This window comes from Amblyomma americanum, chromosome 1, assembly GCF_052857255.1.
Source record: "Amblyomma americanum isolate KBUSLIRL-KWMA chromosome 1, ASM5285725v1, whole genome shotgun sequence".
In the NCBI taxonomy this organism is placed as follows: Eukaryota; Metazoa; Arthropoda; class Arachnida; order Ixodida; family Ixodidae; genus Amblyomma; species Amblyomma americanum.
Window position 1 is genome coordinate 419,089,266 of NC_135497.1, and position 144,179 is coordinate 419,233,444.

The 144,179-nt window shown below is 47.3% G+C and overlaps 1 protein-coding gene and 1 long non-coding RNA gene across 2 annotated transcripts; one reads left to right on the plus strand and one right to left on the minus strand.

The window, feature by feature from the left end:
• Window positions 1–15,535: 15,535 nt before the first annotated feature.
• Window positions 15,536–77,762, plus strand: LOC144124581 (pancreatic lipase-related protein 2-like). The gene is made up of 9 exons (XM_077657355.1): window positions 15,536–15,722; window positions 18,649–18,932; window positions 27,317–27,463; window positions 28,772–28,880; window positions 30,558–30,677; window positions 69,710–69,841; window positions 70,863–71,120; window positions 76,510–76,627; window positions 77,585–77,762. Exons 1-9 carry the CDS (start codon window positions 15,668–15,670, stop codon window positions 77,760–77,762), a joined length of 1,401 nt encoding a protein of 466 aa, XP_077513481.1. The 5' UTR covers window positions 15,536–15,667.
• Window positions 77,763–126,490: 48,728 nt separating this feature from the next.
• Window positions 126,491–128,061, minus strand: LOC144103331 (uncharacterized). Its single transcript, XR_013308287.1, has 2 exons — window positions 127,904–128,061; window positions 126,491–126,585 (listed from the first exon to the last, which is right to left on the minus strand). It is a non-coding gene; the product is annotated as an uncharacterized LOC144103331 (long non-coding RNA).
• Between the last annotated feature and the right edge of the window lie 16,118 nt (window positions 128,062–144,179).

The following is a 144,179-nucleotide window of genomic DNA, read 5'->3' on the forward strand; positions in this document are numbered from 1 at the left end:
CTGCACATGTGAGAATCCAGTGAGGATGAACAGGTGCTCACAGAAAATCGGGACACGACTCTTCATGGCTACACCACCGAGCATAACATCCTTCTTTTGTTACGTATCGAGCCCAGTGCTCACAAAAGTTTTCGCAAAGCCTTCTTGCATAGCTGAGCCTGGATACTTTGATGCTTTCGTACTGTCCATGAATTTATTGCGAAACCCAATTGAAGAGCTTTATTTTCAGCTTAGATTGACCGCTTCGATCCCACAGACTTTCCATTTGAAGAAATACTGGCACTTTTCACTGCACGCATAGCCTGCGACATGGTACATTTTTTTCTTGCCCTATAAAAAACAAGCGAAAGTAACAAGGAAGCATAGAGGTTGTACCTAAATTAGGCATTTTATTTTTGACGTGAAATTTAGTCAGCTGTACTGCCTGACTGCATTCCACACTTTCCTTAAAGGGGCCATCAGTTAATAGTCTTGCAATTTCATTATCCGGGCTTGAGCGCCCTGGCCGCGTTGTATATTCTAAAAATAAAAAGAGCGATCGACACTAATACGGCGAACCTCTTCAGACCAACATCAACCTTCATATTCAAGTGCTCATGCGGCATCAAAAGCGGATGCCCGCTTTCGTGTCGTCTGGAATGCGGGCTACGATGTCAGCGGACATGGGTTCGGTTTTAATGATAAGCAAGTAAGAAGCAGCGTTAGTGCCATGTGAATACAAATAAGCTACTGTATAAGAACATGTCATTGAAAGAAGGTTAAAAAGTTACGTATGTTTCAGTCGCTATCGGTAAAAATACGATTAAGATAATCAGGCACTACGATGAACAGTTAAATAAGTGCGGCTTATTTCTTCGCTCGCAAACGAAATGTTCAAAGAGTGCAGCTGCGGTGTCTTTGCGAACCACGGACGTGGCAACGACCGCGCGAAACGGAAGAAGCTACAGGGATATTCAGAATCTGATAAAGATTAAAAGGCAAGAACGCCGCAGTCTGGCGCTACTTGTTCCGCGTTGTTTCTGTCGATTGTTCTGCATTTCCGAATCGTCTGTAATATTTTGTCAATGGTGCGTTTCTGGCTCGTCGGCCGAATGAGAAGCTGTCTGCTTAAAGGGGCTCTGAAAAAGTTCCAATAAAGTTGATGTATGCCTGGGATGTGAAAGCACGCCGCTTCACGAATATTGTTCAGGAAGAATTTTTTTAATGCGCTTCGTATAAACAGAGTTATCTGTGGACCAAATTTGGATTTCGTCGTCTTCGCGGCTTTCCCTCTCCTCTCGCCACATTTTGCACGCTGAAAGGTCGGCGCTCCTCCGCCGGCCGCACATCCGGGGGGAGCTTCCTGACCCGCCGGAACTACGCGGCTTATTGACCGCGGCCATGGTAGCTGCCTGACATCTGAAAGAATCTAACCAATAGCCACCTCTCAACATGTATACGTAGATGCCAGCGACGGAGGAGGGAGCGAGCATGAAAAAGTCGCTGGGAAGGGCTCGCCAACGTTCGCGTGTGATTGTGGGTCGACTGCTGCTTGTATGAGTATATTATTTGGCTCAGGTGTTCATAACAACACAGTGCAGTGATTGAGCATGTTGAGGTCCTCTCCTCGGAAGGTGTTTAAGAACCCCTTTGATGTGCCTCAGATAACATTGAGAAGCAGGACACTACGAGAGCAGCTTCCGCGTTTTAGCAACAATATTCATCGAGGCCACTACATTGCGCGTGCAGATATTGAATGTCCGAGGCAACACAAGGGCAGGCGCATGTGAATATTCCACGCCTGATGGAATAGAGGATAATTGCAGCGAGAAGTAGGGCGTTAGTTTGGATCCCATATGGCTCTTTTTTCGCGTTTTCTTTCTTTGATTTTTGTTAAACAGAAATGTCCGAATGTATTCATTATTCTGACGTAATTTTTTTTCCGGACATGATTTCTCCTGCCACCAACCGGTACCCAGCGTTTCAATATACCACGACTCATGGTTTGCAGGAGAGGCCACAGGAGTTTCATCTTTGAAAGGGGACCCTAGCTTACATTGCGGATCGGAGCAGGCGGCAACAATGATGGGCAAACCATTGTTATGAACGGCGACAGCCTGACTAGATTAGCAATGGCGACAGCAAGTCTCGCTTGCTGGCAGCCAACACTTATCTTTATCCATACTGGGTGGCTCCGGGCAGCTCAATGGTGTTTTCGCCCAGGTTTTCCGCCAAGGACAACTGCGGAATGGACCCAGGTGTCAGCTGGGTCCAGTTAGCAAGCTTCGCCCGTTTGGCAGGTGGGACGAGAAAGAGCCGAGGCCGGAAGGATGAGCAAGCTGACGTTATCTTCCCCAATCGCCGTGACTATGTTGGGGAACACAAGAGCCTTTGTTTGCGGAGCCTCGTCTGGGTTTGAAGTACAGCAGCGGGCTGGCGGTCATCGTCTGCAATCTTCGCAAGAATCTCAACGGGCACACGACCCATTTCGGCTTCTCTACAAGACCTTGCGTCCTGGCCTTGCGCGTCGGCTGTCATCTTAAGAAGAACTGGTGTCAGAAGCGCGTGGGAACCTTTGGCTGGCCACTTGACGTAAGCTGTCGCAGTCGGCTTGACCCTGATGTCATCCTTCTGTCTCTCGTTCTCGACATATGACGGGGGGTGTTCATATGTGCGGTGGTGCGCATTTGTGCACGTGGGTGAAAGTTTCAGGCCACTCCCTTACGGCGAGTGCGTCTTTAACCTGTGGAATCTAGGGATGACGAAAGATATAAAACTCGACAGCGAGTGGAGCTCCAGACACTAACTTTGGATTCTCATGCTTGTAAAAATGTAAATAAACCTTACTGTAGCGTTCTCCTCCTTAACGGAGTCCGACAACGTCCTTCGGAAACGGGACCTGCGGGGCTGAACAAGTCAGCCTACACAAGGACCCCTCCGTCTACAACTCTGTTGGCACCGGTGGCGTTGAAGCGCAATCGCCAACACTGGTGGGTGGCCTGCGATGGTGCTGAAGCCCCATCCCCAACAACTGATTGGCAGCGGTGGAATGGACCGGGTGACATGGTGCTCCATTTGCGGGTGAGTGTTTGGTATTTGCTTTCGATCCTCCGTGCTTCAAATTCTGGGTTAACAATTTGAGCAGCTGGTTGATCGCGTGTTTGTCTGTAGCACAGGTGTATTGCTCAGAATCTCTATGAGCGAGCATATCCGATATTTAAAAGCAGCGACCATGAACCTAATCAGATAGTAGTAGTCAGACTTGCTTTTGATATGCGAGGAATCGTCGGTAGAAGTGCAAAGTAAAAAAATTGAACTATATAAGATAATTCCTAAGTACGTCGAGAATAACGATCAGCTTGTAGATACGCGGAACTTGGTACAGGAGGAAAAAGCACGTGAAGAGAAAGCCGACCAGGAGAAAAAAGCACGTAAGAAGGAGGAAGCTTATCGGGAGTGGGAAGAAGGAACGCCATAGGTGCGAAGCTGAAAACGAAGAAATGGAACTAAAGCGATTGGAGCTTGCACTTGAGATTCGACGAGGCGTAGTCCAGAATGAAGGAGGCGGACCTTCGACAAACAGAGCTACAGGAGCGTAAAAGTGCACATGAAGAGGCTATGAAGAAACTAGCAGTGGAGCTATAGAAGAGCTTAACCTCGAGGCAGAGAAAAGGCGGCTCGCAACGGTCAACGGGTTTGATGGGGACGAAGTAGCGAAGAGCGAGGCTATCTCCGTCCAGACAGAGCCCTCAACGTTCCATTGTATCGGCGAGTTGGACAGACTTGACGCAGTATGAGAGGTTTGTGAAATGGCTCACAACCGTCATGGATAGTACACGACAAAGCGAGGCGAAAGCAAAATGGTTACCGAAGCCGTCACTGAGTTAGCTAGGTGCGTCTCCGCGAAAGCTCGTTCAGAAAACGTGAGGAAAAAGCACGGATGGCGTTGGACAAAGGCGAGCCTATAGAGAGTTCCCAAAGTACCCAAACATACCGTCCTCCAGTTAGGTATTCGCAAAATTGCGAATAAAGGCCCAGAAAAGGGGTCTAACCGGCACAGACAGTTTAGAAAAAAAAGAGCTCCGAACAAACGCTGTGCACTGATAATGGGAACCATCGCCGAGTTGGTTAAGCGTGGCGACGCTAGAAAGGGGCGTGTAAAGGTGGCTAATCGGCCCGGGTGTGACCGGGATAATTTCCCCAAAGGCAGAGGTTTCACAATGGGGAGCCCTTCAAAGAGCGTGAATAGTGACAACTGGGAGTTAAGGAGTTAAGGCGTAACTGTGGTGTCAGTGATCACTGCAGAATTGTGGCTACCTCAGCGAAGCTGGCACATGAAGATTGCGGAGCTGTAGTTATGTGGAAGCGCAGAACTGAAAGCCACGCTGAGACAGAGGACGAAAGCTTGATTGCAGATGAGCAGTGCGTTTCAGGACAAAGCGCTCAGGACGATAAGCAGGCTGTTTAGGACTACCTTCAGGGAAGCGAATTGCCCAACTGAGGGGCAGCGGAAGGTCCGTCTGTCAGCTGTGTGGAGCTGACACTCTGCTGCGAAGGCAAGGAGGCCAGCTTTGGATTGGAGGAAGGTTCCCGAGGTGCGACTGAAAAACTAGAGGAAGCTAGTTTTGATCAGGAAACGAGCACGGAACAGTGTAGGCGAAAAAAAAGGAAAAGGGCAAGAACGAAGAAAAAACGAATGAAATGTCAAACCCTTAATTCAGGCCCGCAGACAGGTGCTAAAGTTAGCACATATAGAAATGCGGCAGAAGAGAAAGCAAAACCTTCCCTATTGACCCTCGTAAATTTGCGGCTTAAGTTACTGGTCAGGTGGCACGCGCATGAGCTTCTAAAGGTGACCGCATAAATGGAAAGGGAAGAGTGCGTTTTCCGACCAGAACAGGCGCAAAATGCTTTAAGGTGCATCAGCGTGCAAGAAGACTCAGGTCGCGCACGACTATCAAAAACACGATAAAAGAGCAGGCAAAGCGACCCGAGAGGTGCGAAGGTGGTGGGTTGCGCGACACACGGCGCATGCCAGTATAGGGACCCTGCAACAGGGACCACACACACAGGCTTGTCTGCCGCGCGCACTTGAAATGTAATATAGATCCTTGACTTTCAGCGCTGTATTTCAGGAAGCGCGCAGGGCGAAAGGGCAGCCAAACTTCAGGCTTTGGGCGAAAACAAAGAGCAGCTTCTCGCGCTGGTCACGGCCTGTTGCCCGGTCTCAGTTATCTACTATGCCTGCTCTATCAAGGCCTTCTGAGCACGTCGAAGGGCTTTGGAGATGACAGTGGCGATCAGGAATAGGTTTTTTCAGTAGCTTTTTTCAAGCGTTGAGAACAGGACAATCAGTCAGAGCGCGACCACGGCGGGCGCGTCTGAAAGACGATTAATCCTTTCAACGCGGCGGTGGTGAGTCAGCTTTCACCCCGCGTACCCATTCGAAGTAGCTGTTCTTTTAAATTCCTCTTTTTTATGAGTGTGAAATCGGGGAATGAAAGGCTACTTTGTTTTAGGTTAAATATTTCGAGTTGATCAGATGTCTTTTTTAACTTTGGTAAATGATATTTTCGCAACAAGGTAGAAAAGTGTGCAAGTTGGCGTGCTACCAAATGATAAGGGCATACACGGGATTGCAGCTAAGAGCCGCGTTGACGAGGCGTTGATTGCTTAACTGGAACCGTTCGCGACAGACGTTTAATTTTTGTCTCTGAATTTTGGCACATGTTTGCGTTTGTGTGTTCAGTAGATTCGGGCCTGTCAAACATGGCTGAGATATCAAGATTGCTACATTATCGCCAGTGTAGATAATGCCTTGCGGAGGCAAAGAAAGTACGGATATTTGTGCCCATTTGCGTACCGTGTTTAGCGGCGCGTGGTTAATTAGCGGTTTCAGATATTCGGGGACTAACCGAATGAAGTGAGGATTCAGAATTTTGTGGAGAACAGCTCTAGCAGCTTTGCGTACAGGTTATGGAGCCGAGGTGCAGCACTGACTCAATGAGTTTAAGAGAAGCATTTCGCGAGTACTGGAATGGGTAAGGATTGTGATGCACGGTCACATATTTGAGAGTTCAGCTGGGACCATTGATTCCCAGTCTCGAGCGTTCAATGAGAAGAACTGTAGATTAATCGGAGTGTGGGCCAAATTTTAAGCAGGCTTTCGATATTCGGGTGGTATATGGGGATCACAGCTTTGATAAAAAAGGGAGTTTCTTTTCGAAATTCGTAGGGTTTGACACTCCACCGCTTATCGTACATAATGGCAGTCTGTCTCCGGCGATTTCAGATTGGACGCAGAAGCTCGCTCTGACCTTAAATTCGGGCAAAATTGAGAGGTCAGTATTCTGGAGCAGGATTTTTCTTGGTACTAGATAGAAGCCAGGTGGGTCCTGAGTAAATTCTGAGAACTTACGTGTAGCGCAGTGCTTTGTTTTTTGGAACATCCCACCTATGCTTTCCTGTGTTCGTAGGTTGGTGCTTTCGGTATTGCCCTGGGAGTTGATGCTGCAGTCGAAGAAAACAACGCGGACGCAAGCTCATCTCTTCCTGCCCAGCGGTAGGGAAAGCTGGCCAGTCGAGATTTTTGGGGCCGCAGAGGAGCTGTTACGAACGGCAGCGAGAATGGATTAGCAACGGTGACAGCAAGTCTCGCCTGCTGCAGCCAACACTTATGCTTCTATTGAGTGGCTCCGAGCACCTCGGTGGTGATCGCTCTCAAGCGTGCCCCAAGGGCCTTGCGGAATGGACCCAGGCGTCAGCTGTCTTCAATTAGCAAGCCTCGCCCTGTCGTAGTATAGCACCTGAAAGAGCGGAGGCCTGAAGGACGAGCAAGCAGACGTTATCTTCCCCAATCGCCGTGACTGTGTTGGGGAACACAAGAGCCTCGTTTCCGGTGGCTCGTCGGCGTTGGGAGCACAGCGGCGGGCTGATGGTCATCTTCCGCAATCTTCGCAAGCATCTCAACAGACAAACGACCCCTGTCGGCTTCTCTACCCGACCATGCGTCCTGGCCTTCCGCGTCGGCTGTCAGCTGATGAAGAACAGGTGTCAGCAGCGTGTGGGAACCTTTTACTGGCGATTTGACGTCACCAACTGCAGTCGGCATGACCCTGACGAAATTATTCTCTTTCTCGCGCTCGACATGTGACGAGGACGTGTCCCTATTTGCGGTGGCGTGAGTTTGTGCGTGTAGTGAAAGTTTCAGGCTACCTCCACTCCGGCAAGGCCTTCCTAAACCTGTGGAATCTAGGAATGACGAATGATATAAAACTCTACAGCGAGTGGAGCTCCAGACTCGCACTTTTGATTCTCATGCTTGTAAAAATGTGAATAAACGCTATTGTACAGTTTAGGTCATTAACGGAGTCCGACAACGTCATTCGAAGACGGGATCGGCGGGGCTGAACGAGTAAGCCTAATCAAGGGCCCCACCGTCTCCAACTTTGGTGGCACCGGTGGCGTTGAAGCGCAATCCCCAACAGTGGTGGCCTGCGATGGGGTTGGAGCCCGATCTCAGGCACTATGTATAGAGCTCTACCAGCCAAAAAGAGTACACAAACACACGCAACTTCTAAAGCATGCGAGTAGCGGTGGAGGCATCACATCAGAGGATTTCCTCGGCTTCTTTCAGACTGCAAAAATGACTCTACATGTTTTCGCATGCGGGTTTCAATCATTAAGCCGACGAAGTTTCCGGCGACAATGGTTAGCATTGGACAAGGCGACGTCGCCGCGACGCTCTAAGAGGTGCACACCGGTGCTGTACATATGATGGAGCTGTCGGCTTTTAAGAAGCTGCTACTTCCGTCACACATGCATATTGTGCATATAATTGCGTCAAGAAAAGTAGCACCGCCCGATGATTTCTGCCTTTTTTTTGACCACATGTGTAACTATTCCATTTATGCATGACTGCGAATACCTATCAATGTTTCGCAAATTTATCCAACAAGGAATGTTGAATCAATAATTTAATTTTGAAAACCATTTGTCACTCCTCGGCGCAATTTAATTAGAGCGAGATGTTTGAAAAATACGAGCTGTTATTCTATTTTTCTGACTTATTTTCCAGCAGTTGCTCACAAAGTTTTTCTGTCCGTAGACCGAGAGGTCGCGTAGGTGATCGCACTCTATTATATTTTGTTTCACTTCATTTCATTTATCGTTAATTAAGGGCTCGAAGGCATTATATATAGAGGTGTACGTATTGCTTTTCACACAGCGGATTACGGCGAAAGTATGCATAGCAAGAAAGAGTCACAGGAAGTAAAAAAGAACTAAAAGACACAGGAACTGAAAAAGAACTACAAAGAACAGCACGCATAATAAAGCCAGTAACATCAATGCTCAAAACAGAGTGCACGTTAATCATTACAGAAATCAAGGTAACGAAACCTTGCGATAGGTGCTGTACACACGACAACGGTGGATGTTATAAAAGATGAGTTTTTCTTTTCTCGCGGAATGCTTTTTGAATTGACCATGACGCGACATCTTTAGGTAATGAATTCTAGAGTGCTATTGCGCTGGGGAAAGATGACTTGTGTGTCCCCTTGTGGCGGCTATCGGGTTGTCGTGGTTGAAGCGGGAGGACAGGTTGGTTAGCAAAGAACGCCGTAATTTGTTATTGTGATAGAATGCATGAAGTAGGCATAGGCGTGAAATGACACGGCATGATTCTAAAGTAGGGAGTAGGAGAGACTGCTTCAGGGGGGTGATTGGCGCTTCTTGAACATCAAGAGGTGATGAACCGAGCTGCACGATTTTGCATTGATTCCAATTTGATAGATTGGTACGATTGCCATGGGTGCCAGATGGAAGATGCGTATTTTAATTTGGGTAAAAATGATTCGTACGATAGCTTCTTTGTGCCAGGAGCTGAATATTTCGCCGCAGGTTACCAAGTTAGCGTGAAGCGTCAGAGAAAACAGTTTGAATGTGGGTGACCCGTGAAAGTGATGGGGACAGATGTACAGCTAGCTATTTATACGATTGCGCTGCGTTGATAGGGACTAACCAAATATAACTACCGCAGTTTTACACGCATTAGGATTCTATGTACTATTCTAGAACATATACTTGCCTAAAATGTTGCTAGGCTGCTCAAGTCCTATTCACCTTATTAATAATCCGTGTAAAGAGTGTGGTATAAATAGTCTTAAATTTAGCTAGATTTCTCGAATCCAATTTATTTTTTCACTATCACAACTTATCTTCCGCAAAATATGTTCATGTGAAACACTATTAGTATCATTTACTAATAACCAAATGTTATATCATGGGTCGCTCTAAATTTTCCGCCTTCATTTTTTTGTATTTTTCATGTGCATTTTATAAATATGCCATATCAATTAATGCGTGAGTTACATTTACCACTGATCCCAAGCGGCTTCCTTGGCCCGAGTGCTTTCTTATGAGCCGTTCACAATTCGTTTCGGCTAATCACTCGAAATCGCGCCCAAGTGGAGTACACTCGTCAAGAATCCCTGCTTTTTTCTTTATTTACACTTGCTGCTTCTCCTCCAACATTGAATTATTTGAAGATTATTTCCGCAAAACATGTTCATGTGAAACACGATTAGTATCATTTACTCAAAATCAAATGTTAAATCATGGATCGCTCTAAATTGTCCGCCTCCATATTTTTATATTTTTCGAATGCATTTTATAAAATATGCCATATGAATTAATGCGTGAGTTACATTTACCACTGATCCCAAGCTGCTTCCTTGGCCCGAGTGCTTTCCTATGAGCCGTTCACAATTCGTTTAGGCTAATCACTCAAACTCGCGCCCAAGTGCAGTACACTCATCAAGAATCCCTGCTTTTTTTCTTAATTTACACTTGCTGCTTCTCCTCCAACATTGAATTATTTGAAGATTATTTTGTATGCTTCGGGGAAATAATATGTGACGCTGACATGTCGACTCTTCATACTGATCTTTACGCTTTTTATTTTTGGCGCGAAATTTGGTCATTGGAACTAAAGATCAACGAATGTAAATTTCTCCCTGTAACTATCTGCCTTCTTACCACTTTAATGTAGTCCTTCTACGCCATGTTGAATTTTACAAATATCTTGGCATCCATATTACTGCAAACCTTCATTGGTCCGTCCACACTTATAATTCGACGAATAATGCTAATCGCACGCTGTCATTAATAAAACGCAATTTCGCTAAGGCGCCTTATTCTCTAAAACTGCTATTGTACAGGGCGATGCACATCTGTATTTACATGTTTCTTAACATAAGATCAACGCGCTCCTAAATTATGCGCTGAGAGGAACGTGAAATCCACCTCTACACGCAAGTTACGTGTCAAGGAGGACACAAAGTGAGATCATAATTCTCACCGTCAGGAACCTAACTAAATAAAATCGATTAATGAACTTTAAAGTACTGGTTTTGTGGGCATATTTATATTGAAAAGCTACAGACCCTCATATTGAAAAATTCGTTTTTCATGAAACGAAATGGCACAGTATCTGTCTCACATCTTGGCGTACACCTGAACCGCGCCGTAAGGGTAGGAATAAATTAGGGCCTGAGAGAAGAAAGTAAGAACGAGGTGCTGTAATGGTTGGCTACGGAATAATTTCGACCTCCTGAGGATCTTTGACGTGCACTGACATCGCAAAGCAGATGGGTGCCTTTTGGTTTTTGCCTCCATCGAAACGATTCCGCCATGGCCGGGTTTGAACCCGGAAACTCCGGCTCAGTATCCGAGTGCCCTAAGCGCTGAGCCGTCCCTCGCCCCATCGTATTCCCACGAAATTTAATTTCGCAGAATTCTCCAAGCACGCGTGTGTTTTCAGCTCAATCCGCGTAATTGCGCATGCAAGGTGGTGACGATTGGTACGAAATACCTCCAGATTTGACGCAGCATTTCATCTGTCGCTGGTGTAGACGATCGCACAGCTATTTACTGTGTTCTTTTCAGTACCGAATATCATAATGGAAGAAACAGCTTATGCAACAGTTGTGTCGCCCTAGAAAAAGTTGCGCGTCAACTCGCACTGACTTGCAGGCGTAATTAGTCCAAAAAGGGGGAATTTAGGGTGAATATTTAGAAACACGTGAGCTCAAGAAGTATTCTACCAAATCGAGTAGGCTATAAATGCGACCGCTTCTATGTTTCCAATATAAACATTCACGTAAACCTCAGTGGCTAAGCAGCTCAGTATAACATTTTACTTTATCAGGGGCCTGACGGTGGTAATTGTAATCTCACTTGGTGCCTTCCTGGCCGCATAATTTAGGCCCAGAGGTTGGTTTCATGTACCTCAGAAAATAATTTTTTTCGCACCTTAACTTTGATCATCCTGTATAAATCCCTAGTTAACTGAGAGATTGAATATTTTGCTGCAGCTTGGAAGCCTGTTGATAAACCCTAATTTGCTCATTCGAAATGGCATTGTACAATACTGCTCGTTTTATTACAAATTACAACCACAATGCTACCAGCATTTTTAGAAATAATTTAGACCTCGACCTGCCATCCTTAACATTTCGTCATAAAGCCCTTGCCTTTAACTTTTTGACAAGATATTCCATCATGCCTCGCTTTGTGAAAAAACTGATCTCAAACTCTGCCCCCCCCCCCCCCCCCAATGCATTTCCTCAAGGTAAGATCAAAATAACAAAGTCGATATTTCATTATGAACAACTAATTTCTTCTTTCAGTCATTTCTTTTGACACGTTTTTTGACTGGAATTACCTTCCCACATCAACAGCTACTTCTGTTCAAAAACAGATCTAAAAGACAACATTAGATAATATTGTATAACAAGGAGCCTTCCAATTTTTTTACTACCAGTTGCTATACTGTATGTGTTCTACTGTATGCAATGTGTTGTACAAGGGTCGGTCACAGAGTAACGCAGAATCCGCTGTAGCTCGGTAATGGTAAGTAATACTAAAATGAAGTTTTTTCGGCAGAATATTTGCTATTTTACACACTAACGATTACTTAATTTTGTTTCTTGATCTTTCAGGTAGGTCACCATGGATGATCAACGTGACCCATACTAGGCCAACATGCAGTGATCGAATTACTTTGCCAATCCGTCGATAACTCAGCAACAGCAATTCACTGTAAGCTGTTGGCAGCCTATGGGTGATAAAACATTTAATCGAAGTAGTGTGTTTCGAAGGCTTGAAATGTTAAGGCGTGGTGATTACGGCATCCAGGTCCCGCCACGTTAAGCCAGGCCGTCAAGCGTTCCAACCGATGTAATGTATGATTCATTCACAAACTCACACAATATTGCAGTTGCATCATCATCACACCGATCATGGAACAAACAGGTATGGCGAAAGGATCCACCTTAACGCTAAATAAAGTCTGGGATGAAGAAAAATTTGTGCTTGCTGGGTTCCATGGCTCTTGACAACAGAGATGATGCAAGTCAGGATCAATGTGCGTGCGTGAGGATCTTCTGCAAATCTCTTTCAGGATGGTCAACAATGCTTTCGTGAACCATTCGATCATGATGCGCTATCGGATTTTTATAAAAACGATTATAAGTTCATCTGTATGAAAAAATTCAAGATGACGACTTCATTGCATGTGTGAAACGGTGGTGTAATGACCAACCACTAGAGTTTTACTAATGTGCTTTTGTGTCTTGGAAAAAGGATGGCTGCAGTGCACTGATTCAGGCGAGTCGAATATTCAAAGAGATTTCAGAAGGATGGAATCTCCAACGATTCTACCTAAAAAATTTCATTTACTTTGTGCTTTCTTTTACCAAGCTACAGTGGAATGGTCAGTACTTTTTGACTGACATTTGCACATTATATAACCAGCACTTCCAGAAAGCATTAGACAACATTGTGAAACTACGAGCCATCTATTTCTATACTACCGATTACTTTCGCGCCACTCTGCGTTTTCACTATTCCTTTTTGTAACCACTCCACTCTGTGATACGTCTGGGCTTGAAACTCTACGAAACAAGTAAATAAACCTAAAATCGGGCACTGCTAACACAAGAACTTCCACCAAGGGTTTCACTAAGCTCGCATACCACGCTGAAAGTTCCTGGAGAAAAAGAAAATGGCTTTCTTTTCGCTAAAGTATACGTTGGAGCGGCCACCATCCATGTCCTGCCAGCAAGTCAACACAGAGAACAGCGCGCAGTAGACGACGCGGGCGTGTATGGAGGCTGGGTATGCTCTCCTCGAAAGGAAACGAAAAATGCCAGAAAAGCAAACTGTTTTAAAAGATAGGAAGAAAACTCACTGTAAAAATATGTATTGCCAAGAATTAACTGAAATTTCTGCAAACCGCAGTTCGGCGTATGGGGAATAAAATGCAATAACCGCTTCATGTTTCATACTGATCTCTCATAGCCTTCTTGCTAACACAAACGCGCGCCGTATGCTGGTACTAATATGCTGGCGCAGTGTCATCGCTCTGGAAGACGAAATGTTTTTAAAGCGCTGTCAGTGATAAACGCAAAAATAAATAAAGCAGCATAGGACAACAGTACGAATCAAATAGCAATAAGGAAACTTTGAAATCCATTACATTTAATCGATTGGTACTGATAAGTATATAGGGACTACATCCAGAAATTGTCACGTCTGAGCAACACGGAAAAGAAGCTGCCGTGTAACGAATACCAACAGAAACATAGTTAACGCGACATTAAGCAACTTAGGTTGAGAATCTTAATGGAGGCCTGTCATTCACGTTGTCATCATTGTCCTATGTCAATCTTTTCTGTTCTAATTCTCTCGCCATATACGTAAAATCCCCGCATATCATGAAAGGCGGGAAATCGGCAACCAGCACTGGACAGGGCTCATGGATGCCAGAATGTTCACTGATACGGCCAAACACTGTGCACTTGCCATACACATTAGACGACTGCATCTTTATGCGAGGCCATTAGCCTAGGAAAAATAAGATTTGTACTCAGATGTCCCCGAGGCGGTCGGACATTGGAGGAAAATAACGGCACTAAAAATTACCTGAATTACCGCGATGTCAAGTGGGTTCCAATACCCACTGGGGGCACACGGTTGTTTTTATTCTACTTTCTAATCAGTCATCGTTCAACCATGCGAAAGTTACGCTAATAATTTCCCATTGGTCAACCGCCAGTTAAAAGAAGAAAAAAAGTAGAAACAGTGCACAATGCTTTCCTTGGTTTCGGTGAGCGTTGGCTTTGTTTATTTGTATGAGCCCCTCGATTCCTTACCCTTATCTGCTCTCCAGTGTTGGTTAGGTGGCCTCAAGGTAGTGTTGGTGATTGTGGCGTTAAGAAGCCCTACTTGCCATGTATTACTGTCGAAGTGAATTACGTGAGCATTCATCAACATCATCAGCCTGACTACGTCCACTGCAGAACAAAGTCCTCTCCCATATCTCTCCTATTAACCCTGTACTGAGCATTGACCGCATAACGTGAATTAACGTAAGAATTAAAAGCATAAAAATGGATTGGCACGTACAAGGCGGCACAACATGGAGGTGGTGAAAGTGAGCGGCGCAGCTGGATATGTCTCTGTAGCTTAGCGTAGCAAAGCAAACTTTACCTACTCTGCCTCGGTCTGTATGCCTAAGAATGCAGAAGCAGTTACTCCTATTCTTCCCATTTTTTCTTGAAAGCCTTCGCTTTCAAGGAAAAAAGTGGTTTCCCCTAGCTTTTGCCGACCGAACAATTCTTATTTTGCGGTAACACGATGTATACACGGTATACCTTATCAAAATGTACTTGCCATGTTCACATACGTGATCTAACTCTGAAAATTTCCCGCAAAATTAAACCAGTTTATAAGGGCTTCCGGCCGCTGCGTGCCTGTTAAGCGCGCCGTAAAAGGACCCTTAGCATCTCATCTGTCCATCATCCAAACTGACGGGTCAAGTGACTTCCCAGTCTCTGGTGCCCGTGAAAAAGTCAGTGCACTGTGATACGAGCCGCGCGTGAGCCCTAGCGATTCGTATTATGCATTCATCGCCGTCAAGGTGATCGACATTTTAACTCCATCATGTCATTTGGCACAGGTCAATAGCAACACATAAGCATAGACCGTCCGTAGAAAAAAATAAGAAACAATCGCTTCACTTCACTCTGGGTCGCGCGGATCACGATTTTTGTCACCTGATCCTTCGTCAGGCGACATCTTTCGATTGGCAATAGACGATGAGCAAATGATGAGCATGAACACACATCGGTTGAGAACAAATGAAGAGAGAACACACACACACGCACTAGACAAATAACGCAAAAACTACTATATAAGAGCATGCGGGTAGAGTAGGGACGACGTTGTCTCTTGAAGCCTTCGAGGTGGATGTGTTTAAACGTATCATAGCCGCTTCTCCGAACTCACGAGGCCGGTATCAGCGTCGTCGCAGAACAAAGGAATAATGGGCGATTAACAGGCTTTGTCAACCGCTTCTTTGTTCTTTTGCGGAGCAAAACCGCACAGACCGACCCGGTATAATGCAACAATTGATTTCCTGAGATTATATTGTGTTCTTATCTCCCGCATTGCCTAGTGGTTGATAGTGCTGATTGGGAGCGCGTGTCGGCGACTGAGCTGGCGATAATTGATGAAAAGGATCGGGTTTGGTGTTTAATACTTAATTCCGGCCCCATACGACGCTTCTCAAGAAGTAACTCTCACGCTAAAATTACGACACTGACAATACAGGGGCACTAGCAAGATGAGGTGGACAGCAGTCGTCCTGCCCATCAGCTTAGCGCTACTCGTCGCCAATGGTACGTACGAACTGGTTATGGTACGAATGCACGAACTGTGTAGACCTAGTGTTGCCATCGGCACAAAACGTTAGAGCACATTTTTTTAGGCTTTGTTAAAACGCTACGTCTAAATTCTCCTTGACTCCACCTCTGGCTCAATACATTGCTCCAACTCGCGTGTGCCTTGTAATGCTGAAATGCATCCTACGGCTAGCGCGTGATATCTTTTTGGACACAATTTCCTCTGTCCACACAGCAGAACTCACCTGGGTAACGTTCAAACCACCTACGTCTCTATTCATGGTCAGGGAGGTAGTTGCGCAGAACAGCAAACGCGTGGGCTTTCATGAACGATCGGAAACGCATTTTTGAGACAGTAATCCAGTATTTCGCGCAAATATCAGTATATATTGTTTATCCTTGAGTGGAGCCAACAGGCAGGTCTATGGCGAATAAGCCGGCCGGTAAGCTAGTTATAAAGGGGGTTCACCTAACACTGCCAGCGATTTTTAGAAGTAATTTTTTTTAGTTAGATGGTCCCTTTCTTCGGCATAACAATGTTGGATGTGGTGTGCTTTAGAATACAGCCAATTCGAGTTAACCAGTAGGCTGGTAACTAATATTGAATAGTTAACTGCTATAGTTAGGCTTGTTATTTATTAAAATGTTTGTAGCCCACTGTCACGAATGTCCAGTATTTAGATTTTCGAAATTGCCATTCTGGCCACTTCTGCAGCTCAAGGAATTCAGGGGCCGCACACGGGGCAAAGCGAAACCGAGCGGCAAGACCGAGCTCTATCCACGCCTACGAGGCGCGTCACAAGGACGGACGTCTGTCGTGCGTTCTTCTACTCGCCCCTCCTAGTAGGGCATTGCGAAAGGGAATGTGACAACCATGCCACGGTGTGAGGGCTGCTTTTAGACGTGGCTAGCACTCTTTCTACCTTCGCGGTTTCGATTTCCACGGTGTGCGGTCCCCAGAATTCATTGAGCTGCAGAGGCGGTGAGAATGGCAATTACGAAAATACAAAAACTTATATGGATATTCGTTACGGTGGGTTACAAACATTTCAGTGAATTACGAGCCTAACTGTAAATGTTGATCTGTTAACTTTTGGTAGCTAACCAACAAGCTAGTTACCCCGTTTCCGATGTATTCTGACGCGCACCACCAATGACAATGCTATGACAAAGAAAGCAGTCTTTCAATTCAAAAATCCTTTTTAAAAAATTTCGATAGTGTTAAGGGAAACACGCCGTAGGGTTAATTTGTTAGCCTATACGTGACACGTCGGGTGTACTTCATGTTCTTCAAAGACGTTTCAATGTTCGCTTTTATCCGTGGATGGGGCGTGTAGCCGAATGAGAATTTAGTGTTTACTGCAAAAAAATTACTTAACTCTGACGTTCGCAGTGTTCCCGTGAAAGCTGCGGTAATAGATGTTCGCAGATGTCAACTACTGTACGAACATTTCCACGTGAACAACTATGAGCATGCATTGAAACACGGAGAAAGAGGAAAAAAATGACAGACTATTTATGCGATTGTTACGGCAGAGTGTGCATTAGTATTAGCCGCTGCCGCTGACGTCTCCAGAGCATTCGAGCAGAGGCCTAGGGGTTAGAGAACATAGACCATATCCGGCAGGTGCTTTGCCAATACATCAGTGTATTTTACAAGTGCGTGCCTGAAGGTTGGCTTAGAGATACCTAGGTCATCAGTGCAAAACTGAGCAAAAGCTAGAACAGCTAACACTAACCAATAAGCAAGCGAAGCGGGGGCCTAGGGCTTCGCGCACATCCCTCGTATTCAGGAGGTGCTGCGCTCGATGGCGGGATATGCATTTTTGCCGGCGATGGGTTGTGGGGACGGTACTGCCAACGCCACATTTTTGAAGAGCAAATAACATCTCACGCTGTAAACACAATGATCAGTTTCCAATGTCAGTGTCACCGGTTTAACAGTTGGGTTCAGGCCTGAGCTCAATGCAGTATGACAGCGATTAGAGCCTTCAATATTCGAACGGACAATGGGAGAGTGGTGCCGATTACCTACGCTGGTAACTCCTTTTTTCACCAGGGCGAATGCGTCGTCGCCCTGCCAATACGTTTCGCAACGCCTGTGATCCGCACAACATGAGAGAAAGTTACCGACGTCCATTGGGAATATCTGTCACGCCCAACAGCTGTGTGTCTGTCTGCTGTCATGAATTGTGCCCAGAAGTTAACACAACACTAGCCCAGGTAGTGGCCTAGTAACGAGATTTTTCGCTGATTTTGCGCTGCGGGATAGAGACGTGTGCAGGTCAAAGCAGCATGAAAAGGTGCGCCTAACTGTAACGTGATCGACTGCACATCACCTTGTATGAACGAGACTCAGGATTCCTTTCTTTTACCAGGTACATTTCCTGGGAAAAACTTCCGCCCAACAACTTCTTGATGTTCAAAGCAGAAGTAAATATAAATGAGGTTCTCGGCTAAGAACGAAGTGTTTTCTTTCATATAAGAAATGCACAGGGGATCATGCGATCCGATGTGATAAACCTGTGTTAGCAATATTGGTTGTACATTTCGCATCTACATTTATCACCTTGCCATTGGGTCCTTGAATCTTCTTTCGCTGTGGGCTTATTGTTAACGTAGGGTACTGGAGAGTGGAAATGTGTGGTTGGTTGGTAGAGATACTGCAGGTTGGAGACGCTTTTTTACTTGTGGATGCCCGGATGTGCATCTAGAGAAGGCACCTTACGGGCTGCTCAGAGGTTATATGAATGGTGTCGCTTCAGACAGACGAAAGGCACAGGCAGACACTAGCAGGCATGTGCTTGTTCAGGCGTGTCTGGCATTTTGTTGTCTTCCTAGAGATGTGAGTTTCTGTGGTGCTCACAGCTAATAAATGAAGTCGAACTTGCTGAAGTTCATTGCCACACGGTACACGTTACAGCCAGAGATGGGGAGAAATGTTACGGCGATCTGGGCTGCCTGGAGCTTGATGAGCCGTTCCACGACCCCGTGCACCGTCCTGTGGTTTACACTCCCGCTGACCGGAACGAGATGGCAACGAGGTTTCTCCTCTACACGTGGTGCAGCGACCCCCGCAAGTACACGGAGCTGCGGTGGGATTCCGATCTGGACGAGATCCGCGCTGCGCCCTACAATGCATCCAGGGAGACCAAGTTCCTCGTGCACGGCTATATAGACAGGACCTCTTTCGGGCCCTGGATGAACGTTAGTATATCCACTTGCCGCTATCATCGCCATCAACAAGCCGTGAGCATCATCATCCTAATCACCATCATCCCATGCCAGGTTTAGGTGTACCGTAATGCAAAAAACTCCCTTCCAGTCATCTGGCTTGCATGTTATCCACAGAGGCAACAACCTGAAAGGAATAACGACACACGTTGTCACTAAACCAAGGCATGTTTCTTTTTGCGGTTTTCGCTATTTATAGAGAGCGCCACAATTGATCCATCATCGCGATGCTTCGGGGGGAGCGAGTTAGAAGCGCTCTTGATTCTAATTTTTATGATAAACTCGCTCTTGTTGTTAATAACAACCTTGTGTGATTCAAACATTCTAATTTGTAAACTGTGTAAAATGATAAACGATGGACAAAAAAGAAGTCACTTACAGGTTCTTTTCATAATCCTGTGTTTGAGCGGAACGGCAGCCATACAACGCACTTTGGATAGAATTTGAGATCTATTTCAATTCCAGTGAAGACTACGGGCAAATGACAAAACCAGCAGTGTAATTCGTTCAGTTAAGCATGAAACGAAAGCAAGACCCACCGCAGTGATTTTCATGCTGTTTTCCAGAAAATATATTATAAAAGTTGGTCAGTGACTGTAGCGCCAGTTTTAATCGATAAAGATGCGGCCTGGTGCATTTTTTGTGGTGAGCAATATTTTTAACCACGTGTTGCTTTAAACATGAATATAAATGCCTAATCGCGGTAACAGTGGAGAGATAAATCAGGACACCATTTCCGGCGCGCTCTTTCCATGGATAGTCTTTGGAATGTCCACAGACCTTTGTCTATGAAGCCGATAGATAGTATATAGACATATCCTATAGAGTCTCGACACTCTATTGACCATCTATATATTTATGGCCACAAAGTTTCCGCAGACTTTATCTCTAAAACACTGTATGGCAGAGACATCCCAGACACAACCCGAAGGTGTCTGGTGTCCAGAAATTTATTAAGAGAACTCGTTAAGCCAGAAGGAAGGACATCCACCGGCAAGCCGAGAAGGCGTAGCGGGAAGATCCAATCATGTAGACGTGGAATTCTGATCTGCGCGCGCCCGACGAGCCTGCTGGGGTATATCGTCTTCCTCTGGAGCCGGGCACAATGCTGCACGCTACAACTGTAAACAAGAATTTCTCTACAAGAGAGTAAAAGGGAGTAAACGGTCGTCTAGCGCGCTATCTAATAAAATTAGCGAGGTTTCCATGGCCTGGGGTCGGTTTTCATCACTGAAAATATGTAGTACTTTGGGATACCAACGCAAGCAGGTTCTCTTTTTGTAATATGCGAAGTTCTTGGAGCTGCTTTTTGACCGAGTTTTCAATCTTCTCTAACTGCTAACCTGAAGTCTTTAGTGCAGCGTTTAAAAGTTTTCTTCCATTGTTAACTAAACCAAGTTACTATGCTTTCAAGCAGGAATACACCTCTGTTGCCAAGAGTAAGTATTCCTTATATTTGGTGATCGAAATCTACACCGGGACTCGGGCACATATTCTGCCCCAAAAAAAGCAGTGCGCTAGAGGGCTCTCTACTCCATTTATACTGTCTTCTAGGGTATTTGGTTACAGTGTCGGTTAGGAATAAAAAAAATAAAATACCTCAGGGAAGGAAGAAGAGACTAAATAAGTCTATAGACAGACTATGTATAATTCCTAAAAGTGTAATGCAATGGTATTTATCCGATTATATTTGATTCATACCGTCTGAACCTGTCCAGAGATAGATAGCGAGGCTATAGGGCAAAAAAAGAAAGTTCTAAAAACATTAGAGTGAAATTGAAACGGAATGAAATTGTATCGCGCATCGACCTTCGCGGGTAACGACGCATCAAATCACAACACAAGCATGATGTAATAAGGCATCCCATGCGGACACAGTCAGGCGCAAATCCCTTCACGCTTGAGGTTTGTGCGCTAGTCATATGTGCTCAGAGTTGGTTCTTAACAAATAGCACCTTTTATCTTGTTAGTTTGAATTGGGGAGATAAATACGTTCTCCCCACTTAATCGCGGCTGACACTGTTCAAGGCGGCCAGACCCCACCCCGTGATCGCGTGCGCTACCAAGCGCTCGACGACCACGGCGGGCCTTTCTCTGACGGAAGAAAGTAACGACACATTGCCTGACACAAACAGGCATTTATTGTTGCAACAAAAATAACTCCAGCTAGCAACAAAACACGCTAAGGAATCGAGGTCGTCCGACTCACCAGCAAGGTTACGAGCGAATGTTTGCCCACGCTAGGGCAAGGAATACTACGAGGCCGGACGGGACAAAATACGGGAGCCAGTCTTCCCGCCACTTCCTCGCCCTGTTTGCGAAGATCGGAGCCGCGTGCGAAGCGTCCGCTCGCGCCGACGATCCCAGACGAAGAGGGTCATCCTCTCCCGCGCGCGAGCTGCAAGCCGTCTCTCACGTTGCGATGCGGACGCACTCTCTTCTTAGTTAAGGTAACTAACCAGGGAATGTGCTCCTACTCGAGGCGACGCTGCTGCAGACGGTGCTTCGCGAGAAAGCAAACCACAAGGGGAAACAGTGAGGCTGATAAACCATAAACCCCCACATTAAATAGACCGTCGCGCCTGAAAGTACATGCTATGGAGGAGTCTCCTGGTCGTCATGCACTTGAGGCATGTCTAGCAGTAGAGGTTACGCCGACAGCATCCACGCAGACTTCCGCGGTGTTCCGAAGGCGGCGTGAAGGTCACCGCTGGGACGACTCGCATGGCCCGCGGACTCCGTGTCAGCAGGTCCGCGAAGAGAAGGACCGTTGAAAAACTGCAGGCCAGGATTCAGCAGTAGCCGCAAGGGCAACTGCAGCCGGAGGTGACTGCAGACTGGTCTTGCCACAGCTGCCCCGGATGGGTGCGACGAACAGGATACAGGCCGCCCCGTCGCATAAGGTGGCAGCGAGAAGATGTGCACCGGACAGCAAGCCTGGATGGCTCCACCGGATCTGCAAAATTGCCGAAACGCTCTCAGCGTGCCTTCAACGTAGGTCATGGGAGGCGAAACGGCGTCCGCAAGGGCCTCGTGGCATAATGCCTCACTCGCTAGCAAAACGTGTCGGGCGGCAGTGCAAACGCAAAGTTCAAGTGATCAATGCCCTTTTTTGAGTTGAATAGACTGCTCAGTTCGTGCGAGGTTAAAAAAATACCGAGTGGGCAGCAAAGTGCGCCCCTCCCAACACTACGGTTCACTGGTCGTGCATCTTCTTACGTGGTGCAGGCAACTTCTAAAAGCATTAGGCCTGACTACCACTGACAACGGCCGCGAAGAAAACAAACAACCGAGAGCAGCCGCGAGGAGAGATCAGCTTTGTGGTGTGGTCCTACTTCGATCACTACACGAAGCAGCTTCGGAGCGGTCTTCGCACACCGTATCGGACGGTGTTGGAGCACCCGGTGCCGAGCATTAATACCAGAGAACTCGTAGCGGCACCCATGGATCCAGGCCACTCGGCTCCCGGAGACGCGACTCCCAGATTCGAGACAGTAGAGAAAATATATACAGAAATTTCAGACCACCCACGTGGCTTCCGTACCCACTCACTTCGGGCTCGGCAACTGCGTAGGCGCTAGGCCTCGCGCTCCTTCGATGCGGACCAAGTCGTTCTCGTGCTGAAAAAACTCCAGAAAAATCTTGAAGAAAAACGTGCTGAGCATGTGGAAAAGTTCAAATATACTGCAGCGCAATACACCTCGCACTCAAGAAAGTATGCCGCAGGGCTAGCGATCAAAATTCACTGTAGACTAAGCACTCGTCAAGCCTGGACAAAGAGCGTTCCTGGAACCGTAAAGACAGCCGTCCAATATTTCAAGAGTAGGCCGCACGTTGGGCACCAGATGTGGGGTTGAACTGGGGAGATGAATAAGTTCTCCCCTCTTAATCGCAACTGACATTGTTCAAGGCCGCCAAACCCCACCCCGTGATCGCGTGCGCTACCGAGCGCTCGCCGACCACGGCGGGCCTTGCTCTGACAGAACAATGGAACGACACATTGGCTGACGCAAACAGGCGTTTATTGTTGCAAAAACAGTAACGCCATCTAACAACAAAACACGCTAAGGAATCGAGGTCATCCGACTCACCAGCAAGGGTACGAGCGAATGTTTGACCACGCTAGGGAAAGGGATACTCCGAGGCCGGACGGGGCGAGATACAGGAGCGAGTCTTCCCGCCGCTTTCTCGCCCCGCTGGCAAATATGGGAACCGCATGCAAAACGTCCACTTCCGCCGACGTTCCTAGCCGAAGAGGGTCGTCCTCTCTCACGGGCGCGAGCTGCAAGCCGTCTCTCGCGCTGCTACGCTGGTGCCTTAACCTGTTAGTTAAGGTAACTGACCAGGGAAAGTGCTCCTGCTCGAGGCGACGCTGCTGTAGACGGTGCATCTCGGGAAAGCAAACTACAAGGGGAAACAGTGGGGCTTTTCTTCACAAGGTAAACGGGCGCTTTTGGTTCGGTTTTCGGGGGTTTAACGTCGCAAAGCGACTCAGCTTATGAGGGACGCCGGATTGAATGGCTTCGGAAATTTCGACCACCCTGGGATCTTTAACGCGTTAACACCGCAGAGTACACGGGCCTCTAGAATTTCCCCTTCATTGAAATTCAAGTGCCGCGGCCGGAATCGAAACCGCGTCTTTTCGTACAACTGCTGAATGCCTTAATCTGCGAGCCACCGCGGTGGTTCTGCGAGCACTTTTAGTTTGGCAAGGAATTTATTTAAAGCTGAGGGCCTCAAGTCAACTGCACTGCCATGATTCTGCAAGCGTTCCACTGTACCTTAGCAAGTGGCTGTTCCCTTTCGCACTGTGTATTACTAGCAGCAGAAAACTCAGGCAACGGAGCATAGCGGCCGTTCTAACTCGTTATAGTGGAATCGTCCGTGTAGCAGCCTCCCTAAGATATAGGCTTCCAGAAAACTCCAACAACAATGTCTGCACGTGTCGGCGAACCAAATACGCAACGGAATAAAGAATGTGGTTCTGCGCGCACTAATCCTTCTTAGATAGTTCGCGGGGCCGTCGCAGCATGGCGTAGACTTCGTGAAAGTCGCGTATACCTGCATGACTTCTCCTTGAGTCTCGTTCATTCCGTTTTTGTTTTGTTCTTGGCCATATAAAAACGCCCTATGGGCGTCTATGGAAACAGCAATGTCCGTCTATGCCCTTTTTTGAGTGTCTACACACGCCCAAAGCGATTTATTATCAGCAATTGAAAATTATTTCACACTAGAGCTATAACTTTGGAACCATAAAGTGTTTTAGTTGTCTATAAAAAAAGTATATGCGCCTGAAACTACCTAAATGGGCGGCCAAAGGAAAGGTTTCTAGCTATTTGGGCCAATTAGCTACAGCCTGCTATAGGACACCATTGTAAAATACGCTTGCCAATTGGCAGTCGGTTTCGGTAATTGCGACAAATACAAATATGTGGGCTACTATGTTTTCCGTCTATTTAGGAATAATTTTGCAATTTACAATTTTGGGATCTATGACTTAGTAAGTCCATATGCCGCGGTTATCATGGGTGTATCACTACCGCAGGAAGGCAGTGAACTTGAAGGTGTTGGCGTCTTTCGCGGGTGTTTTCTATGAGGCAAGCCTGAACTTGAGGATTTTGCAATCTTCTACAGGCAGCCTGGAGCTACCTCGGTACTGTCCTCGCATTTTACTTCGGCATCCAACGCCTATGCGGACACGACGGCCCGTGCTACGCTTTACGCGCCGCTGACGTTGTTCCTTCGCAAATGCAACGGTAGGACTGGCAGCGAAACATGAGGCCACGAAGTTTCCCAAGCCAACGGTAGCATGTAGCCTAGCGACCGAGGGAGGGGGCTCTCAGCTGGCCGCAAATTTACCGACTCCTCTGAGAATCAAGTGAAGGGGAGGGGGAAGCAGAACGACCACGACGGGACGCTCTCGAGCGGTATCGCGACGACCTATGCCGAGATAGTAAAAATCAAAGGAAAGACGCAGTTGCAGTCACTGGACGAAGTAAGGATCTCTTGTCCAACGCTTTCTCTGTCAGGTCCTGCACTCCGGCCCGACGCAACGCCAGCTCCGTTATGGCCGTGGCGGCTGCATTTCGATGGCTGCGAAATGCAAAAATCCTTATATGTATTACGAAGTCAGTGCACATTGTTAAGAACCTCAGGTGGTCGAAATTCATGACGGCGCCTCCTTCTACATTCCATTCTTGAGAAGACCAAGAAATGTAGATTTTCACAGCTGCGCCCTTCTCCTCCCCCACCTCCTCGATCCACGCGGCGCTGAATACTCAAAAACACCATGGGAATTTTGATTCTTCGATGCATCTCATTGAGTTTATATGACCGTCGGAAGTACAATACAGTTGTTGTGAGCGCAGGAAGCATTTTATAGGTAACATATTACAGCAATGAAGAAAGATTCGGGCCATTATAACGATGCTCGAGCACGAGCTCTCAGGACTCTGAAGCTTCTTGAAAATTACAGGTTTAAAGTAGCAACATTCAGTTACACGATGTTCACTACTTGCGGCCAACAGATGGCGCTAGTTGTTCAACGGAGCTGTTGGCATGTTAGCACTAGGTTCCCACGGGGAAGCCACAAATGATGCAATAAATAGAAACATAGGCTGGGGATCGTTCGAAGCCTGGGAAGCTGAGAGTAAAATATTATATGAAGAACACCTGAGGAAATTGGACGATAACATATGGGCAGCTAATGGGTTTAAGGATTGTACAGAAAGAGTGCCGAATCCCAGTGGAGGAAACCTACTAGGAACTAGCTAGTTTGCAGAAATATCAGGTCGGAAAAATAAAGATCTTTAAACGGCTGTTCAGAAGTGCAGAGGGCAACAGTTGGTATAATAAAAGCGAAAAAGAGCAGACTCGAGACCTGCACAGAAGATGGAAAAGGCAACATATGCACGAACTGGGGACCCGAGATTTTAGTTCCCTTGGCTGGCACCGCGCGGCACATTGCTTTGAACATTAATATATAGCGCGTTGACATCATCTTTGACGTAAGGAAGAAAGAGAATGACCGCGTGGCTGGAGAACAAAACTTGATAGGTTATCAGGCTTAGCGGCACTGGCTGAACGCTGTAATTCTTGGTGATGAACACGAAGGCGCAAAGAACATTCATAGCTGTTTGTTCTGTTCATTCAAGTGTAATTCCACTCCTTATGCACTATTCGCTTAAATAAGGGTCATGTAGGTGATAAACTGAAAACTGAGTCGATATATGATAAATCAAGAGACTGCGCCCTACTCTTTGAAGCGAGATTACGCTGTGTTAGAACGCAAAGCTACAATATTCGTCAAACGCAAAAGTTATTAGAATATATTTGTAAAGAAAAATGGCGAACCTATAGATAATACAGTCAAGTGTGATAGATTGATTAGAGAGAGAGAAAAAAATACATATATATTATTGACCTTTTTATATTTAGGGATGGCTCTCCCAAGTCCAGAAATAGCCTACAGGCCGTCACCTACTCCAACTTGGCAAGACACCATGAAATTCGTCCAGAAAAATACGATAGGTTATGCCCGCAATGGGAGAGGTCTCGAACCTCTACCACGCCGTCTTGGCGAGTAGCAAAGCAAACTAAGATTCTGAGGAAAATAGGAGGAGCCTCGAGAAGTAGGATGTGATACTTGACAGCTGGGACCCTTGACGGAGCTGCAGCTGTGAATAGGGCCTGGAGGGGAGCAACCGGCATTGCACTCCCGGACTTGGAGAAAAGAACAAAATATTAAACACGGCTGCACCTGCAACCACCCCATTTTAAAGGGGACGACACACACGCACACACGCACACGCACACATGCGCACACACGCGCGCACACGCACACACACACACACACGCATACACACACGCGCGCGCGCGCGCGCACACACACACACACATACACAGGAAAGTTCAGCATGTTCCATTCTTCCTCGCTTCCATCACGACGTTGTGAACGTGTCCACCAAACCCTTGGTGTTGGCAGCCCTGACTGTAGAAACCGGGGACATTCGTCACAAATACTAACATTATAAAGCAACAGATGCTTGCGTTAATACCATTTGTCATCTGAGCTAACTATTACGCGGATATTCCAGCACCAGTTTCTGAAGCCGCTTTCTCTGAGTAATGACAGGACAAACGGGAGTTCAGTACATTCCACCTGAAGTTTGACGGAAGTAGTGGGGTATAATTATTTGCTGTTTCCCTGTGCCAAGTCTGTTCTTAATACTGTGCCAGATCCCGCAAATACTGCCCGTGCTATGCGCTTGTGAAACGGCATTCTCTCGTGCTTTCGGCTGCATAGGTTCTAATATATAATTACGAGAAACATATTCGACGGGTATTTGGCGGGACAGGACATGAAGAACGCCTACCTAAAGCACGCGGACGTGAACGTGGTCGTGGTAGACTGGAGCGACGCAAACCTGGGTATGTACGAGGGTGCAGTGACCAACGCCCGGATTGTCGGCGCAGAGATCGCACTCTTCGTCAGGAAGCTACAGGTAAAGTCACCGTCTTTGATGGGCTGACTGTGATACGCGAGGTTTCGATATAGCAGTGTTTCTGGAAGTGTACTTAACCTTCTGAGCGATAACTAGGCAGGGTACTTATCGAGAATTCCTGTGTTAACCACTCTTGCCTGTGAGGATGTCGCTCAGGGGATCCTGGGAGCAGCCATTTTAGAGAATGCGCTCTAAGTTTCAGTTTAATTCCAGTTATTTGGTACGTAAATATATGATGTGAATTATGTCTAAGAGGTCAGGCATGAAGAGCTTCCACCTTCGAATTACACATCTGATAGCCAGCAGACGCCCACTTGATGCCCAAAGACACTTGGGCGAGAGTAACAGCTGAACTGGCCTTTGTGAGCAGGCCTTCTCTATGGCACTCGATGATGTGTGCGCTTGGTGACGTGTGCGGTAGGTGACATTGCTCCGTCTTTGGGTGAAAATGGGAAATGCGCTACAGCTATCACAGTCAATTCTTAGTACTGCAGGAGTACGGAAAGTCTGGGAGTGTTTGGCGCTTTTTTTTAATGCGATAGCAATAGGGGGGCCTTAAAGGTAAAACCTGTACAGCGGCGTCGGTGTTGGTGTCGGCGGCGTCTGCGTTGACGTCGTTATAAAGCTCCCGCCTGTCGGATGGTATTCAGAAGAATTTTCCTCTCTCCACCTGACATCTATCAAACGTTCCCCTTTCTATTCCCCCTCTCGATATGTAGGGAAGACGAAAAAGACGCCGTACGCAGATTAGCTCAGCAATAAACGAAAATGACTAAGAAAATGAATCAGACAACAGGACGCCTATCGTGAAAATATTCAGCCTCCCGAGAAACTCATGCGTAAAAATGAGGCTTCCGGGAGCTATTTCTTCTCGCATTGTTCGGGAAGAGAAACATGGGTCTGACAAGCACTACCAGGGGCTGTGCTTGCGACGGCCACCTACCTGCCGATGCTGTGGCGTATCGCTTGACTTCTGCGCCACTGCGCCGGTGGTGGTATGAGGACACGCAGGGATCGAAGAAAGCGACGCGTTTTGCGTAGTCGGAAATAGAGAAAACCCCACAATCTTAGTACATTAGAGAGCAAAAAACAGTTGACTCAGCATCGGTATAGAGCCTGAATATGAACAGAGTGGTGAGTGAAAGATTAATGCTGTCGAATTTTTCTCGCATCAATCCAATTGATCTCCCGTAAATTTCTATCTTTTTCTTTCCCAGCCTGCAAGGCTCGTCATTGAAAGCCCTAGAGGTCGTGCTTGCTTGATTGGAAGCAGAGATCGTATGGAAGGCGGGTGCTGCACGTTCGCAGGAGACATTCGGAGGCGACCCTAAGTCAATGCACATCATCGGCCACAGCCTGGGTGCTCACGTGGCCGGCTACGCGGGAGCCAACATCACTAGCCTAGGCAGAACCACGGGTTAGTCTAAACACAGTGCACCGCGCTTTAACCACGCCTCACCACGGAATACCCTTTACGTACAGCTGGAGTTTCAGGGAAGACTTTTATTATTTTGAAAAACAGAATTTTCCAGGCAAATATATGGATTTCGCGGCATGATATTATCAGCGTTGGCGGACACCAGAAAACCGGTGAATCATCCTAACTAGTAAGCTGGTTAACTAATTTCTAATAATTAACTTTTTTGCTAGCAGAATTAGGCGCCTGGCTACAATTTGGGATCTGTAGCCAGTCGTTGTTAACCGTCATGCCAGTTTTTGAATTTCGAAAACGAGATTACCCTTGCTTCTGTGGTTCGGCAAAATTTGGCTATTTCGTTTAGTTTCGCACGCGGTACTGGTTGCTTTGCCTGCATGCTCTTCAAATGCGCATGCATTATGGCACAATGTAGCCCCCCTCCAAAAAAAAATACATACATATGTATACATAGCATCAATGAATCACTGAGCTCTTCTGTTGCTTTGTGATGGAAGCGGAGCTTCCTTCGGAGCGCGCTATTCCTAATATTTGCCTAGAATCGGCGCTCGTGAAGTCGTTTCAGCATGGTATGCAAGGAAGCTTTGGTACGCAAGTGGCTCGATTGGTGGGGGCTGGTAATCTCGGTAGCTCGGTAATCCCAGGCGTTGCTGAATCGCTCCTACATAAAGTCAGGGGCGCCATGTTTAAGCGGCAATCAGAGCGAAGGAAGCAAGCTGCAAAACCTGAAGTTGCGCCGCATGTGCAAAGGGTCCCCACAATGTAAAAAAGGTGGCAAATAGACATGGCGAGCCTGTCGTCTTTTCGGCTCTACGGAAGCTTGCTCAGCTCTGCGCACGCGTAGCGAGCGATGGAAAGAGGAACGGCTGCGGTAAAAATCATAGAAAACGCTTTGTGAAGTGCTCAACCGGTGTGGTCTCTGAAATACCACTGACCTTCCGGAAGGCCTATGTATGCCAAACGAGCAGGTGCATCAACGACCGTGTAGCAGAGCACGCGCCCTCGCCCAAAGAAGAGGTGCACAAACACTGCACAGAGTGCAAGGTGTGTCACCGAGGGGCTGAACATACGGAGGGGGAAAATTGCGAGCAATTCAAAAAGTGGAAACCACGACTTGATGAGATTCTGGGCAGGAGCGGAGATAGTAAGGCACGGGAGGTTTCAGAGGCATAACACATAAAAAGAGGAAAAGGTTGTGTCAGCGATACATCCGTGAACCTGCTTAAAGCCGAGATTACATATCTTGAACAGCTTTGTTGATCCCGCATCAGATTTCTTTCTGCGCATGCCTAGATTTTCTGTATTCTTTTTCTGCCTAGATGCACACCAAGATTTTCTGCTCTCTTTTAAAAAAATAATGTCAGATGAAGTAAGCGCATGTCCTAGGAGGTTCTTCTGCTGTGTGTGTGTGTGTATGTGTGTGTGTTTGGCGCTACTGGTTTCCTTTATGAAGTACATTGAACCATCTAGCCCAAATAGAAGTTCTTCTGGACCACTTCGGGTGTGCTTCAAGAACTACTCAACTTGCCCAGCCCACTAATGCATGCCAGAGGATAGAAATACTGGCACACACGCTGCTTTTTGACAGCTGTGAAGCGCATACCACCAGTGGCGTTAGATGTTAAGCTAAATGACTGAATTTTGCACCCTGGTACGCAGCCCTCGACCCGGCTGAACCGTACTTCGAGAAGACGCCTCCGGTGGTTCGCCTGGACCAGACCGACGCCGAGTTCGTGGACTTGATACACACAGATTCTCACCCGTTCCTCGCCAAGCTGTGTAAGCGTTTAGTTGTCTTACCAAGCCGGACAGCGTGGAGTGCTGCGCAGGTGGTGTCATTCCAGAAATTTTGCTTCGAGGAACATAACGGTCAACTCCATTCAGTTTTTGCTTTCAGTGAATTCGGTTCTACGGTTCTCTCTCTGTGTGTTATTGTTTCTCCGAAAACAAAAGACACATCTACTGCTGAGAAAATTTCATTTAAAATTCCTCCTGCCACTCGACTTAAACTCTTGACGACTGCATTACAAAGCAGTTCGTTTCTTTTCGGAATGAAATAATAGAGCAGAATGAGGCACTCGCGAAAAGACCGAGAAAGACAGACATGCGCTAACTCTCATCTCTCTTCACTAGTACCCAGGCAGCATATATATACGGAAACCATGAAAACCAAGATATGCGGTGTACTGAATAGGAAACAATGTCAAGCCACGAAGAAAAAATTTCACAAGCCCTGTTCAAACAACTTGATTTCCGCGTTCAAGAGCTTAGCAGACGTAGCTCATGAAGGCGGCTCTTGATGACTCTTGAAGGCGGAAAGCAAATTTTGTGAACGGTATTGTGAACTTTTTGTTTTCGGGCATTCTCATTGTTTGTTATTCAGTAATCCGCATGTCTTAGTATTCTTGGTTTCTGTATACCGGGTGCTTCAGCGAACACTTTCAAAAATTTTCAAAATAGATTTTTGGGGTAAAAATATGGCTTTTGCGGCGTAGTACTGCCAGTAATGGCGGACACTAAAACCGGTGAATCATCTCATTTAGTAAGATGGCTAAGTAATTTTTAAAGAAATATTAAAGGAAATTTTTAACTAGCAGAGTTGCGCGCCTAGTTGCAATTAGAGATTTGTAGCCGGTCGCTGGTAATAGCCATATGAGTTTTTAGAATTTCGAAAAAGTGATTACACTTGCCACTGAGGCTCGACAAAATGAGGCTGCACGCCGCGAAAATACACGCGCTTTTGAAAGCATACAGGCAGAGCAACCCTTCCAGCGCACGTAATCAGTCGAAAGGGACAAATTTTGTCGAGCCACAGCGCCAAGAGTAATCACGTTTCCGAAATTTTAAAAACTGATATGGCTATTACTAACGATTGGCTACAAATCTCTAATTCGCTACTAGGCGCCTAAATCGATTACTAAAAAAGTTAATTATTAAATATTAATGAACCAGGTTGCTACTTAAGAAAAGTCACCGGTCTTCTTGTGTCCGTGAAAAGTGGTAATACTATAACGCAAAATCATATTTTTACCCCAAAAAGACTAGTTTTGAACATTTTTTAAAGTATTCGCTGAAACACCTGGTACATTTGCTGTCCTGGCTGCAAATTGAGACCGCCGAGAGTTACCGCGTGTCATTGTCCTTCTCACTCTCCGGTGTTTCTTTCTGCGCTATTATTTCATCCCAAAAAAGTTATGGCTCGTCTAGCCCATCTGTAAGTTTTGTTAAACAACTCTGTGATCACCATTTTGTCATGAATGGCGCGGCGGCCTGTACCTGTGAGTTCGGTGACAAAAACGGTGTCCGCACATAACTTTCGAAGTCGCCAAGTGGAGGCGAAACCTATTTTATTTCTTTGACATTTGTAAGGAAGCATATAAAATGACGATATTCTATGAAAGTGGCGTCTTTGAAGCTAGAAGGAGGTAATCTATCGAGAGAGCTCATTTCTCCTCTTAACAGGGAGAAAGAAATCATCTCATCAGACAAAACTATTGTAGCGATAGCTACATCACGGTACTATTTCGAGCCGTGAACGTGGCGGCGCCGCCACCCTGTGGCTGCGCCGCCTCGCTGTCACGTGGTTGGTCACGTGGTGTGTAGCAGCTGTCGGCGGCACGGCGCCATGACTGATCACGTGGTTCATCACGTGGTTGGTCATCTGAACTGCTACGCGGTGCGGAGCAACTCCTGCTGTCGGCGGTGCAGCGCGCCAGTGAAACCGAGCTGCCACAGCTGTGCGCATGCGCCGTGTCAATCGGGACGAATATGAAGAAAGTGCGCCAAGTGAAACGGAGTGGCGAAAGACTGACTTTGCAATTCAACTGAGCGACTTCCACACGGTCAGCTGTAGCTATCGCGTCAACCCAGGTTTAACTAGACCTAAACCACTGCCATTTTTTTTAATCGCCAAGGAGCTCGTTCTGCCAGACCCAGTTGATCGTTTACTGGTCAACCAGGCACTTCAGGTGAGAGGGGCATTGAATGGTGGCTGGGCATATGTAGAAACAGCATTCTAGGTTTGTATTAGGTCCAGGGTAGTTAGGACAGGCTTTGAGGCAATACAGTCAGGGCAGGGCGAGGAAGTGTTAAATGTTTAGTGGCTTGTTGTGGAGTAGGTGGAGTGATGACATTAGTTGGGCTGGGCGGGATTGATTGATTGATTACAAACGTCTTTATTTTTTCAATGTTCTCCGAACATGTGGGTGGAACTTTCAGCATACGCAAGGTAAAAGCCTTCCAAAATTTCTACGCAAAAACCTTCGGCACACACACTTCCGCTAGCCTTTCTACCCTTAACTCGGTTTAAAACTACTGCCCGAAAGCATGTACAAGCGCAAAAACCAAAAGGCACTTAGCTTCAGACGTAGTCGCTGGAGCTCCGAAAAAAAGCGTCCGCCTCCGACGGTGTCACGAGTGTCACAGCGCCACCTAGTGGCTCACGAGAGAAGTTTTTTTCCCTGCGCGGGTCATCGGTGCTAAGTGGGTGCTCTTCGCAGGGGACCTCAACCGACACCTGCGCTCCATTCACCTGCAAGTGAAGCCTCTCATGTCCGGCCACTGCCACAAGAAATTCGCCAAGGAGGCCAGTCTGATCCGGCACATGCGCACTTTGCACCGGGAGATGCTGCTGCAGTCCGTTCTCAAGGCGTAGGGCCGCCTCGGTTTCAGCCACCGCCGGAGCGCCGCTGTTCTTAGAGCATCCTGTGTCGTCACTAGCGGCGCTTGGAGCCGCTCGTTATTTTGCATACTCGCGAGACACACACGCACTGTGTACAGTTTCTATGCGCGCCATTGGTTCGAACGCCTGAAGTGCACAGACCCTGTACATGGTGCTTGTTTCGTTGCGCACGCAGTTCTTGGTTCGAGCGTTCAAAACCGCTTTCAAACGCTGTTTTTGTACAGGCGTGTCGCGTATAGGGGACGCGCGAAGCAGTTGCCGTTAGAGCATGTGACGACATATCGTTTCATGCTGTTGTGAGCACGCAGGGCTCTCTAGAAACCTCTTGTTGCTTCCTCCCGACGCAGGCGCGCAAACTCCGCCAACTGCGTTTTTCCTGCGCTTCGCAAAATCGGCGGAGGCTTCTCGCTTTCTTTTTGCTGTTGACCGTAAATGTCGAATTATGCCGCGGCTCCACCCCAGAGCGTTATCGTCTGGCGTTCCTCGTGGTTCGTTTTTTTCCCCCACGAAGCCAGTGGGTGAAGAAGAAAGCATGCACTCCGAAGATTAGCCCGCTCCTCGCACGCTGAACGTGTGAACAGCCCCGGGAGTGCAACGTCGTCCTATGCGTACTACCGCTCCCGCGCCCTATTCCACGTGTCGATCAACAGCCGCCGAGTGAAGCAGGACCGCGGACGGCGTTGCCGTGACGCTCTCTGGCAGGCGTCGAAATGACGACGAAAACAGACCCCCTTACCGAATCAAACCCCGCAGTCGCGTTAGGGAGAAACCATGAGCAAGAGCGTGTGTACGCTTCGCGGCGCTAAAACCAAGTTGCGCCGTGGAAGACATCGGCTTATCACGAATCGTTGCGACGAGCAAAACTGCTTTCCGACACGCCGGCTACGACGTCTCCGACGCTGCGCCGCTTTGGTGCGTCATGCATTTGCGGGAGAAGCCGCCGGCAACAAACCCGAAGCGTGCCCTTACCCGTCGGCCGTGGGACGACGTTGCAGCCTCCCAGGAGGGCCGAGCTAGTGCGTGGAGCGCGTTCCGTGCTGCGCGGCTGGCGCAGCCTGTGTTTGGACCGCCCGTTCCTGGCCGGCCGCGCATGCAGCAGCCACGCGCGAGGGGCCCCCTCTCGCTCTTTGTGATCAAGTCAGGGCCGAAAACTCCTGATTAATCATGTCTTCTATTTCGCAGAGGTACACCCATGCCTTCTCGGTGTCTATGTATTTTTGCTGTTTCGGGGGAGCAGGATTGGTCCGCTCTCCCCGCCGCTGGCCTGTCCGTTCTCTCCAGTCTGTATACTACGACAGTGTGCCACGTTGTGGTCGGGCAGCGCGTGCGGTCCCTCCGAAGGAACACACCCAGGGCTTCCGCTGTAGTCTTAATCTGTGTGTGTGTGCGCGTCCACTGTTGTCAGGCAGCTGCGTTGCGTTTCCCTTCGTTTATTCTTTCCGTTTTTCGCGGCCCACGCGGCGCGCACGGTGCGCTGAAGAACGCACCTGCAACAAAAGACTCCAACGAAGACGGAAACCACCAGAACGCGAGGCTTTCTCTCGCCACGCGCGCGCCATGGACGTGCGCTCATCGCATTCGGGGTCGCGACTTCAGCGCCTCACGTGCGTACCGGTGGCGGCGCGGTTTCTGCGTGTCTTTCGTTCGCGCCTGTGTCGTCGCGTGGGGACTCACTCACACCATTTTCACTCTCGAGCATTAAATTCCGGCGCGCACGAGTCGCTCGCACACAAATGCAATTTACGCACCCACGTGTGTAGCCACGTTGCGGGTATTGTAACTCTGTCGGCCGCCTTCCGCCGCTGGGTTCGTCATTTCACGTACATATTTACATAGTGCCGAAAGAGTAGGCCAACGCACCACCGAGTCGGGCGTGTAGCACTGTAATAGTCAAATACTCGCGACCTCTCGCAAAAAAAAAGTATAGCGCCAAAGAACAAGTGCATTCGTTGGTTGAGAACGTGGTTGAGAGGAACTGAAACGCACGCGGGTACTGGTGTTTACTGGCTGAAGCAACGAAAGCTCCGATCGTTTTTGTTTTCCTCCCATTTTGTTGGGCTAAAAAAAAGAGGGGGCGAGAGAGAAGAAGCACACGTGTCTGCCGATTGGCTTGGAAAGGGCGACGGCGCTCAATTGGCTCGACCGGAATCGACAGGCTGACCACCTCCTCCTCTCCGCGATGAACAGCAGCGGGGCGGGGGGCGCTGCTGTTGGCAATAATTGTTTCTCGCTGTGCCATACTGTTGTATCAGAGTAGACAGAAATGTGGAACTTTAAACCCCTTTGTTCCTTCTGTGATCTCCCTCTATTTACGACTCTATTTTAATATATATTCACTATAGTCTTTTTACAAACTGTATTTCAGACAATAATTTAATTGCTCTTGGTACAAAGGAAAAACACATCTGGCATGTGAATCATATAGCATCCAATAAATCGATACTGTGCGCGCTAGAGACAAAATAACAACAAAAGTCTCCTCTGGTCTTTCATGTTTCTCCGCTGCCTTCTCACTGTCCGTGTTGTCGAGATGGGACGAAACAGAGGAGTGTCGAGTCGCCACGGACAGAAGCGGGGCAGTGCCTTGGACCGGCAATGTGGGTGGGCTTTAAAGTGCGCTCAAACGTCGTGGCAGCACAATCTCTGCGCAGGCCATGCTAGCTCGGTACTCTTTAGCAGTGGGTCTTTGATTTTGACAGAGAGTTGCGATGTGGTCTACTTTGTTCATGCGTTTGATCAACGGAAAATCAGCACCCTATATGTCCCGCCACTTTATGTCGTACCTACGCTGTTTTTCCAAGGATCAAAGCTTTTGAATTTACGTGGATGACCACCGAGATGGGGTCGGCAGTCCGCCTTTGCTTCGGGCTTTGGCTATTTGGCTTTCAGTTCACGGCTGCTTTCCTATCGAAGAACTGTGGCCGGGCTCAATTTGAAAAAACAAACAAACAGGACAACAGGCGATGGAAACTGCACCTCTTGTTGCTCAAATTATGGCGCCAGGGCCCAAAGGGCACTTGCATTTGTTTGCGGGAACTGTGGTAATGCAAGCACTGACTCTCCGAATGTAAAAAAATAAAGCTCCTATACGATAAAATTCTAGGAGGTAGTGACACCTGCCACTTCTGTCGCCAGGTGTCATACATCCTCGGTATATATTTTTCCTGGCGGATAGCATTCCCGCTGGACCTCATGGGTCTGCGTTGAGACGTTCAGTGCAGGTATCGCTAACCGGAGGCAAGACAGCCATCACCATGCGTTCTAGCCGTTGTCACTGGGCTCCTTCAACCTCCTTGCACTGCCGATCTGATTGAGCAGTATTTGTTTATTATTAACGAGCAACGCTTTACTTCATATAAATGCATATAAATGCATATGCCTCATGCAAATGCACTGAAAAAGAAAGCCTACCGATCTCTTAACATACTCAAAGCTCGGTCACAAAAATATTGGGGTGCCGACACGACTTGTCTTTTAAACATTTACCGCTCTGTAGTACGCTCTACCCTTCATTATGAATGTATAGTGTATGGGTCAGCGAGGCCATCATATGTTAAACGCCTGGATCCAGCACATAACTTAGGTTTGCGTCTTTCCACTGTTGCATACAGGACGTCACCAACGAACCATCACTTACAGACCGAAGAACCATGCTCACATGCTCGTACATTTTAAAAATCGGTTCGCTTCCCAAACATCTATGTTACCCCATAGACACAAAGTGTCCATCAAGAACACTAACAACAAACCACTAGCTATAAGGCCACTCCTCCTGCGTTTTTAAGAGATGTGCCAAAACCTCGGCGTACTGGACACCTTACCTGCTATTGCTCACAGACGAGATCCACTACCTCCATGGTGCAATATTCCTTCAATCTGTGATTTCACTTTTACACAGTTCCGTAAAAAAACACACTCCACAACAACATATAATACAATAATTCCTTGCGCTCGAAGAAAAATACAGTAGTTTTACAGCATTTTACACTGATGGTTCAGAAACGGACGTTTACGTAGGAAGCGCAGTGGTCCGAGGGAAGTCGGAGAAAACAGTACGACTTCCGCAGTGATCATCCATCTTCACTGCAGAATGTTACGCAGCCTGTGTGGCCGTAGAAAAGATAGTAAACGAGAACCCCACGAACAGTATTATTTACAATGACTCCGTAAGCGTACTTACAGCTCTCCACTCTAGAAACGCAATCACTCCTATATTTGGTGACATCATACAAAACATAGCAAGAGCCAAAGCTCAAGTCACAACATTAAACTCTGCAGGGTCCCGAGTCATGTCGGAATAAAAGGTAATGAGAAAGCAGATTTGTGTGCTGCTAAAGCTCGTGGCAAGAAAATAAAAAAGTAAATGTACCCTTTAATGATTGCATGAAATTAGTACAACGGAAATTACAGGCAAAGTGGCAATCGGCTTGGAATCGCGAAGTGAATAATAAAACGCAGTTGGTAAAGGCGGTTTTAGGTGAATTTAAGACATGCATGCACTAGGAACGTTTCAAGGAACTGATTTAATGCCGTCTCCGAATAGGCCACACGCACCTTACGCACCACTTCATGCCAACAAAACAAGACAAGCCTGTTTGCGAAGAATGCGGAAATGAACTTACGGTTAACCGCATTTTGTTCTCTTGTGTGAAACTGGAAAAACTAAGAAAAAAGTACTTTACTAAATTTTACAATGAATACATTCCCTTTCATCCAACACTACTATTAGATGATAATGCCACTGTTAGCATATCTTCCGTCGTTAGCTTTGTACAAGAAGCAGGCATACTTGAAAAACTGTAAATTTTGAACCACTTGCTCGCTTTATTACATGATACACCTCAGCCACTTTCTCATCCCTGAGAAGAAGGCTGAGGTTTTTTTATTTGATCGGTTGGGAGCCTCAGGATCCTTGGCCAGCCAAGGATAGCCGCTGAGGCTACCTGACCTTGTTTAAAGATTTTACCATTAGCCATTTCCAGATTTCTTCTCGGTTATTACTAGGCAGTACAATCTTTTTAGGCCAGCTTCACACCATCGACGATTTTCCACAGTTTTGAACATATTACAGCAACAGTATTATATACCTTGAGCTTGGCGCATGGTGGCCTTAGCTCCTTATGTGCCAAAAAATCCAACGCAACACAACGCTTTACTTATTAATGCGAAAGCATTACTATCCCGATTACGAGAAAAGGCGGTGGCGTGTGTGTGTGTGTGTGTGTGTGTGTGTGTGTGTGTGTGTGTGTGTGTGTGTGTGTGTGTGTGCGTGTGCGTGTGCGTGTGCGTGTGCGTGTGCGTGTGCGTGTGCGTGTGCGTGTGCGTGTGCGTGTGCGTGTGTGTGTGTGTGTGTGTGTGTGTGTGTGTGTGTGTGTGTGTGTGTGTGTGTGTGTGTGTGTGTGTGTGTGTGTGTGTGTGTGTGTGTGTGTGTGTGTGTGTGTGTGTGTGTGTGTGTGTGTGTGTGTGTGGCTTCGTGCCCCTGAGTCTCCCCTACGTGGGGGAAAAAGGGCATGCGGACGGGGCGACGACGACGATGGAAAACCAGAGAAACTGGGCTGATACAGCTACCGCTGCAAAAAGGTTGTCAATTCAAGGTACACACAGCACGACACACTGCGCAGACTTACAACTAGTTTATGCATGGTGGGAAAACAAGCAAGGAAGCTTGAAAGAGGCATTTCACCTATGAATGTATTATTTCCAGTGAACTGTGCGGGTCAAGAAAAAAGAGGGTGCTCATTTTTATTTTTAGTTGCGTGAAGATGAGCCACGTTGCATAACACTGTACGTGTAGCACGTTGCCAGCACTACAATCTCAATGGACGAGGCAGGCATCAGGCTCAAGAGAGCCAGCGCACTGTCCATTCAGTCTTATCTGGGCAACCACTGCAGGTCACAGGCGGCGTACGCTAAGCGTCTCTTTTCCCGACCACCATCTCGTCGCTGGCTTTCATCAGTGTCCGTTAACACGTGAGTAACCAGCGTCTCGAGTGCCGCACATAGACGGAGTCTCCTGGGGACTCTCAAATTTCAAAGGTAAGGCTTACGAAGCTCCCTGCGTGCTTCTCGAGTTGCCACTCAGTAGAAAGGCGAACGGCAATGCGAGTGGTGGCTGCTTGGCCGGCCTATACGACCACCTTCTGGCGCACAAACTGTCTCGCACGCCGTGGTCTAATTGATATGCTGGCGTAAATTCGTTTATTTATTCTAGCATACAGATTTCTTGCTTGCGTTCTTGCAGGCATGAGGGAAATCACTGTAATCCTGACAGCGGACAAACCAGACGCACCCACGAATATTAGTTTTGTGGTTTGAAGACAGCAGAGCTTTCTTCAGGAAGCGTGTGAAGAAACTGCCGTTCATTTTTTTGGTTTTGTTTTTTGTTTGATCTTTCATTTATGTTGCCTGTGTGACTCCCCTGCGGTTTCAATGGTGGTTGTGCTCTAGCAAAAGTTCGCTTGAAGTCCAGCCATTGTGTCTCGGATGAATGTGCTCTTGTGTACTGCCCTTACTTTCGCTTCCACCAAGCCCGTTAGTTTTGCCTTCGGATTAAGTTTTGTATTTTCCTGTTTATTCTTCATGACTTCTGTGGCAAAAATCAACCTAAGCCCGAATTTCCTTCAAAAATTCGTGTTCTCAGAGAAAGTGTGACCAACATATGCACGGGTAATCAGAACGACGATGCCCTTGCACACTGTGTGAGCGCGGTGTCTCGTGCGAATATCTGCACAAAATTCGGGCATACTTTCAAGCAGTCTGTGTTGGAAAAAAAACGATAATAACACACAGCAGGAATGTGGCATTGCGCTACGTTTGCTTCTCTTTTTGTCCCAGGAAAAGTGTAACGCCAGCTGCACCTAGTCATGCTGAAGTCCCAAGTCTGGCCACCGAGTACCCGCCGATTTTTCAATGGTAACAAGTATTCCCCTAGCCCTGTACTTGGCTTCTCTGGGATTAAATGCTTGAGAATATGCATCTGTGCCTCTACCTCGTGCATACCAAGAACCCGTCAGTTATTGCGCTCTTTGGCCAAGTTGCTCTTACAGCATTGAAATCAAGTCATCATCACCACCATTATCAAGTCCGTCTTGCTGAACCTTGGACTGAACTAAGTACATGAGAAAACTTACATTCATTACAGCGCGGCTTTCAGCCCTTCCAGTGGACGAATATTGTCATCAAACGTGGAGACTGCTGAAGTAAATATTTGAAATTTTTGCATTCATACTTGAATGAAATATTTGAAATCAGGGAAGGTAAAAGGGGGTGGGAGAGCTGGCAGGGGCCGCCTTTGCCTCTTGCGGCCCGTGGCCAGCAAACACAAGCCAGAATAGCGGGAGATCGTTTTATGTCACTCTTTCAATGTTGAGGCATATTCAAGACAGCAACTTAAGGTATGATCAAGGACAGAATTTCAGTTGCAGCTGGCTATACTTTATATCGAGGGCAATTCACAGCCCCACTTTGTGAAGGCTGAATGACTGCTTTTCGAATGCAGAACCGCAAATGACAGTGGTATTTTACCTATGAAGAGCCCCCCCCCTCCCCCACCAATTCTCCCTCCTTCCTTTATTAAGATTTAAAGCGTGCCGTGACACCACCTTTCGGAAGAGAGCCCTGGAGAATGTGAAAATTGCAAAAGATTGAAACCTGTTAGGAAGCATAAAAGATAACTGCACTGATCCATGGATGGAGCATTGCAAACAGAAGTTACCAATCTGTGAGAATAACCTCCCAGTAGACATTAGTTCAAAAAGAAGCGTGGATGATCAAATGCTCCTTCAGAAAAAGTGAAAAAACGTTCTAATTCTTCATGGGGGAACTTTGATGGATGGATCGTTCTTCCGCTAAAAGCTGGCGGCCGCGACCGATATGCAAAGTGAAGGCCACGTCAGCGGAAGTCGCTGCATAAGCGCTATCCGGCAGACGAGCTGCCGAACTCTATTTCTTTTCCATAAAGCATAAAATAAAATTTCCGAACACCTCAAGTATAAATGCGACACAAAACTTATCACTTGCACAATTGCAATGACAGTAGCAATAGGCGTCCGGTGACAACACAGCGAGTAAGTCTAATGCCACTTTCACATTAACGCCACGAACAGCAGCTTACTTTCGTTCTTACACGCGTTTGTTTGTTGGCGACCGCTGAATTTATCGCCCTGTTGCAATGATTTCACCGTTTTAAGTCTGACCTATATAGACTACATCGCATCATAGTCTCATGTCTCTTAACGTTAAATGGATACTGAGAACTGCTCCATCGCGTTATTGCTCTCAGTAAAAAGTTTACAATGATGACGATGATGATAATGGATTTTTATGGCGCAGGGGCAGCTTCGGCCAAGAGTGCCCTGGCACAAGATATTTTCGTTACACAAGGTAGACTCCAAGACACGTTTCCCAAGCAATTCACCTCGAATAAGCCTACCACCAGGCCAGGGTTGTACCCGTTGTATCACCGGTGGATACCTGGCGGCAGTGTGGATCGAGCCCCAAACCTCCCGCATGCGAGGCGGATGCTCAAGCCACTAGACCACCACAACCTTTTTTCTATTATTTATAACTAGGCCACAGCAGCGATGTAGTAAAAATGAATTTTCTGGCTCTTTCTTAAAAACTTGACGTTTTGTCCGGCAGCAAAGGACACATTTATCAGCGAGAAATTTGGAATTAAAAATCTTCGCGCCTGCCGATGCACACTCGTGACGTTCTTGCCGAAAATGACTGGTTACCACCGTTTTGAAGTGAATGACGGCGTAACGTGGCCTCTGAGAGCTCCGACGCGGTTATATAGTAGTAGTAAGTGTTTAATGATAATATTATAATAAAAAGGAAGTTAAAAGATTTTTGCTCATCGCGGCATCTGCCATCACTGTATCGGCGGCACCTGAGCTGGGGCAGCGAAAATAAAGGATAAAAGGCAGTATGAAGAAGAGAAATGAAAGAGGTGAGGGGACAGCAAGAAAGAACACAGGAAGGGGTCATATATACACTATTATTTACAAAGATTCAAATGGTTATATAGTATCAGATGTCGGTTTTCGCTTGCACAGACTACGAACGGAGCCAGCTCGAGTGCGTATGCTCTTTCGTCGCGCTGGTCGTGCGGTTGGGCGCCGCCGAGCGAGACAAGGCAAGACTCGTCCAGTCAAGAATGTGTCGTGGCGATGCACTGTGAAAAATGACAGTGGAGACGACGGCGATAGGAGAAGGAGGGGGTGGCGGCTGCAGGGGGGGGGGAGCCATTTTATTTACACAGCTTTTGTGGTCGCAAAAAAAGTTTCCAGCTGAAAGGAAGAGGAAAGAAGATCTTAGGGAGGGCTTGGGGGGGGGGGGGGGTGGGGGCACGAACGGCGCAGCGTGTAGCTGCGCACGGGAGAAACAGCTAGGAGAAAGTGAGTAAAAAAATTAATATGGATTATCCCAGATAATCCAGGATATACAATACGAAAAGCGAGATTGAGGTCTCCACTGGCCCATGGAGCCGATTTTGCACCTTTCATTTCGCGAAAATGAACGGAGTTTGCAAAGTTGTCAACGCCAATGAACTCTGTGAATGCCGTCGGCTCACGTGTTTTGTTTTTGATCCTTTTGCCGCCATTTAGCAAGGCGTGCCTCTCGTGATTCTGGCGTTTCAGCCGCTTGTCTAGCCTTGCACTTTTCATATCTTCGCTGCTTTTGAGCCAACTCCCACGCTACCACGTCTGGGTCTTCTTCTCCTCCTTCCATAGCTAAAGGTCAGGCGACGGAGGCAGCGCGCGGCGGTGACGACGGCTGCGATAGCACCGGCCACCTGCGCACCGCGTGACGTCACTCGGTTTCACGGTCAGGCGACACAGTCAGCGCGCGGTGGCTACGACGTCTGCGGCAACAGCGACCACCTGCGCTCTGCGTGACGTCACTCGGTTTCGGGCATGCGCAGCTGTGGCAAATCTGTAGTGTGGCTCACGCGAAGCCCGGTGTTGACGAGCCTAGTGAAGCTTGTCGCTTCAAAAGTCGACGTCGTTCCCGTTATACCAAACCCAAGTGCGGAGCAATGGGAGGGTATGCTCTCCAGCGACTGCCGCGATGACCACATCGGTCTGATACGGCGAGCTCAGCTGACGGCAGCATCCAGCGGAGCGCTGGAATAGGGGACACCGACCGTTGCGGAGATGGGCTCACCTAAACCGCATAAAAGCACTTACGCTTGAGCCCAATAAAGTTATCCTATCCTATCAGCAGAAGTTAAGCCGCAGATATTTTTTTTAAGTGAAAAGCTTCACTACGCTAGTTAACAACGCGCTTCGCGAAGCCGGCGTATGTCGGAGCACGAGTGATGTCATGCACGGCGCACGTGGCCGCCGCCGACTCCGTCGCCTGGTTCCATCCGTTTGTTTTTCTCTCTCTCGCTCCCTAGTCACTACTGCGCATGCGCCAGTAGTAGCACCGAGCGACAGGTGTTCCGCCGCTGCGCAGCGTTGCGCCTTTCCTCAAAATCAAACTTTCAATTTTCAGTTCTCTCTTTCCTCTTTCCCTCCCTCCTTTATCTCTTCATTTACGACACGGTTTGGGTGTCTACCGAGATATGTGAGACGATTAGTGTGCAATTTCCATTTCTCGAAAACCAAACAAAAGAAGTGATCCGACGGCGTTCATAGCGTTAATTGACGTTTACAACAGATTTTCACTAAAAGAAAAACGCACAACCGGCTCCGTGGGTGAGTGGAGACCTCAACATCACTATCGCTTTGTATATCCGGGATTAGCTGGGCTAATCCACATTAATTTTTAATGGATTTCTCAGATCATCTGTCTATTGAAGCCAGGCCGGTGCATCATAGCTTAGCGTTATTAGGGAAGGCACCCGCACCTCCGCAACGGCACCATCGCTAATGTACCACCACATTCCTGTCTTCTTTCACTCCCTCCTTTATCCTTTCCCTTGCGGCGCGATTCTGGTGTGCACCGAGATAGCTGAGACAGTTACTGCGCCTTTTCTTTTCCTCAAAAACCAATTTTCAATCTCCAGGCACCCGCAATACGGTCCATTCACGTGGCTGCCACCACAGTAATCGCTTAACAGCCGGAATGCTGGTTTGCGGCTTAACTGAATTCTGATAAATATTTCATGCAATGATTTAAGTGCACTGCCAATAATGAAAGCAACAGCGGCCTTTACAAGTCTCTAATAAATGCATAACCTAATTATGACACGCAAGCCATCACTAGTTCCAGCGCTAAATACGAATAGGTATTGTAGCGTGCGTTGAGTCCACCGGCTCCAAATGCAGTCGGGACACGATTCCTTTCCTTTGAGTTCTACGTGATTGGTTTCAACTGTTAGATGCGTACAAGAATTCACCGCGCACTCCATTCCGCGATAAGAAGAACTTTATTACACCCCAAAAAAAGAAAAAAACGTTATGTGGATTAGCTCAGCTAATCCAGGATATACAAAGCGAAAGATGTCGGCATTCACTGTGTTCGTTTGACAATGTTCTAGATAGGGATGGCTTGGACGCCTCATTCGTGCTTTGATACATGCTGCGGTGGTGAGAGAAAGATGTGGCCGGAATTCATTAGCACTGGCAGCGTTGTGGCTGACATGCGGCACTGCAGCTGTAGCTAGGCCACAGCGTTCATTTAGTGATCAATCTCTCGTGATCAACCATTAACTGCGTGCCACACACGGTGGTAGGGAGGGCGACCTGCTTATAGAGTGTGCGGAATGCAATCAAAGCAGGCTTTTGCATTTGGGCACGAACGCCACGTACATGAAAGCGATATTCAGGTCTCCACTGGCCCACGTAGCCGGTTGTGCGCTTTTCCTGTCGTGAAAATGAACGTCCTTTGCAAAGTTGTCAACACCAACGAACTCTATGAACGCCGTCGGCTCACTTGGTTTATTTGGTTTTTGAGGAAAGGAGGGAAGAAGACGACGAAGTGCATCCTTGTGGAACGCTTTCAGTTAGTCTCCAGCTTTTTTCTGTGTTTTTGCGTGTATACTGCGGGGACGCTGTCCCCCATCATACCATACGGCGATACATCTGAACCCTCCGGGGCATCCGAATGGCCTGGAGACATCCTCCTCGAGCTCGTCGAAGAAGCGGTGCAGCCGTCCGAGCTACCCCGAAAGCGATGGCACCATCGAGTACCTCAGCGAGGCCAGCAGTGAGGACGGCTTTGAGACCTGCCTCAGCCGGAAGACTAAGAGAAGACTGCTCAGAGCTGGATCGTCATCCAGTGAGTCCACTGTAAAAACAAGTGGCAACACACCGGCTCACACCATCCTCATTCTTCCTGTGCAGTCAACCGACAACATGAGGCGGCTTAACAAGCAAATCGTCTCTGTAGTACTCGAGGCCCTCGTGCCTAGCGAAATCAAAGACGTTCCAGTGAATGCGCGGAAGAACACTGTAGCCGTTGATGTCCACCAGGCGGCTGCGTTGGAACCACTGCGGGTTATAACCCAGCTCGGTGCATTATCAGTACGTACTGTTATCTCTCTCTTCGGGAACGAGTCCTTTTCCAGGGAAAAAGCGCAACGGCACAAGGCCAGAGGACAATAAATGACGATACACAGCGCTGACTAACAACAGTATGTTTTTTCAGTGAGCTATGTTTATAAAGGCGCCAGGGACACTGAGAAAACAGAAAAAAAACACACACATACCCGTGACAGATATCCCTCCAAACAGGCACGTATTTGATAACACAGTGCTAACACGTGTGCAAAAATTCATGTTATTTCTGCAAGATAGCGACAGAAGGGGTGCTTACGCACCTCTGACCCAGCTTCAAGATCACAGACGCTTCGATAACTTCTCTAGTCAGCTGATATTTGTGTCTATCAACAATTCTGCTTTTGTCTTACAGAGGCTGGCACGAACAATCACGACAGTGAACACCAATGTGGCGGGCTGCGTTCTTGACATCATTTTTGTGCTCCCTCAGCCTATCGTTCAAACAACGACCAGTTTGTCCAACATATGAACCACCACAACTCAAAGGGATTGAATAAACCAGATTCTCTACGCACTTCACAAATTTTACCTCATGCTTTTTTGTGCAGATGGGTTCACCTTCATTTGACTTTTTGGGGCCATTTACACGCGCGCACATACTTCTCAATTTCACAGGAGCTGAAAACACATCTATTCGAGGGGGCGCTGCGTTCGCCGTGGTGAGCAGACGTGCTCATATCGGCTCCGTTGTTAATGCCCGCTTTGGCAGTGCTGATTAGTTTGGATTACGAAGATTTTATTACCACTGTGTTCGTGAAGATATCCGCTATCATCCGATACCCGACTTTCCATCCAAGGTGCGTTTTTCATCGATTCATCGGACTTTTCCTGGTTCACCGCCAAGAGGAGACGCTAGGCCGAAGCGAACCCAGGGCTCGCTAGGCCTAGCCAGCTGTTCTTCTGCCACAACATGGAGGGTTCCGCCGCCGCTTTGACGCACGTTTCCCAGGTTTCCCAAATGTGCGTGCAAGTAGAAGGAGAAGAAATTACGCCCGAGGAATTCCGACGCTCGCCCGGATGGCTGCACATCGGCGGGCACACGAGCCGAACACGCCTGCAAGGAACGCAGGGTGAGTCGACTTCTCGTGCCGATACTCCGAGCTCTCGACAGAAGCCTAAATTCAACAAGAACGTTATGAGTGCAGTTATTCGGGCGGCTCGCATGCCCGCCATGCCTGTAGAAGAAATTAAGATCGTCGTGCGGCCCCGCGATGGGCTCGATATTTTCAAGGCAGGAGCTGCATGCGTGGCCAATGCCATCATGGCGGCAGCGGGAATTGAGACGGCAGACCGAGCTGAGGATATGGCGTGTCCCAATACCCAGCAGAACATTATGGTGCTCAGCACTCCGAGCGAGGAACGAGCGGAGAAGTATGCTCGAATTCAAGCTATCAACGTCCGAGGCAAAATATACGAGGTGCGCGCGCACGGAACGACCGCCCACGACACAGTCAATGGCGTGATCAGGGGCATAGCACTCGAGGACAGCGAAGCCGAAATAATGCAGCAGATTGTTACCAAGTACAACCCCCTCGCCGCGGGGGCGAAGCGTATCGGAAACACGACGACAGTAATCGTAGTGTTCAACGGTATCAAGGTTCTCAAGTATGTGCGTTACGGATCCACGCTCTACCCGTGCAGTCTCTACAGGAAGCAAATAGAAGTTTGCAAGGTATGCGGCAAGGTCGGCCACAGGCGCGACGTGTGCCCCACACCGGACGTTCGCGTTTGCCTTGCCTGCGGTGTTTCTAATCCAAGAGAGGGCCACAAGTGTGTCCCCAAGTGCAAGCTCTGCGGCGAAGAACACCCCACCAGGGACCGCCTCTGCAGAGCCAAATACAAGGTTCCATACGTCGTACGGCGAAGGCGATGGGAACGCCGTAACGCCGAAGAAGAGCAAAAGCAAGCACTCGAATCAAGCTCGTTTCCACGCCTCGGACGCTCCCGCTCGCGCAGTGCGTCCCGTAGTGGATCCCGCAGCGCGTCGCGCAGCGCGTCGCGCCATGCCTCACGCCACGCTTCCCGTCATGCCTCGCGCAGCGCATCCCGCGGCCGTGACTCATCTGACGGGAACAGCTTCGGCGTTCAGCGATCGCGCTCCCGTGACAGAGTCAGCTGGGCCGACGCCGCAAAGGGCGGAGTTAAAAGCAGCAGCGCTAGCTCCAGCAGCGCCACTAGTGGCCGAACCACGCCGAGCAGCTGGCAGGCGTGGATTACCAGCCCCTACTACAAGGAACTCGAACAACTCCGCGCAACCAACGCGACGCTGGTAGAAACCACGCGCCGGCTCGCCCAAGAACTAGCCGAGGCCAAGAAAGAACTCCAAGCACAGCGAGCCCAGCCAGCCACTTTCCCAGCTCAGTCATCCGAGACACGTACACCCGCCGTTATCACCGAGCAGAAAACCGACACGCCATCACACCAAGGCACACAATCAATGGATACAACCCAAGACGAGCCCCAGCCGGAGCAGACCACTGACCCAACCCCCAAGAAACGAGCACGCACCTCATCACGACAGTACAAGGACCTGACCCAATTGGAAACTCAGCTCGAAGCAAAAATCGAAGCGTTCGCCAACACCTACGCCAGCACGGCTGCCGTCACCGACCAACGCCTGGCGCGGCTGGAGAAGCTGATCACCACGTCCTTCTGCACCATACAAGAGCGTTTCGCCTTCATTGAACAGACCCTTAAGCCCATAGTACGCAGCCCCACCTTTGTGGCGCAATTCTCCAACCACCCATACCTTCAAGAAGAGACGCAAGCCCCAACTCCGACACAATCATGTCCCAGCCCCAAGCCACAATAGGATCGCTACCGGGCCTTACGGTCTGGCAGTGGAACTGCAACAGTTACAACAGCAAGAGAGCAGTGCTGCAACAACACATCACCACAGTAACCAAGAAACCCGACATCATCCTGCTGCAAGAAACGGCGACGGTGACCCCCACCCTCCCTGGGTATCGCGCTCATGTTAGCCCGGCGGAGGGACGGGGCGTCTGCACGTTCGTCCGCAAAGGGCTCACGTTCATCGAGCACCAACTCAAACACGGCCGCAGCAGGGTGGAATATACCTTCACCGAAATCATCCCAAACAAACAACGGAAAGGCAGCCTGTTCATCGCCAACATCTACAGTAACCCCAAGCACCAAACACAGAAATTCAAGACCCTACTACACACAGCCAGCACCCAAGCCAAAGACAACACGTTGCTGATCGGAGGGGACTTCAACGCCGCCCATCGAGCGTGGGGTTACGTGAAGGATACGGCCAAGGGACGGGACCTATTACAAGATATCCTGGACCACAACTGTGCCCTGATCACGGACCCCGCTCATCCCACCCGCATCGGCAACTCCGTAGCACGAGACACCACACCAGACCTTACGTTCATCAAGAACGACCACACGGGCAAAGTAACGTGGCACAACACCGGCGTCGACCTGGGCAGCGACCACTACATCCTCGAAATTACGATACCGAACCAATTCCGGGGCAACACCATTATGCACAAGTGGACGGACTGGGACGGCTTCCGTAAGGGACGTCCCACCACAGCACAAGACATCACAGACATCGAAACCTGGACGGAAGAGCTTTGCGATGCTGTGCACTCGGGCACCAAAACCATCGAAACGGACGAGGACGTCATCGCCATGGATAGCCGCCTGGCCCATCTGTTCGAGGCCAAACGTTCGATACAGGCGCGCTGGAAGCGGCAACGGTGGAATCGCAAATTGAGAAAGAAGGTAGCCGACTTAAACAGGGCCATTGAACACCACTGCAAGGTCCTGTGCCGTCAGCAATGGAACGAAATCTGCAACCGAGCTGACAGGCAACTGCATCGCGGTTGCACCTGGAATCTATTTCGGCACCTCCTAAACGAAACCAAGACCAAGTCACACCAGCGCGACCGCCTCGCCCGCCTCCTGCACACCACCACACAGCAACAAGGAAAAGACGCCGTTATCAAGAGCCTGGAAGCCAAGTGTCTGCCGGACACGCCAACGGAAATCCACCCGCCGTACGGGGGGCTGCCCAACGCGTGGCTCGACCGAGACATTACCGTGTCCGAGGTACGAGTAGCGCTGCACGAGCTCAACACCCGCTCAGCAGCCGGCCCCGATCTCGTTACCAACAAGATGCTACGAAACCTCGACAATGCATCGATCGAGGCACTAACCCGTTACTTCAACGAATGCTGGCGTTCAGGCAAGCTCCCCGTACAGTGGAAAACGGCAAGAACAATCCTGATCCCGAAACCGGGCAAACCACCGGACATCGGCAACCTGCGTCCCATCTCGCTTACATCCTGCGTGGGCAAGGTGCTGGAGCACGTGGTGGCCAACCGGTGGCAGGAATACCTGGAGAAGGAAGGCCTCTATCCGGACACGATGATCGGCTTCCGACACAGACTCAGCACACAAGACGCCATGCTACAACTAAAACAAGAAATCATCGACAACAAGACACAAGACAGCAAAGTAATTCTGGGGCTTGATCTACAAAGCGCATTCGACAAAGTCAAACACTCAGCCATATTAGCACAAGTATCACGACTCAACATGGGGGTAACGAGCTACAATTACATCCAAGACTTCTTGACCAACCGCACGGTGGAACTGCACGCCGGAGACCTCAGACTCCCCGAACGCAAGCTCGGTAGCACGGGTACCCCGCAGGGTTCGGTCATCTCGCCGTTGCTCTTCAACCTCGTTATGATCGGGGTAGCGAGGGCAGTAGCGGGGACCGGCGTCCGGCATACGATCTACGCCGACGACATTACCCTGTGGGCGGCCGGCGGCACCGACGCCAGCATCGAGCAACAGCTACAAGCCGCGGTTACCGCCATCGAGCAGCACCTTGACGGCACCGGCCTAGTGTGCTCGCCCGCCAAATCCGAGCTGTTCGTCCTCACACCATTACGACCGGGACGGAAACGCGCTCCCCCTCGGGAGTGCGATCACATCAAGATCATGACCGCATCGGGGCAACGCATCCCCGAAGTTCCCAAGATCAGAGTCCTGGGCCTGCTTCTAAACAAGAGCGGCCGCAACGACGAGACCATCAACAAACTTACCACCAAGGCAATGGACGCCATCCGGCTTATACCCCGAGTCTCGAGACGACGTGCGGGCATGCGTGAAGACAGTCTCGTGCGCCTCGTCCAGTCGTTCGTGATCAGTCACATCGCCTACGTTGCGGCCTACCTCAACTGGCAGGTCACTGACAGGAACAAGATCAACACGCTGATCAGACGGGCTTACAAGACGGCGCTGGGCTTAACGGAGACCACGAGTACGGCTCGGCTCCTGCAGCTCGGCGTCCATAACACCCTAGAAGAAATCGCCGAGGCGCAGCTCACCGCGAAAATGGAGCGCCTCTCTACCACCAAGACGGGGCGCAGTATACTGACATCCCTGGGTTACAACCCCCGAACCCCCAGCCGGCAACCATGCGAGATCAGCGAGGAGGCGCGGGCTCACATCCATGTGGACCCCATCCCGAAGAACGTGCACCCCGAATACAACCAAGAACGGCGGCAGGCACGGGCCCAGGCCCTCATCGAGAAACACGCCCAAGACCCGCACGCCCGGTACGTGGACGCAGCGGAATACAAACGAGAAGGCTTCGCGGCAGTGGTCGTTGCGGCGGCTACCGGCACCACGACAACGGCAGCTAGCGTGCGGTGCACGGACGCCACAGACGCCGAGGAGGTTGCCATCGCTCTGGCGATCTCCGAGGCCGAGTGTCACACCGTGCTCAGTGACTCGAGGAACGCCGTGCGCAACTTGGCCAAGGGGCGAGTGAGCGCGCCGGCGGCCGCCATCATCGGCAAGCTCCAGCCCCAAGACCGCCGCAGCACCATCCGTATCAAGTGGTTCCCGGCGCACGCGGGCGAGTGTGCATCCTCGCCGAACCACAACGAGACGGCCCATTCGGCGGCGCGAGCGCTTACCCTCCGCGCCCCCGAGAGTGACCGTTCCGTGTGGTGGTTCGAAACCAAGGACCGCGTAACCAGTTATGGCGAAGTTACCATGTGTTACCGCCTAGCTCGACGGACAATGCCGCCTCCCCACCCGGCACTCAGTCGGGAGGAGGCCGTCATCCTAAGACAGATACAGACCGGGTCACTCCTCGCCCCGGCAGTGCTACACGTACTTCACCCAGAACTATATCCGAGCGATGTGTGCAATGTTTGTGCAGCTGGTCCGGCGGACCAATGGCACATCATGTGGGACTGTGCCAGGTTCCCGACCGAGGCTACCTCCAGGATATACCCGCCCGAACTTCAAAGTGCAGTGCAGTCTGCAGACAAGGACATTCAACTATGCGCCGTCCAGCAGGCCCGGGGTGCGCTCGAAAAGCACAAGCCTCACGACCCACCACAAACGGGCCGAACGGGGTAGTGCAGAGGAGGGCATAACCCCGGGTCGACGCTTGGCCAACGTCACGACGCGTCAAACCGTCGGTTGCCGGCATTTTCAATAAAGTTTTTCCTACCTACAACATCTACTCCGGCTCTCTTACCTGTTCTTTTCAAATTATGCGATACAACATGAATGTAGGGTATCGCAGACACATTTTTTTTCTTCTGGTACTATGGTCGACAGCGGCGGAAAGTTTTAACTTTTTCAGCATCCCCTCCGCTACATCTGCTAAAACGTTGAGGGGGTATCCTGCAGTAACGAGCCTCTGAACCTGATAATAAAAACTATTGGCAGTCCTGTGGGTGCAAGATTTTTTCATGGCGTTACTGAAGCAAGACGCTATAATGCCCCTTTTTACGAGCTTCGAATGAGAGGAACTGTACGGAAGCAACGGCTTTTTGCTCCTAGGTTCACAAGACCAGCACATATTTGCAACAGTGAAGTACATGGTCAAGTCAAGAAATTTTATGTAGTCATCAACAGGTACTTCGTGTGTCACTTCAAGAGGCGCGAGGACTTCAGAAAAAACTGAAAGAATGGCATTAACTTCTTGATCAAAATTCACCGCATCGGATTTTATCAGAATCAGGTAGTCATCTACAAAACGGAAAACTTTTTCAGCATTTGAGCTAATGAGACGATTTTCAAGGGTCCTGTCTAGCATGGCTAAGTGAAAATCGCTGAGCAATGAAGCAATGAACGCTCCTATGCATATCCCTTTGTTTTGAATAAAAACACGCCCATCAAATTCAGCGTAAGTGGACTCAAGGTATGTTTGTAAGAGGGCCAAGACGTTTTGTACGGAGATGCCGGAGGCATTCTGAAAAGCAACAGCTCCGCACCTGTCAATTACTTCATTCATGCACTCAAGCAGTTCTTCAAGTGGGATAGAATAATACAAGTCTTTGACGTCAATTCAGAAGGCGCGCAACCGTTTTTCCTGGTTATTCTTTAAAAAGTCAATTACATCGTACGATTTTTTCACCTGATAAGGGTCGTCAATAGTTAAGAGAGCTAAGTTCTTTTGCAGAAACTATCAAACACTTTTGCCACGCGCCAATCTCCGAAATAATTACACGTAAAGACATACCTAATTTATGAGTTTTTGCTGTAAAAAACATGCTCAGGCTCATTTTTTTGCACTTTTCTATCGAGGAGCACAGGGCTTCTAGATTGAGCTTCTTGCACAATTTTTTTGCCTTCGTTTTGGTTTTTACAAGGCAGGCAGTACCGCGCTTATAAAAACCGAGTGAACCGCATCCCCCGCTTACAAAACTGCTTGGCCCTCTTACAAACATACCTTGAGTCCACTTACGCTGAATTTGATGGGCGTGTTTTTATTCAAAAGAAAGGGATATGCATAGGAGCGTGCATTGCTTCATTGCTCAGCGATTTTTACTTAGCCATGCTAGACAGGACCCTTGAAAATTGTCTCATTAGCTCAAATGCTGAAAAAGTTTTCCGTTTTGTAGATGACTACCTGATTCTGATCAAATCCGATGCGGTGAATTTTGATCAAGAAGTTAATGCCATTCTTTCACTTTTTTCTGAAGTCCTCGCGCCTCTTGAAGTGACACACGAAGTACCTGTTGATGACTGCATAAAATTTCTTGACTTGACCCTGTACCTCACTGTTGCAAATATGTGCTGGTCTTTTGAACCTAGGAGCAAAAAGCCGTTGCTTCCGTAGAGTTCCTCTCATTCGAAGCTCGTAAAAAGGGGCATTATAGCGTCTTGCTTCAGTAAGGCCATGAAAAAATCTTGCACCCACAGGACTGCCAATAGTTTTTATTATCAGGTTCAGAGGCTCGTTATTGCAGGATGCCCCCTCAACGTCTTAGCAGCTGTAGCGGAGGGGATGCTGAAAAAGTTAAAACTTTCCGCCGCTGTCGACCATAGTACCAGAAGAAAAAATGTGTCTGTGATACCCTACATTCATGTTGTATCGCATAATTTGAAAAGAATAGGTAAGAGAGCCCGAGTAGATGTTGTGTTTTCAGCTCCTGTGAAATTGAGAAGTCTGTGCGCACGTGTAAATGGCCCCAAAAAGTCAAATGAAGGTGAACCCATCTGCACAAAAAAGCATGAGGTAAAATTTGCGAAGTGCGTAGAGAATCTGGTTTATTCGATCCCTTTGAGTTGTGGTGGTTCATATGTTGGACAAACTGGTCGTTGTTTGAACGATAGGCTGAGGGACCACAAAAATGATGTCAAGAACGCTGCCCGCCACATTGGTGTTCACTGTCGTGATTGTTCGTGCCAGCCTCTGTATGACAAAAGCAGAATTGTTGATAGACACAAAGATCAGCTGACTAGAGAAGTTATCGAAGCGTCTGAGATCTTGAAGCTGGGTCAGAGGTGCGTAAGCACCCCTTCTGTCGCTATCTTGCAGAAAGAACATGAATATTTGCACACGTGTTAGCCTTGTGTTATCAAATACGTGCCTGGTTGGAGGGATATCTGTCACGGTTCTGTGTGTGTTTTTTCTGTTTTTTCAGTGTCCCTGGCGCCTTTATAAGCATGGCTCACTGAATAAACATTCTGTTGTTAGTCAGCGCTGTGTATCGTCCTTTCTTGTCCTCTGGCCTTGTGCCGTTGCGCTGTTTCACTGGAAATCATGTCAGACCAACGTACCCATCAGTTATTGTTGTAGAGTCCTCTTGAGGCGTAATTTATGATGTCGACGAGGCAATCACGCGAGATGATTTGCCCATACTCGTGAAGACGGCAAATGATGGCACCGTAATTACACGGGTATCACATCTGGGCAATTCCCGTTGTGTGAAGATTTCGTTCCAAGGCGACAGCCTTCCATCACACGTGAAGGTGGGCCATTTCCGTCATGCACTGCGACCATTCATTCCGAAACCCCTGCGATGCCACAAATGTTTTAAACTGGGTCATGTGAGCGGGGTCTGCGAGAACACGAGTGTGCCCTCGTTGTGCCGGAGCTCACAGCGCTGAGTCCAGTAATGCACATGTGCTTAAGTGTTCCAACTGCAAGAGGCCTCATGACGCCTCATCTAAGAATTGTCCGCGCTTGAAAAACGAGCGTGCCGTTCTAAAGCAAATGGTTCGGGACAATTCTACGCACCGTGAAGCTGCCGCGACAGTTCGGAAAAGACGTTCTCGCGGCAAGAACTCAAGAAAGTGTATTGCAAAAAGCAACCACATCGACGCGCCCACGGCACCTCCTTCTCAACCTAATCCCGTGCAGCCACGCACAAGTGTGTCCAGTCCGCGAAATATCACCAAGAATAATCAGACCTCTTCGTGTGCGGATGCTTGCCCAGCTCTTCTACCGTTACGTCCTACTGAGCCTCCTTAGCGAGAGCTCCCATCGCCGAGCTCACTTGTCGTTAGAGAAGGGCTCCCAGAGCAAGATCGCCAAGCCCTCGAGATCCTCAGGACGGTGGTCAACGCTGTTCGCCCTCTGAGACAGGCCCTGCAATCGTCAACCGCCCGAAGCGTCTTACTGGTGCTGGACTCTCTGGTTCCAGCACTAGAAGATCTTTAAAACATAATGGCTGGCCAGCTTCCCACGTTTCGTGAGGAAGTCAGGGGCGTTGCGGTCTTTTAGTGGAACGAAAGACGCCTAAAGTCACGAATCGCTAGTTTTCGGCAATATGTTTTCAACAACCAATTCTCCATATTAGTCATCCGTGAACCTAACTTATCTCAAGCAATCAGGCTTTCCGGGTACGAGCCCTTTGTTCCGACATGCGGGGAGCGCAGCAAATTTCTGGTCTACATCCGCACCGACATAACGTACGTTTGCTGCCCAGTTCAACCCCACAATGACCATCAGTACGTGTGTTTCATAGTCAAAAAGGGATCCATAGAGTTCACACTGATTGCGGCGTATGTCTCCCTCTCCTCTCAATTGGACTGCGAGAGCTTGAAGACAATTATGGAGGCAACCCGGGCTCCTTGGATTATTAGCGGAGATTTCAACGCCCACCACCAACTGTGGGGAAGTCCTAAAGTCAACGCCAGAGGGCGGAATCTGGCATTATTTGCTTCAGTAAATGAACTTTCGGTAATGAATGACAGCAGCCCGACATACCTGCGAGGCAGTTCATACAGCAGTTGTCTAGAACTGACGCTAATTTCGCGGTCTCTGCGCCGGCGTGTCCAGTGGTTTTGTGATGTGGAGACCCACGGGAGTGACCACATACCCACCTACCTCAAGATTCCAGGTCTTGGGGCGTCCGGCCCCAAATGCGTAAGGGACCAAATGCGTAAGTGACCTCAGAGAGGCGCGTCGTGTGCAGAGTAAAATCAAGCGACGAATGGACACGCTGGCGGAACAGCGCTTGAAGTCCTTTCTACTTTCTACCAATCTCTGGATCCTCGAAAGTCCATGTCCCTCATTTGGCGGACAGTGCGTGGGCTTCGAGCGCTTCCACAGCAAAGACAGCCTTTCTATGCATTGGCTCTACATCAAAAACATCATCAGACTGAAGTTGCAACTGACTTCTGCAGGACGACCGCGGGTGCAGTGACTACCTCGGGTTCCCAGCGTGTTCCTCCTGCATCACGGGGTTCATCGATGGATGTTGTCTTTACTCGTGAGGAAGTTGATGCTGCCCTGGCAGAATGTAAGCGTTCGTCTGCACCAGGTCCAGATGGCGTTACATATGCTGCGCTGTGCCACCTTGGCCACGACACACGTAGAGAGCTACACAGCCTTTACAACCACTCGTGGCAAGACGGAGTTGTCCCTCCCCAGTGGAAATTCAGTCGCATGATACCATTACTAAAACCAGGGAAATCCCCACTCGACCTGTCATCATACAGTCCAATAGCTTTGGCCAGTTGTATGAGAAATGTCATGGAAAGAATGCTTCAGGTGCGCCTTGAGTGGTACCTTGAGCACAATAACGTGTATCCTAATGCCATGGCGGGTTTCCGACGGGGTCGCTCCTCTATAGACAACGTCGTTGATCTGGTGTCCACGGTGCAGCAACAGAAACGCCAGAAGCGCATGTGCGCGGCACTTTTTCTTGACATCAAAGGTGCATACGATAACGTGACACATGAGGCCATCCTTGATGCGCTAGAGGCTGTTGGAATCCGTGGACAGATGTATAGGTGGATCCAAAGCTATCTGACCAAAAGGACATTTTTTTATTATGTGTGAAGAGGGCTCCACACCCGTGCATTACATCTACCGTGGCGTGCCCCAGGGTGGGGTGCTCAGTCCTACTTTGTTTATTCTAACACTTAAAAGACTCCAGGAGTACCTACCTAATACCGTCCATATCTCTATGTATGCCGATGACATCTGCATCTGGGCCTCCTCTGTGACACGTCTCCAGGTCCGAGCAATACTTCAGAGGGCAGCGACCATAACTTCCTGCTATCTCCGAGAGCAAGGTCTGAGCGTGTCAGCCGAGAAGTGCGCTATAGTGGCATTCACGCGCAAAAGTATGACTCGTTATCCGCTAACTATTGACGGCTATGTCATTGCCTGTCATGCATCACATCGTTTTTTAGGAATTGTTATAGATCGGAATTTATCATGGAGCCCGCATTTCAGAATTGTAAAGAAAAAACTAATCTCTATCACACACCTGCCCAGATTTCTTGCCGGAAAATCATGGGGATTGTCGATTCTATCAATGCTGCAACTCTACAGAGCACTCTTTTTCGGATTTTTGCGGTATAGTGCACCAGTGCTTTCAAGCACATGCAAGACAAATTTGCGCGCCCTGCAAGCTATACAAGGTCAGGCACTTTGCACATGCCTGGGTCTCCCTCGCAGTGCATCAACAGTTGCTACCATTGCAATCGCCCAGGACTACCCACTCTCGACGTATATAACCCTTAAAACCCTGCGGGTCCACATACGGCATCTAACAAGGATTCCACAGCACCACCCTGTGTCAGTGGCAAATCAAAGACCACAGGCAGCGTTTTCAAAGGTTATAGCAGCCCACCAGTCGTCCATCCTATTGCAGTTCACCCCGGCAGTACGGCCTTCCTGTGCGCTGTGGTGTCTGCGGGAGCCATGCGTGCGCCTTACAATTCCGGGCATAACGAAAAAATCGAACTTATTGACACCGGCCATTAAACAGTTGACACTATGCCTACTCCACGCCGCATATAGTGACCGCACTGATGTGTATACAGATGGTTCGGTCTCAGGTACAAGTTCAACCCACGCCGTAGTCATTCCTGCGAGACAGACCAGTATTATTCAGAAAACTGCTCATCGGACGACCTCCACCGGGTCAGAATTGGCCGCTCTTCATGCGGCTGTGCAGTACATTGGTGCACAAGCATCCCACAAATGGGCTGTGTTCTGTGACTCAAAAGCAGCCTTACAGTGTCTTAATTCTGCTGTACGCCATTGCGATCACGATTACCCGTAGCTGAATTTAGACATCTCCAACACCAGGCGCAGGAAGAGGGTCATGACATCGTCTTCCAGTGGATACCGGGACACTCTGGCATTGTTGTAAACGACGCAGCTGACGCTGCAGCTCGAGCGGCTCACGGCAGTGCCAACATTGTCCAGATACCGTTGACAAGAGCCGACGCAGGAAGACATCTGTGAATGCTTGGCCGAAGAGAGATTTTAGCGTCATGGTCCTCTACTCGCAACTCCACATGCCGTCTGCGCCGCCTAGACCCCTTACTCCGACACAGTCCTCCGTCCGGCCTCCCCCGCTGCGATGCTACGCTGTTGTGTCGCCTGTGGCTGGGAGTGGAGTTCAAAAATGCCTACTCCCACTTAATCGCAATGGCAGACTCTCCTGCGTGTGAAATGTGTGGGTGCGCCGAAACTATAGAACACCTTCTTTGTAACTGCCCTCGGTTTCAGCGTGAGCGTGCACTCCTGGCTGCAACACTCCGCCGTTTAGATCCTGGGCCCCTTACTGAAGCCAAGGTTCTGGGCCCTTGGAGTAAGCCTTCATCGCAGAGGACAGCTTTGAAGGCACTTTTCAAGTTCTTGAAGGACTCAGGACTGAGTGTAAGATTGTGAACAATCAGGAGGCTGCACGCTTTAAATCACTCGTTCATACCATCCGTCAGTAATGGTAATGGTGCGAAACAATTACACATCCGAAGACAAAAAAAGATACTTGTGTGCCCGTGACCTACCGAGCCAAAGTTATTCTGATTTGTCTGGCGCGGTAGTGAGGTTCATCTCGCCGCTATGGGCTACGCTTCCGCTCCAGGCAAATCGGAATTAGTTTTGCGCTCCCGCACAAAATTTTAAAGACAACACAATTCTCCCATCCACCTCGTGGAAGGTCGCGAGATCTTTCATGTACCTACATGGCGGGAGCTGGGAATGCAATGCACGAATCTTCCTCTCAATCGACTGTCACAGCGACGATTGAAACTTGCGCCGCATCACACGCATGGTCAGACGCATTTTAAAACAATGTATGGATTCGCGACGGCCAGTCGAAACAGCTTATACATGCCCTAGGTTGAAGTAAAACACTTTATACTATCCCGTGTGTAAGGTTATCCCGGAGGCAGAAGACTCAAATCGAATCGGCATTAAACCCCTTATAAGAGGCTGCACTCCACCTGTCACGGTATACATCGAACGTACGTCTTTACGCAGCAGGGCTTTTTTCTCATACTCTCACAACTACTTCAACAGCACATGCAATGACCGACAGATTTCTCGCATTTTAGGGCTTCCGCGTGGTCGCTGGCTCCTCGAGCAATCGGCTATTTCTCCATTCGATATTCCATCTATCGTAGGCACTCCTTTCCTTTCCCCAAGCTACATTTCGCACCCATCCCATAATGAGCACCATGTGATCATTAACAGAGAAGTGGCTGGCATCCAGGTAGGCATGGCAGATTTCTCCATCGCTTTCCGTTAAGAGACCCAACGCCAGATCATCACGCCCTAGGACCGTACTCTTTCCACCCTCCACTGCTTCCCTGGAGGTCTTACTAATAGTGCTAAGTATTCAGGAGCTTGCATCGGTACAACATACATCTATTACATGGATCATCTTCACGGAGTACGAGCCCTTAAACACGGCCGCAATCTACCGATACATGGTCCGCGACGAATTAGCAGGTTCACTCAGTTCTATTCACTGCACCTCCACATGGATCCTGTCCTCCCGGCCACGCCGGAATTGCAGGCGGTGAGCTGGTAAAACAGCTAGCCCGGGATGCATTAAACCGGGACCCTGCAATTCACTGGCCATACCCTCCTTATACGGGAAAGACATCTCCAACCTCCGCGTCGATAACAGGCAAACCATACCCTCGCCACACCCTTCTATCCCGCCGCCGTGGCTCAGTGGTTATGGCGCTCGGCGGCCGACCCGAAAGACGAAGGTTCGATCCCGCCGCGGCGGTCGAATTTCGATGGAGGAAAAATTCTAGAGGCCCGTGTACTGTGCGATCTCAGTGCACGACAAAGAATCCCAGGTGGTTGAAATCTCCGGAGCCCTTCACTACGGCGTCCCTCATAGCCTGAGTCGCTTTGGGGCGTTAAGCCCACATAAACCAAACCTAAACACCCTTCTCTGTCCACTTAGTCCATTATACTTTTCTGTCAAATTTAACTCAATGTGCTGCTCACACCGGCACAGGCTTTGTTCCTAAAATACACAACCAGCAAGACCAGCTGGCCCGCTCTCTTCTTGGTGCTTGACTTAATAATAATAATTTGTTTTCGTGGAAAGGAAATTGTGCAGTATCTGTCTCATATATCGTTGGGCACCTGAACCGCGCCGTAAGGGAAGGGATAAGGGAGGGAGTGAAAGAGGAAAGGAAGAACAAGAAGGTGCCGTAGTGGAGGGCTCCGAAATAATTTCGAACACCTGGGGATCTTAAACGTGCACTAACATCGCACAGCACACGGGCGCCATAGCGTTTTTCCTCCATAAAAACGCAGCCGCCGCGGTCGGGTTTGAACCCGATGCTGCTTGAATTTTTGAGCGGCCAAATAAAGTGATTCTACTGCTAATACTACTAATAATTTTGCTATCGCGACCACGTGGTTCTGAGTGTCTGCAAACATGTTCACGTGTGACTTCTGAAGCTGCACGCCGTAGGTGCGCATTGCTTTTGCAAGATACTCCGTACGCGTCAAGACCCCAGCTGGCTCACGCCGAAGGTCACGGATCGATTAGATAACGGTGCGGCAAGAACGCATCGGTCGGCGTATGCAAGAATAGCGCAAGCACTCTATCATTACCTAGCTTATCTCAAAAGATTACGAGTCCACCGACGGGCGATGGTTTATCTTTTTCGTAGTAGTTATCGTTTGTTATATCGCCACGTGGGCCCGAAAGTGGCGAAACAGGCCCGCTGCTGCTCTTGTGCGCGGATCTTTCCGCGGATGTCGAGCCGTATTTGAGCTGGGACGCAAAAATCACGGTCTGAATACCGTAGCTGGAAGGAAAGCTGAACGGCTAGGACTTGTAAAAAGGCACCCGGTAGGCTCGTTCATGTACAGAGTCGATCACACTTGTCTAGAGTGCTCGAGAGGTGCCATCCGGGGAAAATAAAGCGGAATTCTAAAGCAGGTATTGACTTTCACTGATAATGGTTGCACTGGAGAGCAGCAGAATAGACACGTGAACCGCACAGGCGCCAGTACCTTACCGCTAGCAAAGCAGGTGCGAAAATATTTCACTTCATTTGCCCTGCAGCGCACCGCCCGAGCGCTCTAGACAAGTGTGATCTACTCTGTACTATTGCAAAGCCCGCATCTTGTCTCCGTCTTTCGGCATTTGGTCCTTCGCGTAAATGGTGTCGCTCACGAACTCAACTCTACAGTTTGACGTTGCCCGCTTCACCTTCGGGACAACGTTACGTTTATGGGGGCTTAACTTCCCAAAGCGACTGAGGCTATGGGAGACGCCGTAGTGAAGGGCTCCGGGAATTTCGACCACCTTGGGTTTTTTAACGTGCACTGACATCACACAGTACACGGGCCTCTAGAATTCTCGCCTCCATCGAAATTCGGCCGCCGCGGTAGGGATCGAACCCCCGTCTTTCGTGCCAGCAGCCGAGTGCCATAACCACTCAGCCACCGCGGTGGCTTTCACCTTCGGGACAAGAGTCACACCAAACCGCAATGCCCTGCGCCAGCAGCGGCCTCACTATCATAGCCAATTTTCCTAGTCTTATTTCCCAATTTTACACTCTGCCCAGCTCCTTTACACTATTTCACTATTTTAACTTTACAGATCAGCAGCCACAGTTTTACACAATCCCAATTTTAAAATTTCACTTCGCAGTTTCCTTCCCATGATCCGGAGATGCCGGCACTGCTCGGTCCAGATTCCTCTCAAAAACATTTCCAGTGTCCGACCGCATATTGTTGGTGTGGTTTCAACGGGAAGGTAGTGTTCTTTATATGAATTTTAAAGCCTGCCGTTCTGCTTTCACCTGCTTAAGTGTTCAGTCATGCGCTGCAATTCGTCCCCCGAGTTACTCAGCAGCCCACCGCCGCAAGCACAACGACACCTATGTGGTTCTCGCTGTAAAATTCGCGCGCGCAATGTGACATTTCTGTGTCAATTGCGCTACTCAGTCTGGAACAGTAGCATGAAAGGTCGTCAACAAAAAAATCACTGCCGACCCTATTTTTCGCGGACGAAGCATGCGTTACAGAGCAGGCTGTTTTCGGCGCAAGGTCAACATCCCGAATGGTTACACTATCCTGAATTTACCACCCTGAGTTTTGAGGAGAGATACCCGGTCAGGGTAAGTGGCATACGGCCATTAAGGGGAGGCCGATGTTTTTCTTTTTATCTAATAAAGAGGGCGGGTACCTCCACGGCTCAGTCAGCAAAGCGGTTACCTTTCAAGCGAGAGGCCAGCAGTTTGACTTCGGCTCCATTAATATCACACGGTATTTTCACTTCATTACTAGTAACGGGCCCTTTTTGAGTGTCTTTACTGCGCTAAACGCGCCCAGAGTAGTCAGGCTGACATCTGGGGTTCAACGTCCCCAAGCTGCATGGGGGCTGGTGGAGACGTATAAAATGGATGGTTCCCGATTAATTCCGACCATCTGTGGTTTCTTTACCGTGCACTTACATCGCGCAACAAGCGACCGTTTCTGCATCGAATGCAGCCGCCGTGGTCGGGATTCGATCCCTCGACCTTGGGCCAGCAGCCGAATACCGTGGCCACTAGGCCACGATGGTGCTCGTGCTCGTGGTTGGGCACACAAGTACACTCAAGCCCACTTATAACGAACCGCAGGGTCGTTATATCCGTTCGTTGTATCCGAAGTTCGCAGTAGGTCGACTTGCTCTATTACAGTGAAAAATACAAAATTTATTGTGGGACGATAAAAGAACGAAGTATAAAGTGTTTTGCCCGGGCCCGTGCCAAGCCAAAAAATGCAGTCGGACAAAAGTGGCGTTGATTTCTTTAAAAAGCCTCCTATCAAGCCGCTTTCTAAGCTTTCCAGCGCGGTCATGCCCTCCCCGCCCGAAACCCTTTGTGCGGACAAGCCGCATTATAGGGACGCGTCAATTCCAGTAGTGATGGAAGCGTTCATGACAACTGACGGTAGGTCGGGCGCTTCGTTTTAATCCTCGACCAATTTGTAAGGATGCAGCGACAAAGCTACCACAGCGCATTTCCACGCAAAACTTACTGTACAAGTAATCGTTGTGTAAAGCGCCCCAGCAGCGCATTGGGCTCTAAGTAACGCGACACCTCGCCGCAGCTACAATGTTCTTGACAAAAAATTCGCGCGGCAGTAAAGCCACTTAGACCTAAAACCATGTAGGAACTAGCACTTTACTCGAAAGACAGTGGCTACCGACTGATTTCACTCGTACTGAGCCGAAGTACCTGGGTTTGAACCCGACCGCGGCAGCCATGTTTCGATAGAGGCGAAATGCAAAATGCTCCCGTGCGCTGGCGGATGCGCGGCATAGCGTTCGCGCAACGCGGGTCTAACGACGCTCGCCAGTGAGTGCTCCCGCTTCATCCAGGACTGCCACGACCACGATGAATTCTCTAAGAGGCTACGACCCGACGGCGATGGACTTCAGTCATGTACCAACATCCCAGCAGCAGCTGATGCCCCCGCAGGATCTCCCGAAGGACGACAACAGCCATGGCTGGAACATATGGTCCCGGCGCAACAACGACAGAGCGGCGCAAGCTAAATCCACACCTCCCAAGGAAGAGCAGGAGAAGAAAGAACGCCGAGAGCCTCCTGCACCGAGACCTCCGCGTATACCGAGTCTCAAGAATTTTCCATACAAAGTCATCATCCGACCTAAAACCACGGTGGATCTGCAATCTGTGGCTCCACGCTCCTACGATCTCGAATTAGGGATCCAAGCAGCCCTCAACACCCCTCTACAAGAAAAGCCAACGCTGCGCGTTGTTAGCCAGCAGAACATTATAATGGTGTGTACTCACTGTGAGGAAGACGCGTTCCGTCTCGCCAAGCTTAATTGTCTGTACCTCGACGGCAAGAGTATAACGATCACCGCCTACGTTGCCTTGCCAGAGGATGTTTGCAGGGGTGTAATACATAATATTAAGCCTGAAGTGAGTAATGACTCTATCTTCCAAGACGTCTCCTCACCCAGCCATACAATCCTGGGAGCGCGCCGACTGGGCAAGACTACGTCGGCAGTCATCGTCTTCGCCGGGCAGAAGGTTCCCTTCACGGTCAACTACGGGTGGTCAGAGCGCCGCTGCTACATCTACCGTAAAACGAGGGCTGCTTGTATCAACTGTGGAACGCCAGGTCACCGAGCAGACGTCTGCCCGAAACCCAAGGGGGCTGCTTGCCAAACCTGTGGAGCGCCGAGTCCAGATGAGACGCACGAGTGTACACCCGTTTGCGCGCTGTGCAAGGGTCCACACAAGACTTACGCAAAAGACTGCAAGGAGAAATTCCAGAGACCGCTGAACAAGAACACTAGTACCGCGTCATCAAACGCGTCATCAACAACAAAACTTGAAGATCAAGAAGGCAGGAGCAGGACGAGGCAGAAGAGGCAGCCTACATCGCGACGGCGAGGAGTGTCGTCATCAGTCTCCCACTCTCGTTCCGCCTCTCGCGGCCGTTCGAGCTCAAGACGCCGGGCAACAGGCTCCAACCAGAACGCCAGTCAAATGGAGGCGGGTAAAGAACAAGGGCAGGAGAACCTCAACAAGCCCATCGGGGCGCTGAAGAAGACGTCCTCGGGCCAGCTTTCAGATTCGAAGGTGAGCTTTGCAGAATGGCCTCCCCTTCCCTCCTCCTCCCCTCAGAATAACACGGAGTTAGCAGCACTCAAAAACGAGATAGAAAGTCTGAAAAAACAAGTGACCGCTTTAACAATCCAAAACCAAGAGCTTAAGCGAGCAACTACTAAGGCAATAACGCCGGTAGCTCAGCCGACTCCTGAAAACCAAAAACAGCAGGCAGTACCTAGCTCCCAGCCTGCCTTAGGCGAGGTCTACCAACAAATCATCCAAGAACTCAGGTCCTTCAAGGAGGAGTTTCAAGCTTTTCCAATTTATGTGAACGCTCAATTCCAAGACATTCGAAATCAGATTGCAAACAACCGACGATACACGGAGACGGCAATTTCTGGACTTCGGAAGGAACCTGCGTATAAAAGGCATAAGTCGAAATTCGCTCGTACAATGCACGTGGACGAACCATCCGATACGGATTCAACATGCCAGCCAAACCTAGAGTAAAGATCTGGCAGTGGAACTGCCGGGGATACAGGAGAAAGCAGGCTGCTCTTAATCTCCTTCTATCTCAGGAATCTGACCCACCGGCAGCTATCCTAATTCAAGAACCCCACCTAATGCCTATGAAGCTCCAAGACTATGTGACTTATCAGCACGACCAGTTAACTGCCACGTTAGTGCACAAATTATACACTGCCATATTGCACGACACTTTCGAGCCGGATGTTGCGCACTGCTATATAACTATTCTTCCTCTACAGAGAGGAGCGGCAAGCACGCACGTATTGAATGTATACAGCCCTCCAAAAGACAGGAACGCAAAATTGGGTTCCCTCATAAAGAAATTTCTGACCTTAGCGGGCCATGCCCCCTGCGTGATTGGAGGCGACTTCAACGCACCACACCCTTCATGGGGCTACCCGGCGGCGACACCGAAAGGCAGAAAACTAGAAGAAGTAGTGGCGCAAGAGGGGTTATCGATCCTCACCGATCCCACTTACCCTACGAGGCTGGGAAACAGTGTCAGTAGAGATACATGTCCTGACCTGACGTTCACCAAGAACATACAAAACGCCATTTGGAAGAATACCGAACAGCACCTGGGAAGCGATCACTTCATACTCTCTCTGGAGATAAGCACAAACGCGTGCAAGCGCAAAATAGGTATCGCAAGAGTTACGAACTGGGACAGGTGGAGAAAGGCCCAGGCATCTACTGCAAATACTATTACCGACCTAGAGGAATGGGTTAAAGATGAGGTGCACTCTTTGAAAGCCTTTACAAAAGAGGTCTGCACGACAGAAGATTGCCCAGCGGTCGATCCGCACCTTCTACATTTATGGGAAGCGAGGCACTCATTGACAAAGAGATGGCGCAGACAACGGCTTAACCGCAAACTCAAGAAAAAAATAGAGGAGATAAACAAAAAGGCAGAATCCTATGCCATATCCTTAACCAGACAGAACTGGCATTCGCTCAGCGATGGTATTCAGGGGAAGCTAGGTGTGTCAAAGACTTGGAAGCTCCTACGTGTCCTAATCGACCCCAGCAGCAGCAAGTCGGCCACTAAAGACAGGCTCACGAAGATCGTACACACCACCCCGGGTACGGACACAGAGTTGATCGAAAAGCTCAAGACCAGGCATCTGTGCACGGACCAAGTCGTGGAACAGCCGGAGTATCCTGGACTGCCAAATCCCAAGCTGGACCTCCCACTCACGAAAGAAGAAATCAAAGCAGAAATCGCGGCCATGAGAAAAAATGCAGCTCCAGGTCCAGATCAAATAACAGCGAAGCTCTTATTTAACCTCAGCGATGACACCATCACCGCGCTGGTGGAATGCTTCAACGAGCAGCATTGGGCTACAGGAACGTTACCAATATCCTGGAAGACAGCCGAGGTTCGGTTCATTCCGAAGGCGAACAAACCCCTTAAACTGGATAATCTACGACCGATATCGCTGACCTCGTGTTTGGGGAAGCTCATAGAGAGGGTCATCAACACGAGACTGAGTGGGCTGGGCGGGAGAAAGGCGGTCTGTGGAGGGCGACCATAGGGCGCTACAGAAGGGACGCATACTCTCCACCTTTAGCGACTACCTCACACCTTCTTAGAAAATCTAGGTGCTCGCATCGTCAAACCCGGTGGGTCCCGGACCACTTTGGAATTACAGGAAACGAGTTGGTCGACCGGCTGCGCGGAGTCACGAACCGGGAACCTTAACTGAGACAAACACCAAAGGGCAACCCATGTAATTATTGTTCTCAGTAAGAAGTAAGTCTCTGCGGCTAAGCTGACGCAGTTGTCCGGCAGCGAAATTTATCGCCGAGAAAATTTTATTAAAAATCGATCAAAATGGACGGGTTGCCACCGTTTTGAAGAGAATAGCAGCCTAGTGTAGCCACTGAGATTTGCGCCATAGTCGGTGTCGATGCACGCACTTTACTTGCGAAGTCGGCCGGCGATAGCGACTTGTTTTTTTTTGTGTTTTCAAGCTTATTACAGCTCTTTTTTTGGTGAGAGTTATCGGTGTGTGCGCGCGCGCGCACACGCACGCGCACACAAATACAAGCGCACGCTCGCACACACACATGCACGCGCACGCACACACACACACGCAGAATCACACACGCCATTGGAGCAGAAAAATTTCCATTTGCTCCTTATCACAACAGCGAAGAAACTAGCACCACACTCCAGCAGATGAGAAGGGTGAGGATATTTCAAACCCCGCATACATTATTATAATTCACGTTTGCGTTTTATGGAATTGGTGGATATGTGTAAACTACCTTCTTAGCCCCGTAGAGCAAACAGCTTTCGAGTCGCTCGCAGTTGTTCTTCAGATTTATTTATTCAAATATGCACTGTGTCGTGCACGCATTTAACTAAATATAAGCCAGAGAGCACTATTGCATGTTTATGTATGTCCAGAGGCCCGTAGCAGCTGTTATGGAGAAAACTCATGAAGGAAAAACTGTTGGACCTACTGCTGCCAGCTTTTGTGGTACATTCACGGGTACGCCGAGACTTTAAATATGCATTTAGGTTAGCGCTGACAGGCCGAAGTTGTGCTCAGGTATGACGAAGATATATGAGTCATTGCCTCCGGGATCAGTCATTAAAGCAGGGTTTGCTGAACCTGCCTGAGCACTGCCGCGCCGCCTAATCTTGGAGGTCATGTATGAGCAATACACCGCGCGCAGACAGATAACGGCATGCTGCGGGGCGTTGGAAGGACTCGCAGACAATTTCAGATTGAAAGCATATTCGATGCGCTTCGAATAATATTCAACATTCACCATTATTTCCTGCAGTGATTTGAATAGGATAATATAGAGTTTGCTATTCAAAAATACCGAATACTCACACCCCCCATGCTGTAGCAAAGCTGGATGTGGTACTGCGTATTTATAGTCATATTGGCAGTTGTGGACGTTGTATCAAGTATAGCAAGAAAAATATAGTTGTAGTTGCAGTACATAGGAAATGGAGCAGCCAAAAAGCATGCAACCACACACGAAGAAAGGACATGAAGAAAGAAAGGAAGTGGTTGCATACTTTGGTGCTGCTCCTTTTCCTGGGTTCAAAATGCACCAACTAGCCCAAAAATAAGTTTTACCCAGCGGCAGTACCAGACTACAGTTGTATTCGAATACAAGTCAAGAAAAAAGCGGCTTTTTCCCTAAGGAGGACCAATTTCCAGCCAATAGCGTCGACTGTTTTTCATAAACCTGCTACTGTGAGAACACAGGGAGTGGCAGATGAAAGGGGGTAGTCCCCTCACTGTATTGCCAGGGATAGTTGCCTCACTGCTTTGTCACGCCACTCCCTGCATTGTCACACTCAGGTTCATGAGAATCGGCCGATGCCAGTGGCTGGAAAGGGGTCCTTTCACGGGGAAAAGCCGCTTTTCTCTTGACTTGTATCTGGCTATAGCAGCAGAGGAATGACTGCTAGTAGCTACTAGGAGCTCGGGTGTTCGGTGCGATAAACTAACGCGGACGCCTGTCTTGCAACGCAGGGGAGAGCGAGGGCATGGGAATGTATGACGCCGTTGGCCACGTTGACTTCTACCCGAACGGCGTAAAGTACATGCCCGGTTGTGATACGGCGAGCCGCATCTTCAAGCTATTCACTCACGGCGTCTTCAAAGGTGCGTCTACTGCTCCTTATCTCAGGCAAAACTTTCTGGAGGATACCCAGCGCCAGTCTTATCTGAGTGGCAAAATAGATCGAGTGCTGCGCACGACATCCTGTTTTATTTATTGCAGATACTCACCGTGTCACTTGTTAGGCCAACATTCAGGCTCTAGTATGAAGTTGTCGTGTCACTGCCATCAAGTTTATTTTATCAAGACCACGTAAAAAAAGATAAAACATAGTACATCAAGCCACCTTCGAACACTCGGAAAGAACTAATCTTAAATGCATCAGACATTTTTCTTCGCGTGGGAGACATTTCATTACAGAACATGGGACAGTCTGCCAAAAGAAATTATAAATGTTGAGTCTGTCTGTTTTCTGGAAAATAATATTAGTGCACATTTGCATGGATAGGTCTGCCTTTAATTATTTTCTGTTCACTTACAACTTTCCTTCGAGAGCTTGTTTAGTATTTTATTTGTTCAGCGCCGAATCGTTCACGCCTGCTCTGTTCACCGTTGTATTCGTTGTGACTGCAGGATTTCACCCTTGCCTCTTTCAAGCTGCATTATTCAATTTGCGCTGTTTTTTTTGTTCCGGTAGAAATATTGAATTGCATTATATTCTTGCTGTTCTTTGACCTTCACATTGCTTGCCTTGTGACCCACTCCTGTATGAGCCAGCAAAGGCCTGCAGTATCCATAAATAAGTAATAAATAATAATACCTAGCTATGACGTCACATATAAACGACTATACCAGGGGAGAACGACCAAGACTAAAATACAATTAAATGTATCGCATGAACGCATGACGTTTGGCTCCTAAAGCAGATGTGTAATCTAAAAACAACTCTCATATCTCCCAATTAGTGATAAAATATTTTGGGAGTTTAATCCTACTTTGGTACGGCGATTGCGGCAATAGAGGAGGAGACAGGCAAGGACATGAACTAAACGATTTCCTCCTCTCCTGCTCATAGCTTTGATGGTGGAAGTCAGCCAAGCACGCCGTTTCGCGTTCGCTCTGCAGGAGTCCGCGACATCGTGAGCTGCAACCACCAACGTGCCGTCGACTACATGCTGGAGTCGATCGAAAACCAGGACTGCCTGCCTCTCGCCTACGAGTGCCCCTCTTTCGAGGCTTACAAGCGGGCCCAATGCTCGGACTGCGGCCCCGACGGGGCGGGATGCGCTGTCATGGGCGAACGGGCTATACAGTGGAGCCGCTTCAAGGGATCTGACCCGCGGCGCATGTACACTGTCACCGGCGCTCGCAGCAACTTCTGCGGTAAGTAGAGTCTGTTACATTTAATAATGCAAGCGTGCATGTATAGTGTTTGCGCGCCATATTTTAGTGGAAACACTTCTGCGTTCACAGTGTAGAGCTCACGTGAATAAGAATCCAGGTCCAGTCGGAGTGTTTAGTTACTCTGGGTAGGGATGTGTTTTTCCGCTTTCTTTGCTGAGCCAATCAGCGATCGATATCCTGTCTGCTCAGAGTGGCTCGTTGTCACGACCTCATGTGTCTCCACTTCATTCTTGAAGTTTAACGTCGAGTTAAACGGCTTAAGCAGAACATCAAGTCCAAAGAAGTAACTGAGCTTAAAAGAAAAAGACTAGCATACGCTACTTCAGACTTTAAGCAAAAAGAAAAAAAGGCCACACAGCACTACTCTCAGGTTACACTACCTACTTTCCTCACGAACAATCCGCAACAGTTCTGGACACATTTTTGCGCAGACAAATATAACACCTCTCATCTGCCAGTTGAAGAAAAGTTGAAAAAGGAAACTCGCATAATGATATCTTTCGTTCATTTTTCACTATAGATAACGATGATATACCCGGAGTAAAATTCTGTAATGCTTCGATAATTTATCACCTTATCATTACCGACGCTAGTGGTTTGAATCTTCTGTTTGGCCGGGACAATATAATGTAAGTTGCCCTGATGAAATTCCAAATGCATTTCTAAAACAATATGTCCAACCCTGCAACAGATACTTGGTATAATCTAAAGTAAATCGCTCAGCACTTCCATACTACCTGATGACAGGAAAGTCGCCAAAGTATTACCGATTCGCAATCAGGCCACACTTATGTTTCAATGTCCAGGACGATATCACTCACTAGTACCACATTTAAAGAACTAGATCATAATATTTCAAAGCACCAAAGAGAGTTTCTACAGGACAGCAACTTATCATCTCATCATCGTGAATTTCACAGCGGTTTATTAACAATTACTCAATTAGCAAAAGTTTTCTACGACTTTCCTTTAAGTATTGACAATAGCAGCCAAACCGACATTCGCTGACTAGACTTCGCTAAAGCCTTCGACGCTGCTTTGCATTCCAAACTAATCACAAAACTACGGAGTTTTATCGCTGACAAAGAATTTTGGCTCGGATTGAAGATTTCTTGCGTCCAAAATTTTACCACTCACATCCGGAGTTGCTCAAGGCTCTGTCCTTGGGCCCAAGTTGCTTCCCATCTTTAATAATGACATCACAAACCATATTACCTGTAACAACAAACTCTTGGCTGGCGATTTCATAATTTACAGAGAAATAAAAATGTATGAAGATCAAGGCATACGGAACTGATCAAGACTAAAAATTTCGAACTGGTGTAATAACTGGAATCAGTTAACAAGGTGAAATCTTCAGCAGCTGCTGTAACCAGGAAAAAAAACTACCATCGATTTTTGTGTGCAAAACTAATGTTACTCCACTGGCCTTCGCCTAAGAACATAAAAACTTAGGCGTTAAATTAACTTACAATCTTAGTTGGGGCAAACACACAGACAGGATCACTTCAACTATATTAACGGGAACTTTTTTCTTAAAAGGTGTCTTCGCCTTGAGCGAGCAGAAACTAAAGTTTCGGCTTATAAAACGTTCATAAACCTGTACTAGAATACAATAACACTGTTTGTCTTACTCTGTCTGTAACTAATACTTCACGATTTGAAAGAATACAACGTTAAGAAATCAGGTTTTTCACACCAATTATAAACAATGGGACTCACAAACCGAGCTAGCTCAAATCTCCAAGCTAGAAACACAATAAAGAAGGGCAAAGCGCTCGCGAATAAATTTCCTCTATCAGCTTCTATTAGTACCTTAAAGGCCAATTCATAAAAGAACATTTAACTCTCCCCTAAACGAGCATTATAGAACTCGCACGCGTATACGCTAACCGACTATCCCCATATCACACAGACACTTTCAAACACTCTTTCTTCCCAATAGCAAAAAGGGAATAGAACCGCCGGGACGCATCGATTACTAAGGCTGATTCATTTTAAACTTTTGTTTCAAGCTAAGCGCTTCGTATTAAAGACTAGTAATGTGGTTAGAAACTTTTTTCCTTCATTTTATCTATTTCATGGACTAGACTGTATGTTGTGCATATGTTATGTTTCTGAACTTGAGTGTATCTGTTTTGAAAGTTACTTGTGCTTAAAGTTACTTGTTAACACCGTTTCAGTTTTCTCTGCTGTATCAGTTGTCTAAGTTTTTCTTGCCCTTTGTAGAGCTGCCACTAGAAATGGTACCATTTGCTAGCTCTGATACAATTAATGACCACCTGCTAAGGTCTGAACCAGACCCGGCAGTATTCCAAATAACAATAAACAAAAAGTAAAAAGCAGAGTTGCATGTTGTGATGGCGTGATGCCTGAGGTTCCTCAAGTCTGATGAACCGGCGCGACATGTGGAACCTAGTGTGCAACGCCGACAGCGACACTGAAGAAATAGGAAGAGTGGAATTACGAGCTCTAGCTGTCAAAAGACCTTCCATTTATTTAAAAGGGCTCTAAAACACCTTTCGAGAAGCTAGAGTCTTGATTTGGGCTTGTTGTTTAGAATGCATAATAATAAAAAGCAGCAAGAATGAACAAGGACGAACACAACACAAAAGGATAAGCGCCAGTTTTGTTCTGTTGTGTTCGTCCTTGTCCATTCGCGCTGCTTATTACTATGCATTCCGAAGAGAGCAAATCAACTCCCTCAATCACTGCATTTCGTTGTCATGAACACCTGAGACAAGTAATACACTTATACACGCAACAGAGAACATAAAATAACGCGCAAAAGTTGGCGAGCTCTTTCCGGTGACTTCTTATGCTCGCACGCTCCTCCGTCACCTCACTGCTACGTGTACCAGTTCAGTGGTGGCTAGCTATTGGTTAGATTCTTTCAGACGTCAGGCACATACCACGGCCGCGGAGATAGGGAAAGGGGCGAAGGCGGCGAAATTCAAATTTTGACCACAGTTTACTAATAACCTACAAAGGTCACCAAAAAATTCTTCCTGGAGGATATCCGTGAAGTGTCGTCCTTTAACATAACTTCATACCGCCCCTTTATTACAGCCCCTTTCATAGCCCCTTTAAGCTCGCACTTTTCATACACCGCCATGTACAGAGCATATATAGGCTCAAGATATGGCCGCGGTTTTCGGAGGATAGATCATTTGTGGTATCTGGTGAGCTTGGAGGAAGGGGAAGATGGACAGCGGAAAAAGTAATGAACAAAGAAAAAGTGTGCGTGGACAGAACTGAGGCTTCTATGGAAGTTTCGAAAAAAACGGAGAAAAAACGCGGTAGAACCGATCACGAATCGCAAGCGCAATCGTTTAGAATGCATTTTGCAGCCGTAGCACCTAGTTTGTCGGAGGGGGGTGCCTGCAAATTGTTCGCAGATTTAACTTTCGAAAAGGCCTTCATAACAAAGTGTACTTCGTTCGGGAAATGGTCATAATGATGATGGTCTTGGCTACTTCAAAGCGGTTTCGCGTGCTTGGCGCCATCAGTGGTGAGCACGAACTTCATCCTGCCCCCACTGTAAGTTTTGTGCGGAAGACGAGAAAATCTTGAAGTCTGTCTAAAGTGTGTCGACTCCATCCTTCGTACTGGCATACAGGTGCGCCTGTGCTGAGGACAATCTACGGCTACTCTGCACCTGCGCTTGTCCTTAGCAAAAATCGGGCCAACGTTCCTTTGACAGCTAGAGCGCTCTAACACGTCGGTTCCCTTTGGAGTTCACTCTGCTGTTATAGGTCTAAGCTCACCTCGATAACCCATGCATTTACTAGCGTAGATCATAACCGCCGAGGTTACATGAGCTTCTATGAGAGCCCCACAGCGAAAAGCGGGAATAAAGTGAGCCTTACTGCATAAAGAAAGACTTCATTTCATGCTGCTGAATTATCTGTAGCACGAATTATGCGGCAAGAAATTTTAAAATAATGCTCAGTGGTTGCCTCGGCCACCGCACAAGAGTTCTCTGAAATAATCATTATGACAGGAACTTTACAGCGCGGTATAAGCGGCGTTTGTATGACTAACGATCGAGTCTCGATGTCCGCACAAGTCAACACCACCTCTACCGCTCCCGCATTTCCCCGATCTAGTGCCTAGACAGCATTCTTCATTCCGCGTGTTTCACCAAATATGTTCCGCAATTTTCAAAAATACTTTTTGAGTTAGAAGAGCACTTTTTTCGGCACAGAATTCTTTGCAGCGTAACGCATCAGATTACATCTGAGACGTACAAGTTAAAGTAGGCTGGATAACAGAAAGTGAATAGTTACCTGTTTAACTATTACCTTTAATGTCCTAATATAGAGAGAGGCGTGTAGCGCGCAGTAAGTAATATAGGCATAAATTTTTAGACTTTGAAAACGCAGTTACCCTTGGTGCTGAGATACATCTTTGCCCACGTCAAGCCAAAATACATGCGCTTTCTTGTAGCTTGCAGGCAAAGGAACCCCCCCCCCCCAGTGCATGCAACTCTTTGTAATAGCCTAAATTAGTTGCACAACAACTCCGGGGGTAACTGCGTTTTCCAAATTTTAAAAACAGATATGGGTATTACTGACGGTGGAGCCGCAGCGGTGTCTCAGTGGTTACGGTAGTCAGCTGCTGCCCCGAAAGACGCAAGTTCGATCCCGGCCGCGGCGGCCAAATTTCGATGAAGGGTAAATTCTAGATGAATGGGAAATTTTTTAACGTGTACTGTGTGATGCCAGTACACGTTAAAGAACCCCAGGTGGTCGACATTTCCAAAGCCATTCATTACGGCGTCCCACATAGCCTGAGTCACCTTGGGATGTTAGACCCCCAAAAGCTAAACAGAACCATTACTTAAGGTGGGTTACATGATTCTGAATACCTAAAGTGATTAACATTTATAGTTCAAAAGTTAACTACTCAGTGTTTGGCAACCAGCCCACTAGTTATCACGTCTTAGCGGTGTTTTGATGCCGCTGACAATGCTATGCCGAAGAGACCGGTCTTATAACTCAAAAGGCTTGTTCTTTTAAATTGCCGAACATCTCGGTATACACTCGGTATACTTCGGCGGTGGTTCGTCAATCAGCCGTGTGCCATCACACAGTGGCTCATTATATATGCTGTGCCCCTTTTAGCTAGCGCTGATATTAGCAGCTTCTTTCATGGTTGACGGGTAATTTTTCTTCCCGATTTTTGGTTTCATTTTTTAGTCTGTGGAGTTCTGAGTGGCATTGCTGATAAATATGTTACGTAATGCCTGACTAGGAAGTAGTAATGACGAAGACGCAGGCACTGGCATAGAATTCGCCTTTAATCTCTAGGTCGCGTTTCCTCCAGCCAGAAAATTTTACCTTGCTTTTCATACACGCTTTTACAGTGCACCAGTATGTCGTCACCCTGACCATGTGTAAGAAGGTTGGCCCAGTGAGTGGAAGGGGCCACATATACCTCATCGACAGAAGGCAAGGTGCACAAGAAATCAAGATGACCTCTCGGTAGGAATATGTAGTCGCCTTTACTTACAATCGCAAGAGAAGCGAACATTTTAACGAGGTTCGATAGGAAAGCCTTTGCTCGCTGCCCAACGTTCCGACGAGAGAATTTGCCTTCATTCAAGACCAGCCGCCGAGAGACACTCGTTTCAAACTGTTTGTTAGCGGATATGAGGCTTTGCATCCGTCTCTTGCTCAATCTGCCTCTTCCACACGGCGCACGTGCTGGTCTCCTCCTCGAGCTCCACTAGTTTAATACACACTGCCAGCTTCAGCAACGCATCCGCAATTCGTCTAATGGACAGCGCAAGTAACAGGTGGCAGCAGCTGTCAAGCACAAACCTATATCTGTGGCACAAGCATGCCACTTCGCAGCAGGTACGGCAGGCCCAGCCGCGCCTCGTGGAGGCACTTCGTGCCTGCTCGCCACGTGCGTTTGCTTTCAAATAGTTATCTGGTTAGGAGACGAATTTTGGCTCGTTCTCTAGAGTGCGCCATATCTTGTGAAAAGGTGAATTCCTGCGTTAAGGTTGCCTGCTCCCTATCCACAATGTACAAAGAGTGTATAAAGAAGAATTCCAGGCAACAAAAATCTGGGTAAAGTCTCGCTGTGCTCGATTCAAGCCAGGCCTACTTTGTTCTCAGCCTTAACAATCTTGCGCCGAGAGTGGTCTGTTTACTTATTTCGCGCTGTTAGTGAATATATAGTTCACCTGTGCGCAACGGAATGTAAAAGCGTGCCTTTGAAAAGTGTCAAAAATATAGCGTATGTTTTATCTTCGTGGCATAACTGCATGTGTTGTTTGAAACCGCTGAGGCGTACGCTTGGAAATATGAATATTGTTTTCTCTCCGAGCTTGCGAAAAGAGCATTTTGTCATGCCCCTTCAATGTCTTTATCTTGTGCGAGACCGCCAGCAGGTAAAGTCTTACTTGAGTCCCAGGTATTTTCTTTTCTCAGGCCAATGAACTTCGATCTAGAACAGAACTACACGTTCCTGGTGACGACGCCGATCCCGATAAGCGAAAACAGCAAACTGCTCATCGAGTACAAGAGCACCCTAATACATTTCCTCTACAACGTTCCTCTTCTTCGCGTGTCCGTCCGACAGATGACGTCAGCACTAACGGAGAGGTGAGTACATCTGCTTCGTCAACATGATATAAAGTTATTGACGTCGCTGCTCAGCAATATTTAGTGGCGCTCAGGAAATCTTGCCATGACCTATAGCAAACCATTTGCGAACTTGCGATACATCCGAATCAAAACTCAAGGACGGCCTATGGCCAATTTATTAGCGATGAGCAGACAGCGCCGCCGTGTACGGCTGCCTGCAGCTTTCGTTTCTTCGCTATTACCGAGTTCTGAGCAGCACGGAGCAGTTGGTCTGAACTAGGGCGGGCGTGCGTCAAGCACCGGGGCGTTAAAATGAATAAACACTGTACAGCTGTCGATGGGGGTTTCACCTTTCTTGTAGCCATGACTGGCCAGTAATTACAGAGAGAATAAGCTTAGAAAGTAAACCTCTTATATTTTATATGCGCCTTTGGTCTACAAATGGACAGTTACTTCTTACAAAAGTGGCGTATTGCCTTTTGTGTAAATACTTTATGATAAGCTATGTCCGTCTATGGCATTTTATGATCTCCTGTACATACCCAAACAAGCGATCATTGCCAACTCTCGAAAAGTATGTGCAACTAAAGCTGTAGTTACGGGACCATACAACAGTTCCATGCAGAGACAGCCATCCGAAAGGCCATAGTTTTGTGGGCCAATTACCTGTAGCCGGCTAGAGTGTATTTTTGTATGGAAGGTCTAGCAAAAATAATGTAATAAAGGGGGGGGGGTATGATTAAGCAAAGATGCAGGCGACTAGAAATCGGCACTGTGCTTGCATAGGAAAAAATTTAAGCATAAACCCGTACATCATCTCTTCAGATCGCAGTCTTTCTTGTCTAGCTATATTAACCATAAGGTAGTGTATCCAATTTTCAATTATTTGCTGCAGTTAATATCCTAACTACCGCTAAGGCCAGCAAAGTGTCGTGCCATCGATTCTTCAAATTGCCCCTTGATGCCGACAAACACATTTCTTGTACACATTTGCTTCCTAAACGCTATTTCTGGCATTAAAGATTCCTGTTCAGTAATATTCTTGTAATTACCCTTACAAAAATCTTAGTGACATTCTTTAGAAAGTCTTTAGACAAGTGTTAATACAACGTATCGACATTGAATGAACAGTCTTTTAAATGTGTTTATACATTGTAGTAACATCCTATCAAACGTCTTCTGACAATTGGCCACCGTTATCCGAAAGAGTGAAGTACATACAAAGTCTATATACTTCCTATCATGCCCTTATCGACTGTTTCTACATACTTCCTATCGACCACTTACCAACAATGTCTACCAACACTTTTTGTTTACAATGTATACCCTTCGTCTACCCTACCTTTGTCTACCTTTTGTCTATCCTTTGTCTACGCGATGTCTAGCAGCCTTTTCGTATGCACTACAGAATTTGAAACAAAAGCTTTGAGCTTTAAATGCTGTATTACACTTGAAAATGGTTGGTCCTCCAGCCGAGTTGTCATGAATTAAATCCTGTTATCCTTTCCATATATACGAGGTGTTTCAGAGAAGACTAAGGAATTCTAAAGAAGTATGTTTTTTGAGGTAAAAACATGGCTTTTTCAACACAGTATTACCAGTGTTGGCGGGAACCAGAAAACTGGTGAATCGTCTTGAGTAGTTAGCTTTTTAACTAATTTTTAATAGAGTGATTCAACGAGAGAACAAACGAACTAAATATTTGAATTTTTAAATATTCTTTATTATGTTATGCATTGTGCTCACATTATTCAGCAGGCCAAGAGTGAATTTTTTTATGAAAATGCAATTATTTCAGAAAAAAAACTGTAAATGACATCATGACAAGACCAGCGTTTTCACATAGAGCTCAATGTCGCGAATTTGCTTTATGTAGGAATAAAAAACATGAAAGTCATGATGGATGTATTTTGCATGCTGAAAGTACAGGTAAGGAACAATATGTCAGCCTTATTTCTGCCATTGTGAAGAAGTTGTCGCTTACTAGTAAAATTTTTGAATAGACAATTCTCACAGAAGGCACTTTTCAAAATTTTCGTTTGCAAATATAAAGCAGATCTCCTTCAAATTTGGAGAATGGATCAGGTGCTAAATTGGAATCAGGTGCTATAATTGTGTACTGACTAATTTTTATACAACACACGGAGCTGCAAGAAGTAATGCGCTAAATCTGGCATTTTTGAATAAAATAGTGCTTTTAAAAACCTCTCCAATTTTTTTTATAACTCCTGAAACCAGTCTCTCGAAGGAGGCGAAAAAGAATACTAAAGAACACGTTGCATTATTTTGTTTCTAACAATGACATCCAAGCTCTAACTTGTAGATTTTTGAGCATCGGCAGGACCGCTTAACTGCAAGTTGTTCCCCGCACTCGACGATAGCGGTGCTACTGAATCCTGCTTCCGTCACAGATCGGTGTTTGTTGACAAAAAGTAATTAGGTATGCTCTCTCTTGATGGAAAAAGTATCAGTCATGGATTTTGGGAAAATTTAAAGCAGCGGAGGGCGTGTTTGCTGCTTCCTCGTCTTTAATTACTCACTCCTACAGATGTTTAAAAAGCTATGTTTGAGCTTGGGTATCAATGTCAGAAACAAAATAATGCACTATGTTCTTTCGTATTCCTTTTCACCCTCTTCTAGAGACTTGTTTCAAGAGTTTTGAAAAAAAAAACTGAAGACGGATTTTTTTCTTTTGATTTGTAAAAACATTACATTAGTCAAAAATGCCAGAATTAGGGCAATACTTCTTGAACTTCCCAGTATTATTTAAAAATTAAAGTCAGTTCACTTTTTTAGCATTTCGATGCTTATACAATCTCCAAGTTTGAAGGTGTGCTTTATATTTGCGGAGAAAAAATTTCTTGAATATAGCCTCGCGTGAGACTTGTAGCTTTCGAAACTTTTTCCAGTAAGCGATAACTTCCTGAAAAAGGCGGAAATAAGCCCAACATATTTCTATCCACCTGTACACTTAGCACGAAAAAAACATCATGGCTTTCTTTTTTAGATGCTTACATCGTTGCAACTTTGCGAAATTGAGCTCGGCTTGAAAACGCTCAGTTTACCACGACTTTGTTTATTTTATTTTTTACTTTTTCTCCTGAAATATTAGCATTTTCACAAAACAAAATTCACTGTTGGGCTACTGAACAATGTGTGCTTAATATATAAAATAGTCAAGAAAGTTAAAAATTTGAAATATTTTATACAGCTTGCCCTCGTGGAGTCACCCAATAACGAACTTTGCAACTATTAAAGATAGGCGTCTATTTGCAATTAAGAATTTTGTAGCCGGTCATTAATAATACCCATATCAGTTTTTTTAATTTTGAAAACGCGATTACTCTTTGTGCTGTGGCTCGACAAAATTTGGCTTTTTCGACTAGTATAATGCACTGGAGCAGTTGCTTTGCCTGCATGCTTTCAAAAGCTCATGTATTTTCGCACGATGCAGTCAAATTTTGATGAGCCACAGTGGCGAGGGTAATCGCGTTTTGTAAATTCTAAACTCTGATATGGCTGCTACTAACGACAGGCTACAAATTCTAATTCCAACCATTTACGTAAATCTGATAGTTAAAAGTTTGTTATCAGAAACTGGTTAGCCAGCTTACTAAATACATTTCACTGGCTTCCCGGCGTTCAGCCATCATTGGTAATACTATGCTGCAAAAGCCATATTTTTATCCAAAAAGCATATTTTTGAAAATTACTTCCTTCCTTCTGGAACACCTGGTGTATATACTATTACTGCACACTTTCCTGTACAACATACAACAGAGAAGTGAAATAATTTCTTCTGTAACATTAAGGTTCCATAAGCGAATAAAGAAGCTTTGGGAAAAACTCTCTGCATACACACGCATACACGCACTGTGAAGCAGTGTTGCTTAAACAGTAAGAAGTCAAGGCTGATCCCTTTTTAGCTTCCTGACATGCCACTCCGTCGAGTACAGTCGAGGCAGCCAAATAAACTCTTCACAAAATGAAAGATGTGAAGCACCCTAGGGTGAGCTTGAAGTGCAGCAACTTAGAACTGCAGACATGTGATTAGCTCCATGTAACTAGATGTGGACTTTCACCTTTGACCAGCATAAAAGCTACATGCTTTTTTTTTCAACGCTTGACAGCACTACAAAATGCACATATAGACTCAATATGTCTAAGGAGGTGATTGTTTACCTCTCTAAGTATCTTAAAAATCTCTCACACTGAAACAGTACTTACACTGCCCTAAGACTAAGATTCAAGGCTGCATACACTAGCGAATAAAACTCCTGCTAAATATATGCTAAAAGTCCACAACGATGTAGACATTAAGCTTTGAAGTATTTTTAATAAAAATGCGTCAGCACAAGGATACTGAAGTGACCTGGTGTATCCCATTTTAGGTGTGCCATTCTGTCATTTGTCCGCAATAACAGCCGGCGCCCTTGTCGTTACTTGTCTGCATTACCAGCACGAAGAGGTAGCGTTCTAGCCATGAGATGTGTTCATCAACAGCACCAATACGTAGCTTCCTCAATGGAGGAATGCAGCGGCAAGAGAACTGCGTAAGAAACAGTTTCGAGGTATACAAGTATAGTGATTTCTTTCAGTATCAAACCCTAGAGAGGCAACAATCAGCTAAATGCGCACAAAAACACAGCACTCAGAACAGGTTTGATAAAGTTGCTGAGTAACAGCAGAAGCAGCAGACAAAAGAACAGAAAAAAATGCAATGCTTCCTTGAACAAGAAAGAGCCATATGATGCTGTTGTGCTCATTTCTGCCCCCACATTTGAAGACTGATATACACAGGAATTGACATTACATGTTATGCCTAATTCGGTTGCAATAAAGAGATATGTAGTCGTTTCAGTCATTTGAGGATAAGTTGCACACCACCAAATGTGAAAATTCTTTCATGTTTCTTGACTGGTCTATACGAAATTTCAGGCAGTTTTTTCCTCTCTAAAGCGGTAGCTCAAACACTCTGGAATATAACTGGCGCATGTTTGTTTCTCTTAGAGCAGCTACGAGAAAATAACTCAACTTTACTTGCTTTTCAGTTTATTTACCTGTATCGCCATTTGTAGCTGTAGCAGGTATGGGGGTAAAATGTATGAACAAATAGTACGCAGCAGAACAAGGTTGTCGGAGTGCCAGAGTGGCCCTTTCTAAAGCAAATAAATCTAAATATTAGGGCACACACTGTATCAGATACAATGCTTGAAAGTAAAGCCACACAGACCTAAGAGCGAGAAAAGCCTCAGGAACCTGCCCCTAAGGGAGCAGCTGGACTGACAGTTCTTTACTTGTCCCGCAGCACATCACTTCAGTGCTGAGGCATGCCCAATACAAGGAAAACAAGTAAACAAAAAAATGAGTTTCAAAGAAGATAAAAATTAGTACCCAGGTTGTTCTTTAGGCAATCACATGCCACTAATTGCAGCAATAAATGCCTCGTAAAAGTGAATGAAATAATGTGCACAGCTTATAGCAAAACTTGATGGCTCGGGATTGGGGCAATTTCAAATGCGTCGGTTCAAGTAAAACAAGGGGTCTGGTTAAGGTCTTGGTAATATTTGTTGACGTAAGCTGAGCTAGAGTAATGAATCCAGTAATTGAATGTCGCTATGAATAAAAACAAGAATGAACAAATATTGAAAAATTCCAAATGCATTTCAACTGTAGAGTGCACTCAGCTGTGACAAAAGGAGTGTGAAAGAAAAATACCTGCAACAACTTATTACATATCGAACAAATGCCTTTCTTATGTACAGCTTCAATATAAGCTTCACGGGGTTTCATGTAATGCAAGGATAATCTCGTATGTTACGATTTATTCATGCTAGCGACAACTGTGCTTTTAAAGAACAGTGATCAACATGAACGCTAATATATTCAATAATGTATTGCCCAATCTGCTATGTCTCCAAATAATCACACCACTGGTTGAGTTCAAACTTGCAGTGCCTTGTAACAGGTAGGTCCTGATGAAGTAAAGCTATGAAATTTAATTGCCCCTTTAAGACTACTGCAGAAAGGTCATGAAGCACATATATCTTTTTCATTTGGCCTATACTGTGGTTAAGATTCCCAAGCAGGAGAAGCATGAGCATAAAAACTATAAAAAGCATTACACACTAAAACACAACGCTGAGAGGGGTGCTCTCATGATGCCCGCAATACTTTTTTCCTTTCCTCTTGATGCTCTTTCAAAAGATGAAAAAGAAACAAATGAAAGAGACAGAGATATCCTGGACCCGAAGACTTGTCAGGCTACAAGCAGAGAACGAAAAAACGACCGTCTGTGATGCCCACACATACCTATCCGATATCAACCGATATCCGATATCCGATATCCGGTATGAACGGCTGATAGGCTGCACCAGTAGGTCGATGATGCCGTTAAACTCATTTTGAGGTAGTGTTGCCTCAATGACGGATGAAAGGAGGTGCAATAGCAGCGTGATGATACCGGTGGGGTAGCTGTGTATTGCTTCACTGCGGACGCATTTGAAGAAAGCCTGAATTAGAGAGATGTTTTCGTAAACATAATCAAAGAAACAACATCCCATTACAGCCTCTAGCTGTTCAGTTCGATGTGTTCAGAAGTGGAGGCTAATGAGTGATTACCTATGTATCCGATAGTTTCCATAAAAATTCTTTGCAAACCCCAGTCATGTTTTCCTTAGAGCTATTATTCGCGAATCCCGTTATACTTTTATCGCCTCAGACTGAAAATCGAGAATGACATTCAGAATATTGAACGTAATTCAAATAAAATGACAACAAACCTTCCAATGTGCCATTACCTCAGCTGTACTGCAATGCAATGGTTCTGATATTTTTAAGCGTTGTTTCGTTGACCAAAGGTGTTAAGTACCGTAGCTCTTGATGCGACTGCGACGTAGACCGAGCAATGTTCCACATCGAGTAAACACTCAGCCAGCTGAATGAAAAGACGCACGCCACTACAAGCACTTTTCGTTCTAATGGTATATATTACAGGCGCTGCTCCTGTTCAGTCAGAATAACGAATCAAGCGGCACCTCATAGTTCTCAGCGTGCAACCAACTTCTATCACATAAATTTTTCGCAACGGTGCTGACGCAGAGAGTGCAATGGGGCGAATCTAAAAGCCGCATAGCTGGCACGCGAGCATATCAAAACACCTTCTCTCTGCAAGGGATCCCGTCGTGCTCGCATTTCTCACCTCACGGCGAGCAAGACGTAAAGACCACGCCTAAATGCATTCGCTGCCCCAGTGCATCCCCACGACATACTACAGAAGTCATTTTACAGTTCTGTTCTTACATTCGCCAGCAATCACGGTAAGCCGTTTCTTCTATAGGGCGTCAGGCGCCGGCCGCTCCGGCGTAGTGTTGGGCGCGGTACGTCAGAGCAGTTTTTGAGAACTCCATGCGCGTAAGAACGTCTTCCGCAGCGCAGGGCGCATCTGTCAGCTTCGAGTTCAGTCACACTACCACCACACTAATGAGGCCGCACCTTCGACAAAAAAGCAGAAGAAAGCCACCGCAGCAACCACTGCGAGAACTCGACACAAAGACTGCGATTTAGCCAACTAAAACAGGTAGTGTAGCACACGGGCGATAGTACGCATGGGGCGCTCAACCCCGCCACCGGCAAACGAAAAGGCGGCAATAAAGTTGCGTAACGTTAAACGCTTTCAAAGCAAACTGGTAACGTTATTTTTGCTACACGCGTGGTGCAACAAACGACGCAATATTTTGTTTTATTTACGAATGCAGTTGATTGATATTGATTTAGGGAAAACAAACTGGCAGTGGGTTTGCTCAGCTATGCCAGGATATAAGTAGCGAGAGCTGTAGTTCCCCGCTGATTACGTATGTTGTCGAGATTGTTGTGAGTAAAAAAAACAAGCTTTGAAGAAGTATTCGGTGAGACACATCGTTTATTTGTTCAATTGTTTTGACAGGAATAAACACTGCCCGATGATAGGTAAAGTAGCACGCAGTTGTCTCAATGCTGCCTACACAGTATTTAGACTGGTTGCTTTCTCTCAGACACACAAGGTCAATCCTTGCGTCCAGGATCCGGAGTACCCAGGATCGAACCCCACCGCGGCGGCTGCGTTTCGATGGAGGCGAAACGCTAAGGCGTCCGTGCGCCGTGCGATGTCAGTGCACGTTAAAGATCCCCACGTAATAGAAATTATTCCGTAGCCCCCCCACTACGGGACCTCTTTCTTCCTTTCTTCTCTCAGTCCCTCCTTTATCACGCCGGTGCAGTTTGATGCGTTCAGGGGAACGGTAGGTGTGATCCATGCGACGCCTGCCGGGGAGACCGACATCGCGGACCGCGGCCCTAAGGTTAAATTAGCTTTTGGGGAAAGGAAATGGCGCAGTATGTCTGACATATCGGCGGACACCTGAACCACGCCATAAGGGAAGGGATAAAGGAGGGACTATGGAAGAAAGAGGTGACGAAGCGTACGGCGCGCCCACTCCTTCTCCCGGGTTGCCATGGTACCAGCACACGTGCACAACTGGTGTTCCCCATGTACCATGACAAAGGCGCATACGCACAACTGTCCTCTTGTGTGTACCACGAAATGCTCAACTGGTAGCCTAGTGTAGCTCCCTATACTAAAATGTGACTGCTCGCAACTACCTGTTCCTGGCGGCGCTGCGAACGAAAGCTTTCGAAAGCGGGGCGCGAGGTAGCTGCAGGCGACGCCGCTGGGCTCATGCGTAGAGCAGCGACTGCTGGACGGCGGCATTATCTTCTGATTCTAAGGCTTTAACTATTTCCCCGTAACTGCTTCGCAGAATCAGGAATGATGATGTTGGCAAGCTCCACTGGTTTCGGTTTTCAACTTTTCAATTTTCGCATATTGCGTGGCTTACTGTACTCTTCATAGCTTGAAAATAATAATAATAATTGGTTTTTGGGGAAAGGAAATGGCTAAGAATCGGTCTCAGATATTGTTGGACACCTGAACCGCGCCGTAAGGGAAAGGACAAGGGAGGGAGTGAAAGAAGAAGGGAAGAAGGAGGTGCCGTAGTGGAGGGCTCCGGAATAATTTCGACCACCTGGGGATCTTTAACGTGCACTGACATAGCACAGCACACGGACGCCTTAGCGTTTTCCTCCATAAAAACGCAGCCGCCGCGGTCGGGTTCGAACCCGGGAACTCCGGATCAGTAGTCGAGCGCCCTAACCACTGAGCCACCACGGCGGGTCATAGCTTGAAAATGAAAATTCGTTTTGAGCAAAGCAAATGGCGCAGTGACAGTCTCACTTATCTCACTGGTGCCCAGAAACCGCGCCGCACGGAAGAAATAAAGGAGGGAGTGGAAAAGGAAAGGAAGAAAGAAGTTTCGTAGTGGAAGGCTCGGAATAATTTCGACCACCTGGTGATCTTTAACGCGCACTGACATCGGACAGCACACAGCCGCCATTTGCGCTTCGCTTCCTTCGAAACGCGACGAATTTTTAAAATTTTTTAAATTGGTTTTGGGGGATAGGAAATGTCGCAGTATCTGTCTCATACTTTGTTGGACACCTTATGCCATTTTCTGTACGTGTGTGTACCCTGAGAACGCGAGCGGCCGCGCGCCACCCTGGAGCGACATGCGAAACTTTTTGCAAGCCCGCTCTGCCACATCGCCTCGGTTTTGCGCTTTCGTACATCATGCCATTGAGCACCTTGCACGCTCCTTGCTCGAGCGAGGCCCGCTGCCCGTCTCGCTACCGTAGCCTTTTGTGCACTATGTTAATTATTGCCTGTGCCTTTCGTGGTCGTCGGCTCTGCATCACGTCCGTCCCACAATATACTGTATTTCTTGCTATTTGAAGGATTATGATCATGAATCAAGGGAAAGGAAGGTATTTAATAAAGCTGCTTACCACGTTGGAAGTGTGGGCAAGGGCACAAAGTGAAACAAAACGCGCGCACGCACGCTCACAAGCATACAGGAGAACACGAAAAATGTGAATGCAATAATTAATATTATTGGTTTTGGGGGAAAGAAAATGGCGCAGTATCTTTCTCATATATCGGCGGACACCTGAACTGCGCCGTAAGGGAAGGGGTAAAGGAGGGAGTGAAAGAAGAAAGGAATAAAGGTGCCGTAGTGGAGGGCTCCGGAATAATTTCGACCACCTGGGGATCTTTAACGTGCACTGACATCGCACAGCACCCGAGCCCCTTAGCCTTTTGCCTCCAGAAAAACGCAGCCGCCGCGGTTCGGGTTCGAACGCTGGAACGCGGGAACGCGGGTTGCAATAATTGCATAAATGAAACGCTGCATATTCTGCTATTGCAGTTGCTTCGTATCCTTCCTTTAATCCCTTATGCGCGAGACTGTGCTCCACTTTCTACAATTTCTTATAAAAATGTTCTTTCTTTTTTCTTTCGTAACAGTATTTCTCGTGAGCAATGTATAGATATTGTTATTTCTCCGAGGGAAAGAAAAAAAAATGACTGCACATAATTTTTTTTTCAAAACTTCTTAGTCAATTCGCCTGTGTAGCGGCTTTTTTAAGGATATATTGGCTTCTTTCCTTAACATTACAGAAACAACTATAGACTTCCCGTGACGACTAGTTCCATGGGAACTGAGGTTTTCTAGCAAAACATACTTAAAAAAAATGGGGCATCTTATAAACAGTGTTATTTACCATAGCCCCATGAGGACTTTTTAATCGGCGTGAGTTTTATTTCAGCTGATATCGCATTTTCTAGAGTTAAGCGCCCAGAACGCAGGTAATGTTCGCTCCGTACTGCCACTTCGCTGCATGTCCTTGCAGTCTGTCCTTTACTAGAGCCTCCATTTGCTATCGCTTCCTTTGCGAATGTGTAGACGGCGGCAGAGCTTCTCACGAGTTCTATGTGATCGTGTGTTTATACAACGTGAGGTGTGTGCGCACCGCATCAAGTATAATTGGTAGTCAGGTACCTCCAGCAGCACCGCCTCAAGTTTCGAGTCTATGTCACCATCGCTGAATCTTGTATTCAGCTGTGCGCTGGCCGATACCGTATGCGTAACTGACATTCTTAGTAGGAAGGCACTGCTTAACGGGGTGAAACCCTGCCAAGAATATTGTGTGAACCCTCGGAGTACCTCAGGTAAGATCGATCAGGTCAGTTCATAGGAGCGTCGAGCCAAGTATAGCTAATAAGAAGAGGACGTCACACCCGTTGCTGCCGAGCGGAGAGGGTGTGAAGATGAAGAGCGATCGAGAACCTCGTTTGTGTACATATGCAGATGCCATTAGAAGAGACGAAGAATGAACACATGCTTTCGCACGTCTACTCTGTTTAAACTTTTAAACTCTTCACTTTTTACCGGGTTCCTCAGAGTCATTGCATTACGAGAGAATAGAAAATACGGCTATCACCGCATTTTTCCTCGCCACTTCTTCATACCGTGCTTGCGTTCAAGAAGATGCTACAAGAAATGCAAGAGACGCAATGCGCCGGTGCTTTAGCTGTGCTCAAATCGGGTCCTGCTCACATTCTTGATTATGGGACTGAAGCTCTTACAGCTTTTTCGATACTCGAAGCTCTTCGGTCGCTTTGAAACTCAAAAGGCGCCCTTGTGCTGTGCGATTTCAGTGCACGGTAATGACCCCCAGGCGGTCGAAACTAATCTGGAGACCTCCTCGACGTTCCTCGACCTCCTTGACGTCCCTCGAACTTCTCGACCTTTGTTCCTTTTTTCTTTCACACCCTCCTTTATCTCTTCCCTTACGGCGGGTTCGGGCGTCCACCTAGATATATGAGCCAGTTACTGCTTCATCTCCGTTCCTCAAAAGCAAGTTTTTTCTAGTATATTTCCATTGACAGCAGTGCTTAGAAAGCAGTAAGAAAATTGTATCAACTTCCTATCAACAAATAAAAATAGAATACGCTCGGCTAAGAGACTATGACTGCTAATATTTATTTCGTGTCCAAGGTTGCTTTAGTTGCTTTGACCTATTAGGCTGCAGTAGTTAATTTAAGCATCTCTTCGCATGATAAAAACCTTCTCTCGGTTTATAGGATATTTATACTGACAACAGTGCATAGAAAGCAGTGAGAAAATTGTACCAACTTCCTGTCAACAAATGCTAATAGAATATGCTAGGCTAAGAGAACGTGATAGCTAATCTTTATTTCTTGTTCGAGGTTGCTTTAATAGCTGTGAAGTGTTCGGCCATAGTACTAGATTATTTTAGGCTTTTATTCGCATGAAAAAATGTGTTTTTTGGTTTCTAGCATGTTGTTTCTCACAACAGTGCACAGAAAGCAACAAGAAAATTTATTAAAATAGAATATCTTTTGTTTTGAAAACACTTTTCTATACCCTGATTTGATTCGGAATGAATTGGGTGCGGATAACGCTGGACGCTTTTCGATATTGGGAAATTGTTAACTAGCTGCAACAGATCTCACTGTGCCCTCAAATAAGATGTCACGGTTAGGCGAACAAGAGTTTTAATCACCTTAAACCCCATACCCTTTGTTCACTCATTTCTCTCGATATCCAACTGCACCAATATTTTCTACTAACTTTCTATTGCAGGAGTATATGCAGAGAAGTAACCTTCTACTACCTTTTTATTAACAAGGGTGCATAGAATGTAAAAATTGTTTTCTAGTAACTTTCTACTGACAGGAGTACAACAAAGAAGTAACTATCTACCAATTTTGTTCATAGAATGTAAAAGTAACTACCAGGTTACTAGAGTACACAGAAAGTTAATACAAATTTTAAACAGAGTTGATAGCCATTTCAGTCAGGGACGGCCTCTCACCCTCAGGCGCAATATACCCTAATCCACTCGCGAGGAGCTTGTAAAAATCACGAGCTTAACTGGGTCTCCCTCACAGCTAATCGAATACTTCGAAACGCGGCACAGGACCAAAATCCTACCCTCCGCTACGTAGTGTTGACGCCGTGCCATGAAGAAGAAAATATTAGTAATAATTATAATATTAATAATATTAATTGGTTATTTGGGGAAAGGCAATGGCGCAGCATCTGTCATATATCGTTGGACGCCTGAACCGTGCCCTAAGAGAAGGGATAAAGGAGGGAGTGACAGAAGAAAGTAAGAAAGAGGTGCCGTAATGAAGGGCGCCGAAATAATCGAGCTTTTGCACAAAACTCTAAACCCGCCGCGGTGGCTCAGTGGTTCGGGCGCTCGGCTACTGATCCGGGATTTCCGGGTTCGAACCCAACGGCGGTGGCAGCGTTTCAATGGAGGCAGAACGCAAAGGCCCCCGCGTGCTGTGCTATGTCAGTGAAAGTTAAAGATCCCCAGGTGGGCGAGATTATTCAGGAGCCCTTGATTGCGGCGACTTTCTTCCTTCCCTCAGTCACTCCTTTATCCCTTCACTTGCTGCGTGGTTGATGTGGCCGCCGATATGTGATACAGATACTGCACTATTTTCTTTATCCCATAACACCAATTTTTTATTTACAAAACTCTGTGCGGAGCAATGCAAAAACGTCGGCCAATTTTACTGCGCCATTTTCTTTTCTACATAACCACATGCTACGGCATTCGTCCGCTGACGACTACAACCCACTATCAAATCCCGGCTCAGGTGGAGCTGAAGTACCAGCGAAGCCAGTGTGCTGTGCGATGTCAATGCGCGTTCTTCTTTGCATCCTTCTTTCATCCCTTCACAAAGCGGCTACAACCCGCCGCGGTGGTGCACATTAATCCCTACCTCTCCATTACGGGCTCCATTGTTCTCTTCCTCCTTTCACTGACGGCCTCGTGGAGATGTCCACCGATAAAAGAGACAATTACTGGCTATTTCCTTTCCTATAAAACTACAAACTTTTAGTGTCACCACAATTTCAAAACTTAGATGCTAACACAATCGCTAAAGCTGGCATCACTGTCTAGATATTGCGTAAACTCTGATGCACTTGGTCTCGGCACTGGTGTTCTTGATAACCTTAACCTTGTAGGCTGCAGGCGTACCTCCCGGCCCAGTCATCTACAGACTCAGCTCGTAAGGGGCTTTCTTTTATTTCAGTCATGATTGACGCTGGCAGTATGTATTCGGCATTAAAATGTAGAACACCTGTGTGTCCTAAAAGGCGCAACGGCACTGAAACGGTCGATGATGCCATCGATATCCAGCGGTTTGATCTAACCGTTTCTCCATCTTAAGCTATAGTACAGCAAAGTCGCTCGGCTGTGGCATAACTACTCGTTAATTTCACCATTTATTTCAATAGGATGAATAATCGTATACTCATAATAAAGAGTTGGCCACTGTGGTAGGAGGGCTGCGGTTGAGGCCTCTAAAGATGTCATTCCGGACACCCCTCATCAAGGACCGCACCTTCTTTTCTTCAGTAGCCCGAGGGTCAGCGCGGGCACTCAGACGTAGTACATCTTCGATGAAACTTCTCACGCTCTCGGTGGGAGCCTGCGCACGAGCGTGGAGCAGATCTTCAGCATGCTGTCGCCGGTGCTCGTTTGCAAATGAGGGAACCAGTTCGCTCTTGCACGTCTCCCATGATGTTAGCGAAGCCTCGCGGTTCTCGAACCATTATTTGGCTGTGGCATCTAACGATAAGTACAGGTTCTGCAGACATTGGTCGTGTGTCCACCCATTATGTCGAGCTACCCGTTCATAGTGCTGGACCCAGTTTTAAACATCATCAGGTCTGTCAACACGGAACGGGGCGACAGATTTTTAGGTGACAGGCACGTAGACTATCCTCGGCGTAATCGCGGGGTCGGCTAGTTGTGACTGTGACGGCATGGTGGCGTTGGTACCAGATGTCCTCAATCCCTGGGGCAAGTGTCCGAATTCCGGCACTTGGCCTTGGCAAGCTCGGCGCTGAAAAGTCCTCTCTTCTGAAGCTCTGTTGTCCACCGAGCCATACCGCCGCTACAACAAGAAGTCCTCGCTCTTTGCTTCAAAGTAGACAGCGCCATGTCAGAGACCGACAAGGTGGGCCACATCCTAAAGGGGATCGCAAATGAAGCTCTTAATCTGCTGCTATGCAAAGACTATTCAACGGTCAACTCCGTCCTCTAGATATGCCGCCAGTTTGAACAAGCGAAACACCGCCGTATTGCATCAGTTTCCACTGCCTTCCGAACACGGCGGTATTATCCTCCTGCGAAGACCGGCCAAGACTGCAACAACCATCCCGCTGCAAAACAGCCAGCTGAGTCCGAACTGTACGCAGCGAACTGGAGGCTATGACTTCCGTCGATTTCACCCCTCAGCCGCCTGATGCTACGATTGTTTTGATCCAGGCCGTCGTTCGCCAGGAGTTCGCGAATGTGGGCCTCAATTCTAGCCTGGTCTCTGCGTCACCCTGTACGCCAACGATCGTTCCACTGGTTGCTGCTTCTTCACCGACTCTGGACATCCCGCCGCGTTAGCGCTATCGGAATTCTGCAGGTTGGCGCATCACGGATAACCGGCCCATTTGGCTCACCTGCTCGCGTGTCAGCCACATTTCCCGCCACTACCGCAGCCGTTACCTTTCCCCGCCTCAACCAACCTCTAATTATGATCGTCGTGCCGACTACGGACCTAGCTCTAATTACAATCGTCATGACGACTACGGACCGCGCCAGATGTCTTCCGGTGCTGAGTTCTCAAACGCCCTCGACACTCCGACCCCAAGCAGGGCCAGCCACTCGCCTGCACCTCAGGTCCGCCGCTCCCGTTCGCCGCAAATTCAACGCCCGTCCACTCCACCCTTGCGTGGCCCTCACTAGGACCTCTAACCAATGAAGCTCCCGGAGGTGAAGCTGCATTGATGATCCGGCTCGAAAATCTCCTCACCCTCGCTCCTCGCCGCAACCTTCTCGATATCTGCGTGGATGGTGCTCCGATTACCGCTCAGATATACACTGGTGCCCAAATGTCTTTCTTGAGCTCCTCCTTTTGCCATCTCCTGAAGAAGGTTTTAACACGCGCCGTTTACTCAGCCTTTCGTTTTGTCGACGGAAGTGCTGCTGCCGTCGGTAGAATGCGCACTGCGCGTGTTTGCATTGCCAGTCGCACTACACCTGTCCTTTTCACTGTCCTCGACCACTGCCCCCCCCCCATGTGATCCTCGGCATGGAGTTTTTAAAGACCCAGGCGCCGCTAACTGTTTCGCCCACTGACATTCTTCCTTTAGACCGGCCGCTCTGCTCCGAAACTACTGGTACAATGCTGCACGGTTACGTGACGTTGTCCTTCAGCGTAATATCACCCTTCAACACACCGTCCTGACCATCACCAGCAACCGCACCTACCTTACGACTCTGAACTTCGGCCTCTACCCAAGTTTTACTCTGTGGCATCGCACTCACTAAACTGTTTCCTTTGGCAGAATGCACAGTTTCTTCTCTCACAGATGAGCCTCAGTCTGTTCTTCATCACCTTCAACGCTCGTCCGCTTCACGTCCGGACCACACTTCTGCAATGATTGCGGCGGATCTACCACCTCACCATGCCAGCGCCCTCAACACCCTTTTAATTTCTTACAGTGACGTCCTTAATTTCAGGAATCTTCCTCTCGGCCAAACTACTTCCGTGACCCATCACATAAATCCGGGTGATATTAGCCCCACAGATGGCCCTATCGTGTCCCCCTTCGTGAGCGCCTTGTCATCCAGGCAGAGGTGGACAAGATGCTGGCGAACAATATTATCGAGCCTTCTAGTGGTTCGTGGGCGTCCCCTGCAGTGTTGGTGAAAAAGAAAAGATCGCAGTTGATGCTTCTGTGTCAACTATCGCCATCTTAAAGGGCCACTGACCAGGGGTCTGGACATTTTAGACAAACAAGCCCAGTCCATCGATGAGGCATTGGAAGTAACTTCTGCAAAATACTAGAGCGATGCGCGCCCCTAAAAGCAGTAAAAAATAAAGTCGAAGCTCGTTCGCTGTTTCCTTTGAGAAGCCAGCATCCCCATTCTCTGTGCTGACTCCCAAGCCTTCGTTGATGTCATCTTGAAAACCTTGGTGAAAGGCATTCCATTGGGTGCGTCGTTCTGACTGACGGGCCAAGGGTGGGCGTAGCCAGTTCGTGGCATCGTCTGCTCATTGCGCGCACGATTTCAGAGTGCCTTCCGTTTTTGCACACGCATACAAGCCCCCTTCCTAATAAAAAACAAAACAAGGTATTTATTTACTTGCGCCGGTTCATGTATGCTTCAGCGTGTTCTGTGCATATGCCGTGTCGTGAGTCATTGAGCTTTTCTCTCGCTTGCACATTCGACCGCTCCACACACACATTGCTCTTGCTCGTCCACCTTGTTTACACTGCCACTGCCCTGCTTTTTCTGGGCTCCGTTGAAAGACAGGAACTAAGGAACAGAGAAAAGACACAAACACATAGAGCGCACAAAAACCCACGGAGGAGCGCAAGCGCGCATTTCTAAGAAATGCCGGGCATTTCTCGGGTCCGCGCTTCGCCATGCGTTCCGAACGAAAGCGACTCCTCCCCCCCCCTGGTCGTAACACAGTAGGGAGGCCTCACAAAATTAAAAAAAAACACGCACGACAACCAGGCTCCCTAACAAGGGATGGCATTGACAAAAACAAACAGATAAATGAAAAGATGCGCTTGCTAACATGTTCATGTGGTCGAGCCCATCATGTCTCTCGATCGTTCAGTGTGCGAGTAAGTGCAACGACGATATTTTGTCGCTGGATGTGCACGCAGCGACTGGAGTCGAATCACGATCCACCACAGATTGCCAGAAGATTCTTCTTTCTTGTGTCGTGTCTAGCTCCAACGCATCCGCCGTCCAGACACGGCGGTCAAGAATGTGGTGGCTTGTGGCAGACACTTCACCCCTGATAACTACGTTCACGAACCAAGGCTATTTCAGGCTACTTCAGGAAGCCTCCTTCAGCCGCGGCTGAAGAAGGCTGGGCCAGGAAGGACAAAGAAAAGCATGGGCGACCAAACAGCGCGAGGAGACCCAAGGAGCAAACTAGGGTGTTGATAGAGCCCGCCGCCCCCTCCCCCATGAAGTGTCCCGGGTAGCAAAAAGCAAGAAAAGAAAACTTCTCATTACGGGGCCTTGACGTTGACATGTGACGTATTCCACCAGACACCACGACTCCACCAAACATCGGAGGTAGACGGGCGATGTTCCTTGCGGAGCCTACTCGACAAGGCGCGAGAGAAAAATCTCAGGGAGGAAACGGGAGGAGAGCACGGCAGAGTAGTTTGCAATGACTTTTATTTCGCTATTATTGAGTCTATAAAAATGCGGCGGCGCGTTCTGGGGACCATGCCTCGCTTCCAAAGAGGTAAAATATATTTTGGACTAGAGGGTGGTCAGTGGCCCTTTATGCGATATCAAAGAAATTCATCCTCTTCAGAGAATTGCCGATGCCCTCGACTGCCTTCACGGTGCCAGCTATTTTTCTTCTATTGATCTCTGTTCTGGCTACTCGATAATTGCTGCTGAATGGCATCGGGACAAGACTTCCTTTGTCACCCCCGGTGGTCTGCACCAATTTAGTCATGCCTTTCGGTCTCTGCAACGCTCCAGCCTCCTTGGAGTGCACGATGCACTCGTTCCTGCGTTGCTTCAAATGGACGACGTGCTTGTGCTAACTTCATGACGTTGTGGTTTTCTCCCTCACGTTCTAAAACCTCATATACCGTCTTTCCACTATCCTTGCCAGCTTCCGCCGCACCCGTTTCCAACTGAACTCCAAGAAGTGCAGCTTCGACCAGCGCCAAATTATAGTCTTCAGTCACTTGGTTGATGATTCTGCATGGTTGATGCTTGGTTGATGACCACTTGCCTGAAGAAGGATGGGCCTTTCTCCTGGGGCCTTGAAAGGTCTCGCCTTCACCGCACTTGTTGCGGCACTCGTGCTCCACCCGTGCTGGCCGATTTCTATCCTGCGCCTACGGAACTTCGCACGGATGCCAGTGGTATTGGTACTGGCGCCATCATCGCGCAGCGCCAGCGCAAGCACTGTCGTGTGATTGCCTCCGCCAGCCACTTGCCAACTCCCTCCAAACGTAACTATTCCATTACTGAGTGGTAGTGCCTTGTACGTGTTTAGGCATTAACGAAATTCTGCCCTTATTTGTTTGGGAGGATCTTCTCAGTAGTTACGGACCACTATGCCTTGTGTTGGCTGCCCTCTCTTAAAGACTGCAGGCTGTCTGGGTCACTGGGCCTTGCGCTTGCAAGAATACGCATTTTCTGTCGTCTACAAGTCCGGGCAGCCTTACCAACATTCAGACTATTTGTCCCGCCATTGTTTTGATCTCTCCGATTCCCATAACCGTGATAACGACGAATGTTTTTCCCGTATCGGATACTCTACACAACGGCGACGAGAAACGCCATCATCCGTCTCTACTCCCCATAATCAACCGCCTCCGCAGCGACCCTTCCGATCATGCTCTGAGCCTGTTCATTCTGCATCACGGTGCTCTGTACCTCAGTACCACAGTAGTTGCCCAACTTCATGACGCTCCTACTGCTGGGCACATCGACCTGTCACGCACGTACGATAACGTGCGCAGGCGGTTCTTCTGGCCTTTTCTTAACCGCTCTGTCCGCGGCTACGTTTGTGCCTGCGATCAATGTCTGTGCCGGAAAACGCCCTCGTTTCCGCCTAGTGGCGAGCTACGGCCCAACCAACTCTTACTCACCAATTTTTCCGTGTTGCTTTGGATGTGCTTGGGCCCTTTCCCTCATGAACTTCCGGGAACAAGTTTATTGCCGCTACGACTGATTAGAGTGCACGTTACGCTATAACGCGGTCTATACCAACCATCTGTCCCTCCGATGTCGAATTTCGTCTCCATGATATCGTCCTGCTTCGTGGCGCTCCTGGTCGACTGCTCACGGATCGAGGCCTCTCCATTCTTCATAAAGTAGTTCACGGCCTTCTGCGCTCATGCTCCAACCGTCACAAGTTCACGACGGCCTACCATTCCTAAATAAATGACCTTACTGATTGCCTTAACCGCACCCTGACGGACATGCTGTCTGTGTATGCCTCAGACCACCATCGTGACTGGGACATCAGTTTAACTGTCGTGGTGTTCGCCCACAATTTCTCACACCATGATATCACCGGATAGTCCCGTTCTACGTGCTCTACGCGACCTGTTGCTAAACTTTGACAGATTACTGTCTCATAACCCTTCTACCCGAGTTACGCTTGTGACGCTAGTACCCGTGCTGACGCCACCCGCTAAATTGCTCGGGATCATCTCGACGCTTCTCAGACCACTCAAAAACCTCCTTAAAACCTCCATCATCGTGACGCTCATTACCGTCCAAGCTCCCTCGTATTCCTCTAGCTCCCTGCGCGCCGTGTGGGCCTGTGTGAGAAGCTACTGCCTCGTCACGTGTCCTTACCGCGTCTTGAGGCAACTGAGCAATGTGACCTACGCAATGTGCCCTGACGCCCCTGCACTCCAAAATTCCTCCCGCGGCCCCCTCCACACAGCTTGTGCATGTCGCCCGTGTAAAACCCTAGCACTCGTACCGATCACTTTAGGATGCCCAGAGGCTGGGCTTCTTCCCTCGGGGTGGATGGGGGTACTGTTACGGTACACAGTAGCAAAGAAAAGAGGACGTTGTTCTGCCGCTGGGCAGTTCACGACGACAAGGACGCTGCAGCTAGTGCTTGGGTGACTTGGTTTTTTGTGTGCCTTCTGTCTGCGGCCTGACGCGCCTGCTGCTGAGCTAACCCCTGTAATATTTTGACCGTTAGTTGCGCCGGTTCGTCATTCTAGATGACACCTTATACCGCCGTAACATCTACCCAAACGACGGCCCCGAACTCCTGCTCATTTTGCCTGAGCACGCGCGCACACTTGTCCTTGAAGAGCTCCATGATCTTCCGACTGCCGATCATCTAGGCGTTTCTCATGCGTACAACCACGTGCTTTCCTTATTCTTTTGACCGCGCCCCTGTCGCTGTGCATGCCACTATGTTGGTGCCTGCGACTAGTGCTAGCGTAGGAAAAGACTTACCACTCTCCCAGCGGGTCTTCTCCAGCCTATCGGCATTCCACCCGTACCTTGCTTTCGTGTCCGATTAGACTTACTTGGTCTGTGCGCGTAGTCCTGCTCCGGTAGTAGGTGAGTCCACTACACTACCCGCCACGAAATCGATGCCCATCAGCAGCGCTATTAACGTTGCCAATTTTCTCCTTCACGCCCTCATATTTTGCCATTGTGCTCCACGCCACCTTCTTACGGACCGCTGTTTTCAACGACATTCTCCGTTCTTGCTCCAGCCAACGCATTAACCACCGTTTACCAGCCCTAAACAAATGGTCCTAAGGTCCGCCTCAGTAGAACCGCGTGTATGTCTCTGAGGACCATTGTTACCGTTGTGACCATTGAGGACCATTGTGACACCGCAGTCCTATACCTTCGCCTATGAGTCCTTTCATTATGACACCACCTGCTGCTCAATTTTTGCTTTTTGTACGGCTGCGAGCCAACGTTACACCTAGACACACTTCGGCCTTCCTTAGGTGCTCGCCCATGTGAATATGCCCTTTGCCGTGCCGACCACGCTTGCCATTTAGCTTGCGCCCGACTCCTTGAATCAAATAAAGGCCACGGCAACGCATTTCCACATTCTCAAGTGGGTCCTTTGTTCTACCCTGGTCGCTTTGTCGCCGCGTGGAAATCTCAGAAAGCCCTCTGTGCTGCTATTCCAGCCTGTACCATGGGCTACGTCAGGTCTCTCTGGTGACATACAAGACCTCTCCAGCCTTTCTGGATACACCAACGCGTATTATAGTGAAAATGTGCCTGTTTTGCGCCTCGACCCTTATCAGTCTCTAGGTTTTAGGTTAACGTCCCAAAGCGACTCAGGCTTCAAGGTATGCCACAGCGGAGGGCTTTGGAATGTATGCCTGCACTGACATCGCAGAGTTTACGGTCCTCTGACATTTCGCCTTTATCGAAATGCGATCACTTCGGCCAGGACCGAACTCTCATCTTTCGGGACAGCAGCCAAGAACCATAACCACTGAGCCACCGCCGCAGCCCTACCATTCTCTGTACTCCGAAACCCCCAAATCAACATCATGAAGGTGATTTTGTTACAGGGAGGCTGTGATACGGATTTTATTTGCTGAAGTGATGATGTGAACTAACTGCGATATTTGGCGCGTGCTCTGTTCTCCGGTCATTGCTTTGTGTACCTCTCCTTAAGTCCCGTAACAATATTTCACGAACTTGCGAGGAGGTTTTTTCAGCTTTATGCTGTCCATTCTTGTCGTTGGTTTGCGCTTTGCGGTGCAGCTTAGGTGCTCCCAACCTAGTGCCGTGCACGGAGTTTCAACGTCTTCTAGGGTGGAGGAACACCCGCCTAATCGTAGAGATATAGCCGTAGTTGTGATGCTCCTAAACGTGTGGTCATAAAAGTAATATTTTGTTTCTGCCATGACGCAGCTTTCAATGTTATACGCTCCCTTGAGTAAAAACATGGACCCCAAAAAACGCGTATAAAGGCAAATGCTCAGAGCCCTTTAATAAACCAATGCTTATAAACATGGATTTCGATAAAAGACATTGCTTCGTCGTGGCTCTAGTACCACTGATAGTGAATGTGACCCATAAATTATAGAAGAGACGTACTAACCGGTCATGATCAAGGTCATTGAAAGAAAAGAGGTACAAAGGCTAAATGAGGATGAAATGGTAGCCAGAGCGGAAATTTTTTAATAGTGCCACACTGCTGACATTCTGCAGGCGCCACCTGGTGGCCAAACCTGCCTCCCAGCTAGTGGCCGAATGTCTTCTTTCTCTCGAATCTGCGCGGCTGTTCGGCAAGCCTCGCCTCAGTAAACGGCTGTGCTTCCCGCTTCTTGCCACATTTTTCGGTGACAATATTGTATTGCAGCTATCACTAGAAGAAGACAATTCACATCTCACAATATTTAAGGATTCAGAGCAAGCCTACAAGAACACTATGAATAGAAACGTTCCCATAATAGCAGGCAGCATATTTAATAATCCAGAGTATAATCTGCGAATTCTTAGAGATTCGCGGTCAAACGAATATAAGCCTAGAAACGAAACACGAAACTCGCTGGTCTCTACGAGTACCCACCGGGCTTCAAGACTTCTGAGTGAATGGAACGAACTCAACACTATAGTCTCCTGTTCTTTCGCTAAGATATTTTTTCTGTCCCGTTGTTTGTTCATAATTAACTAGAGATAAACAGAGAGAGGACTGGTGAACCTTCTCCAGCAGTCACCCCCGTCGTGTTCATTCTTCCCTTTTCGTCTCGTCTATAAATTGTTATGTCAGTGCAAGAATGATGATTTCTTAAGTGCTCAACTGAATCAATCTCTTGAAGTACCACCTTGCAAAACACGCTGTGAGACTACACTATCTAATGCATTATTTTAAAGTAGAAATGATGCGAAACTAAGGTTAACATGCTCTGTAAGCTTTACTCGCTTTCTTTTTATTTTCTTTCAGCGAAGCAAAGGTGAAGACGTTTCACAGGTGTCCATCGTGGAATCCCAAAGGTGTCGCACCGTACGTCCGGGTGCCATTAAAGAAATGCTAAGTTTTGCCATTGCGTCGATTACTCAGGGCATGGCGATGGCGGGCCTGCGTTGCCACATGCAGCTGCGAGCGATGCAGAAGGGAACACGCGCGTGCGTTCAGAAGCGGCTATTTCAAAAATTCTGGTTGAACATGAAAAGGTAACGGTCGTGGCGGTTTCACTCGGGATCGCAAAGGGAGATGTCGGCGACGCTGGCCATCTGCTTCCCAGCCACGCACTTAATGTTCATCCGGTCGCCGATGCGTGCGCTTACGGGCACGTTTAGGACGATATTCTTCAAGTACATGCGAGTAGAGTTTACGATGGGCCATCAAAGATCAGTTTACACTGCTGAAAAAGCGACTCATATTCTACTTTCTTGTCCACTCTTCAATAGCCTAAGCATCTTCCTCTCCTGAGTGCATCGTACACACTCTGCTGATCACGTGATCGTGCTCTGGAATGGACTGATCTTCATGCGTAGGTTCGCGAGCAGCTAGCGCTATAAAACCGGAGACCGGTCCCCCCGATCGCCTGATTACACGGGAGGAAGGTCCCCTTGCTTTATCATGCGCGAAGAGGCCACAATCAATGAAAACGAAGCCGAGAGAGAGAGAGAGAGAGAGAGAGAGAGAGAAAAGTGGTAGAATAAAAAGGTTAAACAGAGGAATGTTCCGTTTCGGTACGAGCTAAACACAGAAATACAGGTGTCACCACCGTTATCGCGACTAAACTGCGGCGCGTAGACAGTTCTTATTTCACAAACTCCGGAGGCTAGGATATCCACGGCGAATCGGGAATCAGTGAGTCCTTTGCGGTGCTGACGTATCCAGTTTGAGTCGGGTGCCGCGAAGTTTTTTACGTACGATATTCACGATCATAAATTAATTTTTTGCAGCAGGAAAAATAACAATGCAGCCAAAAAGAAGCACAGAAGAGATGTTTACTAAGAAGTAAAATTCACTAAGTAGTGTTGTTTGAGGAACTGATTGGTATATAAATTGAATGTCATAATACTTAGTGAGTTTAGGAGGGCAATTGAAGCATATATAGTGCTACAGGGCGGGTACGTGCTCTATGCTGGCATCGTGTGGCGGGCAGACGAGAACTAGTTGTAATATTGTTAATCCATAAGGATCTAGCTCGAAACAGGCAAGAATTTTGTATTATTAACGAGAGGGTCGCAGCTATCGGAATTAACCCTAATAAGAGGCGCATCTGAAAGTGGCGCAGGTCTCATTCAGTCATGACAGCAATATAGACGAAAGCTTCCATGATTACATGAAATTGATATCGATTGAAGGCATGTTCAACATTCTCGGACAAAAATTTTGAATACTGAAAAATCGTAAGGTACTGTTATGAAAATATTGAAGATAATGGTTGATTCCTAATATGTATAACAATACTTTTATTTTAACGTGTTTCCGTCGCTCGTAGCGAGCAGTTAAGACCGCCTTAGAAAACCATGAGGAACGCTTTTGACGATCGGAAAGTCTTTATAGTAAAGAATGCAAAAGTGCCGTCGGGTGGTCTGCGGATGTACTGGCTGTTATACTGAAATCTTGCATTGCATGGAAAAATTGCTTTCGTGAACCGTTTTCCGCTCAAGAAAGTTTTTCTCCAGAACTGTTGGGTATGAGAAGCGGGCATGAGATCGTTCAGGTAGTGGGTAACAATGGCATAGGCTCTATGATTAGCACAAGGGCTGTTAGTGGAGTTCACAGAATGGAAATTTCAGCGGATCTCTAAAACCATCTTGTAAAGGGGAGAAGCTGAGTGGACATAGAAAACTTTGAATGGCGAATATAAGAATGGAATAGACTTCATACTGTGCGTGAATCCTGGCACCGGGAAGGATGTGGATATATTGGGGAGGGGAGATGTAGTGACAATAGGATGGTAAGGTTCCGAATTAGTCTCGACTGTAACAAAAAACGCTGGAAGCAAGTAAGAAAAATGTTCCCCAACGAGTTGGTGGTTGAGAAGACGTTCAAGAGGAACAAGCAGCGGATTCCTGTGGTGCCGGTGGTTTCCTGGTGGTGCCTGCGTGCTCATCTCTGGTGAGGCCGTCCTGCGTGGGGCATTTGGCCAGGCCTAAGGTTAAGTTTGTAGGCGCGGTTAATGTGCACTTGAGGGAGCGTTTGGCTCAGGTATGTCGCTGTCCTCCCCGGGCGGAGGGTCGGCAGCCTTGTTTGCCAGCTTGTCCACCTAAAGCTTGCCTCCGGACATTTTTAGGAAAAAATCGAATTGACGTCATCCCTGCGGAGCTCGTACCGATCGGTAAAGGAATGATCAAGATGAAAACCTCTAAGGTTCTTCAGCAGGAGCTAAGGTCTCTAACTACTCACTACCTCCTGATCACTAAGGTGCGACCATTCGGCCATAGATGTATTTTTTTCAAGTCCTCAGGCATTGCTTGCGTCACAGACCTGCTCTAGTGCTAAATTTTTCAGTCATTAGCGGCGAAAGTAATCATCCCTGAACAGCTCGCATGCTCCAAAGGTATTGTTCGTGGAGTCGACCCAGCATCTTCCCCACAGGAAATACTGGAGGAGTTTCAGGATGCAGGTATGGGGGTTCTTTTTCTCTACCGGTGCAGTAGAGAAATAAATGTTGTGCGTGCAGCGCCAGAATCAGTTATAGCTAGGTTTGCTGGCTCCTCCGGTCCTTCTGAGCTCAAGGTCTGGCCAAAAGTGTATCGTGTGGATCCTCTGCAACCCCGTCCACTTCAATGCACCAACTGTTGGCGGTTCGGTCACAGTAGTAAAGCGTGTAAATCCGCGACCCGCTGCCGTGTTTGTGGAGAAGGGCATTCGGATGACAGCTGCTCCTCTTATCAGCCCCCGTGTTGCCTCTGCAACTGTAACCACTCAGCTGATGATGCCAACTGCTCGAAGCGAGCTGACCAACACAGCCTGCTAGATACAATTCAAGCGAAGCGATGCTCGAGAGCAGATGCGTATGCACTTCTGGATCGGAACAATAATACATATGCCAGCTGTGCACGAAGCTCTGTTGCAGACATAGAGTCGTTTGACTACTTCGATAGTGTTCTCAGTGCAACAGGGTCTTTCTGTGGTGATCGAGCGAATGCTGTGCAACTTCACCGAGGTTTTATCTCAATTTGTTGCAGGCCTGTCTCTGCCTTCTGTTTCGGCGGGGACGCCTGCATCGCTCCCAAGTTGTGCTGCTAGTAAGATTGACTCCATGTCTCCTCCTAACACATCCAAAGTCCCGCCTGCCCACAGCGCTCCTGACAGTGTCTAGGACGTAGATATCTGTAACACGAATGTTGAAATGCTCTGTTCATCCGAGAAGCCTCGAGCTTGTTCCTCACCTTCGAAGTCAGCTGTTCCGCAAATCAAAGCAAAGAAACGACCCCTCAAATAATCGCCCAGACTGATGGGCTGAAGGAGGCTGTTGCTGCCTCTTTCATCAGTCAATAATCATGCGGGTTAAAAGTTGTGCAATAAAATCGTCGTTCCGTACTTCCTTCTCTCACGGATCTTGAAATACGTCTTCATCTTCATTAGCTTAATCCAGATGATGTGATTTTGCAAGAAACGCGGCTCTCTCTACCTAAATCATTTTGAATGAAAACATTCCGTGTTTTCAGGGTAGACCGCAATAATGACAGGGGTGGTGGGTTAATAACTATGATCTCTACAAAAATATGTCACCGGGCATCAATCTTGCAGGAAGTTATGCTCCCTGACTGTGAGTTGTTGGCCGTTGATATCCCCCTTCCACAGTGCGCCAAAGTAACTATTGTGCTAACGTCTACTTTCCTGTAGGTGTTCACAAGACCGACTGTTTGGATACCTTACTGAGCGGAGCAAACCACACAGTCATTGCAGATGATTTTAATTGCACCACAGTGTCTGGGGTAGTCGTTCTAACCCCTGCGGTGAGCTTCTCTGGTCATGGATGTCTATGAATGCAGTGCGCTGCTGCAATTCCGGAGCAGTAACCTTTATGCGTGTAGTTTCTTGTTCAGTCATAGATATAACATTAGCATCTCCTGGGGTTGGAGTATCTGCATGGTCAACAGTAGACTCGGGTATATCTAGTGACCACTTTCCAATAACCTTTATTAATATGTCCTCTCCTATCAGAAAAGGTGGTGAAACCATGAAATTTGTAAATCACATTACGTATAAAAAATTGATATCAGCCTCGCTTCCCTCCATAGTTAGCTCATGTCGAGCAGAAAGAGCTCAGCGGGCAATTTCTTTTCTGCAAGATGCTGCTGAAAGCCCTGTATTCTCTTTGTGCGTTGGGACCATCTCCCCGACAGGGGAGATGGACTTCTCTTCTGGCGTTCATTGACTGGTGTTACAATAAAGTTGTTTCTCTCTCTCTCTCTTTGTGCGCTACTGCGCCTGCCAGACAGCCTTCTCTTTGGTGGACGGATTAGTGTGAGAAAGCTTATCGCCTTAGAAAAGCAGCATGGAAAAGCATTTCCTATAATCAGAGCCAAGCTAATTGGATAAATTATTAGTTCTACTCTGCATCTTTCAAAAAAACTGTTAAAAAGCAAAGGAGGGTTATAGTAAAAATTTAAACACGTATCTCTCTAAACCTCAGAATAAGAAGGCTCTATATAGACTCATGGAGCAGAATAACAACTCTCCAGCCTCCAACCGCATAAAGTCAATGGTATTGTCTCCGCAGGAAGCTAAGCAACACCTTGACTGTATCGCTCAGGGGCTGGCTTTACGTTTCGAAGTGCAGAAAACGGAACCTTTGCACACTCTCACCCCTAGCTCAGACTATCTTGAGGTGGACGTGCCAGAACTCCTCCCAATTGTTTCCTCGATGCAGTCTGCTGCCCCGGGATCTGATGGGGGTTACTCTGGGCATGTTAAAGATTTTAGCGCAAGACCTTCCAACTCACCTTCTGGATATTGTAAATGCGTCACTGAAAAACTCTTGGATTCCTTAGAGTTGGAAAATTGCAAATATAATTTTTTTGTTGAAAAATACAGCGAATGGATTTCATTTAGACAATACTCGGCCGATTGCTTTAACTTCAAATTTAGTAAAGCTAATAGAAAGAGTAGTGCACAGTCGGCTCACAGAGCATGTTCATCGCGTTAACGGCCTCAGTTCTGCACAGATTGGCTTTCGTCGCGGTTGTTCCATATGGTCCGCGCATGTGGATCATGAGAGCCGAGAGCGACTCTTGATGCTCAAGAGAGAAGTTGTGGCCTTGGTGACACTTGATGTTGCTGAAGCCTATGACAGCGTTGAACGCACGGTGCGTATTAACAATCTTGCTCAGATACATACACCGCACTACATCTATGCTTGGATTTGTGAATTTTTAAATGATAGATTTTTCTTCTGTACAGACGGATCTTTCTGTTCTAATACCTATGTTCAATCAAGAGCGGCCGCCGCAAGGATCTGTTTTGTCTCCCCTGCTTTTCAACATATTGGTTAGGGACATACCCATTCATCCAAACATTAAAGTTTATGTATACGCAGATGATATAGCTTTTTTCGCATCAGCAAAGGATAGTCATGGACTATGCGAGTGTTTGCAGGCATACCTGAATGCTAGTGAAATCTGGTTGAACCAAATTATTTATCACTTAATGTCAGGAAATGTGGCGTGCTGGTATTTCCGCCCGACCTCCTTAGTACAACTCGCTAGTATATCGCTCCACTCCTATTCCGCAGGTGGAGTCGGTTAAATACCTAGGCGTTACTTATGATAAAAGTTTGGACTGGCGACACCATAGTAAGAATAATGTTATTAAAGGGGACGTGCTCTTGGCCGGTTGACACGGGTTGGCAATAAAAAGTTTGGCATGCTTCGTGGCACGTTACTGTTGCTCTATAAGGCTTATATGAGAGCGATTCTGGAATTTGGTTGTGTCTTGTTCTGTGGTAGCGCCAACTACAAGCTGCAGCCATTAGCTTTATTGGAAAGGCGTGCCCTACGGTTTCGCCTCGGGCTCCCAAAATCAGCTTCAAACGCTGTCCTTTATCTGAAACCCAGTATTCCCGATCTCTTCCCGCTTCCAACTTCTAACAGTGCGTACTTTCCTCAAGTCCTTTGACCCGGCCCCCGGCGTTATAGTCCCATTTTGCTATCCTAACCACACCTGTTTTTCACTAATCATTCGCTACACTATCAGCTTCCGCAAGTTAGGTTCAGGCAGAATCTGTTAGCCCCGCTTCAGGATGATCTGATCTTGTAACAAGTTGCAGATACGCAGGCTGACCTTGTCTTCTATTATGATCATATTTTCAAGTCCCATGCGAAACATATGCCCGCAAATATCCTAAATGGTTTCCATTCTGAACACCTACACAATTTTCCTCTTCATAATGTTATCTCCACTGATGCCTCCGGCAGCTGTGAGAATGCGGCGATTGGGATATATTCACAGGAGCTGGCTTGGGGCTATTCCGTTCGTATCCCCGATTATACTCCTGTATTCTTCGCAGAGTTTCTGGCCATTGGTCTGGTACTTCTCAAACTTCCTAGGCATGTAGCACGGGTTGTTGTTCTTGCAGACTGCCTTTCAGTTCTAGTCTCTCTCCAAAATTCGGGAAAATCTTTATTTAATCGTTCGCTTAGGTTTTTTGTTCCGCGCACAGTGCGTGAGCTCCGCTTAGTCTGGGTACCTGGGCATTCGGGCGTGTATTTTAACGAGGTGGCTGATTTACTGGCAAGGCCAGTTCTCAGCGCTCCTGTAATCTACCCGTCCATCACCTCATTCTGGTTGAAACTTCACGTTTCCAGCGCTTCCAACATATTTCAGCCAACCTGACTGATATATTGCTCAATACCATAGATTTTAACCACTTAAAGTTCTCATGAATATCCGGTGGTGTAAATCAAGGCTTTCTGAGGTGTCAATGACGCTTCTGCGATGCACAATTCCTCACTTAACTTTGTACTTATGCAGATCTGGGTTCGCTTCGACAAACCTTTGTGTATCATGTGGGCAAGTTGAAACAATAGATCATTTTCTCCTCTCTTGCCGCCGGTTCGCAGTTAAGAGAAAACAGTATTTCGAGGTCCCTCTTTCGAGGTTAGGACTCCGTCTGTTTCTTCTAGTTATTCTTTCGTTCGGTGCTAGCGCAAAGGGATTCCCGTTAAGCAGTGTCTGCGGCTACCTTCATGATTACATAAGTGCAACTTATCGATTACCTTGTTAGCTGTATAGAAAATTAAGTCTTTCAGCGCCATCACAGCTTCGCCGTAGAGATGCCACGCTTTTATATAAACTTTGGTTGGATGTTGCCTTTACTAAAGCCTATGCCTTCCGCATAGGTATGACCGGCACCCCAACCTGTGACCACTGCGGCCATGAAGAATCAATAGGCCATATATTGTTCTCCTGCCCGCAGTACAGTCCGCAGAGGGCATGCCTTAGCCACGAACTTGACCAACTAGACGACCAACCACTATCCGAAAAAAGAATTCTACAACATCGAAAGGACTTACCGTCGCAGAAGAAGGCCGTGCAAGCGCTTTTGCGCTTCTCACAATCTACCGGCCTGTGTGAAAGACTAACTGGAACGCCATGCGTGTGTGTGTCTCCATGTGTGCACGTTCCTTTTTTTTGCGTTTTCCTCTCTGTCAATTTTTAACCCCTATCCTCCATCCCCAGTGTAGGGTAGCAAACCGGAGACTCACATCTGGTTAACCTCCCTGCGTTTCCTTTTCATTCTTTCTCTCTCTTGTCGCATGTCAAAAAATGCTCGATTCTAATTCTGGTAACTCATATTTTTTAATTCATTTGACTTTTCAAATTTTTAGCTCGATTCAGTCCTCTCACGCCTATTTTTCACCGAGCAAATACCTCATTGGGATTATCTACTGAACATTGGCCAATCCCCCTGCGTGGGTATGTGCCAAGCTTACTATGAAGAAGAAGAAGAAGAAGTTGCTGGTAAGAGAGAAAGTAGAAGAATTCAAGATCTCGCAAAAACAACAGATATCCCGCTTTAACGAAGTACGACAGCCTTGGTATTGAAGGAGTAAACCATAATCTGCCAGACATCATTATGGAATGCGATATATATGCAAAAAGACGGTAGGATGGTTAGGCAGGATACTGGTAAGTTCTCTCAGCAGACGAAATTCCTGATTAAGAAACGCCACGATATTAAACTCTCTAACCCCTAGATAAATTATAACTGAGACAGTTTTAATGTTAATCAATAAGCGTGAGATAACCGACTTAAGAACGAAGGTAGCCTAAAAGCGGTCAAGCGGAAACCAGGCATAGGCAAAGATAAGATACACGCGCTAACAGACAAGGAGGGCAATGTAGGGCAATGTCATTGCCAATTCGTATAAGGTAGTTAAGGCAGCGAGGTGTTCTACACGGGTCTACACACTAGACGAGTTAACCATGGTGATAATGACGGAGGCATCGGCGAGAAAGAACATCCGGTCGGTAATTTAAGTAAATAAAGAAGGAATACAACGCGGGAAAGAATTTTGTGAGGATCATCTAACCGCAGATCAATTAAAGGTGAATACTGTGCTATATGCAAGACCTTTATGAAGCATTTAATTGCACTGCGTCTTGAGAAAGCGTTAATAATAAAGTTGAAGTCCGCTCGGGCTCATTGTCCTCCATACCTGTTTTAAGGAAAACAAAACATTTTGTGACCTATAGCTGCCAGAAACATATCTATTTACAAAAATAACACACACAAACAAGGCATACGATAAATAAAAAAATATTCATGTGTTGCTCCTGTCCTCCTTTGCATATCTCCCAACTTCTGGGAAATGTGCTTGCGGATGGCTTTTAGCCTCTTCTCTGCAAGCACCTTTGGCACATCTCCCATGTAGATATAGAAAAGAGCGGCACAGCAAAAAAGTATATATCAGATTAGAATGCAAATGTACGCATGTGATAAAGGCAAGCCTTAAATGCAAGTGAAATTTGGAATTAGCGCTCTCAAAGAAAAGTAAGTAAAGCAGCAAAGTTGAAAGGAAACAAATTTTGACATTAAATGGAAAACTTTAATGGATTGCACGTATAAGATGAGCGTGCAGCACTAGTTCTGGCAGCTCAACTGAAACTAGATGCTGGCTGTGCCCAAAACAAACGGCCAGGTGCATGCAAGCCTCATGATTTGCTTGCTATGTCATTGCCGCCAAATTGTAGCCAGCTGCGTGCTGCCCGTACCAACAGCCACAGACGGTGCAAAACAGTTTCCATGCAGTAAAATGTGGCAAAGTGCTGCTATCAATCTGCTCCATGAAACCATTTTCTAAACAAAAAAGGTATATATATTACGCATACACAATTTACAAATATGCACTGAAATTCTGCAACTGGGGCTCGGATGCTCAGCTGTGCAATGTTAGAATGCCACTTTGCAAATGCCAACTGCAGCAACCCCCTAGTCTCATCACGTGTAGGAGATAATGGGGCTGTGATCACAGTAATGCACGAAGGCTATATTTTTCTGTGTACAGGCACTTCCAGCCTTGTGCTCGGCTTACTTGGGGAGACTCCTAGGAAAGGTTTTTGCAGCAGTGGGCAGGTGGCGATGTTACAAGAGACAATGTTTTTTTCTTCATATCTGCACAGCATTGATTACCAAACTGCGCCAACTAGTATAAACCATCAACCATGCCACAAAAAGTCCGCCAAACTAATTGAAATATTTTGTCAAGCCCGCTTATAATGGCCGCAGTTACATTGGACGCTCGCTCATTACAAACGAGGGTGGCGCTACCATAAAAACATGAGTTACAGCAATGGTACTGCATCTCAGATACAACGAACAACCATGACCACACAACTGGGTTAGAGAGAACAAGGAGGCACTGTGAACTCGGCTCCCAAATCGAAAAACATGGCCTTCCAGCCAGCGTAGGGACCGAAAAGCGTTTTCTAGTTTCCGCGACACTCACGCACCCTTTGCAAAAACAAGGTGGCGATGCCAAGAAAGCAACATTAAAGCTGGCATTAGAAATGCTGGGCAAGCGTGCACCAATGGTTCACAACGTCAATTGATGCATGCATGTGTACCAGCTTGTTCAGAGTCGAAGCAGAGGCATGATGAGCATGAGACCAGTGGAACTTTGAAAGTGAAACTCCTGCAGGCAGTCGGTGATCAACCACTTGCAGCGATCTTAGATCTTTGAATGCTAGTCAAGTGGTATACAGTGCTGGTGCGATTGGCTGTCCAATCGGTTCTCCAACTCCTGCGCTGCAGTGGCGTGGAGGCAATGTGCATACAACAGGCAGCGCAATTGATACATTCTGTGCGCACGGATCAATTGCAACAGCTTCGTTGCTGCATCCTTAAAACTTGGTCCAAGATTGGAGAATACATAGGCCGATTTCCCACCTGTTGCTGTGAACCCTCTTTTTATAATTATTAATATCACGCACATAAAGGAGGTCATTGGCAGAAAGGTTCTCAGCGAGAGCCACATGATGACAGAAGATTTTTGAAAGCGTCTTGATAAGGTCTGCACGAAGGAGCTCAAGGGAACAACACAATTTGTAAAAACTAAACGCTTCTTTTGCCTGACTGTAATTTTGGTTGCAATAATTAAGGCAAGTCCAGTTACTACAAACCTCGTATACAATAAACACGATCTCCATGACTATCATGTAAGTGGGCTCGACTGTCAGCGCAATAAAAAGAAAGCACTGGCACCTTTCAGTGAGGAGACATTTTCTCGTGTAAGCGCCGGGTTTGCTTCGGTTCTGCCAAGTTATCGGCAACTTGTTTGATAGCATGCCGGTTACGCAGCGGCTTTTCCTCATCTGGCATCCAGTAGACTTGGGTTGCACTACGTCAGAACATTGAGTCTGTCGGTGCCCTCTGCAGCATCGTCCAGGCGTTGTGCTCCATCCAGACACCACTGCCAGCATAGACCTGCAGCAAACACGTAGAATTTCACATGTGCAGACTTACAGGAGTGACTCGCAGATTTTAAATAAAAATTCATGATTTTAAAAATAAAAAACTGAGAAACACAGAAATGTAGCCATGAATTCATTCTTCTGCAGCCAGCAGTGTCCAAAATCAGAAGAGAAGTAGAGAGTCTAGCGGTAAATTGTTTAAAATTTTTGAAAAACAATTGCATGCAAAATAGCAAACGCCTTTGGCAGTTCTTGTTTGTCTTCTCACTTTAAAACCACCAACAGTTAAGAGAATTTTCCCTGCCCCAAGTCAGACAAACTTCAGAAACGAATAAATTTCAGAGATTAACAACAAGGCACACTTTGAGACAAAAAACTTATTCATTCTAAATTTTTTCCTTGCAATATAGTCCAGAGTTTGCCGGAATACCGTCTGGTGAGGGGCAAACATTGTAGAAAAAACATACACTCGCCAAATGTTTCGACGAAAAGCAAACACGACGTTTCGGGGCCCGTACGGGCACCTTGATCACATGTTTTGGTGGGTGTATGTGTATTTCTACAAAGCCTTCTTGCAATATGCTGCAATTAAGTCATTACTAAGGTTGGACAAAGTAACTTCCACATGATAAAAAATAATTTGTATATTGAGAATTTTTTGCTGACAAAACTAACTGCAGGATCATTATTCCGTCATCAGGCAATGAAGTACAAAAATGTCACTAAGAAGACCGGAAAGCTGGGCAAGTTGGTTTGTGTTATCCATTGTAAACAGCTAGAATAAGGCGAACCTAGGACAAGCACGGCAACACAAGCGCTGACGTTCAACTAGTGGTTTATTAAGCACACGTATATTTATACTTTTTCCAGCTGCGCGCAAAGCAAAAACGAAAAGCAACACTGCCTCATTCCAGATTCGTAACCTGCTTTTCAGAACATGCCCTCTCGACGAATGCAGTTTGTGATAATGAAGGTTTTCTAACGCATGCAGAACTCCTCTTATCAATGTGATATGCTCCCTTACTAGCCCCCTTACTTGAGCGAAAACATCATCGACGAAAGCCAACCTGATTAGGTTCTTGAGATAGTTAAAGAAAACTGACGCCAACCAATATTTTTAAATCTAAACAAAGTTTCGGGAAGAACTCGGTCTCTTCTTCAGGGGTAACCAAATTGTGCCAGCAGCAGCGGGTTGCAGCCTTCGCTCTCCATTAACGTACGCGAAGGGGAGCGTTCCTAGAGTCCTATTCATCGCCGCCTTTGTGAGCCGGATGTGCCATGACTCAACATGTCGCCTCTTGAAAAGGTTTGGCTCCACAGTCAAGACGCTCACCTCCTCGAAGGCTATACGGTGGTAGCGCGCTCGCAGTGGCCGGCGAGGGGATTGGATTCTGAATTCATTAGCCGGATGTCATTTTTGTGTTACCTTATTCTTTTGTGGAAGTTTTTTATTTCGCCGACGTATGAAGCTGGACACTTTGGGCATAAGATTTTGTAAACTAAACCTGGTTGTTCTTCTCTGGGGATGCGGTCTTTGGGTCGTGGTAAGAAGCGGCTTATTGTCGAAACAGATTTGTGAGCCCCGCCGCGGAGACTCAGTGGTTAGGGCGCTCGACTACTGAACCGAAGTTCCCGGGTTCGAACCCGACCGCGGCGGCTGCGTTTTTATGGAGGAAAAACGGTAAGGCGCCCGTGTGCTGTGCGATGTCAGTGCACGTTAAAGATCCCCAGGTGGTCGAAATTATTCCGGAGCCCTCCACTACGGCACCTCTCTCTTCCTTTCTTCTTTCACTCCCTCCTTTATCCCTTCTCTTACGGCTCGGTTCAGGTGTCCAACGAAATATGAGACAGATACTGCGCCATTTCCTTTCCCCCAAAAAACCAATTATTATTATTATTATTCATGTAGATTCATTGTTTTCCCAGAATGCGTGCAAGTGCCTCGCTGGCTTCCCTCACATATGGAAGCACAACATGCACGAGTTTATTTGTTTCATTGTCGGCTGGTCCCCCTGTCCTCCGAGCTTGACGGCGACCAACGCGTTGAATAATGCCACGTGTGTAATCATTTTTCTGTGGGTCGGCGAAAAGGGTGGCTTCTTCTGCTTTTTTCCATTCAGTTCACAATGGAACGAGAAGACAACCACACATTGCGATTCCTGGATGTCTCAATGAGAAGAAAAGGGACAGATCTAAAGTTCTGTGTCTATAGGAAGCCAACCCATACCGGCCGACACCTAAATTTTAATTCCAACCACCCTACTAGCCACAAGGGATCCGTCCTCTCCCCTCTCCTGAGAAGAGCAAAGTCAATCTGCTCCCCCGATGCGAAGAAAAAACTAGAAGCTACCCTTTTCGCCGACCTAAAGAAGAATGGCTACACACGTGGCTTTACTCGACGCTGTGGTCGCTGTCAAGCTCGGAGGACAGGGGGACAAGCCATCAATGAAACAACGAAACTCGAGCGTGTGGTTCTTCTATATGTGAGGGCAGCCAGCGAGGCACTTGGACTAATTCTCGGAAAGCATGTAATCTACGTGGCTCACAAAACTGTTTCGACAACAAGCCGCTTCTTACCATGACCCAAATACCGCGTCCTCAGAGAAAAACAACCAGGTGTCGTTCATAAAATCCCATGCTCAAAGTGCCCGGCTTCATACGTCGGCGAAACAAAAGACCTCAAGCAAAGAATAAGGCAACACAAAAATGACATCCGCTGATGAATTCCGAATACAACCCCCTCTCCGAACACTGCGAGCGCGCCGTCGACCGGATGGCATTCGAGAAGGTGAGCGTCTTGGCCATGGAGCCAAACCTGTTCAAGAGGCGACATTTTGAGTCATGGCCCATCCGGCTCAAAAAGGCGGCGATGAATGGGACTCCAGGAACGCTCCTCTCCGCTTAGGTTAGTGGACTGTGCCACGTGCTAACAAAGGGAGAGCGAAGGCAGCAACCCACTGCTGTTGGCAAACTTTAGTCACCCCAGAAGAAGAGACCGAGTGTGTCCCGAAACGTTGCGTAAAGTTTAAAATATTGATTGGCGCCAGTTTTCTCTCAACAAACTCCCTCATTGTTCTGTTACTATGGCGAACTCCCTTACTGTTTGATCGTATGCTTTTAATGACTGTCGTCTATGAAGCAATGGAATGCATGTGTGTTCGGGTTGTGAATACTTTCAGAGCTAAATTTGAATTGGCTGCCTTTCACAAAGAAATACTGCGCTAACTCATTGATAACGAAGGTACTGTATACTTTAGCAAACATTCATTATCAATGTTTAGCCGCAAAACTGCCTTCCTGCAGAGGGAATTTTCTGAAAAGCAAAGATAAGGATCAGTGACGAGGCAGTGTTGCTTTCCAGTTTTTTGTTTCAAGGGGGAGGGTGCTGGAGAAGGAATAAACGTACGCATGCTTAATAAATCACCAGCTGAAAGTCAGCGCTCGTTTGGTTTATGGTTTCTGCGCGTTTAACATCCCAAAGTCACTCGGACTAGGAGGGACGCCCTAGTGAAGGGCTCTAGAAATTTCGACCCCCTGGGGTTCTTTAACGTTCACTGACACCACACAAGTACATGGGCCTCTACAATTTTGCTTCCATGGAAATTCGACCGCCACGTCCGGGATCGAACCCGCGTCTTTCGGGTCATCAGCCAGGTGCCAAAATCACTGAGCTACCGCGGCGGCCTAACGATTATGGTTTATAGGGGCATAACGTCCCAAAGCAACTCAGGCTTTGAGGGACGCCGTAGTGAAGGGCTTCAGAAATTTCGACCACCTGGGGTTCTTTAACATGCACCGACATCGCACAGCACACGGGCCTCTAAATTTTGCCTGCATTGAAATTTGGGCTTGAACCAGCATCTTTCGGGTCAGCAGCCGAGTGCCGTAACCACTGAGCCACCGCGGTGGTGGTGCGGTGGCCTAATGAAAAATAAATGCTGCTGAGGACAGGACAGCAAGATATGGGAAGGGACAGGTGTAACATTAAAAGGAGACAGGAAGAGAGTGGAGTGGGAGAGGGAACAAATTATAGTCAATTGTATCATAGCTAATGTTAGGTATAAGAAGAAATGGGGCGTGCACAGGGCATGTTACTGATTGCAACAAAAGGCAATATAGCATATGCGGCGGGAGACTGGGGCATAGCAAACGGACAAAGAGTATGGTGGAGCTGCCATAAAAAAAACGTAAACCAATGAGCTCCTGCCTGTACCACTAAAGTATCACAGGCTTAACCCAATCGTAATATAAATGAAAAGGCCCGAAGGCAATGTTGTACTTTTGCCACCCGAAGGTGGGAAAATAAAAAAAATGGGTAAATGCTACTAAGCGACCCACAGCCGGGGGAGCGGGCCCGGGGAGACTCCCCTGATCTCCCCTGGGACGCAGCGGAGGGGGTGGGACATAGGTTGTGGGAATGGGACTGAGGGAAGGGTTATGGGTAATGTGATGGGAATGGGGACAGCGAGATATTGACCCTCATTTTATCATCGCTCGACTCCTGTCTGGCCAGGACAGGGAGGGCGTCGATGTTCTCCAATGGTGCGGCTCCACTCACGGGATGCCCGACCACCCAACGACGCAATAGCTCCGACTCGGACACAGGGAATCCTAACCCGGGGCAGCTGCCTCGGGCTCCTCCACGACTTTCAGGGGTCCGGTTCGGACTTGCATTACGCTCCCAGCTACTAACCGTCGAGTGTTTTTCGCGGCTTTTCAGACTCCGGAAGTATGTGTGGTGAATCCAGCCAATGGAATTAGACTCCCAGGGACCCACCTGTGCTTCCAACCAACCAACCTTGCACTTATTTCCTCCCCTGGCTTGCTCAACACCTACTGAGGAGGGAGTGTTCAGGGCCGGGCTGACCGGGCCACAAACCAAGAACCTGGCCGAGGGTGAGATAACCCGGGCCTACTCCACCGCTACTCCGCAACATCGACGGTTTTTGCATCGGTCCTACTAAGGTCCCCCTTACCTCGGCGTCCCGCGCTCTAGCCTCACGGCCCCGCGGTCAGCCATCCCTGGCTGCTTCCCCGAGGACATCGCTCCCAAGGAGCCCTTCTGCTGGAAACCCCCCGCGCGGACCTGGCCTCTCCGTGGCCAGAAACCGACGCGCCGGCCGGTAGCCACGCACGCCCCCGCGTGCAGAGGCTTTTTGATTTTCGAGCGCTTTTTGAGCCCAATTCCGTGAGTCCAACCTGATTATGAAACCAGGCCTGCCTCCGCACAGGCATCGGACCTCACGTGCGCGACTGGCCCACTCAGTCGCCTGGGAGTCGCTGCCACTCCCATGGGGTTTTTCATCCCCAGAGGACGGGCCCCGGCCAGCCCATCCCCACCGCTGTGCGTTGCACCGGAACAAAGCCTAGTAGCCGAAACTACACCGGCCCGTATCCGGTGGCAGGGGGGGGGGGGGGCACGGGCAGGCCGCACAGTCGGATTTCCCCCCCATGGCAAACGGACAGTGGGAGGATGAGATTAGGAGGCTTGAGGGGATAAAGTGCGCTCAGGTGGCACAGGACAAGGTAAACAAGAGCTCACTGGACAAAGCCTTTGTCCTGCAGTCAGTGAACACTTAGGCTGATGTGATACGAAAAAAAAGAATAAAACACGGCATGCATGACGAGAAGGATTGCTCACAAAACTCGTCTAGCCCACTGCCGTTCGGCTCACTGATGGATGGCATTGCTGAGGGCATTGCTGTGGGCATTGCTGGGGACAGGGCTGTGAAAATGGTAAATTTAGGATGCACTTATCCACTTCATAAAGCATATTAAGGAAGGACTTCTAAAAAGCAGATGGCTTCAAGCACTACAGCTATGAACACTATGACACCTACATGCAATTTCGCCAAGCACCTTGCACAAGCTTAAAATGATTTTCACTGGCTTAAGCATTACTGTTAACATCAAATGCAAAGTATGCATCACAAGCAAATGTGCTCACCGCAACGGTCTAGGAAGCTGTTACTTGACCCAGTGTTTGAGGAAGCGCTTCCTAAGAGACATGCAACACAAAACTTTCCATGTCAGATGCTTGAGCTACGAAATAAGGAGTGACATATTTGTAATTCTCTACAGCACCAAGAAATGAGGGTAAAAGATACATTCTAGAAAAAATAGACGATGAAATGAGACAGAAACCAACAATGAGAAGTCATGTAAAAGTTTCCTGCTACAGAAACTTGCATCGGTACAATTGTAGCTTGTCATGCACGTTTGTTGCAATTAAAAGAACTAGAAAAAAAAACTTGTGCAGCGAAGCAGAAATTTAACACTCCAGGCAACTCCAAGAGCGTTATGTTTCCTGCTGTCCACATCTCACGAACCACTGCAATATATCTATTCCCAGTCTGCTGACACTTGCTAGTATTATTGCAATTTAAGTATATTGGATGCCTGCTCTAGGAAAATTATTCATTGCAGCTCTTCCTCAAAACCCAGTAGCATGGTATTGTTACCAGAGAATAGAGCACTGCATGTCCCTTCATACCTCAACTCATTTCTGGTGAATGGATTTTGTGACTGCCCAAAAATAAGTTTTTCCTGCACCTCTCATTCTATAAATTTTTGCTCAGACTCCCATAAATAAGTACACTGGAATTAAAAGTTTATGGAATGTAATAATAGCACAAAAAACTTAGTCTTTCTGCCTGCAACTTTAATTACATATATGCAATCGAACACTGGTAGTGCAAACTACATACTGCTCATTACATCTGTCACAATGCTAAGTAGCTTTCCAGAAAAACATGACAGCGGCTGTCACAAGGCATAGATATACCAGGTGTTTCAGCGAAGCTCGCCACTAATTTTTAAAAATAGGGCTTTTGAGGTAAACTGAAGCTTTCTGCGGCACAGTAATACCAGCGTTGGTGGAAGTCAAAGAACAGGGGTCATGCTAACTAGAAAGTGATTTACTACATTTTAATAGTTACTTTTCTTAAATATTTCCGACGGGTGACTGATTGTTATTAGGCTCAGTGAAGTAAACGAGATGAACACATTACAAGAAAGCACACTTGCCTTTCTCTACTTGAGGAGCTGCTTGTGTTGCCGAATTAATATGCACGTCAAGTGATTCTGCACAGATAATTCTGCTTTCTGTAAGAATGAGAAAACAGGACACATGCATGCAACAACAACCTCCTAAAGAATTATTTTTTGAACACCACATCATAATCATTATTTAGGACTATTTTATAGAAAAATAAAGGCCAATCCCAGGGTCTCTGTAATATTACCCCAAGTTGCAACGTGCCACCACTGCAGCATAATTCTTAGCAGACACCAAATGAAAACAGTGGTGGGAACAAGGCAGTAAGTCATTCTTCGGTAAATTTGCATGGCATATTTAATAACTTCATTACATCACCAATAGCCTAAGCACCAATGAAATATAGGTATCTGGTTATCACAACGAACCGCACATAGATTCAGTAGGGCTACAAACAAAGAAATGTCAAAGCACTTGTCCAGTGCTCTTATTTGCTTACGATGTAAATGCATGCAGTGAGTAGCAATGTATCGCCGTCAGCATACTTAACACGAACGGTCGATTGCGGGTCCTGTACTGATATTACAGCCCCTGAGCGCTGGGCCCTGAGTCTAAGACCATGTTGCGTGGTGTGTTTTCGGCAGTTGGAGAAGCTCATGATTTGCTTCCACCCTAAAGTTGTCCGAGACTCACCGGACGACGCCCAGCGGCACTAATGTCAGTGGAAGACACGCGCTCAAGCGTTCGTGTTAAGCATGCTAACGATGGTACATTTTGACCACTTTGCAAAATGACCAACAGAGGCAATGAAAACACGTTACCAAATCATGCACTCACCGCATGCAAATATTTTTGTTAATGAGGCTCCTCTCTAAGCAGCATTAAGCGAGCGCAGTTCTTGTACTTCTTTTTTGCAGTTGAAAGACTTCCTCTTTACACCCACACGTCTCCATAGGATCAGTGGCACCTCTTTGTGCCATGTGTTCCTTTAGGTCAGTAAGCTCTTTCTGCATGGCATGCAGCTGCATGCACGTAATGTTGCACAAGTTTTTTTAAGATCTTCATCAGATAATTCCAGCTCCTGCGGCAGCTTATCCTTGTGCCTCTGCTGCACCTCCCTCCTGATCTTTATTGACTGCGGTACCTGCAGTTTGACATTTATTGAAAGCAACCACAGTTTTGCACTGCAATGCCACTGCAATCTATTCACACGTTACCAAAGTATTAAATGAGAACAATTATACATGGTGTCATGCGTAAGGCTTTCTGCAATTTTAAGAATAGGATTTTTGAGTTAGAAGAGTGTTTTCTCGGCACAACATTGCCAGCAGTGTAGTCCATGAGAGCACAGCTAAGAAGTTCTAACTATCAGGCTGATTAACTAATGTTCAATAGTTAACATTTTAACTATGACTGTTAGGTGTGTTATTACGTGAGAGGCGCGTAGCTCACCGTCAGCAATATCCATAGCACTTTTTAGAATTTCCAAAAACACGGTTGCCTTCATCGCTGCGTCATAACAGATTTTGGCTATCTATAAGAGTTACATGCAGTAGAGAGGTTGCTTTGCCTGCCAGCTTCCCAAAAGGGTCTGTAATTTGGCACGATGTAACTGAAATCTGTTGGGCCACAGCACTGAGGGTAATTGCGTTCCCAAAATTCTGAAAGCTACAATCCTACAAGGCATCACGCCTCTCGATAGTTAAGCAGCCTAAGAGTAATAGTCAAAAAGTTAACTATTCAAAATTAGTCAGCCTTAAAGGGGCCATGACATGGTCGTTCTTCATATTGCAGTTTTCTTCTTAAGGTACTGATTCAAGTACTTATGATTCAATTTCCTAAATTTAGCTGACCTTGAGGCGCTGTATTTTACAAAAAATACGATTGAAATTGAGACCGGGAGACTCCTCCCATCGGCAGCGACCGCCATATTGAAAGCTCTCGTGAAATCACTGGCACAAGCACGGAGCAACGTCGTCTGCTCTCGTTGCTACAAAATGCGCAGTGAGGTCTCATTCCTCCCTGTACTTTCGCTGGAAATAAAAGTAGCAGTCGTCCCCCATATATAAATGACTGGTACCGCAAAAGCGAAAACAACAGCAGCGCAGGTTTTCTTCGGTATAGGTAGGGTCCGGTCACACTATTGGCCGATGCGACGGCGATGGACGGTCGGTGGGCTGATCGGTACGCAAATGTCGTCGCTAACGCACCGGTCTGCCACGCTATACCGACGACGATGCCAACACGATCAATGATCGCGTATCGTAGTAATGTTAAAGTCAGCTTAGTGGGAACCAGAAGAGTGTGGTAGGGGACTAGGTGGTATGACATTCTATAAACTTAAGAATTTTAAAACTTATTTGACCTCATGCTACCCACAGCGACATACGCGATGTGCGTGCACGAGCGAAGATGTACTTTCAATCAGTGCCTGCGCACAGAACTGATCGGCGAGGCAAGCGACACGGGCAGAAAACGCCGCACGACGGCGCCGCTCGTCGCTGTCGCCTGGGCTTGTGCGGACGAGCAAAAGCTTCACTCCCGGTGAGGCGACGGCCCGAAAAACTGCACTTGTGTACCTTATTCGTATCGAAAAAAGCGAAACAAGCGGCTGCATATCTAATCTTCACACTTTGTTACCAATCAGTGAGGAACTTTAGCCATATTTTTGAATTTCGGTTGACGGCGGACCGCCGGCTCCTTCCGTGACGAGGCCTAGTGAGTACGGAGGATTCGTGTGTGCGATTTCAGCGATTGAGGAGAGCGAATTCGCAAGTTTTAGCGCCTGCAAATAGCTGTCGTGCGTAGTTTTTGGCTACAGGTCTCTCAAAGCGATGACTGCCTACATCGCAGGACGCGAGTACAATAAGGGGAATTGCCGATATATGTGAGCCGGTCTGCATTGCATATGCAGATGGCAGCCGGCAGCAGCCGTCGGCGTCGACTATGGACAACAAATCTGATTGTTTTCATTAATTCAAGTAATGTCCGAACGGTTTTTAGCTAAAAAGATCTAAAATAAATTTTGGTGACATAAGAGAAAGCAGATACAATTAGCGGAAAGCGCCAGTATCCTACGCGAAGCGTTTTCCAAGCAGGCGATATAGCATCATCAGCCCTTATTGCAGTGTTATCATGGTGTGTAAATGAGTAAAAGTGCAATTTGCGAGCAGGAGTACGTATTATTTAAGATAAGGTTAACCCACCTGGCGTTTTATGCCACGTAAACGAGCAGTACTGTTTGCGCACAGCCATGTAAACAACCTAAACGCGGGGCTGCAGTTGTCGCAATCGTCGCACTCCTGGGGCACAATGCACACGCACAGCAAAATGCTGTAATATTATTTCGAAGCACCCATTTAGACGGCGGCGACTATTCATTGGTGCAGAGAGTGAAAGCATTCGAGTCACATAGCGTTTTGCAAGCGGCTTGGTTCCTGCAAAAGTGTTCTATGAGTCAAAGCAAATGCATGTTCGACTTACAAACACGTAGATGCAGCGCAGAAGTCGTCGCACTCGGCACTTTTCTACTTTTCTTTGCTTCTTTCGTGCCTGAAGGTTACTGTAGTGCACCTATAGATAATTTGAGTCTAATTATCAAGCGATGAATAGCGGACGAGAACTTGATAGCTAACTACAAAACGCCGCTGCTTTCACGGGACACGTCGGTGAAGGCATGCACGGCACGTGCCACTTTTCACATACGGAAGCACTTGACTGCTCAAAAGAGACCACACTCATAACATACGAGCAGCATGCTTCTAAGCGTAAATAATAAACCAGGGGTCCATCGATTTTTGTTTCCTCAACAACTGGAAAGTGGGTGCCACGAGCAAGTCCGCTTTCCGAAAGATCACTCAGCTCGCGTACTAAGTTTAAGGCTTTTCAAAAGAGAACACGGGACATGCATTTTATTTCGCTAGGCTAAAAGAAAAACTTTTCGAACGAGTGTTGTCTACGGTGTGCATGCAAGCACATCAACAGCTCGGAGCAGACGGCGCGTGGCGTGTATGCGCTCGTGACGTCAACGATCAGGGGTTGCTCGACCAGCAAGCAGTTCGCAAAAGAAACGAAAATAAAGATCGTTTTTAAAATATTTTCCGCACAAAATCAACTGAAAATTGGGGCAATTGTAATTTATCCTGCTGGGATTTAAAGGCGATAAGCAGGGTATGCGTGAAAATAGGCTGTCATGGCCCCTTTAAGTGTATTTGATGTGCTGCATCACCGATAATACCTTACAAAAGCGCTCTTCTAACGGAAGAAGCGCATTTTTTAGTAACTGCAGAAGGTCTTATGTGAAACACCCTGTATACCATAAGCAACTGCAATGAACACACACATTCCTACCACACCATCATACATGCAACTGATGCAATGCACAACAGTGTCCCCAGCAGTTTGGTTAAAGCGAATGAAGAAGCGCTGCATAAAGTCAGCGCTGCAGTCAAAAACCTCACTTTCTTGCAGAAGCCAAGAGCGACAAGCGCTTCCAGGCATTTGTGGCAACCCCTCCTTCCTTTCTAAAAAACAAACGTGGTTACCTACGCAAGCTATAAAAAATAAGGGAGGTGTGGGCAAAATGTTTGTCAGATGCAATCTTCAAAAATGCGTGCCTTGAAAGGCAACACCTAGCGCTAGAGAAAGGGACAGTAAGTTCAATGTCACCATCCTGTGTTGAGCATGAATTGACAGCTGCCAAATTTCATTGGGAAGACTTGCAAGGAAGAGTGCTTTAGAAGTTACGGTCTGATACGCAACAGACATGACACAAAGGCCTGGATGGTGCTCTTTTTCACTTTGTTTTATTTGTTTGACAACTGTGCCACTAACCATAAATTTAGACAAGGTATGGGTACGAGAGCCGACTCATTCACCAAGTGGCTGTTGAGTCCGATGATTACATGGCGAAGAAAATAGGAATGTCCTACTTGTGCCTGACAACCATGCGGGGATGCATGTGCTGCCTTCCCTGTCTGCAGTGACCACTCTCTTGAGTTGCCCAATGTGATGAGCAAGGCCAGCTCCTTTACATGACATAATTCATGCGCTCAAGGTGTGGTATGGACAGCACTTTGACAGCGAGTCACCAGCATATGCAGATAGTAACTGGCAAAGTAAGTGCCGGCATCCCAGTTCAGATCTTTCTGTTATCCAGCGAGAAAATGTCACACGAAAGAAATTGACTTAGAGGTGGATCAAGAATTACTTCGATAAGAAAGGGTTTATGGAGCCGGGAATGATGGAAAACGCTGTCGAACACCGATGTCCTCAGAAGCATGTGGATTGGTAGGAACGTGTCACCGATGCACATCTGGCGAGACGTGGTGTCGCCTTGGAGTGACTTTTAGTGCATATGCACTAATCCAATGGGTAAAAGCCCTAAGCGAAATTATTCATTGTCCGTTCACAGCTGGTCTAGTGCAAGCGCTCTGTTCCGCGGCTCTGCCCGCTCATTGCCGTCTTCTATTTAGCACTAGTCCGTACTTTTGTACCGATTCGAATTTAGTAAATGTTATCTGTTTTCCTGTTGCGGATGGGGTAACTGCGCTACAAGACACGAACAGAAGCAGAAGTGGACAGGACGCGCACAGACTCACAGCTGAACTTTAGTACATAGTGAAGCAGTTGAGACAAATGGCATGATGCAGACGAAGAAAAGTGTGGCTGCCCGGCAGACTACAAGCTGCCAAACCGGTAAAATACTGCTCCTTTTCTGGCGCCTACCAGTATCTCAAATCCCACAGTACATGTGGAGGAGGCCGCGGGTTTGAATCCTATCTGCACAACCAGCAGCTCGTCACCCGCCGGCTCCCCACCTCTGTGAGAGACTCTGAAAGCACCTGCTCTGGCCCAGTGTCCTCAGCCCCTTCTGTTGATTGTTCCAGAATGCTTCGCCACTGGGACCCGCTAAATGTCACATTGTCAAGCTACCGTTATCCCACCTTCTTCTGTCCTTGTTTCTATCACCTGCGAAGCTTTTTTTGAGTGTGCAGTCACCTTCACTCTTCTCTTTTAGTCTCTTGAAAATTGGAGATATCTTCTTGTGCCCTTCGTCCTGTGGCCACGCCGAACTAGCCATCAGCAAGACCTCTTTCTGCTCACTCACTCTGCACCATTGTGAATGAATTGGACACGCCGAGCCTGTTCGTCCCAATCACATTGCTCTAGTGCCAACTTTATACCTCAGTGACGCCACAGTCTCCGAAAGCACCAATGCCATCTGCCCGCCTTTTTCTCTTCCCGCAGTGAATCGACAGCTTTGAGCACATGTTTTTTGTTCACAGTATATATGTAACCTTTTATCTACTAAAGTTCAGCTGCTAGCCTGCGCGTGTCCTGTCCACATCTGCTTCTGTTACCCGTGTTTAGCGCAGTTACCCACTTCCAAGGGTGAACGTTCTTGAGCACCAACTAGCCCAGTTTGCCACTCTACTATGGGATGACTTTGTTGGTCTAGGGAATTACAGCAGCGTCAGACAGCAATAAACACAATGAAAAAAATTGTATGCAAAGTAGAAACACTGTATTAATGTCAGGAATCTGAAAAAGACTACAATGAGGAGGCCAACTCACCACCAGTTGCTGCAAGCACTTCGACTTACGAAGCTTGTTTGTAGCAAGGGGATTGGCGAGGAGAAGGCGGCTACGCTGGAGATTTTAGAAAAATTGATCGCAAGTGTTCTAGTTTTAATAAGCACAACCGCATAATTGACATTTTACTGCAAAAGCAGTGCTACGGTCCCCCCTACTCCCAGCCAGAGCTCCAGTTTCTGTTGAAGTGAAGCCTCCAGCCAATACTTAAAGGTACTAAGGTATAAATGATACATCTGTGGTAAACATGCGGCAATCACGATACCTTCTCCTGGTGTTTTCTCTTCTTTTTAGTCCAGGTGGGAAGCACAGCTCTTCTGCGCCTCTCTTCAGAGGTGTAGCTTTTCATTTCTTCTGTTTCTGCAAGAGAAAAAGGGTTTGAGATGAAAAAACATTGCCGCATTTCCACTGTTTATTTTGAAACGACCATGACATAAAGTTTGCACTGATTTAAGCTTAACTCTATCACCGTCACAACGATGACTTCTAAAGTCACTCGCCAAAGTCTCAGAATTGACTACAGCAATGTACATCGTTCTTTATCGTGCACTGACATCACACAGTACACGGGCGCTTGCGCTTCGCCTCTATCGGAACGCGGCCGCCGCGGCCGAGTCTGAACCAGTATCCCGACTATCTGGCTCGGCAGTGGAGCACCCTAACATCTGCGCCACCGCGGCGGAGCCGTGATCAAGGAATCTTCGCACCAAATTACAAGCTCAATTAATTTATATTTGCACACAAAAAACCCAGAAGGGTAACAGATTAAACATTATAACGCGCTACTTACAGGTTATATGAAGAATCTTCGCGCCATAATATCCTTGTCTCGTTGCCTTGCCAGTACGCCTGGTAAATAGCGGAGCCATCGAAATCAACCACATTCTGCGGATTAAAATTCTGTACATCACTGTGCTGCAGCACAGCAGCCGTTGAATCACGCACGTATTCGATTAAGGTAAACATTTTTCGCACTTGTATGCTACAAAGAGGTACGATTGACGAACAGAGGAGAGCAGCTAGTGTGCCAGGGGGATAGTGGAGAGATCGAGGCTAGTAAGGCTCGGAGTGCGTAGACCGCAGCAGCCGACACAAGTTTTAGTCGCTAGCATCACTAGCGTGATTTGAACGTAGCTACAACGAAAGGATTATTTTATTGGTTTTTACCATTTCAGCACCAGTAACTACGAACTCAGCTGATGTTTTGTTTGTGATTAACACGGTGGTGAGTAGTAGTGATCATACGCAGTGTATACGTGAAGGCAACCAAAGCGATGACAAGTCTATAGTAAAGAGCGTGGTGCGGTATGCGCCATTCAACCCTTGAGGACAACACCAACGACATACCGAAGCTGCCGTCACGTGCCAACGTCGCTAGCATCGTTAGCCTGACTAGAACAGACCGTCCGTATTTCTTTTGACAATTTTCATGCCAGTAGGTTTAAACTCCGCTGGTGGTTTATTTGCAGTTTGATGCCAGTCACTGTTCCAATCATTACATCATAGCCACGAGATACTCTAACCAAAACCTACTTTACTTTGTGGCAATGCATGCTGCCAGGCTGCTGGCGTGGCGAGGAGCTGAACAGCTCAGTCATTTACTGATTTTTGCTTCAGATCTCTATTTGCGGACCACAGCCTTATTCCTCAGTACGACCCGTCTTTGTCTGCCTCTGTCAGAGCTCATACTTAAGAGTTTGCGCGAATATGGTTCAAGGCTCGTATTTTGCGACTCAAGCCCCGTATTGCAACTAAAGAACATACATGAAGGCAACTTGCAAGCAGCTGTAGGCGGACACACTGTGCTGTTGCTTGCAAACGGCTACAGTCGATTATCGATGCCGTATATTTGGACTACAGGAGGAAATAAATGCGCTGATGCTGCTCGAGCTAGCACATATGTGCATATATGCTGATACTGCAGCTAGGATTTGAGTAGAACAAAAGAACGGACGTACGTCCTGAGCACTGGCTGCGCATTCTATGATATCTGCCATGCGCGCAGTACGTAGCCGTCAACGGGGCCGCATCTCCATTCAGCTCGATACGATTTTGCCTTAAGGTCCTGCAGGCGGCGCAAAGGGACCTCTGGGTTAGAGCTTGGCATCACGTACACCAAACATTGCCTGCACAAGATTGCAGCTGCAACAGTCTGAATTGCTGTCCATATATATAATCCACTACGTACGTGACAGTGACAGACCTGCAGTGTATTCTTGCTTTGTTCACATATAAGCCTCGCACGCCAGGGAGATCGAGCGGCGGCCGTTGCACAGCACATTTATCCCACTACTTTTGTACATCGTCTCCACGCTCTGGAGTAAGCGCGCGCCCATGCCGGAAGAGCTACACGCAAACTACTCGCATAGATCACAGAAACCTCTGCGCTACCCAAGGTTTTCCAGCAGTATGGATCTTTCAGCAACAAAAGCAGAGCAGAAAAAACCAGAGCTTTGTCCGCTCTGGACAATGCTCTAGAAATTTATGGCGTATATAAAGCCCGATCGCCATATGCTTTCCTGACAAAGCGGTGGGATATGGCCGCACAACTTTAGTGTCTTCAGCAATAGGAGAAAATTTTGAAAGAACGTGTTTCAGTCAATATGCACGGAAACGTGGCACGCTGAGGCGGGAATTTTATTGGGCTTATCAGCTTTCGTACAAGATTTCTCAATAGTTTGTGGCTGGTGCTGCCAGACATTCGTTTGGAAAATTTGATCCTCCCAAATATGCGTATAGCAGTAGGGGTTTTACAAAAGAAACAAAAAGGAAGAAAAGACGCACTCAATTGCTATATAATATCTTTTGAAAACATAACGCAAAAAAGGCCCGGACGGCACAGCGTGGACGGGGCATATAAAATATTTTAAGCAGCGGAGGTGCAGGTGGCGCAAGGAACAGAAATCCAGTAGAAGTGCTGAGGGGAGCTAGGGAGAAAGGGCATGGGGAGATGTTTGTGCACTATATATTTGATTTTTTACAAATATATAAAAATTGAAAGAGTTTAGGGCCGCTCGCGTACCAGTGTCAGGAACTGTTCGAATAAGAATCGCTGGTGAGCGACCACTGCACATATTATTCACAACATATAACGCGCACGTCGTCCTCTGGCTATAATTATAATGGATTGTGCTCGCGGTGTACTGCACAAGCGGCCAGCATGGGGCCCTTACACCGGCCGCATCTGTCTTCCAAATACAGGGACTTACGTTTTTATGCGCCGGATTTTTTTTAAACAAAATTGTGTGCGCAAAATAGTAGTCTAATACTGGTCGATATTTTAAACTAGTTTACCTATCTAGCTCCCACTGTTTCGGTCAAGCCGTTCGAGCCGCACAGCTAAATCTATATTTTTAACCACTCACGCGCTCTTCTTCGAGATTTTTCAATTTTTCGCTCTTTCTAAAGAGACATTCATTGCACCTGCAGTAAGAGTGCGCAAAACACAAACCTCAAGAAGCTGGCGTTCCATGGTGGCTTCAGCTGCATAATATCGCGATGGCAGGAAAGCCGCGACAGCGCTACAGACGCTACCTCGAGGAACGAACCATCGTTAGAGTTCCTAGACACTCTGCATGTGGAAATGCAATGAAATGAGCCAAGACTTCAGCCGCTGCTCAGGAAGGTGAGTTTTAATTAGGTGCTTATGCAGCAGTCCGGTTTTCGACTGCTTGTAATTGAACCAGGTGTGGAGTACGCTGACCTTTCCGCAAACTCATTGGTCTTGTCTTCATAAGGAGGGCCACTCAAGTGGGGTCGGAAGTCGCCAACAAAGAGGCCCGGCCCGTCCCATCCCTGCCCCCCCCCCCCCCTTCGTGGGGCGTACGTCCTCGTTTACGCCGCACCGTCACGGGCATGACCCGCCGGGAAAAACGCTAATCATGTACAGCTGTCGACGTGTGTTCGTTGTCAAGAGGTTGACGAGGTTTCGGGAACACACGAGACACGGCTGAGCATTAACCGTGTGACCGGAAACCGACTACTCCCGTAACGACTGTCTTCTCTTGCGGTGTGTTCTGTAAAAACTTTATGGATTGTCTCGTCGGCATATGTTTGTTGCGTGTGCGAACTAGATAGGAAAGTGGTAACGGCTGTGCCGTGGGTGCCGTGGGAGAGGGTGGTCGCGTTTGTGCTGTTTGTGTATTTCGATTGCAACCTCTCCTTTCCCAAATTTTTAATCACCACTCTTTCCCCAATCTGTGATTATTTGGCGGAAACCTTATTTTCCTTTCCCTGACGACTGATTGGTGAGGTGAGTCACTTGAAATCTTATTGGTGGCTGTCCCCGCTAGGGGAGGAGACAGAGGGTTTAAAAGCAAGTGCTCTGGCTTGAACGAGGGCTGAATTCTTCTGATCAACGGTTTAGTCAAGAAAATAGTTTTCTCCTTGCTTTGCTTCTTATCGTTTTGTTTATGTTGTAAATCAATAGTTAACCTTCTCCTTTCCTCGAGTAACGTGAATGTTTGCGATTAGAACCACCGCGTCATCAAGAAACCCCGATTTCATCTTCAACAAGGTGTTTCTTCTATTCGCCACCTTAAGGGGGAAACGCAACTGGTGCAGTCGAGACAGGATCGCACTTCTTTCTACTCGAGGCATTGGACGGAAGGTGAGAAGAACGAGTGGGTGGACAAGCTGTTTGTCCTAAAGGAGAAAACGTGAAGCTGCGTCGAAAGACTGACGTCGAGAGCTTTAGGATCACGGGTCGAGTTCGAGAGGACGTTGGAGGCTCAAGTCAGCGAGCAGCTGAAGGAGCGGGACAACGACAAGCCATCGAGGGTTCGAGTCAGCGAGCTGCTGAAGAGTAACCAGGCGACCAAGTGAATCGAGGTCTGAAGCGGCGAGTTGCTGCGGGACCAGGATCAACTCGTAGGCGTCTACCTTCCCGGGAGCCCGCTGTCGTCACGCTCAGATTGACAGCGGTGTGGTCGTCGGAGCATCGAAAGAGGTAGGACACCTTTCTGCTTTCTCAGAAATTGCCATGTCTGTGTAGTTAGTCGTACGCTATAGGGTAGCGCTAAAATGACTGATGCAGGAATGGATGCCACAAGAGGGAATGGTTTAGAGCCTAATGCGCAAATCGTGTCATCAGAGCTGGTGCTGACGACACAGCAGGCACTAGGAAATATGACGCAAGCTTTGCTAGTAGAAAAAGAAGCAAAAGGTTCAAATGTTCGAAAGTGAAAAATTGAAGTTCCAAATTGAGCTAGAAAAGATAACCTTGACGCAAAGCCAACTTCCGACGCAAGTGTATGCGCCGCATGGACCGTGGTCAGGTCCAAAGTTGGGCGATTACGCAAAAGAACTGAAAGCGGTGCGGGCTCCTATGCCAGAAAAGGACCCATTAGTGCCCGCATGGTTCAAACGCGTATACACGATGATAGAGACCCTTAAGATTCCTAAAGAAAGTTGCGGGGCTATCCTATTGCCATTTCTGACAGAGAAAATGAGGACATTTGTGGTTAGCGAGCCCGACGGAAGGGTTCTGCCGTACAAGGAGCTTAAGAAAAGAGTTTTGAATGAGCTCAGATTGACTCCGAATGAGTACAAGTGGTTGTTCATGGCAGTACGTAAAGAGCAAGGTGACTCGTGTCATCAGGTAGCGACCAAGCTCGACACAATGTTCATGTGCTATGTGAATAGCCGGGAGGTAGAAAGTCTGGAGGATCGGAAAAATTTAATGATTGCCTTAAGGTCTTAAGGCCTTCGAAGGTCTTAAACCACCACAGCAAGGCGGGGAGAAACGAGAAAAGCAGATGCTAATCCCAAGCCCCGACTCTGGAGGCAAAAACAGACATGCAGGAGCGAAGCGCTCTCGCTGCAAAAAATATGGGCACATCTCTGTTCATTCCTCAAGTGCACAGCAAAGACAGGACGCAACAGACTCTAAGAAGGACGCGGGCAAGCTAGTAGCACGAGCTCAAATGTTGGTTCCTGATAAGCTAGAATCTGAACTGGAAAGTGCGGCTAAACGCGAGCAATTGGGTAAATCGGACTTCCTTACCAGGGTAAGGTTACAAATCAGAGATAACCAGGCAGAAGCTTGTGTAGATTCAGGGGCGGAGATTACAGTGTTGAGGGCAGAGACGGTGCCTGTATCGTGTCGAGATGACTGTTCCGGTAAAATAAAACTGAGAGGTGCCTTTCGACAGATCGTGGATGCAGACTTAATGTATGTGCCTATGTATTTAGTACCGAAAGGAGAAACAGCGGGAATCGAACCCTGTCTTCCGCGTGAGAAGCGGGTTCACTAACCACTACGCCACGCAGCACGTGGCTGAAAGGAGAAACAGTCAATCAGCAGTTGCCAATACTGTGCGTGGTCACCGCAGACCTAGCCGAAGGTGTAGGTGCGTTGCTCACATCCGAAACGCATGCACTGCTAGAAGGAATCGAAAAGCAGCAGGTGGCAGTGGCAGAAGAGAGAGCTGTTTTTGAACGAGAAGTGAACACTGCACATGTATTGGGAGAGGGCAATACAGAAACTACGCTCGAGTTTGAGGAAAACGATAATGCGGAGCCAATAGTTGTCCCGGCTTTTGCAGTAGGTCAGGAACAAGTAGTGGCAGAAACTACGTCAAGGGCCCAAGACTTCAATGTGGAGCAGCGAGACGATCTATCGTTGAGAGAAGCGTGGAGACAGGCAAGACAAGGTAGTCATAAGATGGTTGTGCAGGAAGAGCTACTTTTCCACGAAGAAAGATCGATGGAAAGTTGTACAAACAGCTAGTGCTGCCAGAACCTCGAAGGCGCGAAGTGCTGGAACTGGCGCACGACAGACCAAGTGGAGGGCATTTTTCAGAACAGAAAACCAAGCAGAGGATTAGAAGTGCGTTCGTTTCGGCAACAATGGTAATCGACGTGAAGAAGCACTGCCGCAGCTGTCATACGTGCCAAATGTTTTCACGTGCGACTGTTCGAGATCGCGTGCCAATAACACCGCTAACTAGACCAGGGACCCCTTTTCAGGTAGTGTTCTTTGATTGTATAGGACCACTTGAGCCCGAGTCAGCACGGGGACACCGCTACGCGCTGAGTGTCATTGATTTGTGTACGAGATGAGCAGAAGTGATACCACTCAAATATTTGACAGCTAAGGCTACATGTCAAGCACTGATAGAGGTTTTCACTGGATATGGGACTCCTGAACTAATTTGCTGTCACCAGGGAACCAACTTTGTGTCCAAATTACCTCAAGAATTCAAGCAGAGGCTGGGGGTTCACATGCGGGTTTACACTCCGGAACACCCTCAGAGTAACGGGATTGTGAAGAGATGGAACGGAACCTTTAAGGGTATGCTTCGACATGTCGTACATGATCTCCAGAGAGAATGGGACCGTCACATTTCATGCATGCTTTGGGCATACAGGGAGGTACCCCATGACGTGACGGGCAAGTCACCATTTGAACTAATGTTCGGGCGGGCGCCAGACGGACCGCTTAATATCCTCCACAAAACGTGGACAGGTGAGTGGACTCCACCGACGGGACTGAATAAACCGGCCGCTCCAATACTGCTCGAGATGAGGGAGCGGATGAATGACGCCGCAAAAAGGGTTGACGAAAGGGCGGAGGCCATACAGAGGTCGTATGCAGCCAAATACAACCTTAGGGCCAGACTAAAAGATTTCAGAGAAGGGGATAAAGTCCTCAGAATAGAGAGTGGCCAGGTTGGTAAACTGCAGCCGAAGTGGCGCGGACCAGCTGTTATAAAGGAGAGAAAGAGAGATAAAAGCTATATTCTTGACACTGACGAGGGAAGCAGGTATGTGCATGCGAACAGGCTGCAACACTACGTAGCACGAATTCAGAATGTGGGAGTTGTCTTCGAATCGGACAGCGAGTTTGGTGAGGTGTACGAGACTCCACATCGAGCAGCGCAGAACCAATCCCTGAAGTTTGAGATTTCAGACGGAGCGTTGACGCCGCAACAAAGACTTGAGCTTTGTGAAGTCATAACTGGGGCATCTGAAGAGTTTTTCGAGCGCCCAGGTCGATGCATAGTAGGCCGCCACAAAATAACGCTGCTTCCCAACACCAAGCAAGGAAAGTCACACTTGTTTAAGGTACCTTTCGCATTCATAAAGAAGATAGAGCATCAGGTAGCACAACTACTAGAGTGAGATTTCGTTTATTCAGTTGACAGCTCGTACGCACATCCAATTGTATGCGTAGCCAAAAAGATTCGGTGAGTAAGGATGTGTATTGATTTTCGAAAATTGAATGCAGTTACTGAATCAGACAGCTTCTATATGGCTAATATGACCGCGATGCTCTATGAAGTGACAAGTGCCAGATACATATAGATATTGAATATTACTCGTGGATACTGGCAGATTGCCTTAGATGAACCGTCGTGGCGTCTCACCGTGTTTGCAACACCTCAAGGCCTCGAGCGTGGAAGGTAATGCCGTAGCGGTTGCGAAACTTGGCAGCAACTTTCCAGAGGATTATGAATGAAATCCTAAAAGAACATTGCACTTATGCAATGGCCTACATTGATGATATCGCTATCTTTTCGGCAACCTGGGAGGAGCACATCAAACAATTACGGGCAGTACTTGAGACTCTGAGAGAAGTGGGATTAACGGCAAACGCTGAGAAATACAAGTTCGCGCGGAGGACGGTAAAGTACCTAGGCCATGTAGTAGGGTCAGGCAAGCTTGCTCCCGACCCAGAGAGAGTAAGCGCGATCACAAAACTGAAAGCACCCAAAACAAAGAAGAAGCTGCGTAGCGTATTGGGCCCCTTTGATTACTACCAAGAATATGTACCGGAGTTCTCAAAGGTAGTTCGCCCATTGATGGACCTCACCAACAAGCGGGTCGCGAATGTCTTTCCCTGGAATGAGAAGGCCGAGGAAGCGTTTTGTCAGGTGAAAAGGGTACTGGCGTTGTTGCCGGAGCTGGTCGCACCTGATCACAGCTAAGAGTTCCTTCTCAAAACGGATGCTTCGGAGGTGGCGATAGGGGCATGTCTGTCACAGTCTGTTGAAGGGGAACAGAAGCCGATTGCATTTCTAAACAAGAATTCACCCCTGCTCAGACCAAATGGTCTGCAATTGAAAGAGAAGCTTTTGCAGTCTTGTGGGCACTGGGAAAATTGGATATCTGGTTATTTGGGGTTAAAATGAAAGTCGCAAAAGACCACAACCCGCTCACTTACCTGGCCGGTTCAGCGCCCACTAGTGCGCCGTTGATGCGTTGGTCGCTTGCATTGCAAAAGTATGACCTAGAGGTCGTGCATATCAAAGGTTCACTGAACAAGTGCGCTGGTGCACTCTCTCGTCTAGAATGCCAGAAGCAATGGCATTAAGATAATTTTTTGTGTGTGTGTGTTTGCGTCTGTTTTCTATTATATAGCCGCAAACGTTCTAGCCGCCAATTGTAGATGTAATTTTGTGGGTAACTATTTTGCTTGCTGCGGTGGTCACGGTGAGAAGTGAAAGCTAGGGGCTAGCCGGGCAGTTGGCATTTAGAGAACGGACAATGGAAGTTCTGGAGTGTGCAGATTGGTGTCCTAACCATATGTGCACAGAATGAATTGAAGCTTTGTGCACGTGCACGCGCGCGTGTGCGTGTGCGTGCGCGCGCACGTGCGTGTGTGTGTGTGTGCGTGTGTGCGTGCGCGTGCGTGCGTGCTTGTGTGTGTGTGCATGTGTGCGTGCGCGTGCGTGCGCGTGCGTGCGCGTGTGTGCGCGTGTGTGCGTGCGTGTGCGTGCGTGCGTGCGTGCGTGCGTGTGTGTGTGTGGGGGGCAGTGGTGCTTGGAACCTTGTGGCTGGACTCTTGTCACAATGACAGCAAGTGTCCGCGTGACATTCTTGGTTGGGAGGTGCGGAGTTCGCTGACCTTACCACTAACTCGTTGGTCTTGTGTTTGCAAGGAGGGCCGCTCCAGTGGGGTCGGAAGTCGCCAACAAAGGGGCCCGTCCCATTCCTACCCCCCTTCGTGCGGCGGACGTCCTCGTTTACGCCGCGCCGTCACGGGGATGACCCGCCGGGAAAAACGCTAACCATGTACACCTGTCGACACGTGTTCGTTGTCAAGGGGTTGACGAGGTTTCGGAAACGCACGAGATACAGCTGAGCTTTAGCCGAGTGACCGGAAACTCACTATTCCCGTAACGACTGTCTTCTTCTCTTGCGGTGTTTTCTGTAAACAACTTTAGGGATCGTCTCGTCAGAATATATTTGTCGCGTGTGCGAAAGAGGTAGGAAATTGGTAACGGCTGGGCCGTGGGTACCGTGGGAGAGGGTGGTCGCGTTTGTGCTGTTTGTGTATTTCGATTGCAACCTCTCCTTTCCCAAAAGTTTAATCAGCACTCTTTCCCCAATCTGTGATTGCTTGGCGGAAACCTTATTTTCCTTTCCCTGACCACTGATTGGTGAGGTGAGTCGCTTGTAATCTTGTTGGTGGCTGTCGCCGCTAGGGGCGAAGACAGAGGGTTTAAAAACGCGCTAAGGCTTGAAGGAGGGCTGAATTCGTCTGATCAACGGTTTAGTCATGTAAATAGTTTTCTCCTTGCTTTGTTTCTTCTTGTTTTATTTATGTTGTAAATAAATAGTTAACCTTCTTCTTTCCTCGAGTAACGTGAATGTTTGTGAGTTAGAACCACGGGGTCATCAAGAAACCCGGATTTCATCATCAACAAAGTGTTTCCTCTAATCGCCACCTGAAGGGGGAAACACCTTCAGGTTTTTGACGAAACAATTACTCGCAGTGGTGCATTGTAAAGCACGAACTGTTTTGCGAGAGCATGGTTTTTGCAGGTGGACACCACCGCTACATACCTCAAAGCGCGATTGAGGTGTGCATGCACTTACCAAGTCCAGTACTGATCCGCCTTTTTCCCCCCGAAATTAACGCAGTTTAAACGTTGGACTGGTTCTAACAAAAGGAAAGACACATTAACTGTTCGCTCCACAGATTGAAGTTGAAGGCGACGCTGTACAATGCACAGCGCGTTGTGCGCTGCAGTTTAACACGAGGCGTGTTCGGTTGCTGCAATAGCATGGTAAAGAAAAAGAAATTCTGGGGCACTTTAACGATCTAAATTGCGCGAGGCGAAAGCCTTTCCGTGCGACTTTGCCTTTTCCTGTTGCTGCTTTTGTGAACTACTTATTAATCGTTATTTAACCACAATTTTTAACCACTAATTACTAGTTGACGACGAACTAATTAATGAATATTTATCCACCACCCCCTAATTAAGGATGAATCACCTACGAACCACTAATTAATGATTCAAGACTGAAAACGGCGCGCAAAACGGGACAAGATAGAGAGGTCTCTCTATTTTGTCTCGTTTTTCGCGCCGTTTTCATTCTTGAATCATGAACCAACTAGCCCAACAATCTTTCCTTTTGCAGTTGATTTCTCTTACATCGGGCACTTCTTTTCCGCTGTGTGTTCTTCAACATTCGTCCACTTACATCACACTCCTGGTTTCTGCGACCTGTCGGGCACGCATGTTTGCGTATTCAGTCAAGAGAGTTGCTTCTCTCTATCTTGTCCCGTTTTTTGCGCCGTTAACCAACTGGCCCAACAATCCTTCCTTTTGCCCTAAAAAATGATTAATTGATCACAAACGGCTAATTAATTGTTGATTACTAAGTGTTCAATATTGGTTGCTTGATAATTTCAGGTGACTATTTAGTAATGACTAGTAATTGTTACTAGTTAACTAGTTAGTTTCTGAACGTAACGACGCCGGACAGATCCATGGCTGCGAGTATAAGCCATTAAAGGCTTTGGCTTTAAAAAAAAAGCGGCGATAGCGGTTGTCGCAAGAACCATTAGGATTTTCTAGAAAATTACTGTTGAAGAACTGTTCGCGCCGCTGCGGGTTTGACTTTCACTCGCAAATATTGATCTGATTTCTTTTACTACCATATTTTTTTCTATGTTCCTAAAGTGCATATGCAAGATATGAGTTTGCCAGGCACAAAACCTCTGGATTAGTGCTTTTGCACTAATATATGCTACAACTCTAGGCCGTTAATAATGTAAGCACAATGCAGCTGAGCTTGTTGGCTTCGTAGTCACTGAAAGAAAACGATACCCCAACAAAGTAGTCAATTGACTGGCCTATGTTCGAGAGCATGATCAGCAAAATTGACACAGCCTGTACCCAAACTTCTTTTATTGCCCTTGATCACTCTTCGTGCGTGCCTATTTACAAAGCTGCCCATTTCAATGTGGGTTTTATATGCATTAACAAATGTAACTTTCAACAGTGCAGAATTAAAGAAACACATACGGAAAGAAGAATAATCTTTAAATAAAACAATAAATAAATGAGTAAACTAACTTAAGTCCTGTCCTCACTCAAAATAAAAGTCTGTAGTCCCTGTACGTATGGGTTTTCAGGAAGGGGTTTGCATTATTTGCATCACTAACTAAGCTATGACCGTAACCAGGACTATAAGTGCACAAGAAAAAGTGATTTCTTAGGGGTTATGGGACTGATGGCAGCGTGAACTTCAGTACAATCAATGGGACCCACTTACTCTGGATTGCAGTGCTTTCAAACTCAAACCAATGACTCACTTGATATATGTAGCCAGAAAAATGTTTAGAAAATGCTAGAATAATGGTTGGTTCAAGTACTCAATATTATTTTTCACAATGCATCTCTACTAACGTTCCCGGAGATAGAGCGGTATGCTACAGAATGGAAGACAGTAAACAGTGACAGAAACATGTGAGCACCTGTCGCTGCCACTTCCGTGCACTCTATTCCATGATTCATAAACCATTTTGTACCGATTGCATTAGTCTATGGAATTTTTGGTTTTTAAACTTCTTCCTGAATTCATTAAAACAGGTTTAGAAAGTGCTGCATTTTGTTAGTGTTTTTGCTGTATAGAGCTGGCTGAAATCACTCGGTGCTCATAAGAAGGGTTTCCTTTCTGCATGGCTAGAGCTACTTCACTTGAAACTTTTTTTGGATTCATATGGTTTGGGAAAAAAGTGGACGGGTAAAGAGAAAAACTAAATAATCTGTGCACGCCTAAAAGAAAACACTTTGTTCAAAACTATACTATCTTGCTGTTTGCTGTAAAGAATGAAATTCGATTAGTGAGGAGACACTAATGAAGTCGTTCTTAAATCGTTCTAAACATCTTTATTTTCATTTTCAGGACAATCAACAAGGCAGCTGTAGGCTCAAGCCAGCATGAAAGAAAAGAAATTGAATTTTCAAGTGCAGATGACATTGAGGGCTCAAGTCCAAGCTTGACCAAACAACACAAAATGATGCTACTGATGAAATGCTTCCTACGTATCAAGATGAGAGTGCTGACTCTACCAGTGATGGCCGAGACACAGACAGCTCTGACCGAGAATATGTGGAATGCAGCAATAATCAAGGCACAGAAGAAAACAATGATGTTGAGGAAGGTGAAACGGAGAGTACAGCCGAATTTTCTGATGTTTCTGAGGATGTTTCTGAGGATGTTTCTGAGGCTGGAGACGCTGCCATATCGGTCAACAACTAAAGCTCAAGCAGTGCTGTTAATTTTGGCTTACGTTGTGACAGCAGGGCTTACCTGGTCACAGGTTAAAGGTCTCCTGACACTTCTTAATGCCCTTTCTGGAGAAACAGTTGTGCCACGGTCTATCTACTTGTTGTGGAAGATGTGGAGCGAGAAAAAACAGGCACTGAGGGTGCATTTATTCTGCCAGCATTTGGCATCAACCCTCAACGTAAAGCAATTTAGTGGCTAAAAGGGTGCACCTGGTGCCTTGAGGAAGGTACATGTTTTGATGATAAGTTTCAGTGACTATTTCATGACCATCTAGGCACTACCCATGACATTCCTGCCAACAGTGAAGTTACTTGTGGAGGCGCAACAAAGAAAAGCGTGAAAAGCCTAAGAGGGATGGAAAGTTTTTCGTCATTCTCGACATCAAAAAAGAGTTATTGGATTTTATGAAGCATTACAATTCCATCTTTTTTGAAAATATCAAGAGGCTTTTAACAGCGATACAAGAGCCAGGAATCCACATAGATGTGACTGATGGTGACCACTATTGAAGCATTCGGCGACAGCTCAATATGTCATGGAGTGATGTCACACTCACATTTTGCACTGATAGGGCACCTGTGTTTGAGTCGTCGAAAAGCTCATTCTGGCCTATACAAGTAATGTTGAATGAACTGCCCGTGGAACTTCGGAGGAGAAACGTGAAACTCACAAGCCTGTGATTTAGAAAGGACCATCGGCTTATGCACATGTTTATGCGCAGGTTTGTTGATGAAGTGAACAATATTGAAACAATTGTGTGCTCCCATGATGGAAAAATTGTGAAGTCTGCGGTACATGCAGTGGTGTGTTGTGTGGACTCACCGGCAAGGGCATCCATCTTCAATATAAAGCAATTTAATGGCAATTATGGGTGCACCTGGTGCCTTGAAGAAGGTACATGTGTTGATGGTAAGTTTCAGTGATTATTTCAAAGGTGGTTGTTTAATAAGGGGTCCACAGTAATACCGACTGAAAGTTAATAAGGTGTCAAAATCAGGAAACTAAAGCATTATATTAAATGTATAAACAGGCTGATGAATATAGAGGTATTTCCTGACCATGAGTGGCTTCAATGCTGTTCCCAATGCAGACCATCAGTTTCAAATAGGTGAATGTACTGTTTATTAAAGCATAATACTTTTGTAGTTTTTGACATGCATTGGGTATGTGTTGGTGCTCGGCTGTCAAATTTATATGTGGTACCTGTATGCATTACATCTGGTTTTCATTCCCAATGCAAGTGGAAGTTTCAGGCTGAATTTTGCAAGCTGTAGATTATCACATAAAGGGAACTGCAAACTATGCAACTTTTGCAGGCACAATCAGGTACCTCTACCATGGACAACTAGCCTGTGAACGAACACACGGACGTGTGCTGGAGGCAATTCGGCAAGCAAGGGGACCATATGCAGCATTTGAAGGCTTCAAGGAGCCATCTACACTTCTCTTACTAAAGGGTCCTGACCTTGCATGCGGCCTACTGCCAGATTACAAGCGTTGCGTGCTTGAGGGCGTGACAAAGCAGCTAGAGGAACTGTGGCTTTCAACTACCGGTTCTGCCTTCTACATCGGATGGCATGTCAGCTTTTCTATTGTAGACTGTGCACAACTAAGCCCCCGATAAATTTCTCGAGGACGACTGCACGACCCCTCTCGGAGCGTGCTTATTGAAAGGCAACTGAATTGAGGTACTGGATTTTATTTTATAGTGTACTATGCTTGGTTAACATCCCTGTTTTTTCCTCCTCCTCTTTATCTTCTTTTTGCACCATGCTTGTCGGATCTTCTGCCTCGTCCATACATGGTACACTTTGCGCTCCTCGTGAAGGCACTGTTTCGGTTGCTGCATAAGTGAAAGTGACATCTGCAACAGAAGTGTTATTGCTGTCTTTTTTACAGCAGGTAGCTAGGCTCTGTGATGATACAGCAATGACATATAATGTTCATTAGCTGCTGCACCTACCTAAGGCCACTCGCAGGTTTGGCTCATTGAGGGGCATTTCCACATTTCTCTTCGAAGATATAATTGGCCGCACACTGCGGCTTGTGTCAGCAGCCAAGATTGTGCCTATGCAGGTCACTGAACGATACGTTATGCTCCGTTCCTATCGGTGCTTGGAAAAGAATTTGGAGCTTCCAGCGCATTTGGCTTTTGCCAAGAGAAATATTGCCGCTCAGTACACAAGCAGCCACCAAACATGTGCTTTCGCTGTGCCGCACCCTGTTCCAGCATTTCCTGAGCACCTGAGAACTATTTTGAATGCACGCTTTGGCTGCATTCTTCAAATGTCAAGATACTTTCAAGCTCAACTTGGCAGTATTATTATACATAGTTCTGATTATTCGACACCGTAGAAGAACTGTTCTTGTTGCGTTAAAATGGTTGACGGCGCATAATGGTCTGTACTTGGAAGTGATGAGAGTGCAGGCTGTCTATATTTCCACTCCCAATGACTGTTTGCTTCACCGCTCGTATTTGATGTGCTGCATATGCAGTGTCAGCATCCACCTACTGATCAGAATAATTGTGCCGTTTTGATGATGTTTCTGTGCAGTGTGTTTTTTATGTTAATATTCTTTCGTACTTGTGTGAAGTGCCAAACCAAAAGGAAAGGAACTGATGCGGAAGTGATGTACGATTTAAATTAATGAAGGTAGTTTCAGTGTAATTTTTATTTTTGTATTCCTTTGAAGTATCTTCTCAGGGTCAACTTTTTTAAATTTGTGGCCATGAAATTCATTGCAGTTAGCAACAATTACACCACATCTTCAGTGTGCCGGAGGGCCACTTTATAGTGTCACATTGTCAAAAGTTCATTGCCAGCATTAAATTGAGCACAGCCGAGAGCGGCAGGCACCATCTTCGACAAGCGCCGAGCAAGCTTGTTGCTGTGCCCCTGCCTAGTCACTCTTCTTTATGGGCGCAAGTAAGCCCAAGAAAGACATTCTCCTAGAAGCCTTTTTGCTGTCTTCCAAACTTTAGAACTGCCGTCACAGCTACGAAACAAATGTGAATGTTTCTTTTATACTTCAAACTTTTCTGCTTCAAAGTATTTGGTGCAAATATGAGAACACATGGGCACACAGGCTTGCATGAAACCCATTGATTGCATTTATGTGACAGAAGAATATGCCCAGCCTTGCAGCCTCATAGGATGATTATGCTTTCTCCTGCTTGTTTTTTTGTATGTTTGAAATGTTAGCTGTTTTTGAGTATAAAGATGTATTGTATTTTTTATCATAACTTGATAGCATGTCTTATCAGTTTCAGAATGTTTGGGCGAATACCCCTCATAGGACGCTCTAGCCAATGGTTCTGGCCATTTGGTGTGATGTAATGGTTAATCCCAGTTTCCCTAGTGTGACACATAGCAGGGGGTTGGGCAAAGAGTTAGCCATAAATCTGTGCATTTCGCAGTGAGATCTTGAGTTACGTCGCGTGGTACCTGTCACGTAGGCACCTTTATTGTTTTCAACGATACACATCGCCTGCGCGCGGAGTGACTCGATCGCTGCATGGCACACACGATTAACGAAGCTGTGCGGCTGTGCACCGATCGCCTCGGGGTGACTTCGATCTACTCGCGCACTACACGGCCTCGACAGCGCGAATGTAGAGCGCTTTCCAGCATCGTGAAAATTCTTTCGATCGAAACGTCGCGCCGCGGGCTAATCTCCGGGGAAAAAATGTAGTAGAGTTGCGGTGTCGTGTAGCCCGAGCAGATATGCATTCGCTGCGGTCTTGCCGCGCAGTAAGCTGAACGCTATATTTAATAGAATCCCCGACTAAAATTATTCCCGAATTCCTCATCTCTTAATGAAAATCGGTGCGCGCATGCGCGTCTGCGTGCTTTGCTCGATCGGCACGAGCATGCATGCAGCGTCTGCACCTTGCTGAAAAAGTGAGGAAAGGTGCATATGCGTAGCATAGTTCGCCCGGCCGTGTAACCACTGCGCCGCACACATATGCATGCGCGTGTACTCTCTGGAATTGAACTAGCCCTTCTGGCAGCGCGCATTCACTGCATGGAGTGAACAGACGAAGGATCGAGTCTATAATGTGTCAATACCAAAACTCCTTTTTTTGCGTGCGCTGCGCGTATTGGGCGCAACAGATTCTGTGTTCTGCATCTTAATGCAGCGGTTTTAAAATTAATTCGCCTCAATGGCAATTCTTTGGAGATAAAACGGCGCATGCATTTGTGATGTAGCTGCACTTCACGCCGAGCATGCATGCTGCGAGGGCAGAATCGTCTGCGCCGAGAAAGAAGGAAGATAAGCCGCCAAAGCCGGGTTTTCGCCAATGCATATGGGCGGTTTCATATATGAGCTTCACGGAACGCAGACGTCTGCCTCGGTGGAAGCGCGTGCACGTACGTATATCGTGCACGTACGTACGCATGGCCAAACCAGATAACTACGGTTGTCAATCTTGAGACGCTTACCGTTGAATATTATTGTTATACTAAAACGATCGAGCCAGCGGAATAAATTTTAAAAGCTGCATCGCACAATATGACATCGCGCAATGTGCTCCACCGAAATTCATGGCTTCCGTGAGCTGAGGAATTTTCATGCTCTTTATCGGAAGCACCCTTCTGTTTGCGCGTAGGACGTCCTGTGTACGTGCATAACCTCCACTAATTTCGTATGCTGCTTTCTGGCCACATAAATCGCTACTTTTGAGCAGTTATGCTGGTCATACAGGAAGATTTCTGCGAACTTATTCACACGTACAATTAAGTAAGCTTGATTGCCAGAATAATTTTCCGCCGAAGAGGTTTCAGCCATGCACACGAAGCCCCATGCATACAGAACTTTCTGAACGGCGTCTGCAGACAGAGCAGCTGCATGCAGATTTCTGAAGGACCATCAGATTCGCGCCGGTGCCAACAGGGCTGCTAATAGAGATGCCTTCAGCACCATCAGACTCGCGCCAACACAAACAG

What these genes read in the sequence shown, in the direction of transcription:
- LOC144124581 (XM_077657355.1), top strand. Translation starts at nt 15,668, where the DNA reads ATGAGGTGGACAGCAGTCGTCCTGCCCATCAGCTTAGCGCTACTCGTC. An exon ending in TCTTCGTCAGGAAGCTACAG is followed by an intron (nt 27,464 to 28,771) that starts GTAAAGTCACCG and finishes GCACGTTCGCAG; the next exon opens with GAGACATTCGGAGGCGACCC. An exon ending in TAGCCTAGGCAGAACCACGG is followed by an intron (nt 28,881 to 30,557) that starts GTTAGTCTAAAC and finishes CCTGGTACGCAG; the next exon opens with CCCTCGACCCGGCTGAACCG.